The 111,626-nt window shown below is 43.3% G+C and overlaps 9 protein-coding genes across 15 annotated transcripts; 3 read left to right on the top strand and 6 right to left on the bottom strand.

Moving 5' to 3' along the window:
• The first annotated feature begins 17,330 nt into the window (after positions 1-17,330).
• Positions 17,331-22,251, top strand: LOC137796641 (bactericidal permeability-increasing protein-like). The gene is made up of 15 exons (XM_068594681.1): positions 17,331-17,433; positions 17,524-17,638; positions 17,722-17,853; positions 17,956-18,111; positions 18,219-18,282; positions 19,430-19,490; positions 19,569-19,660; positions 19,786-19,962; positions 20,047-20,106; positions 20,200-20,367; positions 20,460-20,527; positions 20,636-20,678; positions 20,760-20,823; positions 21,316-21,392; positions 21,535-22,251. Exons 1-15 carry the CDS (start codon positions 17,331-17,333, stop codon positions 21,574-21,576), a joined length of 1,422 nt encoding a protein of 473 aa, XP_068450782.1. The 3' UTR covers positions 21,577-22,251.
• cdk5rap1 (CDK5 regulatory subunit associated protein 1) lies at positions 21,324-29,629 on the bottom strand. Its single transcript, XM_068594680.1, has 13 exons — positions 29,187-29,629; positions 29,003-29,106; positions 28,850-28,884; positions 28,651-28,751; positions 28,358-28,568; positions 28,140-28,260; positions 26,468-26,698; positions 25,614-25,711; positions 25,439-25,494; positions 25,136-25,266; positions 24,875-25,024; positions 24,313-24,453; positions 21,324-23,574 (listed from the first exon to the last, which is right to left on the bottom strand). Exons 1-13 carry the CDS (start codon positions 29,467-29,469, stop codon positions 23,437-23,439), a joined length of 1,800 nt encoding a protein of 599 aa, XP_068450781.1. The 5' UTR covers positions 29,470-29,629; the 3' UTR covers positions 21,324-23,436.
• Positions 29,630-30,704: 1,075 nt separating this feature from the next.
• ghrh (growth hormone releasing hormone) lies at positions 30,705-33,516 on the top strand. The gene is made up of 6 exons (XM_068594894.1): positions 30,705-30,967; positions 31,167-31,278; positions 32,429-32,533; positions 32,997-33,101; positions 33,229-33,354; positions 33,459-33,516. Exons 2-6 carry the CDS (start codon positions 31,202-31,204, stop codon positions 33,469-33,471), a joined length of 426 nt encoding a protein of 141 aa, XP_068450995.1. The 5' UTR covers positions 30,705-30,967; positions 31,167-31,201; the 3' UTR covers positions 33,472-33,516.
• A 1,050-nt stretch (positions 33,517-34,566) lies between these two features.
• rpn2 (ribophorin II) lies at positions 34,567-42,305 on the bottom strand. Its single transcript, XM_068595130.1, has 18 exons — positions 42,247-42,305; positions 41,695-41,885; positions 41,480-41,575; positions 41,066-41,241; positions 40,885-40,960; positions 40,623-40,757; positions 40,358-40,534; positions 40,149-40,267; positions 39,766-39,871; positions 39,429-39,520; positions 39,229-39,343; positions 38,902-39,096; positions 38,710-38,796; positions 38,508-38,603; positions 37,413-37,488; positions 36,425-36,554; positions 35,674-35,775; positions 34,567-35,241 (listed from the first exon to the last, which is right to left on the bottom strand). Exons 1-17 carry the CDS (start codon positions 42,257-42,259, stop codon positions 35,724-35,726), a joined length of 1,932 nt encoding a protein of 643 aa, XP_068451231.1. The 5' UTR covers positions 42,260-42,305; the 3' UTR covers positions 34,567-35,241; positions 35,674-35,723.
• A 446-nt stretch (positions 42,306-42,751) lies between these two features.
• mybl2b (v-myb avian myeloblastosis viral oncogene homolog-like 2b) lies at positions 42,752-49,420 on the bottom strand. Its single transcript, XM_068594474.1, has 14 exons — positions 49,160-49,420; positions 48,605-48,701; positions 48,396-48,467; positions 47,966-48,279; positions 47,747-47,879; positions 47,525-47,584; positions 46,801-47,010; positions 46,179-46,448; positions 45,979-46,103; positions 45,453-45,552; positions 45,260-45,370; positions 44,009-44,122; positions 43,786-43,917; positions 42,752-43,678 (listed from the first exon to the last, which is right to left on the bottom strand). The coding sequence occupies exons 1-14, from the start codon at positions 49,177-49,179 to the stop codon at positions 43,550-43,552; spliced, it is 1,887 nt and encodes a 628-aa protein (XP_068450575.1). The 5' UTR covers positions 49,180-49,420; the 3' UTR covers positions 42,752-43,549.
• A 1,648-nt stretch (positions 49,421-51,068) lies between these two features.
• ift52 (intraflagellar transport 52 homolog (Chlamydomonas)) lies at positions 51,069-55,014 on the bottom strand. 3 transcript variants are annotated; one of them, XM_068593373.1, is made up of 14 exons: positions 54,987-55,014; positions 54,376-54,544; positions 54,200-54,287; positions 53,873-54,002; positions 53,677-53,752; positions 53,415-53,486; positions 53,185-53,311; positions 52,998-53,081; positions 52,821-52,889; positions 52,580-52,734; positions 52,401-52,488; positions 51,906-52,014; positions 51,482-51,627; positions 51,069-51,402 (listed from the first exon to the last, which is right to left on the bottom strand). In XM_068593373.1, exons 2-14 carry the CDS (start codon positions 54,492-54,494, stop codon positions 51,367-51,369), a joined length of 1,299 nt encoding a protein of 432 aa, XP_068449474.1. In that variant the 5' UTR covers positions 54,495-54,544; positions 54,987-55,014; the 3' UTR covers positions 51,069-51,366. The 3 variants fall into 3 exon arrangements, with proteins under 3 accessions (XP_068449474.1, XP_068449472.1, XP_068449475.1); XM_068593371.1 differs by having other exon boundaries at positions 54,843-55,004; XM_068593374.1 differs by having other exon boundaries at positions 54,376-54,523; positions 54,843-55,004.
• Positions 55,015-56,653: 1,639 nt separating this feature from the next.
• acot8 (acyl-CoA thioesterase 8) lies at positions 56,654-62,407 on the bottom strand. Its single transcript, XM_068594792.1, has 6 exons — positions 62,162-62,407; positions 60,657-60,793; positions 60,321-60,546; positions 59,865-60,022; positions 58,074-58,265; positions 56,654-56,948 (listed from the first exon to the last, which is right to left on the bottom strand). The coding sequence occupies exons 1-6, from the start codon at positions 62,314-62,316 to the stop codon at positions 56,830-56,832; spliced, it is 987 nt and encodes a 328-aa protein (XP_068450893.1). The 5' UTR covers positions 62,317-62,407; the 3' UTR covers positions 56,654-56,829.
• Positions 62,408-63,033: 626 nt separating this feature from the next.
• On the top strand, positions 63,034-104,437 carry phactr3b (phosphatase and actin regulator 3b). Of its 5 annotated transcripts, none has more exons than XM_068595324.1 (17): positions 63,034-63,561; positions 63,798-63,886; positions 64,341-64,583; positions 65,114-65,194; positions 67,431-67,527; positions 81,985-82,143; positions 82,253-82,327; positions 82,467-82,607; positions 83,013-83,273; positions 83,356-83,563; positions 83,807-83,997; positions 84,754-84,907; positions 101,368-101,423; positions 102,825-102,886; positions 103,015-103,155; positions 103,600-103,676; positions 104,160-104,437. In XM_068595324.1, exons 3-17 carry the CDS (start codon positions 64,422-64,424, stop codon positions 104,173-104,175), a joined length of 1,881 nt encoding a protein of 626 aa, XP_068451425.1. In that variant the 5' UTR covers positions 63,034-63,561; positions 63,798-63,886; positions 64,341-64,421; the 3' UTR covers positions 104,176-104,437. The 5 variants fall into 5 exon arrangements, with proteins under 5 accessions (XP_068451425.1, XP_068451424.1, XP_068451426.1 ...); XM_068595323.1 differs by having other exon boundaries at positions 63,785-63,886; XM_068595325.1 differs by lacking the exon at positions 65,114-65,194 and having other exon boundaries at positions 63,036-63,561; positions 63,785-63,886.
• A 3,197-nt stretch (positions 104,438-107,634) lies between these two features.
• On the bottom strand, positions 107,635-109,539 carry ppp1r3db (protein phosphatase 1, regulatory subunit 3Db). Its single transcript, XM_068594845.1, has 3 exons — positions 109,488-109,539; positions 109,240-109,350; positions 107,635-109,073 (listed from the first exon to the last, which is right to left on the bottom strand). The coding sequence occupies exon 3, from the start codon at positions 109,050-109,052 to the stop codon at positions 108,153-108,155; it is 900 nt and encodes a 299-aa protein (XP_068450946.1). The 5' UTR covers positions 109,053-109,073; positions 109,240-109,350; positions 109,488-109,539; the 3' UTR covers positions 107,635-108,152.
• Between the last annotated feature and the right edge of the window lie 2,087 nt (positions 109,540-111,626).

Raw genomic sequence — 111,626 nt, 5'->3', positions numbered from 1 at the left:
CACGCAGACATAGATGACATAACAACACATTGTTTCCACTGGAACTGCATTCACGTGTCAGTGGGTTTTATTTTGTATTTTATTTCAGGGGCTTAGATACACACCATTTAAGTGTATTTGGATTATTTTTCTTTGGCGTTTTCCCTTCTTGCTTGGTTTGAAATGTTGTTTTGTTTTTTTTGTTTTTTTTAACAAAAGCACCACAGCAGAGGGGCTTTGCTGTTATTTCTTGTGGTGTCGTCACAATTCCTTTTGATTTCATCACTGAGGTCTAAGAAAAGAGGGGGGCTCTCCTCCCTCACCTTTGCATACAGAGTTGATAGGATTTCTTTCCTTTTTCTTTGTTGGCACAAAGAAAAGCGAACCAAAATAAATAAATAATGGCAACTTGCCCGTGAAAAGCAGTAATAAGGAGGTATCAGTTTCCCCCATTGTGTGTGGTAGATGAGCAATTTTATTTTGAAAGGCATGCTGGGTTTGATGTAATTAAACCACTGATTGGGGGGTTGATGTTGCTGTTGCTGATTTGATTAATCACTGTCAGACCCTGACACACGCACTGCCGGATAGTGCGGCAGTTTGTTCAAAAGCACAGAGCTTAAGTGCAGTAATACCACCATAGGCCCATTTACAAAACATACAAGGTCACTACAAGCTCATTAACAACACTGTAAGCACCCTACTGTAAGACGATATAATTTTATTTGTCTAGTTTAGTACCATTAAGGCTGGATTAACAACCAAAGGGCAACCGTCCCGGGTCGCCACTACTCCAGGCTTAATGTGTGTCAGCTGGTTAGTGCTCACTGAAAATCTATCAGGAAATAAAGGTGCCAATAAACCACAATATCACGTGGCATCTCCATTGATTCAGCGTTGCATTGCGATGACACATTGAAAGCTTTAAAAGAAGTTAAAATAAACATCAAAACTGATGCAGCAGGACCCTGTTTTAAAACCGTCACTTATTTAGTTTTGTGCTTTGCATATTTCTATCGATGTGTATGAAGCAAGTACAAGATAACATTCTTATATCAATAACACTGACCACATGACTGGAGTGACAAATTATCTCCATGTGGCGTTTACCGTTTCGGTAACAGTTTACCACAGAAGCAAGCTGAAGCCATGCTGAAGAGCCAGTTATTAGTAGGGGAGAGGGGGCGCCAACCAGGTTGATTTAATCTCTTTATAATTTCAGATGTATAGATGGATGGCAAATTGAAGGGAAATCAAACAGCTTCTTAGTGAACAACTTCCAGTGGCTTCCATCTATGTCGCAGCAGCCTCCCAATTACAGCTGCATAGTGTTCAGCTGGCCTCTTGTCTGTGAAATGCCGTCATATATGATTCACATAATCTTCATACTCATCGAACCCATTCAACTAAGCTCTCTTGCTCTAAAGCATATCTGCGTCACATGTCTTTAAAGGCTTTTCCTTTTATTTTTTGTGCTGCCCGACCGTCTGTGTATTTATTTTTTCTCCCCAGGGTCTGACCTTTAAGACTCTTTCACCGATGGAGATGTACATGAAATGGTGTCTATGAAGACCCGAGAAGTATTTAGGAAGGAGAGAAAATCCCACGTTTAAGATCTCAGCATGAAAACAACTTCCAGTGTCTTATATCTATGAAGGTCTTTTCTTTTTGAACCATTTGACACCACTCTTATAAATAGCATCTCTGCCTTAAGAACATACCATCAAGGATGCGAAAGCAGCAGTGTTCCTGTTTTGTTCTTTGCTCTGACTTTCATTGTGTTAAAGCCAGTATGGATCATTATGCACAATGCTATGAGCTGACAAAAAGAAAAATACTTTAAAGTATTTAAGTGATTTGAAGCTTTTTAAGACACATTTAAGTGTGTTTAAGTTAAGGACGAACAAATCAATTATCACTTCTTTAAAGCCAATCCGTTAAGCATCTTCGTATTTTTCTTGGCAGGACAGCGGAAGCACTGCGGACAGCAAAAACTGCTGAAACCACACAAAAAAAACACCCTAGTCACACATCAACTACCTTTAAATTCACCTCCCTCAGCACAGCTCCAGGGCAGCTCGGGCCGGTGCTCCCCAAAATTAGAGCTGACAGACCATCTCATAGAAAATCTATGTCAGATCCTTCTGACGGGCTTTTAGGATTCTACCGGCGTCTGCGGTTAGCTGCAGGTTGCTATTCGAAGACATGAATTACTCAGTAAAGCCGAGGCGATGCCACTTGTCTTTCTGGGATATGCTGCAGCAGCTTAAGTTTTTTTTTAATTTTTTTTTTAAATAGGACGGAACATCATAATTATTTGATATGCCTGCCTCTTCCCTTCTCACCTGCACAGTTTGCTATCCCGGCACGGACTGGGTGGAAAGTAGGGAACACACAAGTAGTTAGTCCACCACATTACAAACACAAAGAGACAGATGCTCGCACTCCCACCGATGGGCACTTGAAAGTCTTCAGTCTGAAAGAGTGTCTAAAATATAGTCTCAACTTGAAATTAACTTTAAAGGGCCGACAAAGTGAGAGAGTGTATACATGAAAAGTGGCAAGGGGGTCATTTTGTGCTAAAAATGTATATTATCTCTAAGGAATCAGGTGCTGTGTTAGAAGATAGAAAACGTTACCTTCTAAAACTTAAATAGTACGCATTAGCGTCTGAGTTTGAAGTGAGCCAATGCGGAGCCATTACATCCTCCAGCTAGCATTCCAGATAAGGCCACAATATAGCTTGGTTAGCTGCGATCTTGAGATTGAGAAATACAGAAACTACCATGCAGCATAATAAAGCACCCCTGATCAGTTTGAGTTTAAATGTTTTGTTATATCTTCAAAAGTGAAATATAACATCAAAATGGCTTGTTTAGGACTCAATACACAAAGTTAAAGTTAGTTAGCAGGCTAGGTAGGGAGCATTAGTAGCCTTGTTAAAGGCGCTAAATCTAAAGCTTTTCTAATGCTCCCATGCAATCTTAACATGGCAACAGCTTAGCCGGTGGCTAGAAGCTAACGGTGCAAACAACGGCAACAGAACAGTGTTTACCCGATGGGAACCAGAGGGTTGGCGCTACACTATCGTGATGAGCTCTAACCGCCTAAATGAACAGTGCTTTTGCTAGCATTAGCCTCTAGTTTGTTGATTAAAAATAACTTTGATATTGTTGATACTTTAAGCTGTTGGGAGCTAAATGGCTTAGTTTGATAGCAGTTGTTGAACGCGCTAGCAGGGAGGGCATGTAACTTGTGAATGGGTAGTGATGAGAAAAAAATGATGAAAATAAAAGAGAAAATGCACTTTGGACATCCATACGCCTCTTTAAGCTATTACTAAGCAGTTTAGCATCACACATGAAGATATACACATTTAAACCTTTGTCCATATGGACATGCGACACATCATGAGATCGGAATGATTCTCCACTTCCATGGTTTGAAGTCATAATGTCAGAAATAACTCTCTCCTCAGTCTTTCCTTTCTGTTTTATGATGCTATTTGATGCAGCCAGAATAAAATCTAATAAGATAAAACAAAAAAATCTAATAAGATAAGACAAAAATACGCTTTCAAATTTCTGCCGTCTCATGAGGTGACCTTTTCTCTCTCTTCAAAGGCAAATTTTATTTGCTTTTCATCACATGTCCACACAGGCATCACATCTGGGTCCTTCCTGCTGTTCACCTATGAGCCACCAGCATATTAAACAACTGGAACGGGAATGATTTAGTTGCACAATATCCATTAAAGAGCTGTTCCCGTTTAGCGTTTAGTCCACATGTTCATGTTAGAGAGTCACATCCATTACAAATGTCCCCCCCCGCCCCATGTGACAAACTGTTTTGTGAAATGATAAAGTGAGCCCGTCCAAGTGATTTACTGTGTTTTTGAAAAGAATCAGAGGAGAGCTGGAGCATCCTGTCTCTTTCCTTGTCCGCTATCTGTTGGCCAGGACGTGGCTATTTCCTTTTCTCCGTTCGCTCCACCACCACATGACCTTTTTCCAGCGACGTGGGGAAAGTGCTGTGGCTAAAACGCCAGCTTCAAAAGGTCATGTTTCAAGTCCTTCTCGGATGGAAGTGAATGATGAACACTTGTTAAAGGGTCCAAGTTTCAACACTTTTTTGGAGAAATATTTGCTTTTACGCCCGTCCGGGCTCGAAGGGATTCCAATATCCGACCCTAGAAGGTGAAGCCCATACTTTGACAAAATGATTGATGGTATCACATTAAAACAAATGAGATTTCTTTTAGCCCTTCAAAGGAAGCCCTTGACTGATAAGAAAGACAACACGACACTGCAGATCCTTTGTATTTCATAGATAATAAGAAAACACGACCTTCAAGACATTTTTAAAGAGAACATTTTGAAATTCAGTGTAATTGTTGAGGAAATGAACACTTAACCTTGGCACAGTTTGTAAAATCATGGTAGCAGTGGAGTTTTCCATCCTTGCTAATTTAACAAGTGGCCAAGTGATGATGCCCCATTAGTTTTTTGAGGTTCGAAGCTCACTGCATTTATATTCTGTGGCCTCGACCGTTGTGTCGTATCTGTGCTGTCACGCTCGGCTAAGCATGCGTGGCTGGAAAGGTTCGATGATTGCAGACGGCAGCGCGGCTCCCTTCGCAGCTGCACAGGAAACCAGGCGTGGCGTCCTGAACCCTGTGGCCCGTGCCCACATGTGGTCATCATAACAATAAGAACAACAGCTCGAGCTGACACTGACGGCAGCAGCATCTGCATTCTTCGTGGACATTGTGAGGCATCAAAAAATGAAAATAATATTCACAATATGTCAGAGGTAGAGGATAGTTAGAAAGAAAAGCAGACTGACCAAAACTAGCTCGAAAAAACGGTATGATTTTTGTGAAATGTGGGATAGTGATCTTTTAAAAAATATATATATGTATATATATTTATATACATGTATATACACACACGCACACACACACATACCCACACACACACACACACACACACACACACACACACACACACACATATACATTTATATTTATACATTATACACTCCAAGCTAAGAAACCATCAACATGCATGAGTAACTCCTAACTGTTGTGCTTGTCTACTGTTAATCCTGTGTGTGCTGAGCGGCTAATGGTTGAAATAAGTAGCCCTCAAATGTAGCTCCATCACCAATAAGTACACACACACACACACACACACACACACACACACACACACACACACACATACACACACAATAGAAAAACTTATGGTTGAATTTCTGTATCAATGTTGAAATGAACTGCATGTCCTTCCGAGTGCTCCTGCTCCCCTGTGTTTGCTCCCTCAGAGACAGACTCCTATCAAGAACTCAGTGGTAATGATGTGTGTAATAAATATCATGCTCATCCTCAGATTTAAAGTGTATTTATGGCTTTCGTATTTGAATTATACTTCAGGCACAGACTGGTTTATTACTGAATTGAGCGAAGGAAAGAAATGTCATCATCTTAAAGCCATTTTTATTTCAGTCCTTTCATGATGAAGGCCTTGGAGTTGCATTTGCATAGTACAGGTCTCAGCTCCATTCACTCTTTACCATCCAAAACACTTTCAGCTGCCAGTCTGGTCATTCGAGTGCTTTGTTCATTATTTTTTGGACTGTTAAAAGAGCACGCCACTAAGTTAGCATCACACTCCAATATCGCTGCTTACAATAGAGTTATCTTCTTTTTTCCCCACACACATTCATCTTCCTTGTCAAAATCTTACATCTGCAATACCCACAATGCAACCCAACCACCAACAGTTTCATTCAAGATTGGGTGTGTAAAATTGATGGTAGTCTTCTTGTATAGTGCTTTCATATATAATTACATTGTCCTGATTATCTTTAATAAATATAATACTAGTAACACATCTCTGTTGGTTTATCCCTACGAATAATCCCTTCTTACACATATTCATCATTTATATAAAAATACTGATTGATGTAGCTTTAATGGGTCAGTGTCCATAGAATTTATATCAGTCTCAAAAATATACATTTACAAAATGGAAACACAGCAACTTGCATGCTAAACAATAATGGCGGCTGAACTTGACGTTGACGTCACCACAATGGGTGACAACATGTACTGAAAGTGTGAAAGGGTAACAAAGACCGGGCAACACTACGGTAGCGACCTGTCAATCACAAGGTAGCCCCGTCTTAAAGCGTATACTGCTTTATGGTCTATTTGACTATAAATGGACCATCATTTACCAAATTACCATCAGACTGTGTTAAAGAAGGCTTGAAACTAGAGATTACAATGTTTACAGACGTGACAAATCAAGAACAACATCAGTTCTTAGTGTTACAAACTGGGGCAGTGATGCTTGAAAGATGTGGGTGTATACAGGGCAGGGAGGGTTCAACGGTATTGAGTTGCATTATGGGAAGTGTAGGATCAAGCCTCTCAGGAGCTTCACCCATATGAACAACATTTATGCTCAAATTTTGACCATTTCTTTTTTTCAAGCGTCTCTTGTGTGTCCCCAAACTTTATGGAAGCGAAGAGTAAATCTCTGGAGCCCCCCTCGTGGGCCAAATTAACTTCCTATACTGGATTAGCAGAAATGACGTGGGATTGGATTTCCGACTAGCCGTAGCCATGTTTGTATTCGTCTCAACTCCAACTAGAAAACCAGAAACTGCATTTGTTTTGATCTATAACCGTGTCTTAAAAATGTTTCCGCCCCACTGCACGATCACTGCCGACAAATAGGGTACATTCGATCATCTCAAATTAAAAGCCACGCATGTCTTAGAGTGGACTTAAGAGGCCTTATTGTGTCGTGCCACTGAGCTCTGCCGCCATACAGCGAAAAACTCAAACCGATTAAAGGGTTTCAAACACTGAAGTTTCAAACGCACCATAATCTGACAAAACAACTGCGTAACTTGTAAAACGCGTAAGGCACACGCCCCTCTGGCTGCTTCAGCGGCAAGTCAAACACAGTTTTAAAAGTCGGCCGAGGCGCCATTTGCTTTCCGGACTCTGCCCGCTGCCCTCAAAAAATCAACCCCATTCGCTGTTAAACCCCCCTCATGCGCATTTTAAAATGACATTTACCACCGCACTGAAGCAGCGGATGTATTTTCAGACTATGGACTATTTTCCCTCTACGGAAATAATTTGACAGCTTGCAGTGTTTTGGCCGCGGAGGGAGGACTAACAGTGTGCGGAGGGAGCAGAGGGCATGGACGCTTGCCCGGGTCCCACAGCTGCGTGGCGCTGGGGCACAGACAGCCCTTCTCTCTGGGGCACTTTGCTCCTTTTATGCCCGGCACACTGAACCATTGATCGGAGACTCCCCTCATCTCCGTTGCGCCAACAGAGCTCAGGTCCACGCAGACTCCAAGTAGGGACTCGGCAACACGGCGTCGGACAGTTTCTCACAACGTTCACAGCGGCCGGGTCAACGCATGCGTTATTGTTGGGGAAGTGAAAGTCTGAAAAGATCATCTCTGGAACTGACGTCTAAGATTTTTTTCAACCGTGCGTACACAACAACGTTCATGAAGAGGCAAAAATGTTGAGAAACAGATTATTTGCTGTCATACGAAAATATAAATCTTAGATGAATTGCATTGAGATTCATGCATACGTAGATCCATTTTGTGTTCCTCTGACAGTTCACATTACAGCTGCTAATATTAATAATTATACATTGACAATGAATAACATGACTCCTCGTATGCTGCACTGATAACTATCACCCTTCTCTGCAGTTCTTCTCAGCTCGACTGTTTTTTTGTTGTTTTACTGTTTAGTTTCAGTCTTATTGTTCTCATCAACCGTGTATCCAGCAGTAGCTGGCAGATGTTTTCAGTTTTCAAAAAAGGTACTTTGATCCCTCTGTATGCTGCATCCCCAGGCCCAAACAACAGACAGATAGAGTGAACAACTATAGCTTGTGAAAACAACGAAGCATTTAGCAGCTAAAGACAAGGATATTCTCTTCAGGAGTTCAAAAATGAGCAAAATGGGAATGAAGATTGGATTTAGTCACTAATATTACAGCTAATGTTGCGTTGTATTGGCTGTATGTGTAAATAAGCAACAAGTTTACCATATTAAGATAATATGATCAACGTTGTGTTAGCTTGTTCCTTTGTGTCCAAGTAGCCAAAATGTCCAATGATGCAAATTTAAGTCAGATGCAAGAACCACAATTTTCTTCTTAGCCCAATGTTTTGGATATTACAAATGAACGTGTTGCAGCATAGCTCAATGTGGCCTGTTTTTCACCACGGTTCACAATTTAATTGCAATACAGTGGTCGTCAATTTTTTGGGTGCATTTACTGCTTGTTGTCACAACTCAACAGAATTGTGTATTATTTCCTAATTGTTCCTCTGGTCTTGTTTGTATGATTAGTTGCTCAAGTTTTAAAATGTTCAACTCTGTGCTGTTGCATTTTCACTTCCATAAACACGCCAGGTCTATTTGCATCAACTCACGTCTTTGCGTTGACTTGACAAAAGATTGCATTGAATTCTGTCCAAAGCAATTTAAAGCAAACAATATGTAGAATTTAGCAATTTCAAACTTCGGTCCAATCAAAAATGTATGCCATACAAAAAAAAAGACAAGATACAACTAAATAAAAGCAGCGATCGAAACGTTAAGTTCTCAAGCTAACTGTAGCCTACGTGCGCTAAGGGTCATCACCAAGTGAGGTTTTGGCAGCCAAACAACGGTTCATATTGGAGTCCATGTTCCTGCTTATGAATTAAACCTTCTTTTTTGAGAAGAAGAAGAACGTACGAACTATTAGTTCACGTTACATCGTCTCACCTTTGGACCTAAACACTAACTGCACACTCTCAGAGTGAATTTATTGAAGACAAAATGGTGGCACATGATCATCATGGATCACAAAATAGGAATAGAATCTATGTATATTATAAATTGCCGAGAAAATCCATGTTAACCGACGTGTGCATAACTGCTTATGGATTGAGACATTAGCTGTTAATCGTCACACGGCAGACCGTCAAAACTAAAAGTCAGTCAATTCTCCACAGGACAGGGTTATTTCAAACTGCTTCCGATAAAAAAAAGAAGAAATCAATCCACCTCCCCTCCAGTCTCTCTTTCGCTCTGCGTTTCCTTCTCTCTTTGGTCAGCTATCACTCTGCTGGCCCACTGCTGGAGTTGCCTGATTAATATTCACTGCACTTTTCGACTGGCTGATGCACCGGCCAGTTTACAACCTCAGTGGGAGGAAGTCTGTCAATACGAGGCCGAGGCTCTTTTATGATTCTGGAAATCCTCTTTTCTGATTCCGCTGTTCGCCGGCCCTGCAGTGTCCTTCACTAATGTGTTTGGAATTAGTAAGCCGTGATTGATCTGTTGAAATTGCCTTTTGATTTGTGCAGCGCTTCATGATTAAAATGATGAAACTGAGATCTACTCACATCCAGTACCCTCCGACTTGGAACCGCTGCAAAGACACAACCATGCACAGGGGGTTTGTCTGAGTGCAGCAAGTGATGAACTGTTCACTGACCTACATGTGCATGAGCATGTTCAACACAGAGCAACATGAGTTACAAATATGTCACTCACATATGTGCATGATAAAACTGTCAGATTGATTGCCACGAGATCTGGCAGAGATATTCATAGCACCCAGAGGATGAATTACTCTGAACGCTGACGATGCTCCGGCTCTTCAATTAGTGTCGCCAGCACAACGCGAATTTCACCTGTCCAGTGAAATTTCTCAGCATCTATAGGATTGGTGGGCTGTTGTAGAGACAGTCATGTGGATGAATCCACTTGATTTTGGTGACCCCATGATTTTTCTTATTGCAACCCGGGAGGTTTGTGCTTTCGTGTCTCGACAACTGTCTGACAGATTAGCATGAAATCTTGTACACACGCTCGTGTCCGACTCACCCACTTTGAATGATATAATCCAAATGAATTGACGGCCATCATTCTCGTAGATATGGGTTACAAAAAGGGCCATCCTACACCCACTATAGGTTCAGACCATTGACGTGGTTGAGCACCGATAAGAGGACAAGAAGACAACGTCGACCTCTAGTGGCCGTAGTAATGATGGTGGGAGAAAAAAAGGAAGTCAGGTGATGTAGTATAAAGAGCAACATAGTCTGCCAGGGGTGGAGGCGGACGGTTGGGGATATTTATGAGTCGAACCAGCACAGGACTTTCACCCAGGAGACTGCTGTTCCCATCCCATCTCAGAAAACAAACAGCTTTTTTTTGCCTTTAAGGGCAATGAAGTCAACAAAACCAACACAAACAGCAGAGAAGAGCAAAAGGTTTAAGACCTAAGGATTACAAAAGGGCTTTTAAAGTATTTCTACAGTTGGAGAAATTAGCGCTCTTCCGGGGGCCTGGTCCCATTGGATTGGGATACTTTTGGTGTTCACTGACTTTTCCTCTAGCACCATCCTCAGATTCAAATGTGTATGTCTACTTAAATGGATGTCCAAACACCTTCAAAGCTATTAACAGCAATATGCCTCAGCTGTATGTTGTGTTTGGTGCTCAAGTACAGCCAGGTTGGAGACTGAGCCTTGTTTTATGAGAATACACTGTCTCAGGGAAAATGCTCTAACATCTGCACAATCAGTGAGAGGAACTCAACACAAACAATGTTGAACTAGAAGTTCACTCAGAGGCCAAATACCATAGTCATTAGCAAATAAGGAAATACCGCGTGAAATCCGCACCGAGCATTTTTTTTCCCTAATTCTGCTGACAAACAAGATGATTCCAAAAAAATCCTAACGTCCTTGGTGGATGCGTCTCTCAAACATCAATCCAAACGGTTTGTTTTTCGAGGAAGCCAGATTCATTCATGGTAAAACGGTCCCCTTCGACATCTTTCGGTGGGGAGCCATCAAAGGCCTGTGTGGTATGGAGCACGCTGTGTGCGTTTTACTGATGCCCCGCTGCATAATTTCCCGACACAGTTCAAATTAATTCCCGCTGCCATTTAGAGTCATTAATCTAAGAGGCTTCCAAAGCAGACGTGCAACTAGAAGAAGAAAAAATTGCTCATATATCCATTTACCAGTGTTAACCTCTACCCCTTGAGTTATTGGATAATTCACACCGCTCTTTGAACAGCGGAACTGAATGAAATCGTATCAACCGTCAGTGTCGGTGGCGTAAATGCTGCTGAGCTTATCTTGCAGTCCTTCCGTGTCCCATTGGTGCAGCGAAGAAGGCTTTACACTGGTCACGGCAGTCAAACATAAACTAAACTGGCGACCTCACCTTGGAATCTGAACTGACTGGAAACACTCGGGCGGACAGGGTGCTCTGGTTGCTGTCTTCAATAAGTGGTTGCGTGTCCTTGAGGATCTTCCGTCCACAAGCGAAAGAGAAATGCAATTAGCCCACAGTGTGACCACATGGGGGCTTCGGCCATCTGTGTCATCCCACTACTTGACCGCCGGAGCATTTACAATATCACATGTCCTTGGGTTACCTTTTAAGATGGAGAGTTCATGGAAATTTAAACTAAAATAAGTCAAAGTAAAATAAGTTCTCACCTTACTCATAGACAAAGGAACTGTTTTCAATTGTCTCTGACATGCACGAGTATGCTCCACGCTATAAACCCAATTGTTTATTTAATATTTGAATATACTTATTTAGGGAAAACCCAAAATCCTTTTTCTCTGTCTGTATTTTTTTTTTTCTCGTACTGATGGATGTCAATATTTGAACTGAAGAGGAAAGCAAACAGGTTTGTAATGAGTTTTCCTCCAGTGCTTGCTCGGCCCTATATTACACACACATATATATATATATATATATATATATATATATATGGGACTACACCATGCAAGTATGAAGCATTCATCACACCCTGGGCCCATAAAGCCGCCTGTTCCTTGTGTGCCCAGCTGCTCTACTTTCCACAATTTATTGATATCACATGTTTGCGTATTCCACTTTGAAAACAGGCCTTCTTATTGACAATCATTTTTGTAGTTATTTATAACATGATGATTATTATTGCCTTGAAGGGGACACATCTTGTAAAAAAGTATCTTTTTCAGTGCTTCTTTGCATACAGTTGGGTGTCATAAGTAACCACCAAATCACAAACTGTGAAATAAAAAAGGTACGCCATATTTTTCTCTCGATCCAATCAGATTTTTCGGAATTTCAGAGGGAGAATACAGGAATATTCAAACAGTTTAATGTGGGTTTATTTTATTTTTTTACATCAAAGCTCTTAAACATGTTCTAGTAGATAGCAGAAACCCCAAATACAAGTAGAACCTGAAAATGTCTTCACTGATGTGTCCCCTTTAAAGGCTTTTCTGGAATGACACGTGTGCTGAGAAACACTGAAAAGGAAGCAAAAGATCAAATGTGTGGCGACCCAAAATGTTCAAACTTGTAAATTGAGAAGAAATTCTGAAATATATACGGGCAAGTTAATGCAACATAACCATGAAATTATAAAATGATTGAATAACATGTATAACCCATTATTACGTTATGATAATAATGATAATAGATAATAACAGATAACAACAGATAACATGCAGATCGAGTTCTCCTTGCATAACCTAACTCAAAATACAATTCCAGTGCGAGTTTCAACCGGTTTCAACAACCCCTTCACTGTTTTCAGCTCAGAAAGATCCACTCATGATACTGAGAAGTAAATATGACTTCATTGGCAAACACTCATGTTCTTTTAGTGGTGGTCGAAAAAACAAAACACTGAAGAGTCCTCATGGCAAGGGGTTATCAAAATAAAAAGGATCTTTGTTTTAAGAACAGGGTGGATGCCCCCCGGGGGGGACGCAATCGCACATATCAGGAAGCAACACCACATTGTATTAGAAGCAGTGTGACGTTTAACGGGGCTTTCCTCTGCTGAGTCAAGACGCACATCTGGGGCACTGCCTATTACAGCGAGTATGAGGTCATACTGCCTTCCGCCTCAGGAGGGCAGCAGTGCACCACATGAGGAACATCAGCAGTCTGTAACATATTAGGATGATGAAAATAATAGAAATAGGGAATGATGGGAGATGTGTGGTGAAATGGTGAATTGTCATGGTGCCCGCGTGCGGTGAACCGACGGGTAAAAGGCTCTCTGTTGGAGACCTGTGTGTGGACGGCAGCATGACGATGAAACGTCTTGGTGACTTGTCCCATGTCCTGACAACAAGCGGACACGTGAATCACGCAAGCGCATTTTGAACAATCCATGTTAAGAACTCAAAATGTTTTGTCCATAATGTCACCCTCTTAACGTGTTTAGACTGTTGTGTAACACGAGATTGTGCACATGTGGCCTTTGTATTTGTTTGTTGTTGAATTGTATTTGACTATCGTATTTGCAAGAATTAGAATTTTTTGTTGTTGTTGCCAAACTCTATTCAAGAGACGAAGCAACATGCTAGTGTCCAAGTCGTAGACCTATAACTCCGATCCAAGCAACGTTTTTGTATTTTCAACAATTACTTTGCAATCAAAATGGTACAACTAGTCCTCTGAGAATTTGGACGAGAGGGAAATGTCCCTACCAATATTTTGGGAAGACAGAATTATCCCTTGACAAAAATGTGTTTGCATTATCTTTGGAGCGAATAGTCTGTTGTGTATTGCTATTTGATGTCATCTTGGATAAAGTAGATCTAGCCTGCACTCGAACAAGGTGGTGAAGTTAATCTTTGTGCGAACAACAAGCCACACAACGGGGAGAGTTACGCCTGATCAGAAGTGTTTCTACCTTTCTGCATTATATTCCACTATATTTTTATATTTTGAACTGTCACTTGTTTTCCATAAATTGACGCAGACAAATTCACCAGAATACAAGAAATCAAGTGTTTTCACTCCCAAAATTGTCTGACGTGTTGGTTTACTTTTAATGATAGGATGTGATACATGAGATCTATTATCTGTGAATTGAAATTGATTCATATTCAACTGCTCACTTTCAACCTTTGAAGATTTGACGGTACACTTCAACAGGATCTGGTTCGAATTAGAAAATGAACTGATCCAAATCCGCAGCATTAAATTAGTCCCAGTTCTTTAAAGGCCAACAGGACAGACAGCAGCGTTAGCCATTGGCATTACTTCAACAAACCTACTGCTACAGTTTGATCATTGATGAAGCAACAGACATGAAGAATGCAATGACTGCAACTGGTCTTATATTGTGTTGCTTCAATAGGTTGCAGAACCGCATACATGTTACCAATACTCCATCGTAATGCTCAACTGTCATTTCTGCTGTTTCATCATTTATCTTGCTACTGCTAACGGCACATGTCCCTCCATTACAAATATTAGCCCTGACAATAAGATTTTTACATCGATGCTGTTTCCAGAAAGAGGATCATTTCAAAGAAGCTACAACAACTAATGGGAAAACTATGGACTGTTGACTACAGTTTTGAAGCTTCAAATTCAGATTTTGGCCATCGCTTTATTGTTTTTTTGCAACCATAGAAAAAGAAAGTGACCATATTTAGGCTGCGGACAAGTGACACTGTGGCATGCGTTGGCAACACAAACCTTGCCTCCAAACCTGGCAGAAGTATTAAAAATTGTAGTTAAATGTGTGATCTATGTGCAAAATAGTGCTATGGAGCACCGCATCTTCTACGAGTTGAATCGTTGGTGCTGAATCGTAGTTTTTGCCATGCGTGTGGAATTAGCCCTGTTTTAGCGAGAGTACCAACATTGTCACGCAGATTGCTTCGGAAATTATGAGTTAATTCTTGTTTTGGTGTACATGGTCGATGTTGTTGATGCTCTCAATCATCTGAATCGACAGATGCAGGGCGGTGGAGTCAACATTATCGAAGTACCCAGAGGTGTTTTAAAAAAAAAGCTACCTTCACGGAAATGAGGAACAAATACATACCTATGTTTTGAAGAAATCCTATTTTAGTTTTCCCGTTACGAAGGGTTCGGTGAATAATAATGACAACAATTTACTACATGAACATCATGCTGTATTGAAGAAGACTCGAAACTAGAGATTGAGACCAAAAACCCATGTTCACAATGTTTACTGATGTAATAAATTAAGTAGTAGTTGTAGTAGAGTAATTTTCTCATAGACTTCTATACATTCTGACTTATTTTTGCAACCCGGAGGAGCCGCCCCTGATGAAAGAAAGAATGTGGCATTTCCACATTTGCTTCACTTTTCCTGACTGGAAGTTGCCATTTGGGATAAACTCAACAATTGCAGCATGGGTAGTTTCCAACATTACACTCTATGACACATAGGCAAACCCTGCCCCGCCCCCGTTGGGAGCAGAAGGTAGAGTAGGTTTTTATTTTCCATTATAATGGCAAACATTGACCCTGTCGAACACTGTTTTACTCTCAATACCAGAAAGATCCTTTCATTCTGCAGCACAGTTAAAGGGCAGCATGAGTATGATGAACCCACAGCTCTGCGCTTCTCGTTCCTTTTTCATAATCACGTCTAATATTTGCTATTGTGAAGTTCAGCTGAGGTGTTGTGCACCGAGTGGCTTGAGGGACATTGTTCCTGAGGAAGAAGAAATTAACAGCAGGAGACAAATTTGACCAAAAGCTTTCAGAACTGTGGCCTTCAGAGGTTGTTGTTTTTTTTAATGCAGACTATACTCATATAAGATCACTGTCAGCATTTGGTGAACGAAGAGATTAAAGGAGAGCAGGACAGTGAAGCAATCTATTAACTGATTTTGCTTGTTGTTGCTTCATCTGGGTTAGTCCCACTCGTAGAGTTCACTTCCGGATTGAATAAGTGAATTACAGGCAGTGTGTTTCTGTTCCTCTTTCCCTCTGTATATTAGCAGCCGACTGACACATCGGGTGAAACCTGACAAACTGCTTCTTCGGGTAAGTCAAAGGAGACTGGAGAGTTTTTTTAAGCCTTGTTAAAGCTTAATCTTTAAGCAATTTATGGTGCAAATATTTAGCTCAATGTGCTTTTGGGGATTCCAGTGGGAGTGAGGCTAAAATGTCTTATTGGTTATGATTTGCTTGATGGAAAGAAAGGATGGGATTCTTCACCTCTGCCTCTGTGTTCAGGGCATAATCTATAGTATTTCACTTTGATAGGCAGCTTTTTTGTTTTTACAGTTTTGTTGTTTAAAGAGTACTTTCTTCTCTTCTACATTTATGAGCCACAACTTCATGAAGAGAGCTTTTGCTGCGGTAGTCACATGTTTACATTTTGTCAGTGCAGTCTGGCTGTATCTTCTCCTCCAAAACGTGCTGAGAGACTCAATCTTTCGATTCCAACCTGCAACATAATGGGGTTAGGGTAACGTCGGCAAAACAAGAAAAAGAAAGAACGAGATCTAAATGTTAAGGTTGTTCGCATGAACAACTGAGAAAAACCAGCATGTGACAGCCATAGCCATTTGACGTTTTTTGACATTGAAATATTGCGATTCTGTTTGGACGCAAAAAGCCTTAAATGCTCCAAAAAAGGGCATTTTCATCACGTTTAATATTAAATAAATGGATTCAAGTCTTATTGCAGTGTCATTCTAGGTTGAGTCAAATGTGGATATTCAAAGTGGACTAGCTTAATTTAATAAAGGCCTAATTTAATAAAGGTCCAGCTTAATTGTTGACTTGTCAGGAGTCATGTGGTTTCTCAGGCCAATATTTAAGTACAGTTTTGTAGCTACTTTTCTTGACTTTTCCTATTTAATGCTACTTCATACCTTTAATACACAACATTACACTGGGATTAATATACATTTTACTTCATAACATTTATTTACAGTCAAATTACTTTTAAGATCATGATTTTATAGTAAAGACTATCGTATGCTGGAGGAGATGCATCTTTAAAAAAACAAAAAAAAACATTATTTTCCCCATACTGTCGGTGTGAATATACATGTATTGACCCTCGTCTGAAAAGCTCTGTTTTAATACCTTTCTCTTCAAGCCCCGCTTCTGAAAAAGCCCAGTCGGCTCTGATTGACACATGTGACAGAGGAAGGAGAGCCAAATATGAATGACTTGTCGAGTCACATGTTTTCTGATCGAGACAGACAAAAAAACTGACTGGGTTGTTTTTTGTTTGTGGCTTAGTAATCACTCCAAACATATATGCGGGTTTTCAGGATTTGTCAACTTTAAATGTTAAACTAGTGGTTACCAAACTACACAGCGTGTGACGAGTTGGGGACCTCATGTCCTATTTAAGTTGTTAATGTTAATGATTTGTCATATGAGCCACAAGGCCCATTTTTCTCTGGTACGAGTACTTTTACTTTTTGTACTTTAAGTATATTTGTTTGATAATACTTCATAGGCTTGTTCATTTTCTCCCCCAACAGCCAAGATGTTTCTGTGCTGTTGGCTGGTTCTGGTGGCTTCAATCCCTCTGACCCTGAGCGTCAACCCTGGGGTGAAGGTCAAGCTAACCACAAAAGGCCTTGAGTATGGTAAGGTCTGCGGCGCGCTTCCCCCGCCAGTTGGAAAGTACGGATCTCTCCAGAATCTCATCCTCACATTACTTTGCTTGTTTGCTGTAGGCAGACAACTGGGGATGGCTTCCATCCAGAAGAAACTCAAAACCATCAGAATCCCAGATATTTCAGGGAGCCAGAGGGTGTCTCCCATTGGCAAAGTCCGGTACAGCTTGACGAAGTAAGGCGCCAGTCCATTCGACACTCGAGTAAATTCTGTGGGAAACTGGGATACTTCACAAACGCAAATGTTGTCTCTTACAGTCTGAACATAGTGGATGTGGGTTTGCCACAGTCCGCGCTGGATCTGGTACCAGGGACGGGTGTCAAACTGTCCATCGGCAAGGCCTTCATCAACCTGCACGGACGCTGGAGGGTCAAGTACCTGCGAAGAATGTAAGTGAGAAGAAGAAAAAAAGGCCGAATTATACAGCTCGGGCAAATTCCTTTTTTTTTGGAGATATTTCTGCTGCAGCGGTGACTCCTCTCCGTTCACAGAAAGGACAGCGGCTCTTTCGATTTGAAGGTCAGTGATGTCTCCATCACGACGAGCATTGCCATCAAGGCCGACGAGACAGGTCGTCCCACAGTCAGCACTGTCAGCTGCGCGGCCTCTGTCGGCAGCGTGAGTGTCAAGTTCCACGGCGGAGCCAGGTGAAGGAAACCCTGCGATGCTTGAGCGCTGCGAGTAAATAGAATGTGAGGTTTTCTTTTAATGCTTGCCACACCGCCCTAATTCCTGTGATTGCTCTGGGTTTCAGCTGGCTGTACAATCTCTTCAGAAAGTTCATCAATAAGGCTTTAGAAAATACACTGAAGAAACAGGTGAGGAGAAACGAGCCTCATACCGGCTGCTTTAGATTGTCATGTATTCATAATGAATCGGGTGTTTCTCCTCAATGCAGACAAAAATTCATAAGGAGGCGTTTCCTCTTCAGACCAGATCACAAAGCTGCAGGGAAAAACTTTTGCGAAGAAACTGATGGAAGCCAGTAAAGTGATATTCACTTTACTGCAACAAAATATTACAAGTTCAAGAGCATACTCAAATTAGGACAATCACTTTGGACATCATTGGATAAAAAACCTTTTCTAAAAATGTCAAAAGCTTCAAAGGGAAACATTTAGGAGTCCATTTAAGAGTCCTTATGAGAACTACCATGCTGTTTTCTTTGTTAACTTGTGAGCCCTTTTAAAAGACATCATGGGCTTGAGGCTCTAGCGAGCTCAAATATTGGCAAAGTATTCCAGTTATGGAGAGAAAATGTTGCTAATAGTTTAGCTTTTGCTAACCCCTGCAAATGCGAGCTAGCCGCTGTTGAGAGCTAGCCGCTGCCGTGAGTTAACTGTGGTCGAGAGCTAGCCGCTGTCAGAATTGGTAGAACTTCTAACAATTTATAGAAAATGAAAAACATGTGACAAAGAGACACAACTACAAACTTGTTTTACGTGAGCGCTCACTAGCCAAAAGGGTTGGATGCAAATGAATCTTTAACAATATGTCGCATTTTATAATTTACTTTTTTATTTTGAAGTGTTCATTCGTGAAGGAACCAGTAACTATCGCTATCAGATTAATATAGCTGAGTAAAAAGTACAACTTATCTCCCTGAAAGTAGAAGTAAAACTCAGTCAGGAGCAACATTTGGCCTCATGATGTTCTGTGACTACAGTCACTCCAGATAAATATAACTGGTATGAGAAGAAGTTCTCATAGAGTGCAGGATAACAGCAAATCTTTCAAATCTGAAAAAATAAATCTGTTACAGTCAGTCAGAATATTAAATTAATCCTTTGACTAAATTAATTAACATTAGACAGAGTTAGACATTAGCACAATTGAGTAAACCACCCGTCTGCACTTGGGTCGCCTTGCTCTTGTGATTCTGAAGTGCTTTGTTTCCTTTTTAGGGGACTTTGCAAATGTCTTTTGGATTCAGGTAATGTTTCTTGTCTTTTTTGTTTGTTGCAGTTCTGCCCTCTGGTGGGAAATGCAGTATCCGATTTGAACCCCGAGTTGAAAACGCTCAACGGTAAATAAAAAAAAAGACATCGAAATAATATTTAGATTGATGCTGACAGCGTATGAGAGACATTCTGCCTTCCTGCAGTTGTAGCCAAGGTGGACCAGTACGCTGAGATTGACTACTCCATGGCGTCATCGCCCACAGTGTCTAATGCCGCCATAGAATTGGGCCTAAAGGTAAAGAAATGCTGAGCATTATACTGCACATTTTATACATCTAAAGCTTCAGCTTGGTTAGCAAGAAAAAAACAATCATGGCCACATCACAATCTCTCTGTCTCCTGTGATTATTTGTCACTTAGGGTGAATTTTACAATATCGGGAAGCACCAGGAGCCTCCGTTCTCCGCCGTGGCCTTTTCCCTTCCGCCCGAGACCAACAACATGTTGTACATCGGCTTGTCCGCCTTCAGCGGCAACTCGGCGGCCTTCGTCTACAACAGAGCCGGAGCCCTCAGCCTGTCCGTCACCGATGACATGGTGAGCTCCATCCTCGTTTGTTTATTCCCCCGTCGATCTACATCCGCGACGTCACACTGAACTACAACATTTCCGTCACGACAGATCCCAAAAGGCTCGCCCGTCCGACTCAACACCAGAACGTTCGGCGCCTTGATCCCGCAGGTGACAAACACGCTTCTGCTGGCGTCATCAGCTGAAGGAGGGCACCGTCATCTATTGGCAGTTTGTCAGTTGTGTCACCGTGTGTTGTTTCAGATCGCCAGGCGCTTCCCGGGCCTGATGATGAAACTGCTGGTGAGGACGGTAAAAAACCCCGTCATCACGTCTGAACCCAACAAGACCACGGTGGAGGCCAATTGCACGGTGACGGCCTACGCCATCCAACCAAATGCCACGCTGTCCCCTCTCTTTGTCCTGAACTTGGTAGGTTGCGCAGCCGGCATGATCGAGGGGAAAAAAATGAACAATTTGTGTGCGCCAAAATTGGTAACTTTCTCGCCACGTTGTCTTTACAGGAGACCAGCGTCAGCGCCCGAATGGTTGTCAGCGGAATGAGGCTGGCCGGAGCTGTCAGCCTGAACAAGTGCGTTACTCCAAACATAACTACTTGTTCTCAGAAGAACAGAAATGGGGGCCAAAAGGTCTTTGTAAAAAATGAACATCACAGTCTAATTTTGCCTAATTTGCACAGAATGTCTCTGACCCTGGCGACAAGCTACGTGGGAGACTTTTGGGTGAGAACTGTGTTCTGACACAAGTCACGGAGCGCACAACCACGACCAGCGTGACAAACTAACCCTAACCTTTACCCGCAGGTCGGAGCTCTCAACAGCATCTTTCAAGTGGTCCTCAAAGTTGTTGTGATACCCAGACTGAACGGTGAGTTGTTGCACTCTTAGTTTCTAATCTGCATGAATTAGATGTCGTGTACTCTAATCTGCAGCTTCCCCTCGGTTTAACGGCGTTCCAAAGGGAGTGTCAGTTCATCGGTTAGCTGTTCGGAGCCACATGATCACTCCGTCACTTTTGTGGCAAGATCTTTGGACGAAGCAGGCTGCTTGTTTTCAGTAAAGAAGCTCTGAAACTACCTGTATTCACTACCTGCTCAGGAGCAGGTAGTGAATATTGAATGAATATTGGACTTATGTTCATAAGGGGGCGAATGAAACGCGACTTGTTTCTGCTGCCCTGTGATAGCCAAAAAAAATCTGTTATTGCAGGTTAAACTAAAGACAGAAAGGCTAACCCTTTCTAAACAACTCTATATTTATTTGACATACATCAAAAACACACATTAAATACATGTATTGTGTTATATGATTCAACATTTTTGGAGTAGTTTATCTAAACGTGTGACATTTTGCCTCATAGTTCAACTCAATAAGGGATACCCACTTCCTACACTTGGAAAGATGAAGCTTGTGAACACTCAGCTTCGGGTCCTGAAGGTCAGAATCTGGAAGTCTTTTGTTTTTTTTCTTTTATAAAACAGCATGTGTTTGAGCAAGCTGCATTTATTATATTTAGTTGAGTAAGAGAATTCATGACCGCAAAGCTGTTATTAACCACCGTTGCTGTGCTTTTCTCTAGGACTACGTACTGATTGGGACAGATGTTCAGTTCACGGGTTGAATGGAGTTTCTGAAAACTCCCAGGATTTATCTCTGCGCTGCCACAATGAAGACGCAGTCTCAGAGTTCAGCTGAGAAAAAAAAAAAGAATGATGAACATATAATACAGTACTTGTTTCTTATAATTGTTCCCCTCTTTAGACTCATTTTCTTCTAAATATTAACCCAGAGCTGTTTTCCACATGTAGAATGTAGATGGAGGCAATGATTTTCTTACTGCAGACATGTCCCAACAGGACAGTCTGCAGGAGACGCTTCACTCTTGTCACTTCAATTATCTTTTTATTTTATGACTTAAAAAAATCTCCTTCCAAAGCAGATCACAGCACTTTCTGCTGCTGACTTTAGGAAAAATGATTCCTTAAAGTTTCTGACTCTGTGATTCTACAAACATGCTGATCCGTGACATTTTTGCTGCAGTCCAGAGCTAATGCCGTGGCATCAATCAACACATCTGTCATGGTTGTATGGGTTAAACAAACGTTACATTTGACATCATCCGGCCCGGTTTCAGCCTCTGAAGTGATAGCTTTTTTTATTTTTAAGTGGAGCTGTATGAGTTACTTATTCCTACGAAATAAGTGCTCCCACAAAATACTGAATCAAAAATGTACCTTGGGTTGAATGTATGTATGTATGTATCAATAAAATGTACTAAAATATTAAAAGCAAAAAGTACTCGGTATGCAGAATGGGTCCTTTCAGTGTTAACATAACATCCATTATTTAGTTTTTATCATTAAATAATACATTTGGCATTTTAATGTTGTAGTTATTCAATGAGGAGCCAATGTGTGATATTAACAAGTAGATAATAGCACTATTGCTGCAGCAGCAAGAAACGGTCACACATTTATCACACACACACACACACACACACACACACACACACACACACACACACACACACACACACACACACACACACACACACACACACACACACATATATCTGAGTGCATTACTTATCGTTTTCTTAGAAACAATTATACCTGCTAACTTCAGGTCTTTCTGAAGCTCTCCACCAAGTGGTCCTCTGGCTGTTGCACAAGATTTCTGATAATTATTTTCACTCTTTCGTCAGCAATCTTGGGAGGAGCACCTAATCATGGCCAGTATATGGTGAAATCATGTTCTTTCCACGTCCGAATTATTGCCCCAACAGTGCTTTCAGAAGTTTAGAAATCCTTCTGTAACTGATGCATCAGTTTCTTTGCAACAACAGTTTGAATCCAATAGGACATCTACGGAAAGAGCTAAAGATCAGAGATCTCACGAAAGCTTTAACATTTGAAGACTGTTTGTGTAGAAGGATGAGTCAAAATCACACCTGAACACTGCATGAGACTAGTTTCTCACACAGGATACCTCTTGAACAAACAAAGGCTTTTGTACCAAGTATTTGAACTTATTTGATTGGTTTTCTTCGTATGTATGATTATTATTACCAGATGTGTGTGTGTGTGTATATATATAAAATATTTTTTGCTTTCCACAGATCAGGGGGTACTTGGCGAGGAAAACCATTTTACATAGGGTACATCACTGAAAAAAGGGCTCTCAGAGAGGAACTGACGCTGTTATCTATGCTCTCTTCAAAGCATGGTGAAGCGGTGAAAATATTCTAAATATAGTGGACACTAAAACTGATATTTATTTATTTTTTTAAATCTACATTTTGCTGCTGTCCCCGTCCACAGCAGTGCATTACTTAGCACACACACACACACACACACACACACAAAATTGTCCCGTAAAAAACTGCCTCTGTGCGTCTTCACAGTGGTTAAAAAAAAGAAGGAAGTGTCCCTGACTCCTAAAAGCCGCAACAGCTCGTTTCCTGTGGCGTCCTGTCTGTCAGTCAGCGGCACGTTTCAACCATGGCCGCATGTTCAAGGAGCCGGTGACTCAGCAGAGTCTCGCAGTGCTTCAGCGTGCCGCTCAGGGAGCTGCGACTGAGGACTCGGCCTCTCAGGCTTTGGGAGCTGGACGACAATATCTATGGAACGAGAAAAGACACGCAACATCAGAGTCGGAGGGATTGAATGATGAACTAATGAAGTACCAGATGATGTCTTTAAAGATTTTTACTGATTTTTACTCTTTACTGATGATTGGTCTCTGGTACCGTGGGCTTTTTCCATGATGATTGATGCGTCACAGTAGACACGGGTTTGACATGACTGTATTACACTTTTTTAAATGCTTGACTGCATTGATTAAACAAATATCTATCTATTATTGGTATTTTTTAAATATGTATTATAAGCTGCTAGGTTTTGAGAAGTAAATCAGTTCATCTGTATTATATATTATATACCAATAAACTAAATCTCACAAGATTACACTTGAAGACATCAGGATGATATTAGAATTTACCTTGGCCCAATATTCATTTTTACTGGAGCTTGAACTCGTCATAATGTAATTCAATGCGACTACACCACGCACACAAGAGTGTTTGGCCGCAGGTGTGTGGTGCTGGAAAGCATTAACAAACATTTCAGCATCTTCAGATTGTGTTAAAGACATGTGAAGATGGCGAGTGGGACATTTTATAAGTTGAACAGTTGATGGTTGTTTGTGCTCTTCGATGGAAAAACAGTTTGAACACACGTTGGCAATTTCTGAGCAAAACACACACCGATATATCTGTTATACACATTTAACGACTTATAATATTCGCCTGGCTCTTTTTGAAACAGTGCAATGGCTATTTGTAAGTGCAATACTCTACCTTCACCAGCACATAGTCTCCAGCACGGACCGATGTCGCGTTGGATGCTGCAGGCTGAACGGCAACATCCTCTTTGGGGAAAATCACTTTCATGTTGCCGTCCGTTCTCCCACAAAGGTCCTCGGCAGATCTTTTACTATCCTGCGTAAAAAGTGGAAACCCCGGAGATGAGCAGTGTTGGTAACAGGTCACGGTATCACTGCTTCCCTCTGTGGTTAGCAGTGATGCACATTACGAATGCAATTGCTGTATTTCTACTTCATTTTTTGCAGGTATTTGGACATAAGTTAAAGAATTGGATTGAAGTTAGGACTCAATGACAGCATTTAACTTTAAGCCATAAATGGTGGCACTAGAAAATATATTCAGAGGGCAGATTCTCTGCCGATACAAATACCTAAGTCTATACATTACAGTATTCAGTCCTGCATAGTGAACCTTTAATAAAATAGGTTTGATCCAAATTCCTAGATCTCATGTTAAGGGTGATATTTGGTTTATCTCTTTTTTTTTAAACCTGACATCCTTCAAAGGACAGGTCAAGCGTGTGCGCAATACTCACTCCCTCCACAAGGACGAGCTGTGTGCTTCCGACGAGCGCGGCGTTGACCTTCGCCGCTTCCTCTCTGAACGCGCCGATGCACTCCTCCAGCCTCCGCCGCTTCACCTCAGCTGGCACGTCGTCTTGTAGCCGATGAGAGGCGTGGGTTTTCTGAGTTACAGGGACACACGTTTGAAAAGTGACAACTTGGATTTTATTCTGAAAACAATAAAAAAAAAAAAAAAACTAGGGCCGTACATCCCAAACCCCACCAGAGCTCACCTTTCTCATGCTGTAGGCAAACAGAAAGCCCACATTGTAGCCCACCTCTCGGATCAGAGACACGGTCTGCTGGTGGTCGTCCTCGCTTTCTCCACAGAAGCCTGAGATGAAGTCACTGCTGAGACTCGCATCTGACACAGAGAACACACACACACACACACACACACACACTTTGTCAATAGGACAGTTAAATTAGCAAACTTCTTACTTGCAGTTAAAAACTTTTTCTTGTGTTAAATGTCTTTAAAAGTAACCACACTTTAAAAACCTTCAACTTAACCCGAGTGTTGGCGTCTTTCTTACCGGGGATGATTCTCCTAATGTTCTCCACAAGATCAAGGTAGGCCTCTCTCGTGTATCTGTGCAGTTAATGGGAAAATACATATAATTAGAACACTTGGTGACATTTAAAAGAGACTTTTCCAGTGAGAAATCGCTTTGACAATTTAGTTTAGATGAAAAAATAAAAAATCCTTACCCGCGCCGCATCGCCGTTAGGACTTTGTTGCTGCCGCTCTGGGCTGGAAGGTGGATCTGCTTACAGATGTTCCCTCGCTCTGCAATCAGGTGCAAAACCTGTAAACGCCAGCACACATAGCAGGTCAGGATGCCAAGTTAATACACCAGTCCTCCACAGAAAGAGGGAAGAGTTTTTTATACGTAATTAAACAGAGAATTACCTTTTATTTCATTTTCTAAAAGCACTTTGTGGAATATCTGGGTTGTAATGAGAGTTAGTGCTTTTTAAAAATAATAAAGGGTATTCAGCAAGAAGCACTGAGAGGCAAGCGAAAAAAAGTTTGGTTTTCAATTTTGTGATCTTAAGTGTTTTCCCCCCGTTTATGACTTAACAGGTGAAAAAACATTTTACATGCACTTTTAATACAAGGTATATAAATATATATATATATATAAGATCACAAAATGGAAAACCAAACTTTTATTATATATATATTGTGTGTAAGCAAATAGAAAACATTAATGCTTTTAGTCCTATTTAGAATTTGGGTGAGAGGTGCCATTCAGCCTCTTGTGGCCAGAATGAGTATTACAACAATCAACTATAAAAGATCATTTTGAAAGTTTGAAAGAAACAGCAGAAGAAATAACAATGATCTTGTGCAGATGTATGTTTCGTTATAATAAAAGAATCCCCACCCCGCGAAAAATAAGAAAATATCCAGGCAAAAGTTTTTCCTCCACGGATGGAAAAGAAAAGATAATCATGTGTCCTTCAATCATAAACGCAGGAGTGAAAACTATTTAGATCACACATAGATAATGGATCGGCAGAGTTTTTGGTTTTATCAGGGCTTTCGTAGCAACATGTACCTCATCAGGGAAATCCTTGGGATGCGGGGAGGTGAATCTGATCCTCACGTCTGGATCGATGCGCGACACTCGGTCCAGCAGGTCGGAGAAGCGCAGACCGCCCTGCTTCGCTCTGTAGACGGTCTTGAACCCCTGGCTGAGCTTGGTCGGGTCTGAGCTGCAGAACTGCTCTTCTGACGTGTCTCTGTAGCTGTTCACGTTCTGACCCAGCAGCGTCACCTCCTTCACACCCTGGAAAGAAAATCCAACTCGTTAAATTGGGCTGCTGAAATGTGGGCGGGATCAGAATGTGGCGCAAGACAGAGGACTGTGGCTGTTGTTGCGAAAAGTTGCAAGTTGATGGATGGTAGATGTCATTGGTTGAAATTGATTGGTACCAGGCGGCAACCTTCAGTTCTGCAGAATGAAGCTGATGCAGAAGAGTCTTAAAACGTGCATTCTCTCTACTGGCCAACAGGGGGCGACGTTTCCGGTTGCACAAAGACGTTTGATTGTATAGAAGTCTATGAGAAAATGATTCTACTTCTCTCTGTATTTATTCGCTCAGTAAATATTGTGAACATGACTTTGAATCTCTATCTTTAGTTTCAAGTCTTCTTCAATACAGCATGATGTTCATTTAGTAAATTCCCGACTTACAATATTCGCCTGGCTCTTTGAAAGCCCTGAGAAAATTCCAAATATTGTCATTTTCAGTAATTGGTTGCGAAAAACATGACGAATGACGTAATCCGAGATGACGATGATGAAATCAGCGAACTCAAGGCTGCAAAGCGACGGTCCACAAACCAACGGCTGACGTCACAATGGCTCCGTGCACTTCTTATAAACAGTCTATAGAGCGTATTTACTTGACTTCAGTATCTCAATCGCGCCATCTTGGGGTCCACTTATTAAATGTCAGAAGAAGTTGACCTCGCGTGTCCACTGTCTGATTATGCGAGAGCCTCGCAACCTCATGTATGTCTGCGTTACCAAAAAAAGATTTCAGCAGTTGGAATCAATCCTTTTTTGATTCAAGATGAGCAGTTCGACAGGATCGTCTGCCGCCAGTGGAGGAAATGGATCTTGCGTCGTATTTAGTGCTGGAGACAAGTTTTTACACACAGGAAAGTTTCAAGGCGTACAAAAGTCTGCAGGGTTATGCCGTGTTCACCCCGATAAGAGGTTATTTCACACCAATAGAGGTTATTTCAGAGGAAATCAGGCTTTTTCGCCTGATTTTACTCGCTCCACACTATGTGGTTCTTTTTGCTTTTTTCCGTATTAGCGTAGTAAGCACCGTCATACTTTGTTTTACAGGAAGATGATGGGCTTTGATATGAAAACGCAGATAAATATATATTGGTTTATTTTTGAGGGGGGGGGGGAGGGGGGATTTAAAAAAAAAAAGTTAAACAGGTGCACATGTGCTCTGAAATGTTGTTTTAAAAAATAAAAACATTTTTATGACTCAGAAGAAGCATCTCCTCTTATTCGCTGTTTCATCGTCGTCACGTTGTTTTTGTAGCTCTATCTAAAAACATTGATTACCATTCGTTTGTGTCCTGATTTTCACAATGTTCCATCTGGCAACTTCATTCATACCTTTCACTACAATCAGAAGAACGTGTAGTGGCCACGTGCGCACCTGCCTACATGAGCGTATATGTGTGCGGGGGTCAGAACTCACCTGGTCGCACAGCTGACGGACTTCCTCCAGCACGGAGCTGGCGGGTCGACTCCTCTCTCTCCCGCGGGTGAAGGGGACGATGCAGTAACTGCACATGTTGTCGCAGCCTCGCATGATGGACCTGCCGGCACGAAAGGGGCGCGCGCGTGCGCGCACACGTACACAGAATCATCAGTAGGAAATGACTGAAGTGGGTGTGGAAGAAAACTACTACTTACACAAAAGCACTGTTTCCATGGGCCGCATGGTGGACGGGCATGACGTCGGCGTACGTCTCCTCCAGCGACAGCAGCACGTTGCTCGCGCGTTGACCTCCGTCAGCCAGGGCCAAAAGGCGGGGGAGGTCCCGGTATGCGTCCGGCCCGGCGAGGACGTCCACGAGCTTCTCCCGCTCCAGCAGCTCCGTCTTCAGCCGCTCCGCCATGCACCCTGGACGGACACACAAGGCCCGCGGTCAGTGCGTCCCGGGGGCCCCGTCGGCGAGACAGTGCGTAAGTGAACCGGAACTTACCCAAAATCCCAATTTTCATCGGCGTGGGGGTCTTCAGCCGCCGCTTCTTCATCGCCGTCAGTTGTCGTAGTCTGTTCCAAATGGTCTGTTCGGCCTTTTCTCTGTCGAGAGAGAGAGAGAGAGAGAAACCGTTGTCCATTACATGAACAATTGTAAAAACAAACAAAAATAAGTTGCTGAAAACACATCATTAACTTACCTTATGGAACATGTTACCAGAAGGACAACGTCTGCCTGTAAGCACAACATGTTGGTTTTTCTTCCATTATTATTATTATTATTATTATTATTATTATTATTATTATTTCCCACACACATACATGTCCTAAAATAGTTTGGGGCTCTTCCATACCTCTTTTAAGTCCGCTGTGCGTCGGTAGCCCTTCCTCTGCAGAATGGACCAGGCGATCTCGGTGTCGTTCACGTTCATCTGACACCCGTAGGTTTCGAAGTACACTGACGTGAACACAAAAACACCAGTTCAGCACTCGGCCGTTTCACGTGCGCCGGAGTGACACGCAGAGACGCAGACTGACCTTTCCTCGAGTCCCCCGTTTCCGAGTCCTCGGGAAGATAACCACGTTCCTCGGAGCCCTCTTCGTCGACTGCAGCGCGGGTCTCGAGAACTGAGACCCCTTTGATGAAATCCTGAAAACTGGGACCGGAGGATATCCGAGTCTTGAACCGGTCTCCGGCCGCTGTCCTCTCTGTTGAGGTCACGCCGGTGTTCGCTAATTTAGAGCAGTATCTAGGTGGAGCGCACCTGAGGGGCTTCAAGAGTTGGGGAAGGGTCATCAGGGGTTTCCTGAGGTAATCCATGTCCAGTCCGCTCACGAGAGCTGCACGAGGAAAGGATGCGTGGCTAACTTACCGCCTACCGTCTACTGCAGTTGGTCACTTTTAGCGCTACTCAGTAACTTGTTTATGTTGGTGAATTAGCGATAGCTACGTGGGGTAAATGTCATTCAGGCGCTCGTGTCTGGTGGAGCCAAAGATGTCTTCATATCAGGAGGGATATCTCCTCATTCCAAAGCAAACTGTGCGAATAACCGGATATAGCGTTAAGCTGTCTGAAATTACAAGGGTGCTGTGTAATAATTTTTTGGGGAACTGTTGCAGGAATTCCAGTTTAGATTAGCTAACGTGTGTAACCATCGTTCCCTCAACAACTTCATAAATAATATCTGTTAGACAGGGGCAACGTTTTTCTTTCAGTAATTTACAAACATGGCCATAATGAGGAGGTGAGGAAGAGTGTATTTGCTATCTCACTCGGACCTTATTATAATAAAGGTGGCACTGTTCCTTTAAATTCTGAAAGCTATGAGAGAAGAAAAGGGATGGTTAAGCATTAAAGTGTCCCGCTCAACGAAGCTGGAAGTTAACGACAGAGAACCCTCTTGCGTCCCCGCGATCCGTTTGACAAAGATGTGCCCGGGTGCATCCAGCTTCACTGTCCGTCTAAAACCCTTCTTGACGGAAAACAACGTTCCGGTCGTCAGCGGACGTTTCACAGTGAGCTCAATAAATCACCAAAATCTTGAATAAGGATTAAAAGCTGAACACTTACTTCTGTATTGATACAATTCAATCAATCCCTATGTAGCACCAACTGTTAAATACGAGGTGTACACAATGTAAAGCTTTGAACTCAGGCAGTCTGTAGCCTTGCAATAAATAATGGAACGTATTTTTAAACCATTAACATTTTTAACCAAAGAGCTGTTTATTCAAATGTGTTTTGTTTAATTTGTTTTAGGTATCACATTTGCATAATGGCCGTAAAATAATGGCTGTCAAAATTAGCATGATATTAACATTTTTTATACATAAACTACATATCACAGACATTCTTTTTTTATGTGTCTTAAATAATTTATTGACTAGTCTATTTATTTCATGACATAAACTCTATGTGGTAATGTGCCTTCTTTTTTTCTATACATTCTGAGTTATTATACTTATATTCTAAACCTTGCACAACATACTTTTCTGTATTGAATCATGACAATAAAACAAACTTGGATTTGAGAAAAGGGATGGAGGACAAAAAGAGAGAGAGAGAGTATGACGACAGCTTAGCTCAGAGAGAGAGAGAGAGAGAGAGAGTAAGATCATGTGTGATGTGGGAGTGACTAGAAGCTACAGGTTCATATAAACTGACCATGGATGGAGGGATAACAAACAGTACTGCTCCAGTGTTGCTTTTGTCCAGCCTTTCCTGGCAGTGGGAGTTGATGAGAGTGGAGGACACTAGATAAAGAGGAACCACAAAGACGCTCAGAACTGACACAGACGCAACAAAAAGAATATTCAGGTAACTCTTTCACCCCCTTGTGTGAATGCTATGTGTGTATTATTTATTGTAATTGTATTTTAGATGACATGTGGATGTTGTCCTTCATAGTACAAAGTGCCTTCTGCAGAGTGATGAGGCTAGTTGAGGGGAAACTGTGGATTCAGCAGGTGGGTCTTCTTTTTTCTAATGTAATTTCTACTCCTGTCATTTATTCTAGCCGTCCATTCTTCTTCTCCGGGACTGGCTGTGAGGATGGAGAAATCTGCACTGCTGCTGTTTTGTTGCCTGGTCGTGTCTTTATCAGGCTCCCCGCTCTACCCGTCCATTAGGTGAGTCCTGGAAGATTTACTGAAAATTCTTTCCATTGCTGAATTTCTTTTTCTGTGTGTTTGTGTTTTTCTCTTTCATTAAATTGCATTTTTTTTTTAAGTTACTCAAATCTTTAATGACTGGTCAACTACTGACAAGTGCTTGAAGATTATTCCTCTGGATAAAATACATATACATTTATTTTTATATATATATATATATATATATATAGAGACACACACACACACATATATATATATATATATATATATATATATATATATATATATATATATACACATATACATATATATATATATATATACATATATATATAAACATATATATATATATATATATATATATAAACATATATATATATATATATATATATATATAAACATATATATATAAACATATATATATATATATATAAATATATATATATATATATAAACATATATATATATATATATATAAACATATATATATAAACATATATATATATATATAAACATATATATATATATATATATATATATAAACATATATATATATATATATATATATATAAACATATATATATATATATATATATATATATATATATATATAATTCAATATAAATATAATTCAGACAGATTGCATCATTATACAGAATACACTACATCACAATACTTTGTGTGATTAAATATTGCTGTGCTCCAAGAGGACAGATTGTGCGGTCAGAAATGAGAAACACTTGAAACATTTGAAAGCCAATGATGAACACGTGCAACTAGAGATGCAACATGACACTGATTTGAGCTCAGGGGGTGATGGACAATGAGTTTGACTCAGCGCCCACGTCCACGAAAAAGCGCGTGATGTTTTACCTTTCACTTGGTTGCTCTGCGTGTCATAGCTGTGCCCTCTGCTCTTTGTTATGCTAAAAAGGGTCAAGATGTCTGGATTAGTCACCGGGTTACATTTGCACGGCGCTCTGGTCACATGTGCCCTGTGCTGAAGCCGCCAAGTACAGCATTTCACAGCATTTTCGCAGCACGATTGAGGATCTAAAATCCATCTTCACCATAGAAAAAAACTAAACACTCTGACTACATTTGTGATGCATGGGGATCGTTGAATACAATGTTCCACAATTGTTTGGTTACCAAGGATATTTCTTAGGTTCGGCCAGAGGGACACATCCATCCTGATGACATCTTCTGTGGAGAATCCAGCAGAGCAGCTGGAGTACGACACAAGCCCTCCCAGGGAGCGAGCAGAGTTGCGGTCAGTGTGTTAATTAATATGGACTTTAAAAAAATAAATAAGAATTGTCGCTTTACCCAAATTACAAAAAACAAAAGTAGATATATGATTTCTGAAAGATTTCTGCCACCATCCACAACACAATGGAAGTGAGTGGAGTTGCTCTTGTGGTGCTTACAGTAGCGGAAATTGACATTTCAAAGAATTCTGCATGTGCCAGTGTCGGAGCTATTTGTCTGTTAGAAAGTGGTTCCAAAAGTAAAAATAAAAATGTTGAATCTTAAAATGTGCTTTTTTGTATTTTTTTTTTTAGAACTGGCCCTTTAATCTGGATAACAGACACTCAATACCTGCCTTGTTTTTTTTTTTTGCTGCTGCTCATTGTACTGCAGTTTACTTTTATTTTCATTTTTCCTGAAAGCCATTCAAGAATACTGTTGCACAACAACTGCACCGATGTAAATTGTCCCCTCTCTGACTTTAGCTCCGGACGCCATGCGGATGCCATCTTTACAAACAGTTACAGGAAAGTGCTGGGCCAAATCTCTGCCAGGAAGTTCCTGCAGACAATCATGGGCAAACGGCTCGGGTAGGTGGAATCTATCCGTGTACATCTGTCCAGAGCAACGCTGCCGTTTGCCAACAGGAATACAGAATTGAAACGTGGATTTGATGATGTTGAGGTGTTATTGGTCCCCCCCCCCCCTCCCTTACAGAGATAAAAGTGAGAGCTACGTGAAGCGTCAGTCAGACATCTACGAGGGGACGTTTAAAGAAGATCTTACAACCATCCGGAGCAATCAGAGATACAGAGGAGCGCAGGGGAACGTCATGAGGCCCAGGTAAATAAATGCCATAAAGCCTTATTCTCTGGAGCGCAGAGTTCTGGTGAAAGCAGAATGACATGTTGGTCCATCACTAAGCGGATTAACTCTCCTCCTTACAGACTGCTGAGTTGAGATGCGGTGGATCTTCGTGAACACTCTTCATGACCATCGCTGCTCACACTTCCTCCAACCGGTTCTTTACAGATGAAATTATGTTGTAATTTTTTTTCTTCTTCTTGTTCTTCCCATTAAAGCTGAGAAAAAACCTGAAGCCCAGCTCATGACTGTGGAATAAATGAGGAATTTCAATTTGTGCACTCTTGCTTGAACAGAAACGCCAGGATGTGACATTTGTGTAAGAGGACTCACTAAAGGTAAATATAGTAAAATAAATAAATAAAACAGGGTATGTTTCAGTGAAATATACCCTGTTGATTACTAACACTGAAACAACTATTACAAGTTTGTGAATCCTGAAGAAATCTGCAGGCGTAGATAGACAAAGTGGTAAAATAATCATCTAAAATTTTCAGTCCACTATCTGGAAAAATACATATGTATATACACATACACGCATATATATATACACATACATACATACAGTAATATACATTAATGTATATTAGTACGTGAAAAGTCCGAGTTAAGCCAGGATGTTTTTCGTTTTCAATTGCAAACTCGGGTAGACTATTTCCTTTTTTTCTCTTCCTTTTCTCAAACACGTCACACGTCTCAAGGCGGGATTTCTGCAGATTTCGAATACAGGCTTCAACCAATCAGAGTATGTTTAGGCATAAAGCTTCTAACGTTTCCATTTTTGAACTGAACAACACATGTTTTTTGACTAAAATCTGCTTTTGGTGTGAACACACTTTGTCTAGACGCGCGTCGAAAAAAATGTTGACGCGCGTCGAGAATTTTTTGACGCATTCGGCTTTGTTTTATTGTGAATTTCCTTGCAGATTCCGGTTCTTTAGATCATTATCTTTCCAACGAAGGCTGTTTCAACTCTGCAGGTTGATGTTCAGGCCTTTCACCGTAGAGTTGAAAACACTCGGAGTGGCTCGAAAACGCATCGTCGGGAAATCTTTTTTAGATCATGCTAGATGTTAGAAAAATGATTAAAAAAAACAACACAAGTATTAGAACTTATCGCTACTTGAACACAGACCTGCTAAATTCTCGAAGCTCATGCCCCGTGCGGGTCACTTTGGGGCTCAAAGAAACTTAGAGTCGCCACCACTTCTTTATTCCCTCTTCTTCATTACAAAAACATCACATTGCCCACATTTCTTTATCAACATTTATTTCTCGGGGACGACTGTATCAAATAGGGGAAAACCACTCCTCAATACATCTGATGCACCTGATAGGAAAACACACTGGCAATGTTGAACAGATCAGTGCTAATGCCAATGTTTGTTTGTTTGTTTGTCAGCTCAAACAAGTTGTCTAACGCTTTTGTTACGTGGGGAAATGGGCATAGAGTGAAAAAAGAGGAATGTACAAAAATAAAAAAGAGACAAATTGTCAACTCAAACCCCCCAAAAACACAAACAGATCCCCAGGTCACTGCATGTTGGACAATAAGAACACAAAACTCACAGGAAGATGACGTGCAATGATCAGTAGCTTTAAAGTCCTCGGTAGAAGAATCTGTCAGTGAGCGTTTTTTTTTTTTCTTGGTGACGCTGCAATTTCTCGATTTCTTGCACTTTGGCAAGGCGGACAAACTGCATGTTTGAACTGCCGGTTGGATTCTTGAACTGCCACGCCATGTTTAAAAGTCTGATTTGATGCATCGTCCAATGACTCCTCAGAAACCCAAAATAAAAATAAAATAAAAAAGGAGCTTCGTCTGTCTTCTTTTTTAAATTGTCTTCCTCCTATTTATTCTCAATTCTGTGGAAGAAATAGAGAGAGTGAAAAAAAAGAACAAGTTCTTACACACATTTAAGCCTCATTAAAAATATGTTTTGATCATGCATTTTAAATGCACAACTAACTGTTATTTTGGGGGGAAAAAAAAAACACAGGAGAAACTCTCATGACAAACGTCTTCAGGTTCTGGATGACGTACACTGTGGCTCATGAACACAAAACAAGCCACTCAAATGTAATGGCACAACCAGAACCATGGGTGTTAAGACCACAATGGGCGGGGCGGGGATTACCACAGTGCTTGTATGGCTATGATGGGATGAGTGAGGCAAACCGGGAGGGAGGGGTTAACACTCGGAAGTTAGAATGATCGAGCACCACACAGCCATGCACGCACACGGCCAGCCTTTATGGGAAATGCACTGAGGATGCAGACTATGAGGATGCCCTTACTTCAGCCTGGGACTCCCGACTCGTTTGTTATAAATGTGGGAGAGGGGGCTTTATCGTAGGCTCCTATACTTTGCCAACCTACAACTTTGCTCAGCGGCAATCCTGAAAAAAGGAGTACAGAGACAGCAAAGTGTGGATAGAGGGGTTAAAAATTGTAAAAATAAAAATACACAGGCATTAGCTGCAAAAGGAGACAAGAAACTAGCAGGAAAGAGGGAGGTAAGAGGGGAGGTGAAGAAAAAAAGTCCTAAATGGGAGCAAAAAGAAGAAAGAAAAAAGACATTTGAGAAATCAGTAACTGCAAGAATTCTACTTGCTTGAACGGGGTTAGCTGGGCGCATCTTAAGAGCAAGAAGTAAAAGTGAACAATTAAGGAGTGACGTATGAAGTCAGAGATACCGGCCACAAATTGCTCACTCTGGCCTGTTGAGGGCTCTACATACTGATGGGGAGGAAATTGCCCACTTAGTTCACCGCTCTTGCAGATCTTGCGGCCACGTTCACTCCTGGCCCAAGTGGGTACGAGCTGTGCTTCTAAATCGAGGCCGGGCCTCTTGGGGGGGCAACTGAGGAGCTGCGATACGAGTTAAGCACTTTTCCTTGGGGTCTCGAGGCTAAGAACTACCGAGAGGCCTCAAAGCACCCGAATCCTCGTCGTGTGGAAAGGGGCTACGAGTCTTAACTCCCATTCCGGGACTAAAAGGACACTCAGAGGGGACTGTTTGGCACCAGGCGCCATCAGGGGACGTACCTCTTCACGGCTATCTGGGCCAGCATGCGGTTCCCGGCGAGGAAAGTCATAGTGCCGATGATCGCCAGGTATTTCAGAGTCTGGAACATGTTCAGGTGAGTCCAGTAGACGTACATCAGGCCCAGCATGGCTGAAATGACATGAGAGAGTGAGGAGGAGCATATATATACACATATATATTATGTATGCGTGTATATATCCATATGTGTATAAGCACAAGGAGAAGGCGGCAGCTGCTGTCTGAAACCTCAGTTGTCATCTTGTACATCACTTCCCTCCATGATATTATCATTACATACTGATTTATAAAACATGTATGTATGTATACATATATAAACACATATAGATGTACACACACACACACACACACACACACACACACACACACACACACACACACACACACACACACACACACACACTGTGTTTTCTCAGTTTGTGGGCTTTCAGCAAAGGTGCTTTGGATCCCGATGTGGGTCCGCCCATGACAGCGTGGGTGGGCAGCCTGTTTCAATTCGCCACGTATCGCTACTGCCTTGGTCAAAAAGTGCAGTCGAAGCTAAGTGAATGCACTTGGGTACTTTTAACTTTCATGCTCTCTACTGACCAACAGGGGGCGACTCCAGATGCAAAAATAAGTAGGACTGTCTATGTGAAAATAACTAGTTCTCTCTTGTTTAATTACCGTGGTAAACATTGTAAACATGAGTTAATGTTCTCAATCCCTACTTTCAACTCTTTTTCAATACAACATAATGTTAATTTGATAAAATTACAATCCACTTGGAGTCAAATAGAGGTTTCATATTGAGAGCTGCTGCGTAGAATTCCACGAATGATGCATGAATGAAATTAATTACGATAATTGCACAATGTCGGCCGCTGGCTGTTACTGCAATTCACTTATATTCTTGAACAGCAGCAGATGAAGAGGCGGTAAAACAATCGTGTGCGTCACAAACATTTTCATCTCAGGGATGGGACCAACCTGCGTGTCCCACGTGGAACAGGATGGTGCTGGGAGTGAAGCTGAAGTTGGAGATGTTGGCTCCGAGCTTAAGCCACTACAGACAAGAGGGGGAATAAAAGACAATGTGATTTTCAGCCCCTTCAAGAGCTGCAAACAAAAGGGGCTCGAAAAAGTGTTTACCGCTGAATACACAATGCGCTGACCCGCCGCAACAATAACTATTACTCAGCACTGCAAATGCCACGGATAAAAATACACCATCGCTATTGTGATTTCAAAATGAAAAAACAAGCATTATATTTGCGCACTGCTATAGCCGCATTCAGTGTTTATGAAAGCTTACTAATGAGGAGCTTTATCTGAAGGAAAACAACAAATACAAACTAGACCCCTATGCATATAACTAATAACAAAAGCTGAACACTCTAGTGATATAATAGGTTTTGATGAATAATGGAAAGAGGTTCGTTTGTTATCGGGCCTTTAAAATGAGACAAAAATGGTTTCCAAATTATTTACATAGCCAGTTAATAATTAAAAGGGAGAGTTCAGAAGTTTATGGAGGGTAGGGTTGTGCGAAGTACTTGACCATAGTCGTAGATGGTTGTTTGAAAAACAGATAGGAATAAGAGCACGGGAGCAAAGCAACATACTGTGGTGGACGGAAGCATCAGTAAAACCTTTTTGAAAAGACACCTGTACATCAGTTTCAATGTACCCTACAGTTTGAGTATTTTCACTGCTTACTTTGCGTCAGACGGCCCTTTCTGACGGAGACTTGAAGCAGTTATTTATGCTCTCTTCAAAGCCTCCATTGACCAATAATGATTTTTTTTATAGAAGACACAGTTTACCGCTTACTCGATTTGTTAGTATACATTGTGTCACTTTTGGTAAATCCAAACAAAGTCTTTACACCAATGTTGCACAAGAACACGTACAAACTAACAGATTGAGGGCCACCGGTAGACCCAACCACTCCCATGTTGTTTGGCCGTCTACTGTAGGTACGCACCCTGACTCTGGATAAATACCTCAAACGACCACAACGTCTACTTCGAAACTATACCGTTAAGCTGATTGCAGAAAAGAACATTTAGTTTGAAATATTACCAGGATGAGCAGAAGAAGTAAAGGAGATAGGATGAGTGCAGTGAAGGTGTTGGAAACCACCGTGGGAGGCTTCTTTTCTGGTTCCCTGAATAAGTGCTGCGGAGACAGGAGGAGATTTTAAACAGCTGGACGTACTTGATTTTCATCGTCAGGCAGTGAAACTGATGGTAATATTAAACTATAAATAGTACACAAGTATTACCTGGATCTCTGGTTTGGGCACATACAGAGTCTTGGGCTGAATGGCCACTGGAGCTTCCTCATCCACGAACTTCAGAACAACGTCAGCCTTTCAAAAGATCACAACTCAGCTTTAGAGCTCAATATCAACGTCAAACTTGTAACTCCAGCAAATGGCTCGAATTACCGCGAGCGACTCTGAACGGACACTCACCACATTCCACAAGATGGGATTCTCCAAAGTAGCATCCCCAACGATGAGGTGGAGGGAGTAGGTGCCGGAAATGGAGTTGAACTCTGATTTGCGCTCGGCGGTGTCCAACTCAAACTTGTACAGATTCTTGCTGTCGGGTTCGGCCACAAAGACGACCTCTTGGCCAGTTTTCTGGTTGTGCAGCTTGACAAAAGTCTGTGACAGGGAGAACAAATGAGTCTTGATCTTGGACACCAAAAGCTCCCTACCCCCAAACTGGTCGCAGCGGTTTCATGATCGTTTTGGCCAACCATTTAATAACTGTCACGTCCCATCCTGATTACATACCTGGTGAGGGGTCAGCTCCACTCCGGTGTTGACGTCGACCAGCTGGAAGGCCATAGCAAAGTTTTGGTGGCCGTCTGCTATGAAGGAGCTCTTGCCTTTGGAAGGATAGTCCACCCTGAGCCATTATTGAAAAAAAAGCATTTAGTACTCCATCATCATGCTCCGCAGGATCAATGCACTTATCAAACTTGTTTCTTCACCTGGTGGTCTTTGTGCCGATGCTCTGGTCCTTGTCCACCACGGAGAGATCCATGTTCATGACGGACACCTCGGTGGACACCTTTACTTTGAGCTACAGGCAGACGACAAACACAATGTTGCATTAAGAGAGCAGCATACCAATCATGAACCGGTTGCCATCAGTGGCAACTAAAGAAATATCAGAGACAAGCTGCAATATCTCAACATCAGTAGTTTCGCCTGCATCTCATTCTCCAACAAGGCAATTAAAGCTAAAATAAAAACATGTCTCACACTTAATTGAAATCATGCCACAATTGTAAAACGTCACGCCTTCGTTTCTGACCGCCGCCTCACCTCAACGTGATTGGCAACCAGCCGAGTATCCCCAGTCACTGCAACAACAAACTGGTAATATCCGCTGGCTGGCCGGCTGGACATGAAGTTCAGTTCAAAGACGCCACTGAAAGTTAGAGAAACAAAATAAAACATGGTGTAGATTTGACCAAGACGTGTTTAAATCTAGCAAAGATTTGGAATATGCTGATCTGAACACAATCAGTAAACAAAAAAACGTAAAAAATTATATTTGTACAACATTAACGTTAAGTGTTGTGGGCAGAGCAACAAAGCAATGAAAGGACGTGTGAGTGTATATTTATTCCAGTAAAGGGGATCCAGTAAAGGGGAACCCGAGTAACTGTTACAAAGCTAACACTTATCTCTCTGATCATACATACTCATTAAGTGTGAATGAAGTGTGGCTGAGAATGGCGCTCTTGGAGGCGACGCTGTACGCAGATTCCACCAGCACGTTGGCCAGGGCCAGAGGTTGAGACATGACATCAGTGACAAGAAGCTGCAAATCACACAGAGAAACAGCGTCACACTGAGCCAATCAGGACCCTCTTAGAGGACTGTAGCCAGGTTGAGATCTCCCGCTTCGTACCCGCAGGATTGGCTGGCTGTGAGACACCGTAGCAGGGCCCTGAGCACGGACGACGACTGGCACGTGGAAGCGGTTGTTGGAGAGAGCAGCGGCAGCACTGGCGACACTGAAGGCCTCGGCTAGAGAGTCCCAGGACTTCTTGCTGAAGATGGAGTTCACCAGCTGGATGACCTGGTCCTGCGGCGAAAAACACCAGTGTACCCATCAGTTTCAGAAAGGAAAACCTCTCATGGAGGAGACAAGCCTGACTAGATGGATATCGTACCTCCTTCAAAGGGGGCTCCATGTCCACGTGATCGGACAGAGAATAAGCAGCGGTCACAAACAAGGCCGTCGCCTCGAGTCCCTCCTCAAACTGGAGGTAGATGCCACCGAGATCATCCAAACGAGCAGTGAGATCCTGAGGAGGAAAAAAAAAAGAAAAAAATTGTTCAAACTTAGAATTTAAAATGTCTGTGCATGATTAATAGCCAAGCGAGTCAAAAAACAGACACGCAGCACCACCTGGTGGAAGTGTCAGAGCTCACCTCAATTTCCTCCAGTATCCCTCCCAGTTCCGTCTGCTGGGAGAGGCGTGCTGCAGTCTGCAGAGCCAAAGTGATACTGTCCACAGGGAAGAGAAGACATTTACTTATGAGCACTGCGTAGACGGCCCAGAATAACGTTGTGCTTCCTGACACACAAACACCAAATGCACACAACACTTACGCCATGACGTTGTCCTCCTTGTTGATGCGACCGGTCAAGGCCCCCACAACTTCCTGGGAGGCCAGGGGAAGCCCCAGAGAGCTGAGGGCGCTCACTGCCCTGTGAATCTGTGTCATGGTGGAATCCTCACTAACCGCCGCCAGGAGGATGTCTCGCGTCTCATTGGACACAGGGATCTATGGAGGTTAGGATTTGTATTATACATTAGTATTGGTGCAACGCAATTGTCCACTTTGCCATTTTTATGCTCTGGTCAATGTTATCTTACATTATGTTTTTATATGAAAAGTTGGTTTTAACACCTTGACCATGAAGCAATGACGTGGATTTTGCAACCACAGAAAATATTTTGAGCTGCATCTACTCCAAAAACGCCTTTGCACACACAAAGATAGATAAGAAAGCGGAGCATACCTCACATCCTGAAATGGCCTGACTGGTCTCAGCAGCGAAGAAAAGAGAGTCAACGCTGGTGGGATCTAGCTGGGATTTGAGAAACTGGCATACTCCCTGCAAACACAACGCCATTTTTTAAGCCAATGAATATCGAGGATCAACATGCAACGTGTAACAGCCAGATTGAATCCTGACTAAATGTTTGAATCAGAATTGCTGGGTATTTGTCTTACCTCGTGATCCGGAACGATCGCCCCGAGCTTGGACAGACCAACGACCGAGTAATACGCGGAGTCCAGATCGGTGAACTGTTGGCTCAGGAGGTTCTGCAGCCGGGCCACGTCGGACAGGGAGAGGTAGTGCGCCGGAGTGAGCGCCTGAGCTCCAGCGAGAGCCAGGCTGAGGACGAACAACCCAAACAACCCTGCGGACAGAGCGGAAGAGACAGGTTAACCTTCCGGCTGCGGCTGGTATAAAAATGTGCACGTTATCCGCTCCCAGCACCACGGAGAGAAAACCATACATATATAATGCCGTCTCCGGTGACGTATGTGTACTCATTCATTGAGACGACGCTCGCTCGTTCATCTCGCGTCAAGCTACAAGGCGAGCTAACGTCAGCTAGCCTCGGGAGGAAGCCGTACAATTCGTGCAGCCTGTGCCATTTCTTCACCAATTTAAAAAAAATGGCTGAGTCTATAACGTCACTCTAAACGACAATATCACGAAGAAGATACTTTTTTTAACATTATATTCGTAAATGTACAGAGGAAATTTTCACTTACGAGACCGTTCCATGTCTTGCAGTCTTATGCAGCGTCACCAAAAGCGACGATTGCTTCCGGTATCGTAAGGGTGAGCTGTCACCAAATGTATAATATCCGGCGGTAATTTGACCTTTCAAAATAAAAGCCAACGTAAGTACACGTCGATTAAACGCAGCCCATGTGCCATTTAAGGATAATAATGAGTTTCATTGGTACACGCCGATTAAAAGTTATGCGCCGTTTAATAACACATATTGTATTACACTTGTATAACCATAATTCCATAATAAAATATGATTTAGCCCATAGCGTGTTTTAGTTTATCAAATAGTATATTCTGAACATATTGTGTAATTACAACTCCTAATGTTAAATCTCAACTTTAAATTAGATACACTGCTTTGTCATAATAAAGAGGAAAGTGTACATTGGACATATTGTGTTTTTATTAAATTTCTTAACAAAATTCTCTAAATATTTACAAACAGTGCCAAATGACATAATATTCTGAACATTAGCGGCGGTATAGCATCCATGACCCCATTACATTGCAACCTCACGGGTGCTGTAACAACTTTCCTCAAGTGTATTCATCACTCAGTTGGACAACCAGTAAAAGGTCTCATTGACAGATAGCAGATGTGTGCGGTGGTCACCTCAAATTTCCAGCAGACACCCAATTTATCCACCCAAGGACCTCACTTCAAATGTACATATTGAGATGTATAATTTGCATGTTATGTATATTATGAAACTAGACATGCTAAACAGACTTTTACAACAAGACTATGTTTACTTAACTTTTTTTTTACCTGCCTCAATGTCTCTAAATGCATTAGTGATCAAGCTGTCTGAATTTACTCCATATTCCAATCACACAACTGAACGTTGGATATGGAGGTGCGACCTGAGTCTTTGGACTCTTCTCAACTTTAAAAACCAGTTTAATTACAAACTCATTATGTGATGCAAAAACATTTAACCTTTTCAGTGATGGATAGAGTTTATGGCCGTGATTTTTTTCTTCTTCTATTCTACATTCATTGCTCTTTTCATTTGTTTTTTTAAGTGACAGTACAATGAAATGCGATTTCAAGCCTTGCACGAGGCCATTGGAGTGAAACTGAACCTAAAAATCACCCCTTCAATTATTCCTGGGGCTACATATTGTGTTGTGATTGCTAACGAGCACTGTACTAAACCAACACATGACACGCTGCTTTTCCTTGTCCATGCGTTACAAAAACAAAATGGCACAGGGGACAAACAGCAATATTAGGTTCCGCACGTGTGATGTGTTGGTGGGAAGACGAGACACGCCTCAGGACAGAATCAGCGCCCGGCTGGGGGCGTGGGATTTTAACGAGCGAAGGTAGCGCCTTGCCTTCTCCGTCATTATGAGCTGGTCTTTAGTTTGTCCGCAAACAACTGTCTCCCATTCTTTTGACATCTGAAGGGAGGGAGAGAGACAGAGAGAGAAAAAAGGTCACTCTACATTAGAATACTTTCTTATTGAGGACATTTAAAAAAAATTAAATTAAAAAAAAACTAAGTTACCAGAACTGGGGGAGCCGTGCTGGGAAAGATGGCACTGTCGCTAGGTCCAAAAAGGAAGCCCTGATCCAAAATATTGTCGTGTCGTTTACTGCAAAACGAGGAGGAGTTGAGGGTCACTATCACCGGCTCTTCCTGGGGTCGGGAAAAAGGCGGACAAGACAGGTTAGGATGTGTCAAATTTACAGACTGGCTTATAATAAACACGTTGTGACTTCTTTTTAACCTTGATTGCATGTTTGGCTTCAGTCTTGAGGGATTTGCGTTTAGATGTGGGCACATGGCAGTCCACGGCATCCAGGGCCAGTGACTTACGCACTTTCTTCATGGGAGGACGATGCTGGGGATAAAAATGAACAATCAAATGCTGAGTTCATAGCTTCGAGAACAATAAAGACAACGAGGAATGGTAAATAGACTATACTTAGTTTTCTAGTCGTCCGACCTCTCAAAGCTCTTTAATACTACTTTCACTACATTCACCCATTCATACACTGATGGGAGGGGCTATCATACAAGGTGCCACCTGCTCATCAGGACTAGCTGTCATGTGGGGACAAAAAGGGGTAAGTGTCCTGCTCAAGGACACATCGACAAGGACTAGTGAAGCCGGGGATCGAACGGCCGATCCGTTGATTGAAGGACAACCCTGCTCTAAAATAAAGAGGTCTAAAGACAACAATAGGTCCATGCATGAATGGAAGGAGGTCAGAATTGAACTTCATCATGGTGACGGTTACACCATGGAAGCTAAAAACATATTCATGTGATTAGTTCAAAGTATTCTTGATTGGCCATGGCAGTAAAAGCAGATAAAATATCTGGTTGGGGGAAGTGAATGAACAAGGGGTTTTCACACTCCTTCGTTCCATTGCAGCTGTCTGCTGAGTAACGATTCTTGTAATGCACGCCTCCGCGTGTGAAAAGAAAGGTTCCATCTTTAAAATACTAGTTAGCGTGAACGACAATATTTGCTATTGGTAATAAAAACCTTGTGGAAAGTATTTTTATATCGGTGACGGTTGATTGGAAGGCACATTATACACAGCATTAATGATTTCGCCCTTATTGATGATATCCATCCAAGTTCCATTTGAATGGCCCCGTAACAACTTTTTGAAGCTTCAGTCTGTTAAATGGTGAACAGTTTTTTAGTGAGGCAAATCCTTTAAAAGCATTAAAAAGGAGATCTATATGGAATTCACAACAAATCGATGATTGAAGTGGATTGCCTCCACGTGGCTCTCAACTACCAGTCAATGGTGTGAATAGCAAACACAGCCTCAGTGCTGACAGAGCTAACAGTGTTAACTTAGGTGGGGGAGGATGTTAGCTAGTAGCGTGCATCAGCAAATGTCACTTATTTTTGACTGTTTTTTTTTTTGTTCTTACATCATGCTGGCTCTCTATAAGCTGGCACCAATAGGCATTAAAGAACTCTAACAGATCAGGCAGGTATTTAGGTTGACTCAGTTACCATCGTTTTGCGCCTTTGCTCAGGCGGAGTGGAGCGCGCACCGACCAAGTCAATCCCAGAGTCTCTCATGATGACCTCGTTTATGTCGTCTTCAAGGTTCGGAGTCTGAGGCTAAGATAACACAGCAGACCAAAAGAAAGTTAATGCATCGGGATGAACCCATCTCTTTCCACTGACAGTTACAGATACTCACCAGAGGCTGCAGAGGCCCGTACTTCTCCATGGCGTTTTTGAACGGCGTTGGAGTTCGCGGGGTCGGACAGAGCTCGGACTTGTGGTTGGGTGTGACAAATCTACATGAAGATGCACAAAATGTGAACACCGAGACTCAAATTCAGCCCAATTCATGAATTTTGGAGACCCAAAACTGAATCCGAAATGCAACAAGCTATTAGAACCCATCACTGGTTAGAAAAGCGGTTCTCTACTTTTTTTGTCATGCCCCACTTTGGAGGAAGAAAAATGTTCACCGCCCATCCCAAAAAAATGACTTATTGTGGCAATTAACCTGTTTTGCACTGAATATCTTTTAAAGATAATAACAATAACATGCAGAACAAAACGAGTGCAGATATGAAAAACGAGTGCAGATATGTGTGAACCATCATGTTGTATCAGTGTTAGTGGCTGCATAAGCTGCTGTGAAGCACTGGGGGAAGCCTCCACTAGAGGGGTGCGCCCCACAGTTTGAGAACCACTGGGTTAGAGAGACCACTTACACAGAGTTTTCCTTCTGGGTGAGGGGGGTCTTGTCTCGCTGTAGCGGTGTCATAACAATGGCTCTCTGGCTGCACACCGGGGTGGATGTGAGGGACGGGCTCTCCAGATCAGACATGTTGAGGAACTAGAAACAGCACGAGGTAAGTTAATAGACCATCTTAGGCGAAATACATAAATAAATAAAGGGTTACTAACTTACCTGAGATGGAGAAAAGGGCAAGATTTTGACAGGAGTGCTCTTGGGGGTCATGGAGTTGTTGTCGGGGGACAAGGCGATGCGCCTCCGGCTGCGGCGGTTCAGTATGGAGGGTGGCGTGACCCCTCCGGGAGAGATGGGGATGAGTTCGCCCTTGCTGCCTTTGCTTAGCTCCTGCAGGGCGCTGCCCTCCAGGCGAAACTGATGGCGCTCCGGGCTCGGACTGTCCTCCGGCATGTCAAAGGCCTCTAGGTTGCACCAGCCCTCCAGGTCCTGATAAGCGGTTAGAGGCAAATTACTTGAGAGTTGGACATCTAGTCACTATAACATAGTATATCAGATTTTTTTTCTAAGCTTGGATAAATATAGACGCATAAAAAGATTTTATAGAAGCATATACATACACCACAATAACAAACAACCATAATACCTATTAAAACAGAAAAACAGATCCTTTACATATCTGTATGTAACTGAACTTTATGTTCAAAACCACTATTTGTCAATCTGTAGAAAAAAGAAGAAAAAAAAGGAGGTGCAATGAAGCAACTAAAATGGTAGCGTCATCTATCTGACGCATATTTGATTTACAAATGTCTGTTTGTTGGTTATTGGGGATACTTACTCCGTCCACCATGTCCAGCACCTCTTTCAGTACCGGGCCAGTTGGGGAGAGAAAGCCAGAGCTGTCCACCACCCAGCTGGTAATGTTCATTTCTCCAGCGTCGGACTTGGGACTTGAGCCGTCCTTTGGCGAGGACGCGACTTCGATGGGCTCGACTTTCACCGCGACGGAGACGTGCTCGGCTTTCATCGTGACAGACGTGGCTGTTTCCTGCAACCGGACGTAAGAGAAACACTAAACATCCAAACACCTCTCCACCCAAAAAAATAAACAGCGTCCCGTGAAGCAGGGATGCTGTCCAACCACTGGCACAAATGAATGCCAGCAATTTTTTTGCACGAGTAGATCACATACAAAGTCAATGCGAAGACGCGAATAAACTTGGGCGTGAATGACGCGATGTCAGCGTCAGCCTATTAGCATTGAATAAACGGGCACTGATCTGAACCAACCGGTCACCAAACTGGCTATTGATCAGCCTCAACCAGCACTGAGGGCGATTGTTTGATGTTCCGAGGTTTGTGGAACTAAGTGGTTATTCCTTTCATGGTGGAAATGATCATTTATTCCATGGAAATAAGATATTCCTCCTCTCGGGCGCGTCTAGAACAAATGACCACAAATAGTCCGGCGAGCAAACTTACGTGACGCAAAAATGTTGCTTCACTTTGGTACATGAGTCATGTGTTTGAACCGGGATATTTTACAAATGGTGGTTGCTCACCGAAGTAGGCGTTGTCTGGTCTGGATCCCTTTCTGCACCATCTTGGGAGCAACTGGCCATCTGCATAGCAAAAAAGATATATATATATATATATATATATATATATATATATATATATATATATATATATATATATATATATATATATATATTCAAATTGCTCCTACAACATCATGACCACGGAGGGGGAAGGGGGGATATATTTATATGTATATAGCCCACCTGCACATCTTTATTTACACGGTCCAACAGCTCTTCGAGTTCATTTTGACTGAAGACCTCCCCGGCAAAGAAGCCCATCTCTAATTTGCGCTTGATGGTGGAATTCCAGTGGTTCTTCACGGCATTATCGGTCCTGTGAACAAATATCATGACATGAAGGTCTACGAAGGGCGGGGGCGCTTAAATCAGAAACTTCTCCTCTCCGCGGACGTAGCTCACCTTCCAGGAAGCAACTTGGCCATCTCAGCCCAGCGGTTCCCCAGCAGACAGTGCGCCTTGAAGATGATGAGGTCCTCCTCCGCCGTCCAAGAGGACTTCTTCACATTGGGGTTGAGGTGGTTGTGCCAGCGCTCGCGACACTGCTTTCCCAGCCTGCCTTTCAGGTGCTTGGCCACCATCGCCCACTGCTTGTTGCCGTAGAGATTGACAAGCTCTATCACCTTCTCGTCCTCCTCTTTGGTCCACGGGCCTTTGACCAATTCTGGATCCAATACCTTAAACCAACGGTGCTGACACTGGTGTTCAGAGTGACTCTGAGCATGACAAAACAAGTAGGAATGAGATTTCTGTACATACATATGAATATGCATACATATATAAATAGCCAAGGAAACCTCAAAGCAAACTGAAATAGGAGGCTTAAACTCACTGATATGTAGGTGGCAATATATTTCCAATCATTTGATCCCAGTTTGTGAACCAGGGCCTTGAGCTTGTCATCCTGTTGACACAAACAAACAAAGCCTCTGTATGTTCCCCTGTCCTACATGGCCTTGTATTTACATTGAGTGGTGGTGGTGGAGTCAGAGCCCATTGAGACAACATGCAAATTGATGGCGGACAAGTCGAGACACTCACCTCCTCTTGTGTCCATTTCACCTTCACTTTCCCACCGTCCCTCTGCTCTGCCACATCGGAATCGGTGTCGTGATGCATGGCCTCCTCTCCGTCCTCACTGTGGGAGACATAAAGTAGCTGTGATGTCTATATAGTAGACTCGGACCCGCACTTTTACGAGTTGTGTGAGCGTGTGTGTGGGGCGAGGATGACCCCGATTGTCAGGTTTATGTCTGTGATGATAAATCTGGACTCGGCGGCGATGTGATCCGCGTAAAATGCCGTGTGGCAGAACTAGATGGTCGGTATGGTGTTGGACGGATGAACCGATTGCTGTGGTTTGATAGACACCGAGTGGTTGACGTTAAAATAATAAATAAAATAGTTATTTTATCGCGATTCTTTAGGATGAAAAGGGCGGCACATATAGAGGTCCGTGAAGTACTCACAAGTGGATATTAGGTATATATATAAAGCAAACTTTTTTTGTACTAAAGCCAACTGAATGCCAATAACAACGTAAAGCTGTAAACGAGTACTGCTACCGCTACGGAAAAACAAAGATTAGCCGCTCACCCGCGCGGCCACAAGGACATTTCCCTCTGTTTCTGTTGTTTACGTTCAGGTGGTTCGTCCTGCAGCCTTTGCACGTCATGTGCGTGTGTATTCTGTATTATGTCGATGTATTCCGCGTGCTTGTTGTCTTCGCGATGGGCAACCAGCGGTGGAGGCTATGGAGGTCCGGCAGCGTTGTGTTGAACGGTAAAGTTGCAGCTACTAGCCAGCTGGAGCAGGGCGCCCGGGTTGTCCGCGCTCCTGGATTTCTATCTCGCGCCCTTCACCGCCTTCCAAAACCGGATGGTGACGTAGATGCGCGTCAGACGTGCGCGTGGCGTCGGGCGGCCGGCGAGAACTCCAGTGACAGCTTCAGAGGAAAAAAAGGAAAAAGAAACAAACACACAAGCTTGTTTCGACTCATGAGAAGGGGTTGTGTGTTTACTCTACTTCCGCGTGTAGTGTTTAAATTTAGTGAAGAACATGGCGTTGTCATGTATAAAAACGTTATAACTATTTAAAAAAAAAGTGTTGGTTAAGAATTTATAGCGATCAAAAAAGTACAAAAATGTCAGCGTCAATATTTTTTATAAAAGTTCAGAGCCCAGAACAGTTATTTAATAAAATGACTGAACATGTTAGGTCATGTACTAATCAAAAACACTAAATATTCCTGTTTCCAACTTCCCAAATGTGAACATTTGCTGCCGCTCTTTGTTGTTTTAAAGGTTCGGCATCGCTTGACAGTTCAAAATAAGCAATTTTGAAAGTGTGTCTCTGGTATTTCTTAATATTTTATAACAAAAATGGACAAATTCAACAATAATTAATGCATTTATCGATCACATAATATTGTGATGTGGAGCTGTTTCATTTATTTATCCACAAGTGATCAGGAAATCTACAAAAAGAAAGACACACTAAAAACAATTCTATTTTTTTGAACAAAAGTATGTAAAACACAAATAGACATAATTCAAATAATATTTTATTTACATGTTAAATACATCAAAATAAAAAGCTGCTATGCTACCCCACCTCCCTCTGGACTGATGACTTGCCTTGCCACCAGCTGAGTCAATTAAGGAGCAGCTTCAACAGGTTAAAACCCAGCTGCAGATCAGTTGGCACTAGCCGGCCTAAGGAAACGATGGAGGTTTTTGTCATTAACGGTAAGAAAACTACTATTTTTCATCTCACAATGGATATATGCATTTGTGTCTGATCAAACAATGGGATTCTGAGTGGATCAAACATTTCCTTTTCTAGATATGAAAAGCTTTGAGTGTTCGTCTTTGTCTGAGCTTGACAGGAAGTTTTTTGGGGACCAGAGTTTGCCGTCTGCTCTGTTGCTGCAGCAGCAATCCACGTCACAAAGGTCCAACGACGACATCGTGGCTGATGGCTCTGATACCGGGCTGTCTTTCCTGGCTTCTCTCTGCCCGTCATCGGACCCCGTTTCTCCCTCTTTGGCGTTCTCCATGCACAACTTTAACACCCAAGAGGGCAACGCCCGTCACCTGGCCGTGCCTTTGCAAGGAAAGGAAGGAAATTCGTCCACCCCCCTGCTCATGGGAAAGCAGATGGAATCTGCCGGTTTTGACCGGTCGTACAGCGACCTCACCGCCTCTCAAATGTCTTGGGACGTCTCTCTGATTAAATCTGAGAACAGCCCGAAACCCTGCCTGGAGTCCAGTGCTCTGGAGGCAACATGGAGTCCAAAACCCCAGTCCACTCTACATTCACAAGCTGAAGTTTCTCCCTGATGTGGCCAAGACTGTCCTAAACACATACTTGGAAGGAAGATGTCATGATAGTGGACTCATCCAGCAAAGATGAATCAAAAAACAACAAAAAGCTTTACATTTTTGGTTTTATCATTTTGTTGGTAAAATTTTGTTGTGAGGATTCATGCTTTTTAAAAAAAGATTTAAATAAAGTATAAAAACCGTATTTGCATTTTTTAAAGGTGTGTGTGTGTGTATATACACAGCAAATTGCACCTTTTTTGATATTTAACCAGACATGAACCCATTGTGTCACAAGTGATTACAGCATCAACATGGTACTGCTGGTTTTAAGAAGTTGAATATAACTTCTAAAAACTAAGCGTGCCCATGTTGATGCTGTAATCTCATACCTTCTATGAAAATATGGTCACATCTGCTTGGTCATGTCACAGTGACTGCAGGAGAGATGAGAATCTTTAACAAGTTTCTTGAATCCAATCACAATGGAGTGAATGGTGCCTCTGTGTCAGGCTCCTGCAGAGAGACAGGGAGAGAGATTTTTAGAGCAGGCCATTGCTGCAAACAGTCTTGTAAAGAGTATTTAGGTTCTCACCTGATTGAGTTTCTTGAATTCAACAACCTGGAAAAAAATGTGTTCCAAGATGTGCTTGGCATCCCTGTGCTCTTTATCCAACTTTGGCATTACCCCCAGGATCTCGCCACATTTTCGCACGTAGAATTCAAGATCATCGTCCGTACCTTGTTTTAACAATCAAGTGAAATTGAATAAGTGAAAAATGACATGGTACCTAAATGGCTGGTTACAATTTTTTGTTTTGGAAGTGGGGTTGTCTGAGGTACTTCTCCACAGTATGTGTATTCTTGAATGTTTTCCAAACTGTGGGTGTGCCAAATGTCATAGGTAGTACACAGACTATGGATAAGTAGCCTACCTCATCCAACCCTATTGAACAAATCCGAGCGAGCCCTTTAAACGCACCAGTAAATAATTTTGCGCCGTAAAGTACTGAACTTACATTTATTGGTGAGCTGTGCCAGACGCACTTTCTCCGACGAGAACGCTTCATCTAGGTCAAACAGGTCCAGCATAGGAGGCGGCAACTCGCTTAAGGCCGGAGGAAAGACCTAAAGGACAAAATGAGTGGGCCTTAAGGCAAATCTCTGAGAAGTAGCTAGCTACTAATGTGTACATACATTTGTTCAGTCACTTTGTAAACGTGTGTTAATTTCAGACTCAAAATTATGTTGCTTTGAAGTTTAGTTAAATCTGGGATATTAGCCGACTAGGAACTGTACGCCGGATTTAAAAATGACCAGATAAGATAGGCCAATAACAGACACAAAATATACTCTTTTTCATTTGAAATGGGAGTTTTTAGTTTTGTTCACTATCAGTGCTGAGTCAAATTAGTGTTTGGATGGTAAAAAAGAAAATTCAATATCTATCAAAGAAATTAATTACATGTATGGAAACACACTGGCTGGGATGTGACTGTAGGACTGAAACTTACAGCGGGTTGAAGCTGCGGCAGTGGCGTCTCAAAATGTGGCGCTGTCAGCTGAAGTGGCTCATCTTTGACATTAAGCTGCTTGTAGGCACTGCAGAAAATATTAGTTTTAGTCTTTTTTCCATGAAAAAAAAACAGCGACAAAAGCAGAGCCTTCTCTGTTGTTCATCTTGCGTTCTCACCTGATGACTTGGGGTAAGGCGTCGGTTGACAAATTGAACAAGGACATGTCAAACAGCGAGGTGAAGTCCCTTGGGTTTTCGTCGCCCACCTGTAAGCACACTCTGAGCTGTTCCGCCAAGCCCCCAATGTCTGGCAGCATGGTGTAATCTGTGATCTAGAGGACACGTGCACAAGATGGAATTGTTTAATTAAAAAGATGACACAAGTGACTCCATTCTCCTGTTGAGTATCCCTCCTCACCTCTGGATCTTCTGCGTCAATCTGATTCAGCTGAATATTATCAGCCATGAGCCACTGGAGCACAACATCCTGGAACAGAAAAAAAAAGTATAGACTAAATATTGACAATCTACAGGAGAGCTGAATCTTCTCGAGAGTTAACTGAAAAATGAAGAAATAAATTCCAACCAGACTCACCAGGATTTTACTGTTCTCCTCTTTGTCTATGTATTGGTCACTGAACATGTGGCAGGAACCCAACACTGCCAGTTTGCCACCCTCCTTTACAGGAAACAAGACTTCTTAACATCTCACAAATGTGCATGCTTGTTTGTGCGTGTTACATTGTTAGGGTATAAGTTTGAAAACTACAGTGAATTCTGACCTTTCCTTGGTGGAAGGCCAGAACCGGCCTGTTGAGGGGAAAGCAAACGGAGCCAGTTGAAAGAACGGCCACAGCCGGTTTCATCACGTTCAGTGTTGCGCCGTACGGGTACACAAACGTGAGAGCCCTACGCAAATAAAAACAGGAAAGTGCTTAGATTCAAACACCCTCCAAGTCACTAAAGGCAGTGCCAAATGTAGAAAATCGAAATATGGAAGTAAGTCATTTACTGTGCATTGTTTCCAACGTTTTCCTCTTCGATGATGCCTGTGACCACTTTGCCAGCAGCCCGACTAATCTCTCTAAACAAGGAAAAGGCAAGAATATTGTGACTTTGATGTTCATCAGCTTACGATCTATTCTATTTAATAGTATTACAGTTATCGCTACTGAATTCTGATACAAACAGGCTCAAAATACACTTGGATGTATTGCAGAATGTCGTATAAAATGGGCGTTTGTGTGAGAAAAACACATGCTCTGACCACGAACCTGTTCAACACACCGTTGGACACCAGCGCCTCCTTCGGATGAAAGTATTTGTAATACACATTCCTCACAACAGCATCTGCAGCAGTAAAAGGAAGAAAGACCCCGCAGAATTCAATACAACTGTTAGAAAAGTAGACCCCTGTTACCACACAGATGGCGCCCCCTGTCATTTCAAAAACAAACTTAAAACACAAACCATTGTTGACCATCACGCCAAACTCCTCCAGGAGAAAGTTGATGTTGGTGTTGTATTTCATTTCTCCCCCTTCACCGAGCATGACCAGGACGTTTCCTCCCCCGTCCAAGTACAGCTTCAGCACCTCCAGCTGAAGTGAAAAGGGACAAGAATGATGTAAAAAAAAAAAATGCTTGTCAGGGTGCGCTTGCGGAACTTAGAAAAGCACACAGTGGAAGTTAATTTATATGTGGCTGGTAAACTTCCCATTTGTACAATCTCCCCCACCCAAGTGCTGTCATGTGGAAATAAACAAAACATATCTGGTTGTTCTTCACAATACATCACCTCTGAAGCTGTGAACTTCTCCCTGGGTCCTGCAGTTATCCACAATTTGACACCTTTCAGCTTCTCCAGAGACAGCTCTTCCTTCATACTATGGGATGGGAAAGAGCATTTGTTTCGTAACTTAGCAAATTGTGAGCCACAACGCCCCAGACTGCAGAGATAGTTTTTGTGTTTACCTTTGGATTTTCCATTGAGCTCTTAGCCTTTTCTGCACGGACTTGTAGCCATTATTCGTTGTGAAAAGCTCTCTCTTCGACACGTTGAAGACGACCGCGTTAAGCGCTTCCTTCTCCATCCTTTACTGAATCCACTCACCGACGACGGCTGTCAATTGCATCCATACACCTAGTGGCGTTAGAGGCAATTTAATTGGTGTCAAGGATGAACTAACGCAAATTATTGTTATTAGCTTTTTTTCGTCTACGTTGTTATTGTTTTTAGCTAGCAATGAATAGTGTTCGCTCGCTTATTCAACCGCTTATAAGCAGCATTCGCCTCTGGGCCTGACTATTATTAGCGTACAAAAGTGGTTAACTGTAAGCGTCCTTTGAGCGTCATTCTGTTGGCAGAAGTTGTTAGCAACAGCTAACCTGTACTGTGCTATGTTATGTTCGCCATGTAAATTAATGCTGGGCGGCCTTACCTAACTTTTGCAACGCCAACCTTTTAATACGAGATAGCAACGTCACGGGCGGAAATAAATATCCGAGCTGGACAACAAGTGGAAAGAAAGAAAAAAAGATACACGTTCAACGCAAACGTCGAATGCTAGCGCAAGCTAGCTTACCTCACAAGCTAGGCTGGTAGTGATGCATGCCGGGAGGAAAGTGGTAACCAAGGGCGCTCACCGCATAACAACCAAGAAATAAGGGAGGGGCACGTTATTATATTTCTTTTATTTCAGACTCGTGAGTCCATATAGCTACAAACAGAAAAACATGTATATAAAATACAACACAATACAATACGAGGACACAGGTATAATCATTAGTTAAAAAAGACACTTGTTCCAACGCTTCCAGAGACAAGAAAATACCTTGTATCACTCTGTGTTGGCTTGGTTAAGGCTTTTATAATTACATTTTCGGATTTTCATTCACATTTTACGTAAGATGTGCCATTTTTGCGAATACGACTTGCTAAACAGTATTATACATGTTCAGTGAATTATTGTCTCATTATATAACACAAACCTTAGTGTGGTATATGTGCCATATTATCATGTGTTTTCCTTGATCAGGAAAGTGGAGACACTTTCTCCTGGAGGGGCATAATGTGATGTCTTTTAATTACTTTTGCAAATAGTGCTCATATTCATTACATCATGGTGTTTTCTTAGACTTGGTGTTATTATATTCCACTATGTTGGAAATAAAACCTTGCAGATATCCAAATATCTAAATTGTATCATGATATGAAGCAACTTCTGCCCTCGTCAGCTGCTGAACCTCATGTTAGGCTTTATTAAAACAGATATACCGTACTGAGTCAAAAAAGCTTGAATAATCCTCCACGATAGTTTGAATGATAATCCCTTGATAAAAAATGAATTATTAATTAAATAAAAATAGATTGTAAAGAAAATTTAAATTTTATCAAGCAGTTTGAAAAGGAGAAAACAAAAAGTAATCTTAACATTTAAACTACATTTAACCCAGACCTGGGACGTGTCCCATGATTATGACATTTCCAGCTTCGCTCAGTACATTGCAATGGAAAAGGTCAATCTCGGGAGGCGGATCCGAATTGAGAGACCTGGAAAAGGAGACCAAAGAGACGAAGCCTTATCTGTGTGAGGTAAAACCTACAGAAGCAAAATACTGCTCACATTTTGTGCATTGTGCACTTCAAATCCACTGCCATGTAGAAAAACATGTATTCAGTAAAGAGATTTCAAGGTATTATTGCAGATGGAACAATCTGTACAGTCTTGTTCTGTCCTGCTCCACAATCACTTCCCCCTTAGTAGTCTCTCCTGGAGGATCAGGCTGTACATTTTTCTTTCTTGCTCTCCGATGATTGTACTGTTTTTTTTCCTTCTTCCCATTTTCCACTGGTAGATCAGGTTGTACATTTCCTTGATTGTGCTCCTCCACAATAATTTAAGTATTTTTTCCGCTCAATACTGGTGGATCAGGCTGTTCCTTACGTCGCTGTCCTCTACGTTCCATCAACTTGCTTTATTCTTCTTAACAGGCAGATCTTTACATGTAAGAGAGGACATTCTTTTTTTTGTTGTTGCATCCAAGTTTCTACTTAAACTTAGTCAAACTTTCAGGTAATTTAAAAAAAAAAAAATTCAAACCGTCAGAACTACGACACTTCAGCCACAGCTAAGTCGTTAAAGTATAATTTGATCTTAAAGTTGTTTCATTTCACACACAAACATGAATGGCAGACGCAAAACTTGTAAACACGTCTCGTCTAACAAATAACAAGCACCCATCCATTAAAAACCTTTTCAGTTTTTATTGGCAGTATAAACAAGTATGTTAGAGCATGTTCCTAACAATATAAGCATTTGTTATAAATTAAACATTTGTTATAAATTAAACATTTTTAAACATTGGTTTATAAAATCATTTTTAAACGAGTGGCAAAAATAAAGAAGTATCATGAAAGTTTCAAGCTTAAAGTTTGCTGGACCCTAAGACTGGCTTCACTCTCAGGACCCCCTCCTGGGAACATGAGGCAGCCAGCACCCCATCTCTTCTCCACAGTCGACCCTGAACCAGTCCTCTGCTGCCCCCTGGAGGACACAACACAAACCACATGCTGGACTTGAAGCACAATGCAGAAAAGCCACTTAGACCAAACCATAGTATTAAATAGCTTGAAGCTTAATTCGCAATCTTGACATTGAAGTTATTATTATTAATAGCTTTAAGGAACTCTCTTTCCCTCTCTCCAAACATGCACACTCATCGTCTCCATCTTCAGTAAACAATTAAAAATTCATTGGAAAAAAAGAAAGATGGAAAGATTTCCGAGATTCACAATGTTTTTTGTTTGTTTATCTAACGAAATAGTCTGTTTCAACCAGATTTGTTGGCGTTCAGCCTTTCAAAAAAAAAACATTTTCGCTGCAGTCAAAGAGCTAAAAGGCACGCACCTGAATTAACAGACTGACATTTACACAATCATATTTTTTTTTTATTGCACTAGAGAGACAGCAAACTGGTTTCCAATTATGGATACAAAGCTAACTCATGCCGATGAACGGGGCACAGCAGGCGGACATGCTGCTCCCCCAGAAACATTAGATTCTAGAGATTATTTAAATAAAACATTTGTCAAAATACGATCCTGCTGCCAATCGGCACAAACCTCCATGTACGACAAACTACTGTGAAGCAATTGTCCGCAACCTGAGCTGATGGCGGGGATGGCACTTGATCCAGCTCATTTTGCACTATGATTAAACAATATGACAACTTAATTAACATATGATGATGTTTGTATATGAAAGGCCTAACGGTGCCACTAGTGTCCGTCAGGCTGTGCGCAATGCGACGATCGGCAGGTTGTTTCTTTTTTTGAACTTTGCAAAGTCAACCAGAAACCTCCTGTTAACCTCCTATTGCGATTGGGCCTCACTGTTTTATTAAATCTATACTGACGTTTAAAAGTCATTCCATATATCCCACTTCCCCCACAACTAAACTAACTAAACAGCAGATTCATGCAATGACAACGAAGCTTCAGATGTCGCCTTTACAATTTTTCTTTAGAAAACAGAAACAAAACACACACAAAGAGTGTGGAAAGCACTAACTAGGTGATTAAGGTCTTTACAGATCTTGTGGTGGATCTCCACAAACAGACAGACAACGTACAAAGTCGAGCAGATTGGGAAGCGGACAACCACACTGACCTGCCCAAGGGCTCTCGCACTCATACAGCATCCACTCATCGGTACGGAAAGTGCTGTGGAACCACATGGCATGGTCCAGGGAGGCCGAGAAGTGGGCCCTGTAGTCGGGATAGGGTAGCAGCGCCGTGTCCAGGAATGCAAAGTCGGACACATAGGCGGCAACGCAGCAATGCAGCTTCATGTTGCCCTCGCCTGCAGAAATGCACAACAAAGAAAACAGGAACAAACACTTGTTAGACAGTATTACATATATTGTATGTATGTATGTATGTATGTATGTATGTATGTATGTATGTATGTATGTATGTATGTATGTATGTATGTATGTATGTATGTATGTATTCCATTTATTTTCATGTTGCCTCTTTCTGTGATTACTATGGAATTTACCGCATGTTGACTTTAGATAAGCTACTAAACTATTGTACTGTGTACTTTATTTTACTTAAACCTGCATGTTGTTGATGACAGTCTGTGGTGACGACGTCACGGCACTTATTCCAAATGACTAATTACTAGGGCGGGCAAAGTTGAAAAAAATTAACTGATTAATCGCATGATTTTTCTGCGATTAATCGCAATTAACCGCATCATGCGCCAAATTCAAGAATTAAGTAAAAACTAGTGTATTGCACGCTTTTATTTTAAAGCAATGTTATCAGAACAATATAACAGCCACTCTGGGGCAACATCAAGTTAACATACATACATATATAGTTTATAAATCTTTTTTTTCTGAACCGATACTGTTTAGTAGTAAGGGTCCCTGTGAGGGACAAACCACTCCGTCTTTTGTCCATGTGCAGTCTGTTGCTTACCTTAAAGATGTATGTTAAAGAACAGAAAATAATTAACTTTATACAAAAGCAATAAGTGCGTTTCATGTTTTCAGTTCAGTTTTTCTTCCTCAGTGAGGAAAGTCCAGTCTGTGTTGGCTTGAACAAGTGCACTGACGTCTGGTTGAACGAGGTGGAGATGTGAAGGACAGCTGACAGGTACCAGCGGCGGCTTTGCGCATGCGCGATTAATGTTCAATCCGGGTCCGCTGAGTTTACAGCGCGAGGCTGCAGGTAGTCTGACCGCCTTGTGAGGCGAGCGACTCACTCGCGCGGTGCTCGTTGAGGACAGAAACTACAGCATAATACTTACTTTCACGTCGTTCTTAGTCGGCAAATAGTCCGGCAAGGCTACGGAAGCGCAAGGGCGGACCAAAATGTATCGCCTTCAAAGTAAAAGCCCCCCCAAATAAAAAAATGCAGTTAACGCATAATTAACGCCGTTAATCGATTGAAAAGTTAACGCGATATTAACGCGTTAACTTGACCAGCCCTACTTATTACTGTAATATTGTGTTTGTTTACCAACAGACCACTGAAGCCACAACTGTCTGAATCCGGGCTGTGAGCAACTTACTGCCGAGCAGAGAAAGAACAATGTGGAGTTTTAATGTTAGTGGAAGTGGTAGGTGCACGTTTGTTCGTAAATGAGTGTATGTGTATGAGTTGGTCTCAAAGATTAAAGTATTTGGATTTAAAGTCGACGAAAGAGGTGAGCCAAAAACAAGACCGGGCCTCTATTTCTGTGTGCCCATTATGTCATCGTTTTTTTTAAAGGCCGTATCCTGTTCTGGCCACTTTAGTCATTTAACAACCCCCAAAAGGAGCGCATTTAATCTCAACAGGAGGCAACTAAAAACCAATGTAAAGGCATAGTGCTATTCATTTCCATCACCCAGTGTAGCATTAATGCTATTTGACACGCGTACACAACGCTTATTTCACCCAAATTTACCAATGTGTCCCCGTGCTCGCACCCAGAACAGCTTCTTCGGCTCGCTCGCAGCGCGTCTGTGTAGGGCTGACGGGTTGACGGGCTTGATCTCGATGGGGACCTCGTTGGCCAGCAGTTTGTTCAGGCCTTGCTTTGACGTCTCCGCCAGGTCTGGTTTACTGTGGAGCAATGAAAAGAAACACGGCTCATGATTGCAAATGGTAACATCAACTAATTATTATAAACCAACATGTTTTCTCCACATTTTTTATAAACATCTCCTAAAATCAATTATTGCGTGCTGTTTCTGTGCTGCCGTAACTGTTTTTATTTCTGCTTTCATTTATTTGCTGTATTTTTAACGACATCAAGAAAAGCCTGACATTCTGTAACACGGACCTTCCTGAACCCGAAAATTTAAAACATTTTCCAACTCGTCTGACTCATGAAGGAGTTGCGTAATCTCGGCGGCTTCACCTCAGATAGAGACGAATGAGCTCCTCCACCGTGAGGAGGTCTTCCGGCCACGGGACCGGTGGCATGGTGAACTGGTGCTGTAGGGGACTTGGCTGCAGCATGTGGAAGGAGGCCTGGCACGTCAGTATAGGCTGCCCACGCTGGATAGCCTTCACGGAGCGCACGGCGAAACTGCGGCCATCTCTCGTGCGGTCCACCTGGTACAGCACCGGAACCTTAGGATCCCCTGGAGGGAGAAAAGAATAAATAATATAAAAAACAGTTGTGGGGAAACTGATCGTGGACAGTTTTTCAAATCAACCTATTGCATCAACTTGGATGCCGGCCCAGTCTTACCTGCTCGTACGAAGTAGCAGTGGAGAGAATGGGCAAAGAGGTTGTCGCCGACAGATTTGGCGGCGGCTACGAGGGCCTGACCCACTATTTGACCTCCAAACAAACGTTGACTGCGGGGCACCCAGTGGTGCGTCCCTCTGGGGGGAATAGAGAAGCAATTGAAATAGATGTACTAGAGTCTCACTTGGCGTAAGTTTGACGGTGAGAGAGATGAATGTGAGCCACAAGTTTGGACCTAAATGTATTCCCAGCTCATTGGCTCATATGAAGCATGCATATTTGATTGGTTTTCATGAACCAACGTATTATTAAATCAGACCTATTGGATCTTTTTTTAAACATATCTACGGTGACATGAATGGAATTTATTTATGTAGCATCCAGCGAGTTGTGGTAGTTCCGAATTCATTCGGAAGTGTCGCCATATAACTGTGGTCCAGTTATATGTCCGTGGCCCGTGGAACCTCAGTCAAGCCAGCATATTATGCTGAACATTATATGAAATCTAATTATCTAAAATCTACAGTCACACCACTGTCCTGTTTTACTTCAAATTTAAATAATATCAAATAATAGTCTTTGTACTGTAATATAATTGTTTCCTTCATTGGTTAGCTCAAATTTCTACAAGATTTCTGTCTATGATCTCATATGTCTGTCAGATTTTATGCGTGTTTGTATATATATATATATATATATATATACACACAATTGTGTGTGTGTGTATATATATATATATATATATATATATATATATATATATCTATATATATATATATATATCTATAGATGTATCTATAGATATATATATCTATATATATGTATATATAGATATATATATATATAGATCTATCTATCTATCTATCTATCTATCTATATATATCTATATATAGATATAGATATATATATCTATATATATATCTATATCTATATATATATATCTATATATATAGATATATATATACACACACACACACACACACATACATACGGCATTTATCATATTCTTAATGTCCTCATAATTGGACTTGTATATCAAACATTAACTAGAGTAATGTTCATGTGTACGCTTACATGTGATTTACTGTGCTAAAAACTAAAGGGAGTCACAAATGAAATCGTGATTTTTATAATTTCCCCATATTTTATATAAAAACAAGGAATTTTATTACACTTGCACTGGAATCTTGTTCATGATGACTCATACTAAACTAAAGGCAAAGTCACCTCAAATGAAACTATGATATTCATAACCTCCTTAACCTCCGGTTTAAAAAAAAAATAGGAACTATAACATTAATGTACAACATTAAACAGTTTTTCTTTACTGTTTATATACTATATAAATGATTGCGTAGATCTATCTCGGTGACTTTTGGGCTATCCAAGCCCCCGTAGCGAACCACCAGCCAGCCGGCTTGACCGAGGTTCACCGGAAGGCGGCTCACTTGACCACCAGAAGGCGCCATACTGGGGAAGTGACAAACTTCAGTCAGCTTCGTTACCTGTACAGGTCTACGTCCAGCTCTTCCAGGTTCAAAACGCTGGTGACCAGGACGCTTTTGAGGTCCTGAGCCTGCAGATATGCCTTAACCTCCGAGCTCTCATCTTCAGGTGATTTCGTGGTTGGGTCGCTGTCACTTGCTTTCCTCTCCGCCATGTTTCCGTCTTCTTCTTTGACGGTTGCGGGGGTTTCTGCTTCTTCCTCGTTCGTTTTTTTTGGAGGCTGCCCAATGGCAAATTGAGGCGCATTACCGCCACCAACTGGTTTGGAAGTGTGGATCATGATATCTTGGGCACTAATAAATGAATGATCTAAATACCAAACAGCAAGATAAGGGCCTCTTTGCACATAAACATGTACAGCCTGGTGAAGGCTTTCATGAGAAGGTTGCAGTTGGTAACATTCTTACACACCTGCAAACCCTGAAAGAAGCCCCACCTTCAGCTGATCACCTCCACAGGTACTAATCCATGTTCAGGGCCCTGCACGGGGAGATTTCAAGGCCATTTGAAGACTTCCAAACAGGGTAGTTGTCTGACTCCCTCTCCTGACAGAGTCATTCCTAACAATAAGTTGTCTTGTTTTGCTCCTCTTTAAGTCAATGGAATTACTTCTGGGTAATTTCCTATTTCTATTCAATGTCAAAATACAGAAGTAAATATCCCCTTGTTGATGTTGAAACTCCAACATGTTATAAAAAAGTGGCAAAATCTGATTCTAATTCCATCATGCTGAACTACAGTCCGCCTTTAGTTTAGTAGTGGTGGCACGAAGTCATGTGACTGTGGTTTAGTGAATGTATTGCTCGGATCTAGCTCTTGACTTCTACAAATTGCATTTAAACTTTAAAGATCACTAGTGTTGTTCATTCTTGCAGATGTTTTTGCTGAACAAAACGTGGTGGTATCATAAACCATGTTTGCCACAGACTTTATTATCACTCTTAAAATGATGTGAGAGTTCATGACAGAAACGAATGAGCTCATGGATTAAATGATCAGGTACATTGCAAAAATTGGGCTCAATACTGCTGTAATTTCATCTGCAGTTGTCATTTAGGCTCACAGAGACTTAGTTTTCTCATTAACCAGAAAAGAGTGAGATTGGTCAACTCTAACAGCAGCTGCTCTGACAGAGTGGAGTTCTACAGCCACGGCCTTTGGGGGACGATGTGTGATGACAGCTGGGATTTAAATGATGCTCAGGTGGTTTGTCAGCAACTAGGCTGTGGCAAGGCTGTGTCAGCACCAGGAAGTGCACATTTTGGAGAGGGCAGTGGAATAATCTGGTTGGATGGCCTTCATTGTTCAGAAGATGAATCATCACTAACACACTGTGGACATGAGGGATTGAGGTCCAGCGACTATGATCATTCTGAGGATGCTGGTGTCACCTGTGAAGGTAATTGTGTCCAACACATTTCATTATATACTATATATTAACATATCTGTCGAATGAAAACAGTTAAGTTGATTAAATTAATAAAAACAATACATTGATAATGTTACACTAGTGTTGCAGGAAAGAGTCCTCAAAGCCAGAAATGAGTCAAAATTCATCTTTATTGAACTACCTATGTGCACTGTATACTTCCTGTTTCTCCTCTCTCATCATGTGATTACAGCCCTCCACTTCAGTCCCTTTAGACCAGCTCTGTCCTCCTCGAAGTCGTCTGAGGAGCCTTGGGATGAAAAGCTGGTCAAGGCGCTCGTTGACTTGAAAAAATGTGAGTAAAATGTCAAGTTATATTTAGGTAACAATTTGTTAATAACAGAAGTACTTGAATGTATGGTTGGTCTTTTATTTGCTCTCAAAGGTTTTTCTAGTCAGAGTTGAATGAGTAGCTGATATCTGCCTGGTGCTCGTCTCAGATCACTCACCCACCTGCCAGCCTAAACATTACTAATGGTGCATCTGTAGAGTAGCAGCTCCTACACCACCCTTTCCCTCAATCCCCTGAGTAATGCTGCTGCCTCCACCCCTCATCATGTCTGATCTGGTCTTGTGGTTTTCTCTTCACCACCACCTTCTGTGCTCCTCTAGATGTAATTGCAGCTTGGCTCCAAGTGTGTCTGCCTCTCAATATTAACACAAAACACTATCATTGTTTCATCTCACTGAAAGTGTTTCTTTCTCTGTAAGCCTCAGATGTACATGCCCTTCTCTGGCTCCTCCCTCAGCACTGCATCCTGGATCTGGTGACTCTGCTGTGCTGGATAAGCCCACAGACGAGGATCTGCTGGAGGCCGCGTAGGACCAAGATGACCTGGTGGACCCTCCAGCTGCCCCTTGTCGTGGTCCAGCTTGCATCACCTGCTCTCTCACTACCGCCTACAGCTCGTCACATGGTCGCCGTGCAGGAACAGGAGGAGTTGCCCGGTGCAGCCTTCCTCCACCCCCCACCGCCTGCCAGCAGTGCTGAGGTAAGTCTGTCTGTCAAACATATGAGGCCTCAGGTGTCTGTGCTGCCCTCATGAAGTGTCCTCAGGTATTAAGATTCCCCGTATGTTTGTGTTGGCTCACCAGTTGCTGCCTGAGTCCTGGCGGGTAGCCTGCTGTTATCATTATTATTATTAGTTGCATTGCTAGTTCTGCCAATACCATTATATTTTTAATAGTTGTAACTGTTCCATCGTGCCTACTTTATGAATCATTATGTCATATTAATTGAATGTGCTGTAACTTTGTTACGTTGTTCATTCTGGTCACGTGACATCTATTGCTCTTCTGTCCAGTACAGCTTGCAATTTACTTTGGGTATGCCTTGGATAGGCGTTTTTGGCAAATTTTAACACACATGAAACATCAAATGATAAATGAAAACACATGTATTATTCCTGTCGGTGTTTCAGAATGCACACCAGCCAGCTGTGTCCTGGTGACAAATCACAGTCTGCACACTTGCTTGGACTGAAGTACCAATTTTAAAAAGTTTGTTTATATCATTTCACAGGTTTCTAGACGAAGACAATGTATCTATGTCTGGAGACGGCCGGTGGTGCTGACATATATAAGCACTGATTGCATTATGTTGGTGAGAAATATGCTTACTTTGCATAAGCAGGATCTGGTTTAGTCTAGTTTAAAACTAGTCTTACACTGTGATTCTGGTTTGCTACTTGTGTTATTCTAAGAAGGGGTGTAACTTTTGGTGTGTGCATAAATGTTCCTGAGACTTTTTCATTTGTGAAAGGCTTATGCCACAGACTGCCTTGAGTAGCTATACATACTTTTCCTTTTTGCAAGAAATAAATGGATACGGACAACTTTCAGACCTGTCAATCACAAGGGAGCCTCGTCCTAAAGCATACTCCACTTCACAGTTTATCTGACTCTAAATGAACATCATGCTGTATTGAAGAAGACTTGAAAGAGATTAAGACATAAACATATGTTTACAATCTTTACTGAGCCAATAAATCAATAGAGAAGTAGAGTAATTTTCTCATTGAGTTTGCAGTTGTAGGTTGCAGTAGATGCAATACTGGTCTTTTGTATTTCATGGAAGAAAATGTTATGATGGATGTGAATCCACAGTTTAAATGTAACCATAAATTAGATGGTTTATGCATAGTACATGTCGTCTAAAAAGACTTTGCCAGGGGTTCACAACTCCTCTTGCAAAGCATTATTGGAATTCTGCATTTGAAAATAATAAATGGAAGTTTGCAATTTTTATATGAATTATTGTGGCAGCAACGAAACCAAATAAGTCAATAACTTGACTTATGCAGTAAACCATGCAGGTGCTTTCAAGATTTAGAGATGGTATTAAAAAGGGATTTTTTCCCCCTTTTTTATGTATGTATATACTGATAGGTTCAATTTATTTTCTTGTATTGATGTAAAGTCTCTTTATTTTAGATGGAAAATACTATCTTCACAAATGTAAACGGCCTTAAAAGCATTGACACACTATAAAGCAATGAAATCAGGAAAACATGTAAAGCCTTGAACATGTTTCTTGTCTTCATATCTTTATTGCTACATGGTAACACTGTGTATACAGTTGTGTCCTGTCCTCTCTTTTTGTCTAAGCTTTGTTTGAAGATAATTGTAAAACCTAAACATAATACATTCTCATGGATCGGATTTATTTTTGCAACCAGAGGAGTCGCCCCCTACTGGTCATCTCAGCCACTACCGCATTGGCGTTAGAAAACATGAGGTAGCCGCTTTCGTGTAAAGACACACAAATACTGACTGTGCAAGAAAAGCCAGCAACGGAGTGCCTCGTTGCTTTAATGCCACAGTAATACGCTCAAAGCTGCCGCTGCACCACTACGGCAACACGGCAGGGACAAACAGAGGCACGTTCTACCGAAGTTCATCGTCCAGACACTGCCACTAATTGAGTAACGACCGGGTACCTTAACCGGGTACCTTAAATAAATGTAAATCCTTTCACCAACTGTGGTTGACCGTATACGTATTTCCATAATTTCTGACTGCATGGGAAGATATGCATTTATTCAATAAATACAGACGATTCAGTTCAGTGGGGAAAATGCATTTAAACATTGTTTTTACCTCATTTTTTGAGCAAGCCCAGGCGTACGTGAATCCAACGCTGCCTTCAAGGGCTGTAGAAAATGTCATTATCAAAGCGCAATAATTGCCCCTAAAACTGTGCGAGCCTTGCTCGCGCCCAGGAACACGACCAATGCAGTCCAATGAGTAACAGATTACTTAAGCCCTTAAATAAATTACAAATAGTGGCATATGTGTAGGTATTGAAGCTGGAGCTGTTGTGGGGATGTAGCTTTCTGTGGACGGAGCACTTTTGATTTTAGTTCTGGATTCAGGCTCATTGCCCTGACAAATCTGCGACTCATATTGTAGATTCCCTGTTCCCCTATATAAGTCGCCCTGGCGGTATCACAGTAGTTGGTCTAAATTAGTAAGTGGTGTGTGCGAATAACAACTTTTGGAAGGTGGATTTGTCATCACTTCAAAGCTTCCTGCAGTACCGAGGCAATTTCATTTTTTTCTTTCTTTTTCCTTTGTAAACCTAAACGTCAAGTCGAGTTCAGTAAATGAGGTTTACGAGCAGCACTTGAAGGAGGCGTGATGCCGCGCGCGTAATGGATTTCCCCAGCACTGCTGCGCGTCGGGGACCAGGAGCTGCAGCTGCAGCCGCAGTCCGGCCACGTTAGGAAATCTGCTCCACCACTTGATGCCGGTGACCTTGGCCAGCACCAGTGAACACGCCCCTCGCTCTCGTGTGTATATAGATACATTTTGCTTTTTCATTCCCCATGGCATCGCAGGACGGGCTGGACGAGGATCGCGTGTTGCAGCGGGGGAGATCTCAGAGTGACCCGAGCAGCATCACCGAGGTCCGCTTGGGCGAAGCGCACAGAGCAGGTAAGAAGAGGGGGGGGGGGGGCATCTTCTCATTAGTATTGCGCCTTCTGGCAGGTGATGGGGAAACGCATCACACGATGCGGGAAGGGGGGGTGCTCTGAATTCAAATGCAACAACCGTAGGGTGTGTGTTGTAAACGTGTGTCATTTACCGTTCCCTAATGATGCATATTGGCTACTCGCTGAGCTGTCAGGCCTGATGTGTAATAATAGTGTCAACGGACCTAAGAGGGATTGTGTCAGCAGCATCATGGCATCGCATCCAACTGGTGTCACACCAGTTCACGTTCATTTGACGTCATGAATAGCGCGCATACATTTTCAGATTTTTGTTCTTCTGTGAACTGGCCACATAACCCTGATGTCCCCCACAACCCAGCTCATTCCCCTCCATAATATTGAGCTGCGAGTGACAGCCCCAATCAAACACACATGATGTAAAATGAAAACCTGTGCATCAGAAGTGCATTGCCTCCTCACATGTTTTATGATCCATTTTTTTTTAGAATTCCGTCTTCTTTTGCAGCAGCAGGAGTAGCATGGAAAGATGGGATGTGCAACTGCCATCATGCATTGGGCCGCAGTACGTTTGAGTTGAAGCTGATGAGAGTGCTGGCTGTGTGTTCGGTTGTTTCCATGGCGATTCCAAATGGCAGAAGGCAGCACTTGGCTCTCCAACTGCGTTGTGAGCCGACATGGCCGACATGGTGTTTGTCCGCTCCGCTCACTGATCTTTTCTCCTTTTTCCCCCTCTCAATGCACCCCGGTGATGTACAGCAGCCGGCCAGTCAAAGCGAAATGCCACTTAGCATCGTGTCTCAAGCCTCCTCCCACCCATCCATTGGTAATCACTGAGGCACAGCTACCGAGCAGCACAGGCGGGAGATTTACTGTTTTTGGAAAAATATTAACCGGTGGATCGGTATATACACTGGTTTCAGACAAGTTATAGTGAAGCGTGTGTGTGTGTGTGTGTGTGTGTGTGTGTGTGTGTGTGGAGAGGATTGCAGGGTGTGAGAAAGCAGTCTTTGGCTTCACATTGTTGCAACACTCTCACACGATTAATTCCACTTGTGTGTGATGTTACAGTCTGTTTGACAAGGGGCCGGCTATCTTTAGATGTGAGAGGGCCACAGGATCTTCCAGTTCTCTTGCCGCGGGCGGTTGTTGTTGCCTCGGTTTCAGCATCCAGCGCTTGTCACGTTGCGGCGGTTGTTATGGTTACGTAACAGCGTTGGTGTGTGCGTGTGTGTGTGTGCGCAACTCTGAGACATCCTTTTGCAGGTTTGCAGCTCCCTCAAAGCGCCATAGCAGATTTCCCCCAAAGCTGACACAGCAGTGAACCCCCTCGGCCCCCCTCAAGCAGGTTTTGTTGTTTGTTTACGGCACGTGGCCGCAGCAGGACTGAAAATCACTTGTCGTCTGTGCTGGGGCCCGAGCGCTCACTTCATGCTTTCGCGTCAGATTATTCTTGCCGCTCATTTGCTGTGCCATAAAAAGTACAGACCACCGAAGACGCCAACCTAACCTCAGCGATACGCGTTTCCCCTGAACTCAGCGCAGACTGACGAGACAACAATGTGCTATGAGTTTCATTGGAAGCGAGTGACAAGCAGCCGCCTTGTTCAGCACACACAGGTTACATCACTTGCTCTGCGGGAGATGATGCAGAACAGCAACTGCAGCCAACACGGTTTCGCCCAAAGGTGGAACTCAGGCTACATTCAAATGTTGGCGTGTTCGCAAAACTAGATATTTAATTTCTCTCACCAGGAGAGAGAGATGGTGGGAGACACCGTAAACAGAACTTGGCAGAGCAACTCCAATCTCGTCCAACTTCCTCATTCTGCTGGCAGTGAGGACCAGTGTGTTTCTTTCTGGGAATGAAGCCAAAACTGGTATGATCCACATGAGTTTTAATGCATCGATTCATCAGGCAATATGAAAAAATAACCGTACAATATATTCCCAAATAATGGGGTTGGCTTTCGGAGAACTCACATTTGTAATCAATGTAATTGCATGCAAAGTATAATCTTGAACCCCGCTTTGAACTGAACTTAAAACTGCTTCAATCAATATATTTATTTCTGCTTGTAATGCGAAGCTCGGGGTGACGCGCACACAAATAGACCCAACTCAGCAGTCCCCCTGAGTTCAACGGAGGACTTTTTCCACTCCGGTTTAATGACCCACAACTTGACTGTTTAAAAAAATATATTTTCAGCGCAATCTCATTGCTCTCGTCCGCTTTGTTTCCGATCACAACAATCGTCTCTTTCCGGCGAAAAACCTGAGTACGCTTTCTGCCAATTAGTCGACAGACAAAGTAAGCGACTAGCTGGTGAACTGTTTGAGCAGTGCGGTAAAATTAGGCGAGGCCGGAAGAGAATACCGACAACAGTAACGCTAGATGTCATTTTCCGTCCAAAGTTAAGATGTGTTCTTTAATATATATGTATATATGTATCAACTTGCACCAATGGACTGCAGCAGTGGTCCGGATGCAGTGAGAGATGATTAGTCACCTTTCAGTTGCACTCACTTTCAGTTTTGCATTGAAACAAAGTGATGCAGTCGTGCTTCAAAGAAATGACGGCCAAAACAACAAAAAGCCACACTCAACGCTTGTAATTAACCGTGATTGTGTGAAACGCACAGATGGTGGATGTATTTATTGCCCTGATTATATGCATGTATTTGATGGTCTGGATTGTGGCGTCGACTGTCATCTCGGCGATGTCGGGAGAGAGTTGCTTTAACAGAGCAGCAAACTGTGGGTATCTTTCACATTGCATCCCCCCACCGCTCCCTATTTGAGCTGGGCCAGTGGTATTAATCTGACATGCTGCTCCAACATGAAAAGCTTTCTCCCTAGACTCCTCTGCTGTGTTCCAACCACTGCACCACACCTCTCAGCTACCGATAGGCCTCCATTTAGTCCTCTCATTCAGTCGGAGGAGGCAGAGTGGGGGCCTGATGGGGAGATTAGGATTCCTTTCATTTGAATCGGGGAGCCTCATGTTTTATTAATCAGGAAGCCTGCACACATGAGTCGCATTTGTCTTATTCTGAGTTCAGAGCCGCGATCGAACAGAGAGAATGACAAACCCTGCACCTGGCGGCTCACTCCTCCTACTTGCATGCCCAACTCAGCATGGAGCATGTGCGGGGGGAAAAAAAAACTCCCTTCACAGATAAACATGAAACCTTTCACAGCAACTGCAGCTCGAGATGAGAGGGGATGAGAGGTGCGCATGGCTAGAAATAGGAACAAAATAATGTTGTCACTTCCTTTGCACATGGTTGGCTCTATATGGAAAAGTCAGTCTGTAAATGTGTAATCTTCCAACTCTCAATGTTCATTCATAGGATAAACTAAGCTCAAAGAAAATGTATTCTTGTGTTCCCTCCACAAATTTTTCAATAATAGATCTCCAATTTCCCACCTTCACAGCATCTGTGAAAGCACCGTCACAGATTTGGTTTCATATTTGTAACCTGGGCTATGACCTATATATGCTGAGAAGGGTCTGACATTAGTTGTATAATATGAATGGTGATGATGGCAAAAAAAAAAGGCACACCGACAAAGCATGGCAAACCAGACAAGGGTCCATGTTTCAAGATGGGCTACAAACCCCTGACACACTGACAGTCTGCCCTGGGTGATACGCCGCAGGGAGCCCTGTCCCTTCCTGCAGGAAGAGAGGATGCAGTGAGCAATACAGTGTTTCCCCTATTGTTATATTAAGGGGGTGGGGCGCCCCCTTGAAGAAACCCCGCGCCCCCCTGTAATTTTCTCTAAAGCGCCATATCACAAAACGTCATTTAAGGTTCTCTTTTCTATAGAACAGGTCCACACCTTGTTCTGGTAATAAACAAACTAAACGGCCGTATTTCATTGATCATATGTACACGACAGTTTGTCATTTCTGTCTCTACGTAGTCGCATGTAAACACTTCTCCTCTCCTCTGCTCTCTGTATCGCACACAGGTGAGCACTGAGTACACAGCAGCGGGCAGAGAGCGTAAAAAAATATGTCGCGTAAAAAGCAGACAGCTATATCTGCATTTTAAATGCTCCCAGGTTGAAGATGGCAACAGTAGCCCTCCCGCAAGGATCACCTGAGCAGCTCTCTGAACCCGGAGCAACTCTCCTGCTCCAAGTGAAACGAGTCAAAGTGCTTGTGTCTTGTACTAACAATGAGCTTCACACATAACAAAAGTACTAAGTACACAAACATGAAACTAAGTCATTCATAAATACATGGAGAAATGTCTGTAATTTCGGGTAAATGGTTACGGTACGCCATTAACAGGTTACGCTGCGCATGCGGAACTCGCGATTTCAAGCGTTTTGACAAAAGCCAATCTCCGTGAAGTGTCCGTCAGGTCGCCTTTCCTGCTGCTCCGTCTCGTCTCTCAAAACCGGAAAAAGATCTCACCTCAACATGTAGCATGAAATGCGAGCGGCCGTATTAAGTCTACAACCAAGTTTTAAAAAATATGTGGGGAGGAAAGCAGCTCACTGCAGCACTAACACCGATACAACCTGATGCTCACATATCTACTCATTCTGTTTTGTTTTGCGATTTGCTTTTAATTTTCCAAAATGAGCAATTTTGTAGTAACTATATATTGTTTATTTTTTGCACAGATAGAACTTTATTTTCATTGTTTTAAGTGATTGCAATTTTCTATTTATTTATTGGTCTGATGGGGCAATTTGGTTTAATTGAAAGTTATTGCAATTTTCTTTACTCTATTATTCATAAAAGCACAGATGAAGTCACAAAATTATACTGTTTACAGAAAAAGCAATGCTTTTGGTGTTTGTGTCATTGTCGGTGTCGTCGAAGTCCCTGAAAGCTGCAGGTCTGCTGAGACCCTCAGCTCCTTTAAATCCAGGTTGAAGACTTTTTTGTTTGTTGTTGCCTTTAATTAAACCGGACTCAATGCTGCATCTCACTACTGCATTTTATTTCTAAAACTGCACTGCAACTTTAATTCCTTTTATTTTTATTTTTTCTTAAAGGTTTTAATGTTTTCTTAACTGTTTTTAAATCTGCATCATGTTTTGCTTTTAATGTTTTTTTATGTGAAGCACTTTGAATCGCCTCGTTGTTGAAATGTGCTTTACAAATAAACTAGCCTTGCCTAAAAGTAAAGTATATGTAGGCTCATTTTAACCTGAAAAACAGCTTCATGCTGAAGTTACTTTTAATTCCTGACCGGTAAAACTGTACGAATCAGACACGTGAGGTCCGCAGTTGAAAAGAGCAAGCACAGATGAGACTGGAGAATTGTTGACGGGCATCCTCAACGCGGTCCGAGCAGGAGAGGTCTAAAAATGCTCCTAATTGGGATCAAGAGCGGTTGAAAGTGAAACAGTCGGGGAAATTGCCACAAGAGGGCTCTGCTTGGCAGACAGATAAATGTTGCATAAATGAGGTAAGCTGTCACTGTCACAACAAGTCCAGCACCGCAGTCACCAGACCTCCCACGCAGAAAAGGGACAAAAACGGTCCGTCCAAGGGTGTGCTACATACAGAGCGAGAATGGACACTGACTCAGCATTTTGTTTCAAGGTTTAAGATGAGTTGAAAATAGACCTGAGTGAGATGTGTTTTAAATGAATAGTAACTTTTAAATCAAAACCTGGGAGAGCTATTGGGGGGGAGGGGGGGGGGTGTTAAAATGTAAAAACTCTACATAGAAAACAACATCATGCTACTCTCTGTGTATTTTTAGAGCTGATGCAACAACTCAAGAGTTTTTTTTCTCCTTTTTTTTAATCTCATGTCATCTCATTTCGAAAGTGGAACATCTGAAAGCAGTGATGAAGGATTTAGCACAGAAGGCACGGTCATGATTATTGCGGAGCATTGCAGAAGTGAAAGTGACTAAACGAGGACCATAGATGGGACTTTGCAGAGACGGTAATAGGCTAGTTCCATCAGTGAGTTTTACCCTTGAGTCTTTGGTGCAGCATTGATTCTTTTTTTATTAGCTGGCCCAGACTCAGTGGTACAGTGGCTAATTCAAAAAGCACCTCGTTTTTTTTTCTGCCAACTCATCTCTCATGCCATTATGCACTCTGCTGAGATGTCCCCGGGTAGCACTGACTACAGAGCCCCAGGGTGCAGCACAGAGGCAGCACAAAACATGACATCACCCTCCACCAATGTGATGAAAGGACATATGCAGATGCAGGGCAGTGGCAAGAATTTCTGAAATAATGAGGTCACCGAGCAGTGATGTCGCCAGTTAAACGTCCTGCTTCTCTGTCGCATTAAAACGCAGTAAACTCACTATCCGTGCGTCTTCTTTTCTGCTTTGCTCGCCAACAGCTGACCTGCTCTGAGTCATAGACTGTACATAAGAAGTGGACGTAGTCGTCACGACGCACCCACTAGTTGGTGTTTTGGCCGTCTCCGTCTTGTTGAATTGTATTAAAAAAGACTTGAAACTAGAGATTGAGACCATAAGCTCATGTGTGCAATGTTTACTGAGGGAATACATCAAGAGACAAGTAGAGTCATTTTCTCATAGACTTCTATACAACCAGATTTATTTTTGCAACCAGATGAGTCGCCCCCTGCTGGCTGCCGCCTGGTTTAAGTGCACACACCGCTATTCTCTCGCTCTCTGACACTCAACTGCACACTCGCTATGCTCACATTATGCTGTGTTTATACCAACAACATAATAGATGGAATGTACTCAATAATATTGGCCATAGATACTTGTTTTTTTTTATGACTGTAAACATATTTATTTCTGCTGGAAAGTTGGGTATTTTAACATGGGGTATTGACTTGCTTTTGGGTCCAGCCTTAAGTGGCCATTCGAAACGCTGCAGGTTTGGGGGCGCCTTGGCTTCGTTTCTTACCAACAAAACTTGCTGCTTGTCAAGTACCAAACTGTCTGCAAAATGGTTTGCTGTCATAATGACTTTATTTTAAAATGGTTTTGCTTTGGAAGAATTTTTCCATCTGTATGAATCAAGAGTAAATTGTCTAAAATTACGGGATGCAATTAGCGTCATGGGAATATGATGGTATTTTTGACCTTAAAAAAAAAGACTAATATATTATTTGTCGTCCATGTAGAGACTTGATTGAGCGACAACAGAAATGAGGAACTGTACTACCCCCTCCCCCGCTACACACACACACACAAACAAACACACAGAAAGCCTGTCTGGATAGTAAGACTTAAAAACAGTGGTGGCGGTGAAGCCTTGGCCGAACAGATACATGGCTTGTGGCTTGTGTTTACAGCCCTGCATGTAATCCACGGGCAATTTACTGTATATTCTCTCCCAACAGACCTTTTAGGCCCCATTGTGCTCTGTACGTCCATAACTTGTACTTGAGCAACACTGCCTTTGCGGATTTAAATGGGGGTTGCTCTGCGTGCCACATGTTTGTTGTAACTCCTCAGGGTGTAGCCGAGGCAGAGATCTACCCAGCGACTGCATGGGCTCGGCATGTTTGGAGGGGTTGGGGGTTGGGGGGGGTTGGTTAGCTACTTGACTTAAGCTGTCAGCCATTTACACATAATGTATCTTTTATGAATGTTTCATGTGCTGACCTAATTCCTTTCAGAGCCGAGTAAAAAGCAATATGCTGCACACAAGAACACCAGAGCATCCAGCTGATCTTTTGGACATCCTCATCCCACACAGCAAGGGGTTAGGCAGGGCCAGGCGAATGGAAACAGAGATGTGATATTATCAGTTAGATGCCCCAGAAAAGCAAGAATAAAAGGATCGAGACCATTCCAGCTTAGAGTTATTTTCAGTCATTTGTTTTTCAATCTCCACTGCATCCCACGGAGATGGGTAATAGAAACAGCCTAGTGAGAGCTTTAGCACAAAAGGAGATATTTTGCTCTCCATGGCCGATGTAATTAAAGCAAATGCCTAAGCCCAGAGTAGGAACGGAGAGCCTGATCGCCGACGGACTTAAAATCTCCCAGTCAGCAATGTTAAAAGAAAGCAAGAGGAGGAGGGGTTGGGGCCAGCAGCTGCGGAAACCCGCTGGAGCCGGTTGCTCAATGTGAAGCCCGAAAAAGTACAAATGAAAGTAGCTAATAAGCATCAAGCTGCTGTTCTGACGTACTGACGCGTTGACTACATGCAATTATTAACATTATAGCAGCTTGAGGTTAGTATGGCCTTTAAGGATGTCTTGGATAACCACTGAGAATATTCTTCTGCCTTCTGTCTATCTGCCTTTTTTTTTTTTTACAGAGACCACCAATCAAACTACCCAGAGCGGATATCAACTGATGATGATCGTGGGGAAAATCGGTCAGAGAATCCCTTAAGACCTGATTGGGAATGTGGCATTGAACATTATCAGAAAACACAGAACATTTAAATTAAACGACATTCACGACACAAAACATGTGTGGACATGTGGACGGCGCTTCAAAAAGGCTTCGCCAAAGTAAATTTTCTTCAAAGGTTACCGGTTAATGAGTGTCAGGCTATCGCAAAGCAAAGTGAACCCAGAATGGCGAGCATGTTAGCATTTAGCTCAAAGCCTTAATGCCTTATCACAACCTTGAATAGCTGCTACGGCTTTTGCCACTTGTTTCTAACCTGAACCAGCTTACCAAACCCCTGAAGCGTAGTGATCAAACTGTTTATGTCCAACAGTCTCAATCCTATTGTTGCATGAGGATCACACTGGTAAAACCTTTTGAGAAACAGCTGATTTAGTTGTGATCTTTGGAGAGCTAGTTGGAAAACAAATTGCTGACAATTGTGATAATCGATGGATCGTTTTAAGTTACGCGAGAGAGACACATTGCTGGTTCGAGCCGTTCAGAGGTGAGGATTGACCGCAGTTCTTTATCTCAAATGATCTTGAATTGAATATCTTTGGTATTCGTTCGGTTTGGTTACAACAAAACAAGCATCCTGAAAACGGTTCTGCAGAATTGTGTCGGGCAATTTTTTTTTTTTTTACCAACATTTTATAAACCATAGCGATGAACAGATTAATGAGATCAACAAAGTACCCCTCTGCATCTTTGAGGCAGCGCCAAGTCTGATTCCAGAAAGCTGGCCCTCCTCCCAACCGTGAAACATTCCCTCCAAAAATACACACAACTGTCCATAAGCTTGGTAGTTGGTCTGCCAGAGACCGTATATGTGGTGTCCTTAAAACTTCACACAGTTGAGTACTGTACACGTCCATGGCTTGTACAGTACTTTAAGCTATACAAAAAACTCCCACAATGCAGTTCATTCAATCAACATTGACCCATTTTTTTTCCCCAATTCAGGAGCGTTAATATTTCATTCCAAGATGGTCACACCACCTGCTAGCGTTGCAGTCACTTGATTTTACTTGAGAATACTGTCCTACTTGTACAGTTCTGGGTCTGGAATGTCTGTCTTCCAGAATTTTCGGGTTCCAGATAGTCATTGTTCCAAAATGTCTGCGTTCCGTGTTCTGGAATGTCCGTATTCTGGTTCCGGAATGTAGGGAATGCCTGTGTGTTATGGTTCTAGAATGTCATAGTTCTGGAGTGTCTGGGTTCTGTGTTCTGTAAAGTTGGCAAGCTTCGAGGGCATGTGTCAGTTTTTTTAAAAATTATTATTATTTTTTAATAAAGTGATCACAGTTTGTGTGCACGCTCGTCCACCCTGGGCTGTATTGGTGGAAGGCTTGTAAATATTGAATGAGATTCAGTGAGTATAGCCTACGCCACTGTTTACATTCTTTGCTTACTGCTTGCACGTCCCTGAGGAGAAATCTAGCCCGTTGACTTCCATCCTCTGTGATGTAGTGCAACCCTTCCTGATGTGCGTATAAGTGGCCCCTTAGAAAATCGACCTGAAACCACAACGGCTTTGTTTTTACACATCATGTGATGTCGTCTGAATAATTAAGAGTAAGTCTCCCGCACCAACGAAGTGAATGCAGGTCAATTAAAAACATATGTTGAAAATGAAAAAGTTTATTCGTCAAAAAATAGCCAAACAGTCAACACTAAACCTAAAAAACAAACTAAAAGCAGTATTTGTGTGTTAGTGCATGGTTAATAGGACTGTAGTGAGTCTTCTGTTATTACCTGTGGTATTTTTGTGTGGTCATCATTTTCTGATCGGGTATTTATAAGTAAGCAGAATGGCTTTATGGAATACCGATCTGTCCGTCAGTCGGTCCTCTACTTTGGGAATAACGTTGGATCACTTAGGAGAGAATTATTACTGGGATGTGAGTGGAACGTCCATCCATACATCCATTTTCATCAGCTTTATCCAGGGCAGGGTCACGGTGGCAGTAGGCCCAGCAGGCTGATCCAGGCTTCCCTCTCACCCTCAACATTTTCCAGCTCATTCTGGGGGACCCCGAGGCGTTCCCGGCCCAGCCGAGAGATATAATCCCTCCAGCATGTCCTGGGTCTTCCTTGCAGTCTCCTACCAGTTGGACGTGCCTGGGAAACCTCTGATGGGAGGCGTCCAAGAGGCATTCAAATTAGATGTCCCAACCCCATCAGCTTACTCCTTTCGATACGAAGGAGTAGCAGATCAACCCCAAGTCGCTCCTTACCCCAAGGCTGAGCCCGGCCACCCTACAAAGGAAACTCATTTTGTCCACTTGTGTCCATGACCTCGTTCTTTCGGTCATGACCCAGAGTTCATTCCAGCTCTGCGGTGCATGCAGTCGCAGTGCAAAAGGAGAATACTCTCAAGCTACTTCCACTATAAGCGGGTTGATCGGGTTAAGTTGGTTGGAAAGTTTGGATCGAGGCCTCTTCCACAGGTTCTGCAGATGCCATAGTTGATGATCAACGCTCCATACGTGCCAGTTTAGTGCACTGATGCTGTCATCATTTATTTAACAGTTTTGATTGCCAGCTGACAATGTTTATCTTGTCCAGAGCAATGGTTTTTAACACTACGATTAAAAATGGAATGTTTGCAGTGGTCACACAGTCAATTAGATCTTGTGTTCCAGACGCTGAGCCCCCAAAAGTCTGGATTTAACCTCAGACCGAGTCAACTGCTAGATACACCTATGTCACCGCAATAAGGGCAGTCTATCCCCCACCACACACACACACGCGCATCTGTGTATACGATACAATTTGTATTTGTATTAGGAGCCCTTAAATGGCACTTACTTTTAGCACTTTGTAGTTTAGCCTTCTCGAAGAAATTGTACTTACTTGATTCTTACTGTTTTAAGTTTGTCCTTATGGTTAAATGTAAGTTTCTTTGGATAAAAGCGTCAGCTAAACGAAATGTAATGTAATTCAACGGCGCCAACAACTGCAGTAATTACTCCTTTTTTATTTGATCCAATTTAATCCTTTGTGTGTATTTGCGAATAGTAGCCCTACTGTAGGCTACTGTAACAGCATGTTTCGGGCAGGATGAGAGTTCCAGTTTATTTGCCCTCCTCCTCCCGTCCTCAGAGGGGCGGGGTCCACATGGCACATCAACACGAGCGGCTCGCCGCAGATGCAACCTGGTGGCTCTCACTTGGTTTCCGCTCACTCGGACCGCTCCCGTCGCCCGTTAAACTAGTATTATACATCTTTTTAAAAAATTTTAAAATATTTTTATATTAAGTACCGTCACGTTAAGTTATTTTTTTTCTTCTCCGAAAGCGTCCGAGCCTCCGGTCGGTCTGAGCCCCGGCGGCTGTTTCGCGGGGACATATGACGTGAATACGGAGAGCTGGAGCGTCACCGGGGAGCTGAGAGTCCTATGATATGTATGTATGTGCTACTTACTATCATATAGCATATTACACTCATTTAGAGAAGCGTCCCACGTATTCACCCCAAACGTAACAACGGTATGCGTAATGTGCCTGTTGGGACTTGTAGTTTTTGTTATTTTGTGAGCGCTTAGCGGCGCTGCTTTGACGTCCATCTGTTTCATCAGCCTAATGTTGCCCCTCAGCGAGTTTTAAGTGAAGAATACTCGTTTTGAAGCGGCACCACTGTGATAACTTGTATCACTGTTACATTATGTGATTTCCTTAAAACGATATGAAGTCGATGACGTGTTTTATTCCCAAGTCACCCGATAGCATCAAAAGTTGTAAGAAATGTGAGTGATCAGGACTCTGAGACACTTTCCACGCGCTCTAGTGAAAAGGTGATTTTTCTTTTTTTTCTGCTTTTTTCCCCCCTAACATTTGCAGCAAAGACATACCAACGATTGCTCACCCCCCCCCCCCCCCCTCCACCCCCAAAAAACCTGAATAAATATTTCAACATAACTTGCAAAAAAACAAAATCCAGTGGCTCCCCTGACTTACATTATGCATGCTGGGCCATGATTGGCTGTGTGTGTGTGTGTGTGGTGGGGGGGGGGGGGGGGGGTTGCAGGCAACAGCCTTTCCCCATCCACCCAGCAACTCCCTATTCCTCATGCTTTGGTGATTCTCTGCTTCCGAAGGGAGGTGTGTGTGTGTGGGGGGGACTTTCTCCGCAGCATCCAACGTGGTCACCGTGGCAACAGCAGCCTGACCTAGGGGTTGTGCTGCCGCAGCTACTGAAAGCTTGACCTGGATTCAGCATCCGAGGCGTGCACACGAGACTTGGGGCGGCTGACCTGCTTCTTCTTCTCCATTGTCGATGGTCGAGCGGCGCCTGCGAGCCGCTGGTCCTGGATCGGCAATGATTGGCCTTGGGTTCCCCTCATCCATCTGCCTCAGTCAAAGATATCTTGTAAATGCATTGAGGACGGTGATGGTGGTTAGTGGGAAATGGGCTGCAGCTTCTGGAGCTGGAGGACACAGCTGGAACTTTGCTGGTTTCCACGAGCAGCAAAGTTCAATTATGAATGCCACAAAATGAATCAGTTGTCAGCTTCTGCAGTGTGTGAGGATTTGTCGCTTTTCTTTCTTATGCGCAAGTAAATTGAATCTCTTTGGGTTTTAGATTGTTGGCCTGACCAAAACAAAAATCCTCACTTTGGGCTTCAGGAAGTTATGAAGGCTATTTTATTGGTTGGACATTGAATCGGTTCATTTGGTCGGTGTTCTGTGTGATTTGTTCTTAAAGGGATATTAATGAGCAGATGTTGTGGATTTAGACGCAGGAAAATGTTGGCGTTGGTGGAGCCCACGGCTCGGCTGTATAGGCTCCCCGAGGTGTCAGCTTGTTGTCGGAGCCAGACTGTGTGGGAGTGCCTATTTCTGTCCTTTCTTTAAGGAACCTCTCTCTCTCTCTCTCTCTCTCCAGCCCCCCCTCCCGGTCTCTCCCTGCCAGTCGATGCCGAAGCCAGCTCAGTTGGCCTCTGTGCTTCTCTATCTGTCCGTCATTGTGATCCCTCCTCTACAGCTCAGGCTGCAGATCTGAGAGTGCTTAAAGAACCATCAAAGAACAAGCTAAAAAGGCACAGCCACCGATGGGTCTTTGTCTGTGAAGAGAAACCCAAAGCCTATGTGCGAAAAAAAGTCGAGTTGGCGTTAAGATTATAGTCAGTTTTTTTTCAAGCAATAATGCCAAACATTTTGTTTCTTTGATAGTTAACCGATTATATTTGAGTTTTGAGACCAAATAAGCGATTCGATTATGCCGCCTTCAGCTATGGGGAAACCACCAGGCGGAACTATTGATTTTACCGACGATACAATGAAGCGATTAATCGAGAAAAATAATCTGCAGATGAATCGATGAAGCTTTCGGCTGAAAGTATCCATAGCATGAAACATGTCGGGGTTTTTTTCTGCGCACTGTCCTCTTCACAGAGCCGGCCGCCGCCGCGTTCCTACGTTAGTCCAGAGCGGACAAACTGCACGCTGGCCCCCCCATAGGGCCATTAACGTTCTCCTGCATGCTTGGCACGGCGGGAGAAGTTTCAGTCGGTTGCAATCTGCAACCTCTACCACTAGATGCTGTCCAATCACGCACACTGGCGCCTTTTTTTACTTCAACCTGCATGCGTCCGCTGAAGAATAGGCCTTTTTTAAAACACTGGAAAAAATGATTGCCAGGAAGAAGAAAAAAGACAACAACACACAGCGCAAGTAAACAAATGTTGCATAGAGGATCAGGATGCAGCCAGGAATAATGTAACTGTGTGCGAGGACTGCAGATGTCTGCATTGACATTAGAAAGGGCAGTTGTGCAGAAGCTGAGTTGTTGATTCATTCCCTGCGTGTCTCTTTTTTAAAAAAAAGCCTCCTATTGTCTGTGCGTGCTTCGGGGGGGCAGGGAAGGTCTGGTTCCCCCGAAGCCGTGTGAGTCACTCGCGAACAATGCAATTCTCTGTCTTCCTCCTCGTCGCTCGCTGGCCTTCAGAAATGTGGCGGAATCATGAAGGCGTTCACAGCCAACTGCTGCTCTACACATGACGACGGCGTCGTCAGTCGCATTCAATCGATTGTGTCCCCCCCCTCCCCCACCAGCCCACCAGGACGGAGTTTGTTGCCCGACCTTTGATTCTAATGCGGTTTACTTTCTGTTGCAGATGTGATGGACCAGCAGAGGGCGCTACACTCGGGTTGCCTGGTCTCGGGGGTCCGAACGCCTCCCGTCCGCCGCAACAGCAAGCTGGCCAGCCTGGGCCGCATCTTCAAGCCTTGGAAATGGAGGAAAAAGAAAAACGAGAAGCTGAAGCCCCCCGCGAGTGAGTTGGCGAGCAGGACGCGCTGTAATGCCTGTGCACGTGTCACTTGTCACATTTTTGTATTTTTTGTTTTTTGCATCAGTTCCATTCAAGTGTTTGTGTTGTTTAGCCGCGGAGAAGAAGGCAGCTGCGCGACAGAAGAGAGATGACCTCGTCAGGAGGAACCCCGGGGAGATGGAGACAGGTGCAGAATGAGAGAGAGACACACACACACACACACACACACAATGTGACTGCGGGCTGTTACAGTTAATTTGTTCAGCCACATGATGTCCAACCGCGCGGGCTCATTCCTGTCCTTTCCTGCTGTGCACTGTACGCAGAGTCGGATCTGGCCTGCGGGGGCAACGGCGAGGATCCGGACACGCCGACTCAGTCTGACGCCGAGGACCGAGACGAGGAGCCCGCGGCACCTCTGGCTAGCGCCAGCGAAGACCTGGGCAGCGATTTCGAGGCGTCAACAGGTAGAGTATGGGTGCTGTGGTGTGTGGGAAGGGACACGTTCAGGGGAAATGTCCAAATATTTATGACGCATAGCACTTTCTTGATGCTTTTTATGTTCAAAGGTCCCTTTGCACAGCAATAGTACTTTTACATGTTGTGCGACAAAAGTGACTCTTTTCTTTCTTCCTGAAACAAGGTTAAGTTTCTGAGCTAAAATCAACAAAAAGAAGTTGTTGTAAATCAGGAGAGGATACTCTCCTTTATTTTGACTCCTGCTTGTGATTTAAGCTGATAAAATGATCGATTCAACTTAAACTGGTGGTTTGAATGAAACGGCGTGCGTCCTCAATGTCCACTGGGTGGAGACAGAGACCTCCTGAACAAGCCAAACCTTTGCATCATCATTGCTGACGGTCTCGTTTCAGTGCAAGACGTGACTGAGGATTCAAAGTCGCCAGGAGGTCCCGGTCAGAGCGAAGACGGAGAAGACGAGAGCGTCTCCCTGAGCGACAACGGCGATGAGCGGCCGACGGGGAAGGCGGAGGCCGCTGAAGGGAAGCAGGAGGCGGTGGCAGTTGCGGCAGCCGTGGCGGTGGCGGCGGTGGCGGCCCCGTCTGGACGGGCCGGCGCCTCTCCTTCGCCCAAAGTGCCGGTCAAACTGCTCCCCAGACTCGGCAGCCTAGACTGTGAGTTTCCCGCAAGCACCACGACGCAAAGACCCCGCTGGTTTTGCAGCAGTGCTCTCACACTGATGGCTTTTCTTCCCAGGTCCTCGGTCGGTGCCAGTTAAGAAGTCCCCAGCCACTTTACCCAGGAACTTCACTCTTCCCAAAGACACCCACGGCTCCCTGTTGAGAGGCAGGATCCTCACACCCACCGGATCTCCCCACCTTGGGACTCTGCGTTCGCAGCTGCCCCCCAGCTGCATTATTGAGGAACTGCACCGCGCCCTGGCCACCAAACACAGACAGGACAGGTTAGACTCGCTTACACATGCACTGGAAATATTGAGTTGCCTTTTGTTCGTATGGTATATCATATAGACTATACATAATTGAAATGACTAAATACATAGAAGTATATAGTTGTGGTTTGGTATAAATACACGGACCGTTACACAACCTGTAATTGTCACCTCCCGGCCAATCGCCGTTGAGATGAGTCTGCTCGGATGAAGTTGTAATTGTCAGACTTGTCTCGTGTGATGTTGTGAGCTCAGTTTCCAGACGAAGGAGTCGCGCTCCTCTCTGAAGCGCCGGATGGACGGCCGTTTGTCCCGCACATCCAGCACGGAGAGGGAGCCCGGCGGGGAGTCGGAGAGCAAGAAGGAGTCCGACGAGAACAAGGAGAACTGGCGCCTGGACGAGTACCTGAACGACCAGGACAGCTGGAACGACTCCGTCATCTCTGGTGGGTCAGCTGGGCAGCAGGCAGTAACACTCTGCCGTCATCTGACGCTTTTGATGTGCATCGGGTAGCGCTGGAGCTAAATGTTGTAAACAAACATCGGTGGCGATTACGTCGTCTTGCTAACCCGGTGCTGCGCCTCACTACCCGATGCTGCGTTTCTGCAGGGCTGTCAACATCTGCTCCGGTGGCTTAATTCACGAGCCGTCCATGTGGGTCAGTGGTGCACAGCCGCCTGCGGTTTAACTTGTCTGTGACCCTCAGAGGGAATTAAAATATGGGCGTGGCAGAACCGTGGATTTTTGATAGAGGCGCTAGGAGTGTGCACACCACTGGCAGGACATTCATTCATATATGTACACACACACACACACACACACACACACACACACACATATATGAATGAATGTATGTATGTGTATATATATATATATATATATATATATATATATATATATATATATATATATATATATACACATATATATATAATGACTAAATACATTATATACATTATATATATATATATATATATATATATATATATATATATATATATATATATACATATATATATATATATATATATATATATATATATATATATATATATACATATATATATATATGTGTGTGTGTGTGTGTGTGTGTATATATATATATTATATACACACACACACACATGGCATTAGCTCAGCGGGGGTTTAGCCGGAGAACCAGCGGCGCCACTGACCTCAATCTCGTGCTCCACCGCTACAGGCACCCTCCCGCGCAGGATGCGGAAGGAGCTGCTGACCGTGAAGCTTCGGAACCGACCCAGCAAGCAGGAGCTGGAGGACCGTAACATCTTCCCCATGCGCAGCGACCAGGAGCGGCAGGAAATCCGGCAGCAGATAGAAACAAAGCTGGCCAAGTGAGTGGCTCTGTGTGGACCCAGATCTCCATCAGCTCCCACCATTTCACCCTCCCGCACCCCATGTTATGTCCCTTTTCAGCCCACAGCATCCCTGTTGTCTCCACTTTTCACATTTCACCATTAACTTTCACTGTCAACGCTCGCTGCAGAGCTAAAAGAAGTTTTGGAATATTAACTTGAAGGTTGTATCGATGTGCAGAAATGCTTGAGGAGGGTGAACCCAGCTCAACTCAGTTTACTGACTTTTACTGATTTTATTCAGCGTTTAGCAGCAAACACAGATGAGGTTCAACACTTTTATTTTTGGACAGCCTTGTACTTTTGTGTATAATTTGTGGTTAAAGCTGAAGTGTCTAGGGCACTGTTTTTGGTTTTGGTCTCTATACTCGGTGCACAATGGTCCCAAAAACAATTCTCTCAATCACTTTGGTCCCTAGCTCGTCTCATACTTCTTTTTGCAACCAGAGGAAGCGACCCCTGCTGGTCAGTAGAGACAAAGCCACTTTTGAGACTCGTTCGCATCAGCTTCACTCAGCAGAACCAGAGGTTTCCGCCTGGTATTAGCACACCTAATCACAGTATAGTACAGTACAGTAAGCCGTCACCATGATGGTAACATGAGAGTAAGAAAAGGGGAACAAATCAAAGCATTGTGTCCATTATATTAGCCTCCGTCTCTCACAAGCATCGGGCCATCTTTAGATCCTGAATGACCTCTCTAACATTTTTATGCATGTTATCTAAAACGCTATCCCCCCCCCGACAACTACAGCCAAGAGTAATACAAGGTAAATTGCAGAAAATGTTACCTTGAATCCCTTTTAATCGACACAACAAAGGTTCCTCTCCGCAGCTTTTCTGGGTCAAGTGGTCTGGTTTTTGGAGTGTGGAACAGGATTTTCTGAAAGGCAGAGGAGGAATGCAACAGAGAACATAATCGTATTTGTCGTATTACGTAAAAGGCCATTGGCTGGTATTATGGTGACTTAAATAGGATTATCGGTCGAATCAGGTTTGTTTTTCGGGAATAATACAGTAGCAGCGTGTTCTGGCAGGCCAAAGCAATGCTTGACTCACTTTTGATACCAGTGCTTTTCTCCATTTCATTTTCCACCGCGGAAACCTCAAGCAAAGTGGTATTAAAGAAAGTATCAGGTGTCGGAGGCCTGGCTGAACAGGCAGGTTTTTACGTAAACATTCACAGACTTCAACACTTCCAGCAGCTCTCAGATCCTTTTGGCAGATTGTTCCAGCTGCTCAGATCAAAACATATAAAGCTGATTGGCCAAATGTTTTAGTCCTGCACTTTGGAGCATCGAACAGACTCGAGCCAGAGGACATATGTGCTGGTGCAAGACCAAAAAGTGCTTTAAAAACAAGTAAAAAAATAAATTAATTAATACGGAGGCTGACATCTGGACGTTTGGACACACAGTGTGCTTTTGTAGCTTGACGGAAAAGTTTTCAGACTAATTTACGATATAGTAACATACAACTCTATCGGATACAGTGCAACACAAATCCAGCAGGATGAGCCTGTGAAGATACATATGCATTTGTATATCCATAAACTAATTAACACTTCGGAAATTGGATTTAGGTGTTGGTGGAGCTAATTTTCTTTCCGAGATTAACACATTCTGTCAAATTACAGCATGTTTTGACACTTCTCGGGATGTACGTTGTACACAGGTTTGCTACTATTTATCTTGCTGTTAACACAGTTGCAATAATAAATCTGATTGTGGAAGTCTGAGAAAATAACAGTAGTTCATAGACATCGCAAACTCCACTTTGACAACCACCTACTTTGCTGTGACACGATCTGCAGTTATGCTTATTACTGTTCCACCGTAAATCAGCCAGGTCGCAACCTCCGGTTCTACCGAGTGAAGCTGATGGGAAAGTGTCTCTCTCCTGGCCATCAGGAGGTGACTTCAATCGCAAACAAAAGTCTGGTTGTATAGACGTTTCTGAGAAAAGCACTCTGATTCTCTCTTGATTTATTCCCTCAGCAAACATTGTAAACATGAGTTTATGGTCTCAATCCCTAGTTTTAAGTCTTCAAGACAGCATGATGTTCATTTAGTACTTGATTGTCCATTTTAGGGTAAAATGGACCATAAAGCAGGGTAGGCTTTAGGGCGGGGCTTATTGTCGCTGCCAGAGCCATATGTGGCGTCTTTACGTCACTTCATCTGCATCCCACATAAGGCAACTTCTGTTCATTGGTTGTGAAAATAAACATGGCGACGGTAAATTTGAAGGCGCACAGACAAACTGGTGGTGATGAATGTGGAGCATTTAGCTGCGAAAGCCTACTGTTTCTCTCAGTTTCTCTCACCATCGTGGACAATAAAAACCATCCACTCTACAATACAATCAATCAACAGAAGAGTGTGATCAGCTGCAGACTGCGCTCGCTGTCATGCAAAACCGATAGGCTGGGTAAATCATTCATCCCCAGAGCCATACAACTGTTCAATCTGTCAAAGTCTAGCAAAGGTACTGTGTTAGACTTCTCTGCATAGTCTCCACCCCCTCAAATATGAACAGACCCCAACTCACTCATAATTTATACACAGGGTTCACTGTCTACTGGCTATGTTAGCCCCCTGCACAATGCTCCTACTGGCTACTGGCTATGTTAGCCTGAACAATGCCCCTACTGGCTACTGGCTATGTTAGCCTGCACAATGCTCCTACTGGCTACTGGCTATGTTAGCCCCCTGCACAATGCCCCTACTGGCTACTGGCTATGTTAGCCTGCACAATGCCCCTACTGGCTACTGGCTATGTTAGCCCCCTGCACAATGCCCCTACTGGCTACTGGCTATGTTAGCCCCCTGCACAATGCCCCTACTGGCTACTGGCTATGTTAGCCTGCACAATGCTCCTACTGGCTACTGGCTATGTTAGCCTGCACAATGCTCCTACTGGCTACTGGCTGTGTTAGCCACCTGCACAATGCCCCCACTGGCTACTGGCTATGTTAGCCTGCACAATGCCCCTACTGGCTACTGGCTATGTTAGCCCCCTGCACAATCCCCTACTGGCTACTGGCTGTGTTAGCCTGCACAACACGCCCCCCTCCCTCTACCCCAGCCTGGATTTTTTCTCACCCAAGTTGTTTTTTTAATTTTTCTTTGGACAATCCTTTTTAATAGTGTGTGTATGTATATATTATGTTGTGTGATGTCTTGAGCTACTTGGTCCCTGAATTTTCCTTTGGGGATCAATAAAGTAATTATCTATCTATCTATCAGTAGTTACCAAAACAAGAATGAGAGGACATATTGGACCTAGGTTGCCCATGTGGCCTGACACCAAAAGTCCAAATGAAGGAAATGTTGGCTCTGTGTCTGTTGGTTGTGTAGCCAATGTATGCTAATGCAAATAAGCTTGCTGCTCCGCCCAAAAGTGGCCACACCTGATGGAGGCACATCAGGTGCCTTCATGTTTGCCTCAGGTTGTTGTCTTCCGTTGAGTTGGAAAAGGATCCACGAAATGCCAGATAAGAGATGGATAAAAAGGCGGGGAATAACCTCCCTTGTGTCTCTTGTTTTTTTTCAGCACCAGTGTATTTATGTACTCTTCATTTACAGTGCTGCATGCGTCCATCAACAAGGAACAAGAGACCTTGTCGTGGATACCCATGTGATTTTTTTTTTCACAGTTTGTGCTGGAGAGGTGTCAGTCGTTGCTGAGAAATCAAAGTCATTTAATTATATCACAAGCGATGGTCAGTTTGCCTTTCTCCAAGCCATGGTGCAGCTCCAGAAAGTGATGTAACATCGCAGATGGTTTCCTTTCAGCGGGTCGTTCATGCTTGCATGTATTTATTCTACTCACAAGCTAAATTAAGATTGTGTGTAGACCTGTTTGAGTAGAAGTTACAGTGCAAGTAATGCAGTGCCGTACAGTAAAGTTCCTTCAATTTATAAGTATGGAAATGAATAATTGTGCAACATCTTCATTCGCCTTTACAATTGTATTTTCTAATGTAGAATGGCTCACAGGGAGAGGATGAGAAACGAATTTGGGGATGCAAAATGTATGGATGTAAACGGAATATAGTTATACAATCTGATAAGCATGTGCTCGCTTGCAAAAGTAGCCGCCGCTTCATCGATATCGGCAATAATGATTCCATAATTTGTGCAGCATGAAGGTCATCGTCGTAGTCGTAGTCAATGAACTCCGGGGAGACCGGAGCCCCTGTGTCTCTGGGTGTGGTTTCATCACATACCCGGTGCCGTCACGGGGTCAAAGCGGCTAATTAGAGGGATGAAGACTTTGAACTGCAAGGGGAAAGAGAGCTGGTTTCCGATTCCTGTCCGACCACACGGGGAGCGGGGGAAACAGGGCGCCGAGTGTTTGATGCGGGGCCTAATTCATTTCCAAGCCGGGCCGTTTGCAACCTAACTATAAGTGATGTGTAAGGCAGGGTGACATTCAGGCAGGCATAAATAAACCTTCCCGTGAGCTTTATTGCGCTCCGTTTTCCTCCACGTTCACTCGAGGCCTTATACAGCTGCTTGTCAGTCTGGATAGCTGGAGTCGCTACACGTGCATGCCGTGTATGTACGACCAATGCCATCTCCGAAGACACGCCTCCGCCCATGTGAGCTTCTCCGTGTGCATGTTGGAGGAATTCCATCGGACGAGGTGCGGAATAGCAAAAGGCATTATACAGCATGAACTTAATTACTGGACCTGTACATACTAGAGGGATGCTGGAGGCACTGTAGTCTACAGGGGGGATAAGAGTGGGACAAAGCTACATCCCCAACACCACATACTGCTTATGTAAACTGATTATATAATGAAAACTGGATGGAATCAATTATATGTCATAGGGGAAAAGTAGTGGCTGGTGACAATGGAACGCAGGGTTCGGGACCGTATGCACAACCCCGTGCTGGTTAAGGTCAGAGGTCAGAGCAGCGCGCCTGTTGTTGTGAGCTTGCTGGTCATATGGTTCGCTCGATTAATCGATTACTTCTCTGGCCGGAGCTATGCTTAATGGCACTTTAGTAAATAGACATCGGTTGGAATGTATGGCGCTATTTCTTGAAATAGACGCACGAAAGGCCGAAGCCAGCGATCAGCGCGTCCCCTCTATCGGTGCCCAATTCCTACCTCATTCTTTTCAAGCTCTTGAAAGTAAATTAAAACACACACTGCTGCTGAAAATAGTCACAAACAAGTATGCTAATAATTACAGTGCCCATCGTTTTCGGGGTTGTTACTGAGCCGGTTGTTTGAAACAAAATCAACAACAAAAATGAATGAAACATTGTAGAGTGCTGATTGTCAAAAATCATTTCATATATTTTTCATTTTACTGTTGTTGCAGTGTCAATGCACAACACACATGTTGTACCAGATGGTGGTAAAAGCCAATTATCTGGGTGACGTTACAGAGATGGAAGATCAGTTGTATCAAACCTCACACATACTAAATAATTGTTTAACATAATTGTTAATCAAAAAAAAAAATCAAATAGAATAGCAGTCGCCTCGGAATCTCTTCTTCTTTAAATTAGATTATCTTCCTAGTACCTTTTTTTTTTACCAGCAGTTGTTTTGAGACGTCAAAGCAAAATCACAGCTGTTGCCAATAACATTAACGATGCGTCTGTACTATGTGCCCCAGTCGGCCATTTACCCAGCAGCCACTGTGCCAGATCACAGCAGCTTAAACACAGGCAAAATCAATACAACTGATTACGGGCCTGTTCTATTCAGTTTGTCAAAGTCAATCCAATGAGCCAGCATGCACAATATCAGGGGAACCCTGGACCCAACCCAAATGGGACCGGGCCACAATTAATCTTATTAATCTCGCCTGTGTTTGCGCAGCAATGGCTCATGTTAAAAAGGGCTCAGGCTACTTCCACACTAATGCACATTTTTTGTTTTAAAAACGACCAAGGCGACTTTTGGAAACACACATCACATGACCATTCACGTACGCCATATATACGCAAGATATATGAAAGATATATGAAACGTAGTAAAAAGATATATGAAACCTAGTAGTAGTGTAGACATGGCCTAAAAGCAGCATCGACCGGATTGGTCACACTGAATAAAACAGAACCTGCGGAGCGGGCCGGCCCGCCGTGTCCTCTTCTGAAGCAGTGTTTGAGTGCTGCGAGGGGCCTCCGGCAAGTGCAGCTGTTTGTGCGACAGCAGGGACAGAGAACAGTCAGTCTCTCTCACCTTGACTCCTCTGCAGCCATCGTGCCAGGCAACATGATGCCGAGGCATTTATAGGAGTTAACTCTTTTGTAGCGTCGACATCGAAGGGGAAATTAATGATATTTTAAGGGCAGAAACTCTGGGCTTTCACTTTCCATTTGTTGCTGACTCAGCTGACAACTGAACAGAACGGAAAAGGGGCGTCGGTTAAAACTGCTCTTCATGCGTTGGTCCCTCCAAAATGAGCCTAAACCTAGTATCTGTTGCAGGCCCGATTTTGGCCTTGGTCATGACTAGAAAACTTTTATCCAAAAAAAAGTTTGGTCTCACCTTAAGCATCTGTAGATTAATTGCCTGGCATTTGATGACCCCGGTTTTAATGTAAAAGGTTCTGCAGGACCTGCTGGATCTACTTTTACATACCTACATGACAATGAAACATTTGCTACAGACACTGAGCTCACTAATGTATTTGGTCTTGTCATCTAAAAAATACGGTTATTGAAGGAGTTTGCCTATTTAAGTACCATTGTCATGATTTGCAGAAGCTCTTCCACAGAGCCTCACTTATAGAGCACATTTCCGCTTTGCTGCACTGCAGTGACATTCCTGGGATGATGTGGAGTACACACACTGTCTTCCTCAAGTACATTTGACACAATGAGTCAGTGATTTTGACCTTGTGACATAATCCTGTTAATCATCACAACCAATTTACACATTTACAAAACTTTTATTTTCCAGTTTTTCCAATAAAGAATAACCAATGTTACAAAATTGTGCATGAAAGGGAATCAAAAGACCCAAAACTGATCAAAGGTCGGTGTTTATACAGCCAGCACATATGACCCTCATTGCTGTGCTCTGTTTGTTTGTGCTGTGATGCAACAGGTCTGCGTGGCATGTTGCATTGATTTGCATTACTTAATCGCGACACTCTGCAGCAGCAGAATGCAGAGCAGCAGGCCGGTCCTGGATAGCAGAAGGGAACCCTCTGTTTCTAAATATAGCTTGCATTGGCAAAATGCTGCCGCAGCAGCAGCCATAATCAATCGGCTGTCTACGTCACAGACCAGATTGCCTTTTTCCCTCCGCCCCGGTTCCCCGCCGATGGAGAGATTACATTTTCTCCCCCGCTCCCTTCTGATTGGACCCTCCCCACTCCCCTGCGGCGCTCTTCTGGAGAGCTGAACACTGCGATGAGCCACATATCTCCATCGCTGTTACAGGCTTTTACGCAGGCACCCTTCAGCTCGAAACTCCTCAGCTGAGGACATTGTTATATAAAAATGTGAAGCCCTTTCCTTTATGACACTGCTGAGATTTCTTTGCTGAGCCCTGAATTCCCAGCAGAATAATGTGACGGCTATTTTTAGAAGAGCAACTCCTTTGCGTATTACTTTTTATTACGACCACCAGCGAGCAAACACGAGGGATCATTTTTGTTTGCTGCAAGCATTTTGTCTAAATGTCCTTTTAAGGCTAAAGTATTTGCGTACATCTTCGCTGAAACATTCTGCCAGTGTGCAACCAGTGTTTTGCGGTCGAATGTGGATCAATGAAAAAGCTGTTATGCTACACAAGTATCTTAGCGAACTACAGCGGCTTGCTAACAATCAGCTCACATTAGCTTACTTGTCCCGTCATCCACTGCACCCCTGGTAGATGCAGGGTGCTGAAATAGTCGTTTGACGCGTTTTTAGGCACGACAACGTGTGAGCGAGCAGGAGTTTCACCGTATCCCCTAAGCGCCATGGCTTTTTTTACGCCCCTAATGTAAGTCACACAGGAAACTGGTGCAACGAAGCAAAATGTTATGAAAGAAATAATTTTTTTTTTAAAATTTTTTTACAATCAACACTTGAAATGATGGAGGCACTTGCAAATACTTGTGAAGTATTTGGTTCCAGAAGCTTTGTGAAATAAGTGACTATTCTCGCAAGCCTAGCTGGTAAAGAGCCGTCGCTAGTCGGCTAACTCGCTAGCCAGTCGGGCCAGTGGTAGCAAGACTTCCACTTGAGGTCTTCAAAGAAAAGGCCAACAAAACCATGGTTCAGACTCGATCTTGTGGTCCAGCTTGAAGGATAAAGATCGAAACTGACACCACAACTCCCAAGTGTGTGAAGCATGGCAGAGCGACTAACCACAGCTGCCGTCCAGGGCCTCTATAAATACCTCGCTGCACAGCAGCTGACTGCAAGACAGCAACGTTAGCTCCTAGCGCGGAATTCCAAATCACATGCTATGCTAGCGATATGTACAGATTTGGCCAAAACGTAGCATAGAGTGTGCGAACAAAAGCAAAAATACCCAGTTTCCCCCCCCCAAAAAAAAAAGATTTGGAAAGTATGCATCAAACCAGTCTACCTCGCCTACTATCTCCCACGCAACGGCACAGCCTACGGTCGCAAAAAACAGTGGTCAAGAAGGACACGTTTTATACAACTTCCTTTTGCCGCTTTCATCATTAAATTCATTCCTGAGGATTCCTGAGGTGGAAATGCTTAAAGTGTGGATTTCAAATATTGTCAGTTTTTATTTACCAGAAATGTAATTGAAAATTTGCTCTACAAACTGGTGCAACAGCAAGCTGGTGCCTGCGAGGGCCGCTAACTGCAACCGCCCGCAGTGCTTGCAGCTAGCAGCGCTAGCAGCGCTAGCAGCTCGCCATCATGCTGATGGACACACTGGGAGCCGGCTAGAATTCCCTCGAGAGAGACCGATCTCGTAGAAGAGAGGCTTTTATCCCCCGCTGAGTATTTTATAAATATATATCAATATAAAAGCTCCACAAGCGCCCGCTGGCGTAGCCGGAGGGAGATTTGTTGGGACAACATGACCCTTTTCTTTCCGTATTCATTTTGAACCTATTTAGACGAGCTCTCTTAACATGTGTGGGAAAGGCTTCCCACTGTTTTGTTTGCTGTACATGAAATAACAGTTTGAGAACATCTTGTTGAGCGACTCTCTTATGCTTACGGTCTCCCATCATCGAAATTTAAAAAGTTCCCCTTGACTCGTTGGAATAAATCGTTAAAGGGCCGGGAGACCTTAACCATGACGGTCTTGAGCAAAAGCAAATGTCAAAGCTCAATAAGTTGTATTTTATTTTCAGTACGTACTGTACTGCATTTTGGATATGGCGTTCCTAGTCTGTCGTAGACGGTAGCAAGTACAGCCTCAGTCTTTAAGTCTGGCTTATTGAATTATCTGTCTGGACTCACTCCTAACTCTGAATGATTAGATGCTGTGGAAAAGAAGTGTCCTGAGAGAAGCCATGAGTGCTCAAAGCTCCAGGAGCCGCATTGATCATTTCATTTCATGAATCCCCTCCCTACGAGTCGATGAGGAGGCACGATCTTTAATCCCTTCTCAAAACACTTTCCTTTTTAAAATGACATTTCTATGAGCGGTACACAACACAATGGTCGTTTCCAGGGCAACCAAGGCTGTCAGATGGTGGCTTCTTCCTTGTTGAACTGCAGGGAATATTTTCTGTTTCATAATCCTTTTCACCTGGGATGAAATATTAATGCATGCCCTGCACGTGTTTGCCTGCCTCCCACTGAACTCAGCAAGGCCAGTGATCGCTTTGATAAAAAACCAGAAAGGTCCAAGTGCTCAGCTTTCGCAACAATGAAGAGCAGTCATGTCGGATGCAACAAAGACCGCTTCCACCATCAAATTGAATTAATTAAAGCGTGACCGATGCAGAAACCAGGCCAAGTGGTGCCGGATATTTCAGACTACCGGTTTAAACTGTGCCACCGATTGGCAAGAAAAACGACTTCTCAAGGAAATCTCTTGGTGCTGCCAATTTATTTTGATCCCTTTTTTATTATTATATATAGTTATTTATATAATACATCTGTGCGTGTGCGTCTGTGTGCTGGGTTTCATTAACTAAAGCATATAATCTGCTGAACAGTGCAGTTGTCGAGTGTCCTCTGCCTCATGGTTACTTCAAGAAGGAGAAAAGCTTTAAAATTACGGAGGCAAAATGCTGCCTCTGATTAAAAATAAATAAATAAAGTAGTTATTGTTAAAACAAGAACATTTTCCTCATATTATTTAGTTATTTTCATTATTTTACTAATGTACAAAATTATAATGAAAAAAATATATACTTTTCCTGGGATAACAACAAATTACTTAATCTTGTAGCAGCAGCAAGTAGAAAGAGGCTCACGACGAGCCATGAATGCAATGAACATTATGTCCAACGTTTTGAGCTCTTGGTCTCAAGTCGAGCTGAATGAGCAAAACCCAGAATGACGACACTGGCACAAAATGGTAGTCTTCAAGTTTAAACTGCTATTTCTATTTCTTACCTTTTCTCATATGTACTTATGTGGTTGTGATTGGTAGTCGTGGAACTGGTCCCAACAGCGCCCGGAGAACGTTGAATCGGTCTGTTTGAGTGAGTCAAAAGCTTAATATTTTAGCATGTAGATGTTGGTGCGTGTGTACTCGTATGTGCAAAGAGTGTTTTACACACCTACGTTTTTTTTCACAGTGCTGTTTTCTTTTTTCTCCCGTTCTTTATACACGTTGAAAACCCTCCGACTCCTTCAAGTCCACCCACTGGGTGTGCCGACAGTCAGCCGGGTGGGTTAAAATAACGGTGGCAGCGTGTTGTGTTTTTTTTTTTGTCTCCGCGGTTTTACACAAGGAGCGTTCCTCCCAGGAAGTACCTCTCTGGTTTTCTATTTGTGGTCTTTTTTTTTTTTTATAGCGCGCAACATCACGGGCGGGCATCAATCCAATTACAGGACTGGAGTTGGCAGATATAATAAAGCAGTCGGGAGACGTGAGCACTGGATGACACAGTCTGCACATACTGTATATGCCATGAAGTGAAATCCTCAAATTACATATTGTCACCGCGATAGGCCATCCCTGTCCCACATGCAGTAATTAACGTTATACAATGGGTTTTGTTTTTTTCCTCCCGGGGGATCAAGTTGCAAGAACCCTCTAATTGAAATGTCAAAAGTCTCAAAGCCTCAGCACCCACTCTATGAAGAGTGGCTGTTTTTACCCTCCTCTCTAACACCATGCCGAATTGGGATTAGATCCTTACAGGTTTTAGGAATTGGGACCTGTGACACGTGTTGGCGAGATTAGTTTGCTTGTCTCAGGCTGTAAATAAACAGGTACAGGAAGGTGTACGTGTTTTTGCCCTCGTCCAGCACGGACTCTGGCCTCCCAGTTGACTGGAAGAAGATTCAATACGCAAACAGAATCAGTCATTGTTTTTTTAAATAGGTTACATCATCCGTGTCGGCGAATGGATTTCCATTGTTTGTTCAGTCGTTTCAGGGCAGTTGGTGTACTTTGAGCGCCATCACGGCGCCCACAATTGTTTGCGTGCAACGTCTCCACAGCTGTTTGATCGGTTTGCCATAAAATTTGGACGTTCATGCGTTCACCTGAGGATACACTTTTGATGATCCGCTGTAAACATTTATTCTGGTCTGTCTCGTTTACTAACCTAACTAACACAAGTTGGGGTCAATATGCGCTCGTTGCATGCAAACGGTCTTTGCGTAATAAACTTTCCGGTTTAGGCAACAAAACTTAGTTAGGTTAGCTTGATCCTGGTTAGCAGATTCTGCATTGATTTGCAAAATCTGGAGGCAACAGGACAAGATTTTGGACTTGACGAATCACGTTCGAGCTGTCCCTGTTGCAATGCAGGTGAACGGTTCATGTGGAGAACAAAAGTGAAAGAACACCTTGACCAAAATACAATCTTGAGGCCCCATGATTTTGATTTTTAATTGTTTCAAATCAGCTTGTGAAGTGGCTACTTTTGAAACCTCTACCGTCTCGGATCTGTTGCTAGTCGGACTGTAAACAATGAGCAGTATTGGAAGCAAAAAGCAAGTCTTGGCCCGCATATCTGCTTGCTTCTTAGCAACCCAAAGAAATATAGATCCGACAATGACTCGCGAGTCTTTTCACGAGTCAAGAGTCGTAACTAAATGAGGGTAGTGCCAGACGCCAAAGGAGCACTGGCCAAGCTGCATCGCAAGTGAAAAAACAGCCATTTTGCCAATTAGCTTAGCATTTAACACTCTAAGACGCTATGCTAAAAAGGTGAAGATGTGTTAAGATAACTTGCCTAAACGCCTGAGCATCCCACGCGGCCGGCCACATTATTAAGAAAAGGCACACAAATATATATTTGTTTATTTCACTCGGGCTTTAAAATTGTTACATTGGCGTCGTCATAGTGACCAGGTGCCTGAGCGCCGCCTCACCGGCTCCTCGTATCGGCAGGCGTTCATTTAAAGCTCTGTTCGCGGCGCCACTTGAGGATCCTCCGCGGTTCAAGTTCACAGCACGTGTGCCGCAAACCCTGCGGCGAGGTCACGGTATTTGAAGTCGCCTCCTCCACGCCGGGCTCCCGGCGGGACGCTCGAGAGCCAGACACGATCGGCCGCTTGATCTGTGAAAAAAACCTGCACCCCGAGGGCGACGCCTCGGAGACAAACGATTGAAGAATTGATTCTTGGTTTCATGTCTGAGTCTTTGAATGTGTCCCCCATTCATCTGTCATCAATAGCACAGCCAGCCTTTGAACACGGGTTTTTTTTTTTTTTTTAAAGGGCAGTTGGAAAAGGCTCTCAGTGTGATTTACTGTGTTAGCCTGAGCTCATAACTTGAAATTTAGCAATGGTGGCCGTGGAGCGTTTGCAGGAATTATATATCCAAGCAGCATTTCCCAGCAAAGCTGCGTTCTCTCATGTTCATGTGAGCGAGTGAACAGTGGGAGGCATTTAGGTCAACGCTTAAAGTCCTCAACCAAGTTACGTAAACGTTGAGCTTCTGGTAGGCTACGACTAAAGAGGGGTCCTTTAATTATTCCTGGCAACTACCCACCGCACCCTTCCCTTAAACTCCACATCTGAGCGCTGCGCTCCTGTCCTCGGGCTCTGTCACCAAGGGGAAGGAGGCGGGATATTAGGGCACACCTCAGTGGGCAGTAGGCGGGCCGCCCGGCCGGCCCGTGGCGCCTGACTCATCCCATTCTCCTCCACTTTCCACGGGCTGACATTCCCATCGGCACCTGCTCTTACGGGCAGCTCATTGCTTTGACATGCCGGGGAGCTCTCCGACAAACAAGGAACTTTTCCCTCTGACAAGCGGAGTGGGCGAGCGCTTGTGAAGCGCAGAATCGCCGCAGGAGGTAGTGACTAAAGGGCCGGTGGGATTGTTTGGCAAAATAGAACCACGCTGACTCACCCGAGCTTTTAAGGTATTCGGATTTAGTTGTGGGTTGTTGTTGTTTTTTTTTTGGCAGTTAATCCCCAGCAACTACATTGTCTGTTGTAAAACACATCTGATGCCTCTTTTGTGACTGTAAGAGTGTGGCTGCGGCAGCCGATGTGATTCGCTCTTTGAACTGAGGCAATTGCTATTGACCCGAAATGTTTTTCCGCTGCAGACCACACATCCGACTGCGGCTCCGCTCCATTTAGCACGCTCGTGTCTGTGGTCCTGTTCTTCCCCCTCTCAGCCCACCCAGTGGTCCCAGTTACAGCTGAAGCTACACAGGACAGGAGGCTTATTATAGATTACCTACAGGGCCGTGGACAAAATGTCCCGGCTTATCAAATGTTTTCCATTATTCTGGACATCGTCGTCTGATGGGGTGCTCATATTTACCTGGAAGACACGGCCGCCCTGTGCACACTCAAACTACAACCCGGCGCCTTAGGTGTGACGTGAATGGAAGCTGAACTGGGAGAATGGGGAGACACCGTGCAGATGTGTCACAGAGCCCGAGCTTCCTCTCCTACAAATGATCTTAGAGCAAGTACGGACTCGCAAACCCAAGTAACGGACCTGTAATGATGCAACCAAGTGTCCACCTTAACCAAACCATAACGTTGGCATTGGACATGAAAAACACAATGATCGAAAGTTACTGGACACGATCTGCGGTTCAGGCAAATAGTCCAATATTTTTGTTGAGCAATAGTGTTGTGGAGAAAATAATAACTGGACCAAAAAACAACAACTAATAAAACATTGAAAATAAATTCAATTCAAAAAAGCGTTTTGCCCTAACTGTTTTTGTGGCTTAAACAATTCCCCTTAATTATTCGGTCCACGGAGAAGTGATTTTAAAGCATAGATCCCAAAGTCTCATTTATTCTTACTAGATTTGGAAAGAGCAATTACTCCTTGGACAGTTTTTTTTTTTAACAATTTAAAGACGATACTATAGTTTGTCCCGCTGTGAACCCCCACTCAAAAGCTTTCCGTCCACCTCAATAATTTGGAGGATGGAGCGGTGCTAAGGGACGGTGGGGGTTGTCTTGTTCTGAAAAAGACACCGCGTTCCCAGTTAATGTGCGGTCCCTTTCTCTGTCAGCACTTTCAGCTCCTGAGCTGGTCAGAAGAACATCTGATCTCATTTTCTCTGCTGGTGTGAATCACATTTTCACCAACTCCCAGCGGTTAGGAGTGTGAACACGTCGCGGCCCGATCCCTTCTCGCCCTCCAGTCGATTAGAAAAGTGGATTCTATTACAGCGCTCGTGCCATCTTCTCAAGCGAGTCGTGACTTTGTCTTTATTCAACCTCCTGTTTATTCAGGGAGCGATTGTTCTGCTTCCATTAACACTTTGTAATCCCGCCAGTGCTCCTAAATGCGTTACATGTGGGCGGGGGGGGCTGCCCTGTAAAGATACTTATTTTACCCCCCCCACCCCGCCCCCTTTGAGCAAATAGACAGATTGTGATTAAGTCTGGCAAACCGTGTTAATTGAGGAGAAAAACTGTTTAAACTTGACAGGTTGGCTGTCAAATTGCACACAGATGGAATGTTTGTCATGCCTCCAATTTGGGCCTCTTTAAAATGATTTAATTTAATTCAGACATCATGAGAGAATCTGTGATATCCCCACTCCCCAAAAAAACGTGTCGCTCTCTCATCCATTTGAATTAAATAGCAGTAGAAAAACATACCTTTGACTTAAATGGTGAATTCATTGTATCTCTGTTTCGCTAAACTACTGAGAGCAGAGATTAGATTGATCTTGGAAGGTCATGTGTGGAGGTCCCGAAGTCCAAAAACAAACCCACCTATCGCATGCAACACACAGATACACAGCGCTGGCGTCAGCAACCTTGTCTCCGTTTGTTTTCATTTCACCCGTGACCACATGACCACCTCCTCATGGATGGATGGATGGATGATGGATGATGGATGGATGATGGATGGATGGATAGATGGATGATGGATGATGGATGGATGATGGATGGATGGATGATGGATGATGGATGATGGATAGATGGATGATGGATGGATGGATGCACGCAGTCAGACACAGAAAAGACATTTGAGAAACTGAAATTGAAACTTAAGTTGTGGGAAATTGTGATGGGTGTTTTTTCGCCAATTGTCTGGCGTTAAGGCTACAGACGAAGAAAATAACCACCAGGCAGGTGATGAAAATGATACATTTCGAGTGGAGCCATTGAATGTTCAGGTTTTCACCTTTTAATTTAATCACCTCCAGCACTGCACATGAGTAATACAGATTAACAGGCTGGGGGAAAGTGAGTAAGATGGGTTTTCCTTTTCCTCAATCTTGTAAATACTTCTATACTTTTTTTTTCATAAAGCTCTCCTACTACAATATTGCACAACTCCCTTTTTGCTGCGGTTTGTGTGTGCATGCTTGTGCGTGCAGGGAATCTCCTTCTCAGTCCCTCCCCTTCACATGACTACTGTGCATGTGGTAAAAAAAAGAGAAAAGAAAAAAGAGGAGGAGGCAGGCTGTGCTGCCTGCAGTAGTCTCTCTGCTCAGCGCTCAGCATCCACATCGCCGCCGGGACTACAACCGCCTGAATCGAGCCGGTCCTTATTTTTTTTTAAGGGAAAGTTTCTCCCCTTTTTGTTTCTTCTCTGGCTCTGTCACATGACACTAAGCGGGCAACCTGAGCCCCTTTCTTTTCTCAATGTGGATCCTCAAATGTTACAATAGAACGAGCCACGTTCTGGACCCGAGGTGGCACGCGCTGTTGGCATTCTGGATGTGCGAATGCCGGCGCTCGGCGCACCGGCTCAAGCATCCAAAGTGCCAGTAGTAGTAGTGGAGGAGGAGAAGGAGGAGGAGGAGGAGGAGGAGGAAGAAGTGGTGGAGAAGAGACCGCAAAAGAGTTTGGTGCCAAGCAAGCAACCCCAAAGCGGGCAAAGATGGTCCAGAACGTGATCCTGGTGTTTTTCCGCAGGAGGCTGAGCCAGAGGCCGGCGGTGGAGGAGCTGGAGAGTCGGAACATCTTGAAGCGTAAGTTCAAGTCGTCATGATTGCATCTCTCTCTCTCTCTTGTGTAGAAAATAAAGTTGGTCCTAAAGTTGATTTGAGGTCATGTGGACTTCCCTGGTTTTTAGTCTTCCATGAAAAAAAAAAAGTAGCACTTTATTACTTGTATTAGACTAATTGTGATGCGACTGAAGGGGCATTTCAAAGTAAGACATTGATACCACGTTTTATTACTGTTTTAAAATGATGATTATTGTGGGGAAAAAGTAAATAATAGTCAATTATGTTTTTTTTTACTTATTCAATTGTTGTATAGCTCACATGGGATAATGTATCTGCTCTGTTCTAAATGTGGGACAAAACAAGTCAAATTACTTTTGGCTTTGGAAAACTAAAGTTTTAATTAGGGTTCTGACACTATGCATACATTTAGGAAATAAACGGCAGATAATCGTAATCAAACAGTAATATATATATTATATATATATATATTATTTAAACTGCATATTTGGTGGAATAATTTTAAATAATAACTAGCCATGAAGCCATTTTTGTCCCAGCAAATGTATTTGTAAACCATAAATCCAGCCAGACTGAATGTGATCCTCCTCGGCTGTTTCCCGAGAGCTGGTGAGCTGAAGTCTGAGTCGCGTGCTCATGCATCTTCCCCCGAGGCTGATTTGAACTCACATTTATTTGGACCTTTTGAAATACCTCAAGCCTCTCGACAAAGCGACAATGGTGTGAGTGTGTGTGCGCATGTGTGTGTGTGGGAGAAAGCGTGCAGATCGCAGCAAACTGTGAAACTAGTGCGCGCAGAGAGATTACGAAGCGGTGAGGAATGCAGTCCTGCAGTCCGGTTGAGACGGGCCACCTGTGCGCTCGGAGCAGCTGCCGTCCTTGTCGCTGACCCCCCCCCCCCTCCTCTGCTCGGGAACGTGTGTTCAAGATCAACACACTTACTGTCCCGGTCTCCGAAGCCGCACACGAAAACCTCTCTAGTGAAAATGCACATATAACAGGTTCCTGTTGCGCCCAAAGAGTAAAAAGAGAAGAAAGAGAGATTCAAAATAATTGAAGTGACAGCTAGTGAATTTGATGAAGATAAATCCTACTTAGGGGACTCTAATCCGCCCGTCGTCTCGCTCTCTAACTCACTTTCGGCACTGATCCGCTGTGGAAGTGAGCCGCCGTCCTCTGAGCAGTATTGATCCCGCAGATTAGCTCCATTAGACTTCGCCGACTTCATCACCTTTCCAGTCCCGTGGAATAGTCAGAGGCCTGGTAGCCACTTATCATTTGCTACCCTGACTGAGCATCTCCATAAAACCAAAAATAACTAAGTATTTAGTGGAATTATAGTGTATGCAAATGAACGCTTTTGACCTGCTTTTGAGATTATTTCCTTCCCTTTTGTGTCAACAGAAAGAAATGACCAGACGGAACAGGAAGAGAGGAGGGAAATCAAACAGCGGCTTAACAGAAAGGTAGGCGGCTGCAGTGACCTGACAGAGTTTGCTAAAGAGAAAAAAAAATCTTTAAATCAAAAACCCACATTTGGAAGATCGAACGTGTCGATAAACCCGACGAGGGCTGACACGTTCTCCTTCTCCAGCTGAACCAGCGGCCGACGGTGGACGAGCTGCGGGACAGAAAGATCCTCATCCGCTTCAGCGACTACGTGGAAGTGGCCAAAGCTCAGGATTACGACAGGCGGGCGGACAAGCCCTGGACCCGGCTGTCAGCCGCTGACAAGGTAACTAAAACCAACGGGACAGCAGCGCCGGCTTCTCGGATGATGAAGTGGTGCAACGTTTGTGTTCAGCGCCTCTCCGGGGTTTCCGCCTGTCTTGGAAAGTCTTCAGAAAAATGTCAGAGATTCCTCAAAGAGGCATTAGAAAGTACAGTACAGTACTACAGTACAGTCGCTAGGAAGTCTCACTGAAGCACCTGCATGACGTTCCACTCATCTGGGTTCATGTCAAATTTATTTAATTGAGTATATTGATCGGGATTATTGTTTCGTCCTGCCTAAAAAAAAAAGGTGTTGTCATATTTCTAATATATGAGCTCTGCACCATCTGCAGATGTTTTCTCCGTTTCCCAAAAGACGTCTGCGACCGCGTGGAGGCGGGACACACCTGGGCCCACGCTTCGTGTTTCATTTTTTGTTTTTTTTTTGTTTTTCGTTTTCCCGCAGGCGGCGATACGAAAGGAGCTGAACGAGTTCAAGAGCAACGAGATGGAAGTCCACACTTCGAGCAAGCACCTGACGAGGTCAGTTTGAGCCTCCGCGCCTGCCGCCATGCCTGCAAAGATCAAATGATTCGATTTTTGGCGTTCACAAAAGTGTCTAATAGAATCAAAAAGAGTCATTTTGGACAAACTCTGCAGGCCGCTTTATCGAGCGGATGAATGTTCCGGCAGAGTCAGTGTGACATTGTGCAAAGACCCAAAAGTGCATTATCCCTGCAGTGCACAGGGCTTACATTTAGCTGAAAAAGCAGGCCCCCGGAGATGAGTTTCACCCTTTTGTACCACCTCTCCACTATAATGAATGTCTGTACATATTTTTAGCTTACGTTTTGCTTGTGTCAAGATTCTGTATTGCTAAAAAAAAAAGGAAACCCCTGAATTGGAGGAGAAGCCATTGGCTGCTTTTAAACGCATTGACCGCCAAGCTATTTATAGACCTTTTGATTGATGAAACCTCGCTGTGTGAATATTTTAGCCCGTGCTCACACTTTTCCCCTTTTACAGGTTCCACCGGCCGTAGCAAGGTTTTCTTCTGTGAAGAGTTGCCAATATATATATCTGGTTCTGTCAGCGAAGGCCTTTTGCACGGAGTCTTCCGGCACGGCGGCCCACAGTCAGTGGGTGCTCTGGTACTTGTGTCCAGCGAAAACCTTGGAGGCTGTGTCTCTGGAGAAAAGGGGAGTCGACGACACGGAGGCATGCAGCGAGCTCCACTTCTGCTCGGAGGAGCCGCTCCTCTACCAGCCCCTCACCTCACACCTTGTCAAAAGGGAGAGGGGGGGAGGGGGCGGAGTCAAGGTGACATGTTCGCCATTGACGAGCAGCGATTTTTATTTTGTAAAACAGACTCTTTTGAAAGACTTTTTTTCTTTTTCTTCGATGCCACGAGAGGAGGATGAGGACGGGGGGGACGGGGACGGGGGACGGGGGGTGGGCGGGATGGGGGGGGGGGGGGTGCATGTGACCGAATCAACCAGTCCCCACTCCAGAATCAGTCGTCACCCCCCGTCCCCCCCCACCACCACCACCACCACACCCGAGCTGTGTCTCAGTCTCACCAATTCAGTTGATGCGTTTCATATCGACGGTGTAAACAGAAACCTTGTCTGTGTCAAAGACAGAATTCCCTTTGTAAGCACTATTTATTGTCTGCACAATACAGGTTTTCAATTTGTAACAAACTTTGTCTCGCCTTTGGTGTTTCTTTTCCTCGAGCACATGTCGACACCACGGCAGAAGTGTGCTCTATTCTGAAATCACAAAAGGTCAGAATTAGGGGCGATAAACGCTGACTAAGCATCGTACGTGGACTATAATCCGCTCAGATTTATCCCAGCGTTTTAGTGCCTTAGTAAGCGGATAACGGCATTGTAGTGAGGTTCACCTCCGATGAAGCGGCAATTAGTTTACAAGGGAAAGGCTGGTGACCCGTTCTTTCTCTCTGAGGAATGAGGACGGGCATCAATCGCGTGGGGCACGGAGCAGGCGGGCGAGGTCAAATCCCCTCAGGAAAACAAGTGCACTTGGCTGACTTTCTCCCAATCGGAAGCCAGATGTTGATCCGTTTGCGTGGCTTTCACGTTACCGGCGGAGGAACCAGAATGAAAGAAACAAGTCATTAGTTCTGAACCACTGCAGCGCCTGTAAAATATTAGGAACTGCGGGTGCATTTGAGGTCGTTGAAAAGCCTCTTTCAGTGAGGAGAAACCTCTTAAATGATATGAGGTGTGTGTGTGCGAGCGGTGGGGGGGTCTTTTTGGACGTCGACATGCAACGCGAGGTGAGTCACAGCCTCCGTCCCGGCATGATGGAGGAACAGATGGCGGCTCCAGTTGAAACTGCGCTGTGCAGGGCCGCTCGCCGTCAACGAAAACCAGCATCTTCTGGCCCCCAGAACAGCCCCGGTTACCTGTGGAGCTGCGTGGGAGGAACGAGGGAACGCTCTCACTCACGGAGGCGGAGGGAAGAGGGGATATCCTGACTTCCGGGTGTCCCTCAGATACGTGGGGGGCCAACAGTAAACACACACACACACACACACACACACACACACACACAGACGCTGAACATATGTTCTGCTGTTTGTTAGCCAACTGTAAGCGAAATGAGCTTCTGGTTCATAACCAGGCTTTGGAGTACAAATCACGTCACATACTGGACCATTTTATTTATTTATTTAACAACACACAACGTCATTGTTACCCAAGAACCACACAATAGCTTTATATTCACTCTAATCCTACCAACCGGAGTCCCTGCAGACCCGACAGGTGTACCTGTTGTCAAATGCTTTATTCTATCGTTCCAATTGTTCATGACTTTGTCAATCAATTTGTTCCTGATGACTTCAGAGCATTGTTTTCTGCTTCAATTTATGTTTTTTCCCCTTCAACTCAAGCATCTTATTATAAGATGGAGATATTTTTTTATTTCATTGTTTTCCAAGTATCACACACTACCGAGGGGGGATGAGGCATCTGTTATTATTATTTTTCTTTAGATGTCAATTAGAGAACTAACAATGTTATGAGAAGAGATAAGTTAACATTTTGTCATGTCTGTTGTTTCTCACGGCGCTTTATTCATAGAATTTTCCGGGGAGTCGGTCGGCCTATTGATGTTTAATATAACTATGTTAAATATGTCACTGTGATGAACAATAGGCTGCTCCTGCAAATGTAATATTCACATGATGAAATCGGTCGTGCGCTCGAGACTAACTGCACAAATATTAACAAGGTGACGCAGTTCTTCTATTCCAAAATGACTCAGGCCGTAATGGTGTTTTAAAGATGGTAACTCATAATCATAACAATGAGGCATCAGTTGTTTTTTCACATTTCCATCCCGGCCAGACCTCCAGAGATAAAACGTCACTATAGAGCATCACGAGGCCTCCTAATATGGTGGCCTCTTGCATAACTAGCAGCAGCAAGCACAAGACAACCCCCTGAATAAAGGCATTTGTTTGTTTTTTAAAGTGAAAACCAAAACACACGGAGGTTGCATGGAGCTCGTATAGCGGTAGGTTTAGAGACAAATGGCGGGGAAATGTCGCTTGACCCCAACTCAACCACATCCAGAGTTCAACACTCATGTTTTTACATGTGATGTTGATTGTGAATGCAGGTATTCCACTCGTAATGGAGTACATTTGACTTTTACTTGAGGATATGATGTGGAATTTAATTGTAACACATCTTGACATTAACCGTATTCATGGCATAATTTAAGCAATGGGGCCATCTAGTGTCTCATGACTGCTGCTGCAGAGGAGCATTTTATTGTTTTATTTTGAACAAATCACTTATGGTGAAATGTATTTTTAAGGAGTTGGACATAAAAATGTGAATCTTCTTTTTTTGTTGTCGTTTGTCGGCAGATACAAATTAAAATACTGTCAGGGCCTGTCTTACTATTATGACAGAGGGCAACAAATCAGTTATGATATAAAAATAATAATACAAAATAAGTTTATTTTCATTCAAAGACCTGTCTACCAGTTTAAGTAGTGGATTTTATTTATTTTCTTCAGACTGTGCCTTCCATGAGTAATCCCTTTATTTACATTTCTTTCGTTTTAAATGAATAATCTTCTGCTTTTTTTTTTTAATAATGTAGTTTTGTATCTATGATCATTACGCGCGCGGCTCGTCGCAGGCATTCCTCCGTCTGCATGAGCCTCCGTGCAGCTGCGCAGTGCCAGAAAGTCCTGCATGGCATCCGGCCTCTGGGATCAGTGGAAACTTTTCAGTGAAAGGTCAGCGCTGTCGGGGAGGCGGGTCACGGTGCAACGGGGGGAGAACGCGGCTCCCTGTAATCCTCCTCCGAAAACAAAACAAGCTCCAGAAGAATGGGGTCGAGCCCCGCTGGTCACAGCAGGGAGAGCACGGTTACAACAAACCAGCCGCCCGCGTTGCCAGCAGGCCATGAGGCGCCTCCGCTTGTGCCACATCGGCAGAGCAGGGGGGGGGGGGGGGTTGGAAATGGTTATGAGGATAAACATGCTCCTTTTCTCCGCCTGTGGTCACGCCAAGCGCAGGGGGCGGGGTTTCCGGAAGTCAGAACGGGGGCTTGGTCACATGGTACAAGACCGAGGCGTCACATCATAGTTTCAATTTAATTTAATTGGATTTTTAATGACGTTGTGACATGTCAATACATATTGGGCAGCAAGGTAAGCCAGTCTCCTGCTGACGGAGTATTTCTTTGTTTTTTTAGTCCAGTAAACTAAGTTGGATTAATCAAAATAAATGTTCCTTATATCCACATATCTGCTTTATTTAGTTTGCCATGATTTTAAGTGTTGGATTTAAAGTTTGCGCTACTTGTTTAGTCTACTAAACTATACTATACTTCATAACACTTTTTCCAAACGGCGCACAATTTCTCAGCTGTCAGATATTGAAGTAGAGGGGCCAAAATGTAGAGCTCTGTGTGCGTGTGTGTGTGTGTGTGTGTGTGTACAGGTGTCACGGCCCCCGCACGTGTGGGCCCTCAGGTGAAGTGCAGCATGCTGTCCTCGCACTCCCTCGGCACCGTCACTTTGTAGCTGTGGCACGCCAGTTTGTAATTGCGTCCGCTGTTGTTGTCCCAGTGGTGGCCTCCTTGCACCTTGTAGTGGATGGCAAATTCCAAGATGGCCCCCGGCTGCAGAAGGAAGGGGGGGACGGGCAGACGGAATCTGAAGACATCCGTCTCCGGAGCGCCGGACGACGCGCGGTGGCCGCTCGACGCCCAGGGCGCTGCGGTCTCCGTGTGTGTTCTCCAGTTGGTGAAAGAGTAGTGCACTGCCACTTCTTTCTCGTAGGCTAAGTTGAGTACTCGTATGGCGCCCGTTATCCCCTGCTCTGAACACAGGACCTGCTCCAGGCACACACTCTGATTGCGGAGACGCTCCAGGAAGTCCGGCTGGGCCCCGACATTCTCCGGGAAACAAGGTTTGAAGTAAGGCAGCGACAGCTCCAAAGACTTGCCGAAAGCCAGCTCGGAGCTCATCAGGAGCCGGAACATAACATGTTGGGGTATCAAGGGGTGCTCCTGAACTTTAAAGACCTTCACGTCCTCCAACTCGAGGCCCAGCGAGTCCACGAAGCGCACCTGCAGGCTCCGGAGCTCTTTAGTTCTCTCGGCCGACGATGGGAGGGACTGAGCTCGTTTCCTCATGATCGTCTTGGTCGGAGGGTCACTGGGCGAGCCGTGCTTTAGGTTGAGCTCCGTCATCGAGGGCGCCCTTGGGCCCGGGGGTCGGATCCGGACCGGGGCTTTGGGAGGATGAGGCTTGGGGTCATAAATGTCCCGAAGACGAATGGTCGTGGTCCTGGCGGCGCACGTGGCGTCACGGGGGCCACTGAAGAACCGAGGCGGGGTCTCGCTCTTTTCACCAGAACCGGCCATGTTTTTCACATTAGACACGCCCTGAGACACAAACCACAATATAATGGATCACTAATCTTTTCATTGTACATAGCTGGACATGTAAATATATCGGGCCACCAATTTTCGGGAAAAAACAGCAATTACTTCAGTTAAATGTTTAGAAACTCGAGCAATATGTTGCTGCACGCTTAAAGAAAGACCAAACCTTCACAGCAGACTCCTTGTGTTCTTCTTGTGTGCATTGACCTCGTTCGCTGCCTGCTAGCGAAGTTGCTTTGAACCCAACTGCTGCCAGATGACAGATGAGAGCTTGAGTCTGCCAACAAAAGCCATTAATATTCAGGGAGCGAAAAACAAAGCAAAAAAAATAAAATAATATTAGTGTATATATATAATATTGCAAGCCACGGACAGCAGACAATCTAATACGTGAACTTGATAAAAAAAACAAACCCTCAGTGACCAGGATCCGAAGACCAGAGTGTAATCTATGGCTCCGAAGCCCTGTGAGCTCAGCCCTTGATAAACATGAGACTGTAGTTGGGGACGGGAGGTGGGGAGTGAATATTTATAGCAGGTAGCGCGGCTGTGCATCTGCGCTCGGACGAAGCCTCTCATGCTTCTTTTATAGTCCACTGACAGCACAAACCTTCTGTCAGTCTGCGAACTGTTTGCGATTTACGGGTGACCTTGCCCCCATAATCGTAAACTCTTTCACATGAAAATAACTGTACATGTAATTACTGGTGAAACGAGTGTTTCTATTTGGCGACTACAGAACTGTGGAGACGCATTGACAGTTGGGAATTTAAGCAAGTGCTTTACGTGTCGTAGAAACCTGGCAACATGCTATCAGATTCCAAACTTCAAGGAACGTTACATTTAGCTGACGTGTTTATCCACTTCCTTTTTTTCCTCTACACACCGCAGACACAGCAATGGGGAGCAGTGTCTTGCTCAAGGACACAAGGACCAGCGGAGCCGGGGCTCGAAACATGGATCCTCTGGTTGAAAGACGGGCACGCTAACCACTGAGCCACAGTCAACCCGACACTGTCTGTTAAACTCTGTCCATGTCCAATGTAAAACAAAAAGACATTACATCATGTGAATTAACTTAAAAAATACATGAGTATGCTAGGGGGGCTTAAAATGAACGTATCTCAAGCTGCAGAACGTAACGTAGAGCTTGAGGCATTGGAGATGTGGTCGCTGAAGGCAGCTCTGACCTGTTGACCTTTTTGCACAAGCAGCACGGGCCATTAAGCCTCTTCACGCAACACAATCATATTTTTATTTGCATTTTGTGGAAATATATTGTCTATAACTTAGCAGGTAAAGGTCCCAGCTGGTTGCGAGCCTGTCGTCTGGGACGTTGTCGTTCCCTTTCTTGCATTCAACTACAAAATTATTGATGCAGCAAAGAGCTATTTATGGATCACAATACAATATGTGGAACGCTCAACCTGACTGAGCTATAACGAAGCCTTTATAAGGGAGCGATCTGCATCGTATCGGTGATTTGTATTCTTCAGTTGGAGCGCTAGAAGCTTATGCGCAGATGGCCCAGAGTTTGGAAAGAATGCTCGTGACCTTCGATGTTACACCAGAGTCAGTGTGTGTCCAAGACTTTATAAAAGCAGGATGCATTTCCTTAAAATGTGATATTAAACAACACGGAGGATGTGCAACGGTCCTTAAGGAAGGCCTGGAATTAAAAAAATTATCACAAAAATATACGACCGTGTGGTTATTTAATCCAAAGGTTAACTTTTGTAGTGCACGGCAGTCATCATAGTTTGTCAAAAACAATAAAGTAATTGTAGAAAAACGTCATAAGAAATTGATAATGTAATATGTCAAACTATCAGAATATAGTATGCTATATTAAGTCAGAGAGAAGTAATAGTTTAATAGGTCGAAAACATCAAGAAAGTCAAAATGTATTGTGTTGTAAAATGTCATCCAAAAGTCATGTTACAGGATGTTGAAAAGGTCATAAAAAGAAGAAGTCATTAAAAGCCATTGACTGGCATGTCGAGAAAAGTCATAGTGAAAGAAGTGATGAAAAAGTCAAATCATAGAAGTAAAAAGCCATATTATAGTATGACACAACATTAACAATTAGACATGAAAAGGCCTGAATATAGTATGTAAAAATGAATTGTTTTGTCTTTTGTTTAATCCTAAAATAGTATATCATGTTGAAAAAATAGCATATCAAAAAATTATCATGGTATAGCATGTTGAAAGAGTTTTGTCAAAAACAGTAATAGCATGCCAAAAAAGTAGTTAAAACAACATATATAAGTCCAGGTTGTCTTAAAAAGCCATTTAAAAGAATAGAATGGCAAAAAAGTATGAAAGATAAAAGTATACATGACATTTTTTTAAATCATAGTTTAGCAACAGTATAGATACTTCTTGAAAGTCATTTATTATATGAAAAGTACTGATGTTCTGCCATGCGAGAAAGCTTTCAGGGGTCATCTCACTAACTGAGTTCACATTCTGCCAGCACGTCGCCATCTCACCCCGTTTCCTCAAAATAAGACAAGAGGTGCTCCGAGAGAAGAATTGATCGCACTGAGC

This window comes from Clinocottus analis, unplaced genomic scaffold (assembly GCF_023055335.1).
Source record: "Clinocottus analis isolate CAN_PGR_092001 unplaced genomic scaffold, fCliAna1.0.p SCAF_3, whole genome shotgun sequence".
NCBI classification, from domain to species: domain Eukaryota; kingdom Metazoa; phylum Chordata; class Actinopteri; order Perciformes; family Cottidae; genus Clinocottus; species Clinocottus analis.
The sequence above is the reverse complement of the archived record's forward strand: the minus strand, read 5'-3'. Positions and strand labels throughout refer to the sequence as shown.

What these genes read in the sequence shown, in the direction of transcription:
- LOC137796641 (XM_068594681.1), top strand. Translation starts at nt 17,331, where the DNA reads ATGTTTCTGTGCTGTTGGCTGGTTCTGGTGGCTTCAATCCCTCTGACC. An exon ending in AAAATACACTGAAGAAACAG is followed by an intron (nt 18,283 to 19,429) that starts GTGAGGAGAAAC and finishes TGTTTGTTGCAG; the next exon opens with TTCTGCCCTCTGGTGGGAAA. An exon ending in TGTCCGTCACCGATGACATG is followed by an intron (nt 19,963 to 20,046) that starts GTGAGCTCCATC and finishes CCGTCACGACAG; the next exon opens with ATCCCAAAAGGCTCGCCCGT.
- cdk5rap1 (XM_068594680.1), bottom strand. Translation starts at nt 29,469, where the DNA reads ATGGATTACCTCAGGAAACCCCTGATGACCCTTCCCCAACTCTTGAAG. An exon ending in CTGGTAACATGTTCCATAAG is followed by an intron (nt 28,752 to 28,849) that starts GTAAGTTAATGA and finishes CTCTCTCGACAG; the next exon opens with AGAAAAGGCCGAACAGACCA. An exon ending in TCCGTCAGCTGTGCGACCAG is followed by an intron (nt 26,699 to 28,139) that starts GTGAGTTCTGAC and finishes TTTTCTTTCCAG; the next exon opens with GGTGTGAAGGAGGTGACGCT.
- ghrh (XM_068594894.1), top strand. Translation starts at nt 31,202, where the DNA reads ATGGAGAAATCTGCACTGCTGCTGTTTTGTTGCCTGGTCGTGTCTTTA. An exon ending in CCGCTCTACCCGTCCATTAG is followed by an intron (nt 31,279 to 32,428) that starts GTGAGTCCTGGA and finishes GATATTTCTTAG; the next exon opens with GTTCGGCCAGAGGGACACAT. An exon ending in AGGGAGCGAGCAGAGTTGCG is followed by an intron (nt 32,534 to 32,996) that starts GTCAGTGTGTTA and finishes CTCTGACTTTAG; the next exon opens with CTCCGGACGCCATGCGGATG.
- rpn2 (XM_068595130.1), bottom strand. An exon ending in TGGTTGCCAATCACGTTGAG is followed by an intron (nt 39,521 to 39,765) that starts GTGAGGCGGCGG and finishes GTCTGCCTGTAG; the next exon opens with CTCAAAGTAAAGGTGTCCAC. An exon ending in ATCGGCACAAAGACCACCAG is followed by an intron (nt 39,344 to 39,428) that starts GTGAAGAAACAA and finishes ATAATGGCTCAG; the next exon opens with GGTGGACTATCCTTCCAAAG.
- mybl2b (XM_068594474.1), bottom strand. Translation starts at nt 49,179, where the DNA reads ATGTCCTTGTGGCCGCGCGG. An exon ending in GTGTAAATAAAGATGTGCAG is followed by an intron (nt 47,585 to 47,746) that starts GTGGGCTATATA and finishes TTTGCTATGCAG; the next exon opens with ATGGCCAGTTGCTCCCAAGA. An exon ending in GCACGGCTCCCCCAGTTCTG is followed by an intron (nt 43,679 to 43,785) that starts GTAACTTAGTTT and finishes CCCTCCCTTCAG; the next exon opens with ATGTCAAAAGAATGGGAGAC.
- ift52 (XM_068593373.1), bottom strand. Translation starts at nt 54,494, where the DNA reads ATGGAGAAGGAAGCGCTTAACGCGGTCGTCTTCAACGTGTCGAAGAGA. An exon ending in GGCACAGCTCACCAATAAAT is followed by an intron (nt 51,628 to 51,905) that starts GTAAGTTCAGTA and finishes TGTTAAAACAAG; the next exon opens with GTACGGACGATGATCTTGAA. An exon ending in AATTCAAGAAACTCAATCAG is followed by an intron (nt 51,403 to 51,481) that starts GTGAGAACCTAA and finishes GTCTCTCTGCAG; the next exon opens with GAGCCTGACACAGAGGCACC.
- acot8 (XM_068594792.1), bottom strand. Translation starts at nt 62,316, where the DNA reads ATGGCGGAGAGGAAAGCAAGTGACAGCGACCCAACCACGAAATCACCT. An exon ending in CTGGACGTAGACCTGTACAG is followed by an intron (nt 60,794 to 62,161) that starts GTAACGAAGCTG and finishes TATTCCCCCCAG; the next exon opens with AGGGACGCACCACTGGGTGC. An exon ending in GTGCGAGAGCCCTTGGGCAG is followed by an intron (nt 56,949 to 58,073) that starts GTCAGTGTGGTT and finishes TGTGTCCTCCAG; the next exon opens with GGGGCAGCAGAGGACTGGTT.
- phactr3b (XM_068595324.1), top strand. Translation starts at nt 64,422, where the DNA reads ATGACCTGGTGGACCCTCCAGCTGCCCCTTGTCGTGGTCCAGCTTGCA. An exon ending in AACAGCGGCTTAACAGAAAG is followed by an intron (nt 102,887 to 103,014) that starts GTAGGCGGCTGC and finishes CTCCTTCTCCAG; the next exon opens with CTGAACCAGCGGCCGACGGT. An exon ending in GGCTGTCAGCCGCTGACAAG is followed by an intron (nt 103,156 to 103,599) that starts GTAACTAAAACC and finishes GTTTTCCCGCAG; the next exon opens with GCGGCGATACGAAAGGAGCT.
- ppp1r3db (XM_068594845.1), bottom strand. Translation starts at nt 109,052, where the DNA reads ATGGCCGGTTCTGGTGAAAAGAGCGAGACCCCGCCTCGGTTCTTCAGT.